Here is a 144,179-nt window from a genome sequence, read left to right as displayed (position 1 = left end):
GAGAGAAGCAGATTTGAGGGTAGGGTAAACATGCAATTTGTGAATCTGTAACTTTGAGACACCTGTTTTTCCTACATTGTTTTATATGGTAGCCTCTGGTACTTAGCAGAGACCAAATTTTACATTTTATTTAATCTACTGAAGTTAAACTTAAATTTAAAGCTGCTACTCAACTCACTGAAAAATTTTCCTTGTATTTGGATCAACTTAGCTTGTGACTCTACTTTCTGAACTGCAAATTTTATAAAATTCAAATACAGATCAAGTAATTGATGAAAATCTAGTATCTGAATTGGGATATCTTTTAAGTGTAAAATACATGCTAGTTTTCAAAGATTTGAGGTGAGTACCCCATTAAATATATTGTCTTCCATTCATTAGAGATATTGAGATTGGAGATATGCATTTTGAAAGCATCAGTATAAACACAGTGTTGAAGCTTTGGAACTTAATCATTTGATTAGAGTGTGGTTAGCAAGGAGTAACATCTTCCTATGGGTTGACAATGTGACCATGGTGAGCACCGGGCTTCTTCAGAGGAGGTCTGGTTTGCTTATTTGTGTTCAGGAGTTGGAGGATGGGTGGGGAAGGAAGGGAGAGGAAGGAGAGCTTTTATCCTCTTTGTTTTCATACAATCTTAGAAAAATAGCTAGATGCTTAGATTTCAGTCCTTTTCACCCACAATTTTCAGTACATCTAGACCAATTTTGGCAAGATAAAACTAACCATCAAATCATGTAGCTAATTTTCAAAAATTTTCCCAGAAAAGTAGTGATTAATTAAGATTAGGATTTAAATACATTTCAATGTATAATTCAGCAATGATTCCATTATCCTCAGGGTGACCAGATGCCCAGGTTTTCACAGCCTGCTTTAGTTAGAAGTTTCTTGTTTGATTTAATTATCAATAGTGCTCTTTTTCACCCTAAACTCTTTCCTGATTCAGATGATAAATTCTATATTCACCCAAATTATTCTACTGTTTTTCTTTAGTCTGATGAATCAAGGGTTTTTTTTTTTTATTAGTTTATTTCATCTGGTTTTCTGTTTTTGCTTTTATTTTGTTTTTTGGTTTTGTGCTTTACTTTGTTTAATTTCATATTTTTATTTTATATTTCCTAATACCTGTCTTATTGTTTTCCATTCATCTCCACCACATTATTTTATATCAGATCAGCATCAATTCTTACTTGGATTATGCAATCAGATTTTTAACTAGTGTTCCTGAATCCTCATCTCATTACTCTAATCCTATCAACACTGCAGGACTGATCTTTCTAAACTACTATAAAGGAAGTAAATGTGAAAGATTCAGAATGGCAGAAAAGGAAGAGATTGATAAAAGAAAGACAGAACTGGAGGTGAGACCAGCCTCACAATGTGCTGACATTTAAATTTGACCTTGATAAAGAGACAGACATTTCCCCATGGGGGTAAAAAATGAAAAGAAAAGGCAGAGACTTTGATAAAGAAGAAAAGAAGGTAAAACCAGGAGAAGGTTGTAGACCTCCCTGACATAGGACTGTTCAGTTTATGCTTTCCTGCTACAAAGCTCTTAAACTTTTTTTATCTCTTCTCAGAAAACATTTTTTGCAGAATAATGTTTATTTTTTACATAAATGCATACTGAATGCACTATAAAATGTGATAACTCAACAATATGATTCCAAACAAAGACACACCCAAAAATGAAAAGAGGTTTCTAGTGACAAATTGTCTAGCTTGTACAATGTCTCATGGGGCATTTTGAGTCACCTGCCATGTTTTGATGGACCCCAAGCAATTTACATTCCCCTAACTATGCCAATCAAGACAAGTAAAAATGTAGAATTTTCTGCAACTCCTCTATCTGTTTTGCACATGCAATATTTCCAAGTATTTTTAAATCCTCTCTAATATAGCCTTTATCTTTTCCTAAGCATGTTTTCTGTGTTGTAACAATATTTAAGGGCTGCTTGTTTGTTTGCCAGAATAACTGGCACACTAAAAGCCTGGAAACATAAACAAAGAATAAAGTAACTTTCTAAGAATGATCCCTTTCCTGTTTTTATCTACCAACCACAAGTCATTTATTCTTTTTTTAGTGAGGCCAGCACACATTCAGTAGAATACATGTTATGGAAATAATTTTCTAAATAATAATTTGGTGTTTTAAATAATTGCATTTAGGACCAGAGATTCTTAGCATGTTAAAATGCTAAATGTAGCCACTTCTTCCAAAAATGCACGCCAGTCTCATGGCATCAGTGAGGTCACTTTCATTAGGGCATGGGTGAAATGAGGTAGGCAGAGTAATTAGGAATTGGGAAATCAGAACAAGACCCTTAATTCTGCTAAGAAAATCCCCAGACTTTCTTTTATTTACTTCGGTGTTCTAGCATCTAGACCAAAGCCTGACTTTCATTAGCACTAAATAAACACTGATGAATGAACTCAAGGATACCAAGCACAGCAGTTCTTCAGTTTTCTCATCTGATGTTAAAGGGTCATATCAAAGAATTCTGATGTTTCTGTTGCATCCTATATTCTATAGTTTAGCTAACAAAACAATGTTAAATGTTATTTTTGTTGCCTATCATTTTCCATATATCATTCTTCCTTCCTTCCTTTCCTTTCCTTTCCTTCCTTTTCTTCTCTTTGCTTATTTCTCTTTTGTCCTCTCCATCTTTGTCTTTTTTCTTTATTTTTCTTTCTTATTAACATCTTAAAGATAGTAGAACTGAATCTTTTCAAGTTTAATTAGCATGAGTTATCTTTGCTTAGAAGCAGATGATAAGTAGTGGTCCAGAAAAAAGGAAACAAGAAGCCCTTCTCTGCCTTTCAGAGAATGCATAGAACATAGGAAACACTTCTTTTCACATAGAAAAGGAAAAGCTGTCAGCCCTGAGACACAGGGAGGTGCTGAGGTACAGGTAGAAATCACTGATTATTAACTCAATTTTTGGCCTATCTCTCCTCCCTGGAGAACAGGGGATGAGGCTGAAAGTTCCAAACTTCTGATAATGGCTTGGTCTGGTGACCAGCTCTGATGCTGAAGCTATCCAAAAGCCCACCAAGAATTTACTCGTTAGAACAAAAGATATTCTCGTCATCCAGGAAGTTACAAGAGATTTAGAAGCTCTGTGTCAGAAATTGGTGGCAGAGACCAAATATATATCCTACGTTTCACATATATTCATATATTCAAGATAAGAAAATATATTTAATAATTAAAATAATATGCCTTCAATGAGCATTTTACTTATATTGTAGTATCAATTGCCATAATCACTCATTTGGAAAGTACTATTTTAATCCTTAGTTTTACAGATAAGGAAAATAAGCATAAAGGCTTTAAGTTACTTGATTATATCTAGAACATGCCTGAGCCAGAATTCCAATCCACACAGTTTACTCTAGAGTTTACTATTTTAAACATTTGTACATTTATGTAGTGATAGCTGCAATTGTTTGGATAAAATAATTTAGAAATATTTTAAATAAGATTCTTTAGATAAGTGGCTGTTCATGGTTCTACTGCACATAATCATATAGTGATGTCTGAGTTTACCATATTGAATGGAAAATGATATTGTTTTTTAAAATCATAAGTAGAAGTTTTGCCAGAAGTGTTAATAATTTCCTGGAAGTGCTATAACACTTGAGTAAAGAAATTGTTTTGATCAATGTTCTATGTTTATTACTTTACAAGAAAGAACAATTCTGAGAATATCAGAGAGTGACAATTTAATTTGGATATACCACAAAACCATAAATGAGTTTGTAGATTGAAACAAATTTATGTCTGGGAGACTCATTAAACTAATTTGTTATCTTTTCCTGTTAATGAATTATATGAATAGCAATAATTACCTATCCTATAGTACTGCCATCAATGACAGTTCATTTTTTTCCATAAAGTAATTTAAGATAAAACAGCTGATCAAAATGTTCATAATGATGCAAAATATTTTTAATATATTAATGTCCATATGCATAAAATAGAAACGCTCACATGGTATCATGTAAAGATTAAAACATATTGAAATCGGATGTGTTTCCCCCCCCCACAAGATTAGTCTCCAACATTTCTAATGAAATCATCAAGACATATAAAATAAGTAAAATTTTCTATCAGCAAAATAGATTAAAATTTACTCACAGATTTGACATTTGAAAAATTACTCCCAGACAAAAACAAGTAAAGCCAGCTTCAAAAATTTGCCAACCAAAAAATCTGTAAAGCAGAATTGAACACATAAGGATCAAAGAATGACCACATTCATGGCCTCCAGTATCACACTAGATGAGAAAGCTTATTATTCTTATTCAGATTTGTTAAGAAAATTCTCAATTCTGTAGGAATCCCTGCTGGGGAAAAAAAAATTCATCCATTCAGGACACAAATCTCATTGAAATTCTTAGTCTAGCCCAGTCTTTCATATGCTTATTTGGCTGTGAAATGCACTATGGGATCACTTTCATGAGTTTTTGATAATGCAGGCCACTGGGCTATTAATCCCAGCTTGTGGACTTTGTTCTAGATAAATTCATTGACTTTGTCTTCAGAAAAAGAAATTCTTACTGCAGGATGAATTTACCCACCTTGGCTACATCAGTATGCAGCAACTTCCTTCCTGTTCATCAGCCATTAGCCTCATTTGAGGGCTGGACAAATCAAACACTCTGAGAATGGCAGAGAAGAAAGATGAGAAGAACTGGGTCTTTGTTGATGTCACTGCATGTCAACAAATACAGTTTCATAATGTCCTGTCTCTAAATGTCTTGTATACAAATAATATACATACAGTTAAGTGCAAGTTGTTTTGGAGTCTTCTGTTATTTGAAATCTAACAATATGTACCAGCCAGTTGTGCTTGATTCTCTAGAAAATTTCCTGATGGACTTTATTGCCTTAAAATGTTGTTTCTGGGATGTAGAAGGTTTGTATCTAACACTTGAATTTTATAAACTATGGCCTAAGGCTTAAAATGTGTACCTTAATATATTCTAACTTTTATTTTCAAACAGCAAAAATTTTCAGTACTGAGAAATGCTCCTCTAATTTTTGTACCTTCTTTATTTATTAAATACTTAGTGAAAGGAGCAAAACAAGCTGAGTTAGTGATTTTCATGCCGCACGTTGCAACATCAAGTAAAATATTCACTTGCAGCTTAGACTAATCATGAAAAAAAATCCAAGTTTCCTTGGATAAAATATAATCCTTGCCATTCAGTGGTCAGAGATAAATTTATTATGGTTATTTATGTTGTTATGTTTTATTTTATCTAAACAATCTTTCAATCCCCCAAATGTGAGGTTTTTTGCTTGTGTTTTTTCTGCAATCTGACACCTATAGGTGAGAGAGAAAAGCCCTACACTCATTTCTTTCTTTATACACATTCTCTGAAAGCATTCTCAAATATATATCATGTCTCTAAAGAAAAGCATAGTACATCCTCTGAAATTTTCCTGGCTCCCTCACTAGGCACATCTCCAGCATCATGTTGATGGGCCTTTTCAGATTGTCAGCATCTGTGATTTTATGCTTGCACTGTAGGGAAAACTGAATATGTAGTTAGATGATGCAACCAACCTATATCCTTTAGCTTGACCATGATAATTTCAGTTAGACTTCATCAAACTATACGCACTTGGTTTTGTTCATCTAAAGCTAAAGAATAAGAAAGAAATACAACATAGAATATCTTTGTAGGACAATTTCTTTTTCAGGAAAATATATGTGCTGTTTCTTCTTTTTTTGCCTTTTACAGCAGAGCATTTAAATACTCCACAAACAATATGAACAAATGAAACCAATGGATTTGTCAATATCTGAAATGTTGTCATAAGGAGAAGCCAAGAACTTAGATATATTGGGAAAGTCTTTAAAAACATGAGGAAAACAGATTAAATGGAGACACACATCTTGAATAATCCTTTATAATAAGAAAAAAAAAAGAAAAAAAAAGACACTAGAGGGAATGCATGGAACTACTGTGTATTCATTTTAAAGGTTCTATTTGTTGGCTATTTACTTAAGATTCACTCCCTAGAATTCTAACTAGAGCACTCAATTTTTCTTTTCTGAAATGGCATTCCGATTCCACTCTCTCCTTGAGTTCGATGGGAATGATTAATCTTAAGCTCCGTGAAGGACTCCTATTCTCCTAGCCACAGAATTCAGTTCTGAGATGACCACAAGACCTAATGCATGTCATGTGACATTGAGAACACTTAGCTAAGGCAGTAAGGAAAGAAGCTTTGTCTAACTCCTTGAGAACAACAGAATATTGGACTGGTTGGAGTAGCATAGGGATTTTAGGAACTCCTATATATATTTTACTCATCAGATGAGCTGTCCTAATGGTGAAAGTGACTCACAGAGGAAAAAAATGCCCAAAACATCACAGAATACACAGAAATAAAGCAAAATTTCTGAGGATGTGTGAATGTGGAAATTAACATTCAAAAGAATCCAGGGCTCTTTTTAAGTTTTCTGCTCTGTGATCTAAACACTTACCTTTTTATTTAAAAGAGTATATATACATTTATTTACAAATATTTCATATATTAAATATATTATGTATATAGTTATATTTAACTATAAAACTCTTAAATTTTTCAAAGACCAAGTTCAAAATTGAGACTACCAATAAGCCTTAGAAGTAAGTGAAACAATGCTGAATTCAGATTTCTAATCACTTAATAATGAAGAAATAACATTGCAATATCATTTATTCTAAAAATTGTACATATTATAGCATACATATATTTTTATTTATTTTAAAATTTTTTTATATATATATAAACAATCAAATATTTCAAGAAGGCAATTTTGCTGAGCATTTAATATGTCTCAAACATTGTTCTAAATATTTTCACATATTAAATCATGTAATCTTTAAAACAACACCATGAATTAGGTTTCTGTATTATCTTGATATTATAGGAAAACACATCCAAGATATTGGGCATCAGCATCCAGGAACTTAACATTTATTTATTATATAAATAATAGGTTGATTGTGAAAAGAGATTGTAGGAGGTAAAGTATAAAACCAGTGTATCACAGGTTAAGATTTAAGTTTCACCCATTAGGTTAGAATAGCTCTATTTTTGTTTTTCCTCTCACTATTGCAGACTTGTAGTACAAGAATTAAGTACATATTTCCCCATTCTACTTTCTACATGCTTTCAATATCCCCAGTTCCCCCAACAGAGATATTCTAATGCTTTGGGCATGAATAATTGAATATATGTGTCTACACACATATGTTGAATATATATGTATCCTTTTAAATATAATGTATTTTTCTTGCATATCTTCATTGTTTACATGCATAAATGTGATTGAGAAATGATAATACAATGACATTTTATTTTTCTTCTTGTTTGTGCTCAACATCATGTTTGAAGATCCATCAAAATGCTCTGAGGGCCTCTAGTTTATACATATTTGTTTTGCTACCTATTATGGCATCATATGTATTACACATATCCTACATTTGCTACCTATTATGGCATCGTATGTATTACACATATCCTACATTTGCTACCTAGTATGGCATCGTATGTATTACACATATCCTACATTTACATTGTTATTTTTAGTAATCAGTAACAAGGATGGTTCCAATTGTTTGCTTCCACATAGAATGCTGTAATAAACATCTTGAAAATATACACTAAAGGACATATCATGTACAGAGACCCCTCTTTCCTTTGCTTATTAGTGAGCTTTGTCCTCTTCGCATTTGGTCCCTACTGTTTTTTATTATGTTGATATAAACTTGTATAGTGTAGATATGAAATATTTTTCAGATACTAATTTTGCAAATACCTTCATATCTCTATTATCTCAGCTTATTTTTTAGTTGTGCCTTTGATTGAACAACAATATTAAATTTGCCAATACTGAACCAGAATTTTTAATTTTTGGCCTTGTATATGTGCTTTCAAATGCTTTATTAAAATCCCTTACTGAACACAATGGTGAATATAGTTTCCTTGGTTTTATTCTATTACCTTTACAATTTTACTATTCCCATATAGTTCTTTGTGTATATTGATATGTAGAGATCCAAAGTTATAATCTTCTCCATGATTCAGTTTTTCCAATACCTTCCTTTAAACAAGCTGCACTTTGTCCAATTTTTGCGATACTTTTACCACAGAATAGATTCATTCATATGTGTTTTATTTCTATTTTAAAAATTTCCAATTTATTCCAAGAAGCTGATTTGTTTACTGTGATGTTTATACTACATTGTTTTGTTTCTTTAAAATAAGACATCTTCTCAGGTAGGAAAAGTCTTCCAGGTTCTTTTTTTTTTTTTTTTGAAATGATTGAACTATTATTAAATAGATGCTCTTGTGTATGTATGTTGGGTATTTACTAAAAATAATTTGTCAGGAATTATAATTTAAACTTCACTGAAGTTATGATGGTTTGGGTAGTGATAGTGGGTGACCTGGTCTTATTGTCAATCTTAAGAAAATATGGAATGAGCAAATGCAAATTACAATATATAAAATAGATGAGCAATAAGGATTTACTGTATAACATGGAGAATTACACCTAATATCTTATAATAACACATACTGGAATAAAATCTGCAAAAATACTGAATCACTATGCTGCATACCTGAAACTAATACCAAAAAAACCCATATAAATTTTTCTAGTACATTTAACTTTTACAGAAAGTTATATATCATTTACAATCTTAAAATAGCTACCCTCTGTTCATTGCATTAATAGGATAATATTCTTTAAGTACTTTTATGTATCTATTTAAATATAAACAAATATAAAGCACTTCCTGAAGTTGGTGTCCCAATAGGGTAGAATAGATTTGGACTACCCCATAGAGCCTTATTCCTGCAGATATCTTTTATTATTATTTGGCATGGCAGCCCCCTGTAAACCCAAATTCAACAGCTGCTTTTTATTTGATACGAGTCAGCATGTAGAGTGGAAATTTTTACCCCAGGACACTTGTTAAAAACCATCAGCCATAATTGTTTAGTACCACAACTGCTTGAGCCAATAACAACACCTGGAGCAAATGGGAAGATGACCAAAAGACTTAAAAGGAAAAATTGGAAAATAGGACATCCATAGGGGTTTTTAAATAGCTCTGATATATTCCTGAGAATGTGGAAGTTCATGTATAGGGCAGTTTTTAAGCCCAGGAGGAACTAAGAAGGTCTTAATATCTCACTTCTGGCTGATATTGAAACTTCAAAGTGAGAGATGAAGCATAGTGTAAACTGAAGGAGCATTAAAGATGTGTCTAACATGCACATAAAACCCCTCAGCAATATCCAGGAGACTTATTGGAACATCGCATTTAAGTAAAATATGTGCACTTATTAGGTGACCGCTAAGCTAATAAAAGAGGTAGTTCTGGTGACAAGTGATATAGAACACAGACTTTACAGGTTTGTTCAGGAAATGTACCAAAAAAAAAAAAAAACAAAGCAGTAAGAACAAAAATCTTATTTCCACAATTGCCACATTATATTACTTTAAATGTTCAGTTTTCAACAACAAAAAAAAACAAACAAATTTATGAGACATGCAAAGAATCACGAAACTATGCTACACAATAGGGAAAAAAGAGTAAAGAAACTGTCCCTGAGAAAACTTAGATGTGGGATACACTTTACAAAGACTTTATATCAACTTCTACAAATATCTCCCAAGAATCAAATTAAATCATGTTTAATGAACTAAAGGAAAATATAAGAGTTATGCCTTGCTAAATATAAAAATGTTTCCATATACTTACAGATGACATGTGAGTGGATACAGAAATTACAAAGTATTTCACACACACTCAAACACAATTACAAGTAACAAATGAGTTTAGCAAGATTGTTGGATATCAAATCTGTATAAAATATTAGTTGTAATTCTATACAATAGCAGTGGACAAATTTCATACATTTATGATCTTGCATATAAAAGAATAAAATGTTTAAAATCTATTTATCAAAAGAACTATAAGACTTGTACACTGAAAACTTTAAAACCTCTTTTAAAGAAATTAAGATAAACTTACATAAGTGGAAAGGAATCTTGTATTCATACATTGGCAAACAATATTTTGGGGGGATCAGTAGTTCCCAGACTGATTTAGATTCAGTGAATTCCCTATTGAAATTCTACCTAACTTTTTCACAGAAATTGATAAGCTGACTGTAAAATTTATATGGAAATTCAAGGGTCCAGGATACCACAAAAATGGAAAAGAAAAACAAAGGTAGAAGACTCACATTTCCCAATTTCAAAACTTTCTATAAGTTACATTATTCAAGATGGTGTGGCACTGTCAGAAGGATAGAGATCAAGTTAACATAACCCACCTCTTGATAAACAATTTTGGAGGGATTACAATTCAAATGATATTAAAAGAAAAACATAGTTACTAACAACTTGTGAGCCATGAAAGTATAGTGCAGAATCAAATATATTGAACAAAATACAAAACACTTAAAGGAGGGTATTAATTCTGAAAATGATCTGTTCCATAATTTGGAAAATGTTTGGGAAATTGTTTTGAATTCTCAGAAGAATGTTATTGATTAAGTGACATGGGGAACAATTTGAAAAGGTTTCCCTGAATTCACAGGACAAGATGAAAATTAACAGAAAAAATATGCAAGTATCTATAGAAGCTGTAAACTGTTGATTCTAAAATGCAGATTACTGGTGATTACTGATAGAACAGAACAAAAAGGGAAGAAGTGGTAGCCAAAATTGTAGTGTGGATATGTTTTCTAGACAAATAAAAATGTTTAAAAATCATTGCATGTGCAATGAAATGCTCCCTATGTTACATGTAATATAATTCTTAAGACACCTACATGTAAACACAGAGGAGAGAGGAAGGAAATTCATCCCATAAAATATATAACAGAAAAGTCAAAGATAAAGGTTAGCTTCATACTAAAAATAGCAAATAAACAAACTCATATTCCTCACATTTTCTTTTGAAACACAAAATGATAGAAGAAAAAATAAACTCACAGCATCATCCATAGTTTAATATTGAAAATAAAAGCTCATGATCAGATATTCCTTTTCAAGATAAAATCCACTTAAATTAAACAGGACTCAAGAATAATTTAAACCTGTTTACTTTGCCTAAAAAAAAATAAATAAATAAAGATCTATTTTAACCAATTGATAGAAAAATGAAAATTAATACTCTTAAATAGAAAGATTGATTAAAATGTCTAACAATGAACAAGACTTAATGATAATTCAGAGATGATATAAATAATTGTTAACTTTATTACAACTGTAACAGCAAATTATAATTAATAAGATAATATCTATAGCATATTGGACCATTAAAACTAAAACTGATTGTGATTATTATATATTTATTTCTTACATGGTTGTAACAAACACATACACCCCCTTTTTTTGGTTATCTATTCTTCTACTTTGTGGAAATTTCTACCAAAATGTGTCATTTACCATTCCCAAAATTAGGCACATTGAGGTTGTTTCAAACATGTTCTCAAATTCTCACAAGATATATGAAACTTTGGAATATGGACTGGTTTATTGACTCATTTCTAATGAATATAATGTGTCAGAAGTTACATTGTATAACTTGTGACTCAAAGAAAAAGGAAACGCAACTTCCTTCCACCTGGATCTCTTGTTCTGGAACTTTTGAGCTGACACATTAAAAGCCTGATTACCCTAAGCTTCATGCTGAGGTCAGGTGATGAGACCACATGGAGTAAGGAAGAGATGCCATAGGATTCCTGTCTATTCTGTCCCTAAGCTGTCCAACTCCCTCTAACTTCAACCTGCAGACATATGAGTGAGAGAGACTTTAGATTACTTCAGACCCCTGACTCTGAGATGCCCTGGCAGATGTCAAGTGAAGCAGACAAGGCTTCCCTTCCATTCCCTTTCTGAAACACTGACCCACAGAACCAAACAGCAAAATGAATTTTCACAACAAAAGTTTTGATAATTTGTCAAGAAGCAGTCACTGCAAAACACAGAGACCAACATTTCAGTTCGAATGTATCTTCCACAGATTGCAATTGGTTTAAGGATGATTATGTGGTTTAAGCTAAGCAAGACAGAATTGGGATTGCTTGCTTGCCTGATTGCTTGATTAATTTGATTTATCTTGATTGATTCTTTTTTCTGGGTGGTAGAAGTAGACATATGTGGAGTTTTCAACGTGGAATTTGGAAAGGAGGATATCTCTGCATGTGAGGTCCTGAAAAATAAGTTCTTTGTTAAACTGGAACTCTGAGCAGCATTCATAATGATGAAGAGAGGGTGTCTCAGAAAGAAGTCAGAAATGAGATGCAGAAAATGATATAGGTTACTAGTTACATATTTGAAGCCTGGAATCCATTCTCATCTGAAATAAGCATTTTTCCCCTCGGTTGGCCTGCTCCCGATTCTCAGGAGTGTACTCTCTTTTAGTACCTTTTTACTTTACTAATAAAAACCTTGCTTATATCACACTTTCTATCTCTCATTAATTTTTTTTCAGTTCACTAAGAACCATGATAATTCTTATTTCCCTTATCACAGTATCTATCCTTCTCAAAGTATGGACAGATAAGTAATTTTTTATGGCTTAAACTAGTTTGAATCAATGTCACTTTTAACCAAACGGTTACTGAATAATGCAATAGTAAAACATGTTTTATTGTCCTCTTACAAATCTGATTCTCACAGATTTCTTCCAAACAGTATTCACTTTCTATCAGTGTTGTTCCTCAGTAATTCTCCAAAGGGGCATAATACCCTCTGAGAGCTGCCCTACATCAAAGAAAATAAAAAAGTCAGTTTATTTGGTTATAATACAAATTTCGGAACACTTTTTTCTAAGGAAGTTGCTTTTTAAAAAATTTGGATCTGTGGCAATTGTGATTTATTACAAGTCAAAAAAACCCCAGACAATGTCAAAACATTGAGCAATTGACAATGGATATTTGAAAATAGATAATTGAAAAGAGATATTTGACAGTATCTCATTTCCATACTCATAAAGGAAGACAAGAAGTGTTGCAGATGATATTTCTCATCTATTGATATTATGCTGTCTATCAGATCCTAATAACATATCTGATGTATATAGTTTCAGATGCATTTAAAGCTATTTTTAGGACATTCAAAAATTAATTGTTGTAAGATTATTAAAGGAATAAACTCAAAATATTTTCTTCTTTAAAATATTAAAATACTGTTTGAGAATTAATACTTTAAGAGACTAGTTATATTCTCCATTTCAAACTTGGGGATTGTAAATAAATAGAAACAAGTATGAAACTCAGTTTTAGAAAAAAATATGGTTAACCATACATTTTGTTCTACTATTTTCTTTTCTTTCTTGTTTTAAACCTGAAGCTGCCAGTCATGTTTTTCCATAGGACATATATTCTTCTGATTTTATTCCTTTCAAAATCTAGTTCTTCCCTTAGGGAAAAATGTTTATATTTTAAAAAGTGATCTGGAATTTCTCAACAGAGTCAAGGAACCATGTTGTATGAGTCAAGGGTACAAATGGTGTCTTTTTCCCTGCACCGCTCCCACCCAATCAATCTGCATGAAACACTGATGCATGGCAAATTCCAGAATAAAAAAATATAGTGTCAAGAGGAATAAAGCATGACAACAAGAGTGATACAAGATTCACTTTTCTGATTGTGTGCACATTCTCCATTTCCCCATTGTATTGTCATTAAGTTCTCACACTATGTAACAGTGCAGAGTGGCCAGAAGTTGGTGAACTATCCTTTCCATCAGAAAGCATACATGCATAAACAAACAAACAAACAAACAAAGTACAATTGTAAAACACAAACCCCAAAAAATAAGGAAAGAGAAGAGGAGTAGAGGGGAGGGGAAGATCATAAGAGAGAATGCTGTCAAAAACCCACTAGCATAAATATTTAACACACAGGAAACAGAAGCAATGTAGCAGGTGTGACCCAGAAAGAGAGCAATTGACTTAAGATACAGGAGAAATTAAGCCTTGGAAGGATAACACAGAAAGAAGATTTTCCTGTCACAGATTTGACAGGATTGTTTAATACATGTTAATTCCTGTTTTATTCTTACAACTGTATCCTACACAGCAAAGAGTGAGAGACCAAGGTAACTCTCCTCCTCAAAGTCAGAGAAGCATTGTGTCCTGGGAATTGTGGCTATTCTGGACTTAAACGGACAATGGTGAGAAACTAATTTGAATATTCAAATTTTAGAATTAGAGTATTCCAAAATGTGTAAACGCAAAAAGAGTATAACTGAAAGGCAGCTGCATGGCCCCAAATGATTATTTTCATAGAGTATTTTCCTAAGCTCTGGCTCTATTACTACATGCTGCATTTGTTGCTGTGCACCATCTCTGGGTCTTGCCCAGAGCCTGCTGAGCTAAAGAGAGATAAGCTGTCAGATGTTGAAGTAGTTGATCAAGACAAAAGACCAGATGAATGTAACAGTCAAGCTTTCTATCACTTGTTGAGATGACACAGTTAGAGGTTAAACAGGAGAAAGTGCCAGCACCTATGGTGGTTCACTTTCCCCCAGGATATTGCCCAAGACAATGGTCAGGTGGATCAATGAAAATATTTGTCTTACTTTCCAGGGAGCCCCCAAACCAAATGCTCCTGTCATGTTGGATCTGAGGTCTGTGGGGAGCCAAAGGGTAAGGGCTAGGATACCACAGAGAAAAATATTTTCAAGGGTCCCTGATAAGGTTATCAGGGCAGAGGTGCCTGAGAGCCTCCTCTGCAGTGAGACACTGATGATGAAGCCTCCAAGAGGAGGGCCTGGGCCAGGAAATGAGGTAAGCATAAAGACATGCATGACTAGGGTCCCTGGGTTCTGAGACTGCAATTCATTGGCTGGGCACTGAGTCTGGGTGGGCTGAGCAGCTTTCCCCTGTGAATTTCTTCAAGTAAATCCTTTGCAATTGCCTATAGTTGGACTTAAATTAGACATAGGCTTTTGTCCTGGAGCCTGACAAACTCAATTCTGTCTATGTGAATGATAGTAGTGATAGGACATTAGCCAACTAGTTTGGATGCTTTCAAAAAGAGCAGAGAACTAAGATTGATGTGCTGAATAGATCATGTCAGGGAGGGAGTCTGTGTGTAGGGGAGAGCATTGTCTAACTTACCAGCCAGTGAATGTCCCCAAGGGTCAAATGTAAAAATGCCAGTGAGGAGGAAACAGCTCCCTATTGAGTAACTTGGCTGAATAGAATAAATATTTCTCACCACATAAGGAAGAGGTGTTAATATGCAAGTGGTTTGATTTAAGGAAATTAAAGCAACATAATATTTCTTAACCTGAAAGATATTCAGCAAAAATATACCCATTATACAACTATAAAAATATACCAGTGAGGATTGTATTCAGCAGAATATTACAACCTCATGTTCACCACAAACACAGGACTTTTTTTTTTTTAAATTATTTGACAACATGCCAAGTGATAGATTTTACAAAGGGGACCTAATTTATGTTATCCCAGAAGAGACTTAATGTCTCAAGGATATGTAGGAGATATTCTGAAAAGTGTATCCCAGGTGACAAATATGTGGACCACAAGATACCAAGGATCCTGGGCTGCTGGAGGGTCTGAATGAGGCCTCCCTGGGCCAAGTCTAATGGCAGGAGATAAAATTGGAGAGGCAATAAGATATTCTTTTCTGATATAAAATTTAAAACTCTCAAAAAAAAAAAAAACCACTCATGACATTTTCTTTTATTGTACCATATGTCTCCCCCCTTATAACTGTTAACCTAAGATATGAAATATTTTTTAGTGATATGTACTAATGATCCTAGAAAGGCATTATAATATATTCAGTCTAGAAACCCATTAGAATTGCTCTTTTAAGATTTATAGTCATGTCTTTTTACTGTATGATTTTTCATGATTTTAGAAATGTGTATAAATTTTCCAAATTGTGAAAATAGCTTGATTTCCAGTTATTCTTTTCCTTCCTATTTTTCTCTGAATGTGAAACTATCATCTGAACAATGAAGCTGTCTGATCCCTCACAGCCAAAATGAAAGAGACCCTTAGAAATGTAGTCCTTCCCTGAGAAAGCAAGAATATGCAGCTTCACTTATAAGGGAACCCAGAACATCTTAAATTTACCAACCTCACAAAAATACAGGGATGTGATATTGGAATGAATGGCTAGAAGTAATTATAAAACTTTCATCCTTACAACCCTAAAAGGTTTACTCCCATTTAGAAATCTCCAGTGCATGAGAAATCAAATATGTCAATTTATGAACTTTTAATTCCTTATCATTAAGAGAATATGCTTCACGTTTCATTGTAATTTACTAAGTTCTTTCTGAAACTGCATTTCATGTTCCCCTTACACCTATCTGTGAGATAAAGTGAGCAAATGTTTTAATTCCAATTTTGTACATATGGAAATCAAAACAGAGATAAAGGAAATAATTTTCTCCAATTTCTTGAAACCAGTCAGTGACCAAATTGGGTTTCAAATCTAAGTCTTCATTTTTCAAACACTTAATGGCCTAAATAAATAATTGGATCTGAAGGGCTGTAAAGTTAACCCAAGCAACAATAGATTTTCTCTAAGAAGCTTAATTTTCATGGGAAAATTATTGCACACATGTGGGTAGATAATATCATCCAATGTAGCTCAAAGAAGCAGAAAGGATAGGTCAAAATAAAAAACATTTAGAGATGATAAATAATCATCATCCAAGAATACTGTAAGTATCTTCTTAGCTATATAAGCAAACATAAAATTGGAGAGTTGAAATTATTTAAGATTAGAAGTAGAATAAGAATCAGATGGCTTTTTTCAGGTCCTCAACATCAATTATATCTTTTCCTTTGTTATTAGTTAAAAGGAAGTTATTTCTTCCCATTCAACTTCTGAAAGGAGAGTTAGGCAGTCTTTGCCTGTGACTCATATTAGCTGGTAAAGATGAGGTGCTCAATAAACATTTCTCAAAAATATAGTCTTACAGAATGTTTTTAGTGCTCTTCATTTTTAAAATTCTTGTTTATTCTTGTCTCCAAAACAGACAGACATTTTAAAAGTAATAAAAAAAAAAAGAGTCTTTTTTTGGAATATGATGTATGTTTTAGCTGTGGTGTGTGCAATTAGCAGAGCAACGCTCCCCATTCTCTCTTGACTCATGAATCACAGCTGAGCCCAACACATGGCATCACCAAGTGACACACATACAAATCTTCATAAAATATAGTAATACATTTCTCACATAAATTATATTTATTGGCTATTCGTCAAGTCACAGGTTCTTTCCCTGAGTTTTCACAATGATTCAGGACTTGGGACAGTTTGGTTTTGGCAGCTGTTCTCATAATTGCCTGATTGTCAGTCATTAAATTTGCCCTGTTTTTTTAATAACCTATGGGTTCACACACACTTGGTGTAACAATGATTAAGCCTACACTTATTCAATTATCACTTTTTTATTGTAAAATATTTCTAAATAATTTTGAAAAGAAATTCACTTAACTCTTGCAACATCTGTTAATGAGGGAATCAGATCACCAGTATTGTCTTTTTGTTTTATTTTTGTTTGCTTGTTTTTGTTTTCACAATGACCATCACCAAGAGGTTGCTGGCTTTATTTTATTTTTTTAAATTAAAGTATAGTTGATTTACAATTTTGTGTTAATTTCAGCTGTACAGCATAGTGATTTAGTATATATATATTATTTTTCAGACTCCTTCCCATTATTGGTTATTACAAGAGATTGAATATAGTTCCCTGTGCTATACCTTGTGCGTCTGTTGATCCCAGACTCCTAATTTATCCCTCTACTGCCTTTTCCCCTTTTGTAACCATAGTTTGTTTTCTATGTCTGTAAGTCTGGTTTAGTTTTGTAAATATGTCCATTTGTATCATTTTTAGATTCGGCACGTAAATAATACGATATTTGATTTTCTCTGACTTCAGATAATATGATAATCTCTAGATCCAAAAATAATTAGTAAAAACCATTCTTAGTTTCTAATCAATTCTCTCATTTGGTGGACTCAACACTTGTAGATTTTAACTTTAAATTTTAACTCTTCCCAAGGAACCCTACAAGTTCATAGTATGTAATATTTTGTATCTTAGTTATAGTGAAATTTAGATTCACAATTTCTCTTGCTGGGATGAAGAAAAATGTTTTTGAACTATAATAAATTCACATGACCATCTCATATAAGAATATCAGTGCTTTTTCTGGTTCTTAATTCCCTGTCAATGCATAAAACTCGAGAGGAGTGCTATGAATAATATTTCCTAAGGAACAAAAAACATTGTTTTTAAATTTTAAAACATTGAGTGAGAGAGAAAACTTCTGCCAGAAGTGAAAAGTTTTGCTATGTAGATATTTTCCCATGACATATCAAAATATAGTGACTTAAAATCACATCTACCTGTTTTTTTTTTTTTTGCAAGGTTTTGACTCAGTTTGGAGGTCTTGCTAATCTGAATTGAGTTGGAATGACATTGCTGAAGGTTCTTTCTCCTGTATAATAAACTTATGAGTCAGTAGTGAACTGACCAGACTTGGCTGGCTTCAGCTGGGGTGACTTAACCCAGCTTGATGGGGTCTCTTAGCTGCCAGGAAGCTAGTCTCAGCTCATTCTCAGGTTGATGGTGAGGATTCAAGAGAGAGTAGGTCATGTCATGAACAGGACAATCAAAAGTGCACTCTTCTATCTTCAATTAATTTTCAGCTTATATCAAAATTGTTAACATTGCTTTGACCAGAGCTTACAATGTAGAAAAGTCCATTGTCAAAGGGAAAAGCAGAAAATTACAAAGTAAATGACAGGATTTAGAAAAGAATTAAAGAGACCATGAATGAAATTAGCCTACCACAAAAGGTGATTCGCTTGTTAATAACACTGTTGAAGACCTGTCTTCTAAGACAGGGACTGATTCTCCAATGAAGGGTGAAGACAGTAGTAATAATAATTAATAATAATAATAATAATATTAATATTAATAATAATAATAATAATTAGAACAGATATAGCAAAGCAGAAACAGACTCACATATACAGAGAATGGACTGCTGGTTGTCAGGAGAGAGGGGTGTGGGGTGGGGCAAAGCTATTATAGAGGATTATGGAATACAAGCTACTATGCATAAAACAAAATACAAAAAGACCTAATGGATAGCACAAGGAAAATAGTCACTATTTTATAATAGCTTTGTATGCAGTATAATCTATAAAAATATAAAATTTCCATGCTGTACACCAGAACTAATATATTGTAAGTCAAAAATACTTCAGTTTAAAATAAAAGAACTTAGTGAATGAAATGAGGGTCATTTGGTTTTTTACTATAAAATAATTACCATACAATAATTACTAGCTTCCTGATGGCATTTATAATGACTATAACTTTCAGTTAGAGGCAAACTAGGAACCTCTAAGAAGTCAAAGAAAACACATATTTTGCATGATTGACATTTCTTTCCTTCCAAAATACACTCATACTTCAATTTAAAAAAAAATCTTTATTGAGAGCCTGGAAATACAGTTATGTTCAATTCAGAGTCCTTGCAGTTGAATTGACAATTGAAATATAAAGAAATCCATGTGTCAATAGAGCTAAATACATGAATTCTATGGAGTGCTACATAATCAAAAACTAAACTTTGCCACATATATGGTTTACTCTAAAAGTCTTTATTGAAATACATAAATGATAAGACAAGTGCATAAAACTTAACTTTAAAGCTTGATGAGATTTCACAAATTGAAAACACTGACATAAGCAGCTCTGGGATGCTTTTGAATGTTTTCTCTGTGTTGTCTCTTTCTTTCCCCTTATTATTGGCAAATACTTAGAATAGCAAGTGCGTGTAGTGAAAAATTTGTGGCTCAAACTAGACCAGATAGCTGACCATGTTTTTTTTTCCAGATGCATTTTTCTTGAGAGACATTAAAATGTAATATACTTGTTATCAGTGCATTGACTCTCTGCTGCAAACCACCCTTAAATGACTGCTCTGAAATAATATATTTGGACCCTGTAGATGTTTCTTCTGTGGCAGATGGCATGCTTTGTTAGTAGAGAGTACCAGAGAGACACTAGAGTAAGAAAGGGGTTTCTCTTCCAAGTCTGCTGTGTTTTCCTAGGCAGGCTCCTGCACCATGTCAACTTCCAAGCTCAGCAGAGGGCATAGCTCCTCCAGTCCCTTGACTCCAGAAGTACCTGACTTATAAGCAGCTCAGGATATTCCTGGGGGGTTGATTTCTCCACCAACTCCACAGTGGCTTCTTAGTGGGGATTTTCCAGCAGGGTACCTCCTATTTAAAATTTCTTCCTGTACTCCCTGGGAGGCTTGTGGCCTCGGTGAACTTCTCCACTCTCTCATGAGCCATAGATATACCCACCCTCTAAAAAGAGGTCTGGATGTTCTCCACACTTCAGGAAATGAGTCTCTCCCTGTGGTTCATGATCTCATCTCTAGGAGATCTGGTTGTTATTTTATCTGTTATTTCTAGATTTTCTATAGGACCCTTTACATTCTAGTAGATGTTTCCCTGTTATAGTTAATACTTTTAATTAAAATGTCCACATTCAAGGTACCACATGGTTCCTGCCTCTGGATTAGTGCTTGACTGATGTGCTTGCTTTCTTCAGGGTCCCAGAGCTCTTCTGATTCAAGACATGATTCACAGTAGTAAAGTTGAGTGCATTTTGCATAGTATTATTTGTCAGTTGAATCTATGAAATTTAAAATATCTGTCAATGAATATTAAGCTCAACTTAGTAGAATATTAAAGTCAACCTGAGATATTGGAAAGGTAATTATTGAAATTACATTGAAAGAAAGAAGCAAATGTTATTGAAAAGCAAATCAAAAGGGAGTGGGAAGGAATAAATTGGGAGTTTGAGATTTGCTGACACTACTGTGTATAAGATAGATAAACAACAAGCTTATACTGTTTAGCACAGGGAACTATGTTCAGTATTTTTCAGTGACCTGTAATAAAGAATATGAAAAGGGATATATGTATGTATATGTCTGATTGAAATATTATGCTGTACACCAGAAATTGATACATTGTAAACTGACTATACTTACATTAAAAAAAAACATCAGAAATGTATATTATTTGAGTACAAATACCGAGACATATTTTGTTTTATCATTTGAATATATAATAGCATCAGAATATAATTTTAAATTGTCTTTATTAGTTATTTATATATGTTCATACAGTTAATTAATTGATTCATTGATTTGTACACTATATATGACAGGATGATCCAACTTCTAGCCAGGAAAAGCATACTTTACACGGGATAACTGACCTTGTTACCTCCCTTCTCTGATTTCTCTTAACCCCTTTGGCGGATCATTCACTCCTCTAAATTTTACATCATTTTTTTAGGCACGTTGATAACTTTATTCTGGTTCCACCTGGTCTCAAACACCTGGGAGACACCCCATTTCCTAAAGATGATCATGTAATTTTCTCTGACAGAGTTTAATGCTTCCCTTCATCTTTGGCCTTTAGCAGTATGAATTTATTTCTAGATAGTTTTTTAATTCATTATTTGTTGAAAATTCTTGACCATTCATTTTGCAATTTTTTTCCCTCATTCTTTTACTTTCTTTTTCCTTCTGGGACTTCAATTAAATATATTTCAGACTGATTGGCTTACATCTCTTGGATACTCTGTTCTTTTAAATTTAAATTATTAAAATTTTCCAAGAATTTCCTCTTTTGTTTTCATTTGAGTAATGTCTGTTGACCTATATTCAAGTCCACCAAGGCTTTCCTTGAATGTGTCAGGCCTACTAATGAGCCTGTAAAAGACATTCTTCATTCCCTTTGCTGGGCATGTGTTTAAATTTATTCCTAGCCTGCTCTTTGACATTTTCTTATTGTTTCCATTTCTCTGCTGAAATGACCCATCTATTCATGAATGTCTTCAAGTCTTTTCACTGGAGCGTGTGATGTATTAATCATAGTGATTTTATATTCCCTGTCTGATTTTCACTTCTATTATTTGTTTTATCTTTCAACAGTGGATTCTTTTTTCTTTCCATTTCATAGGTCTCATAACTTTTAGTTGAAATCTACATATTCCATGTAGGGGGTCAGAAGCCTAAGTAAATAATGTTTAAGGCTGGAAATAGGCACACCTCTTTTCCTGCTAGGCTTTCATTGAGGAACTGAGCTGTGTTTCTGTTTTGCTGGTAGTTTCAATTACCTGCCATGCATGGCCAACCTCAGGTTCCTTCAGTGTCACCTTGTGGTTAGGGCGGGAGCTAGACTGATAAAATATCTGAATTTTATTCTGGAATGTGCTTGGTCCACCTTCAGTTGGAGATGTTCCCTGTGACCCTGCATCTTGGTCCCTGTGTGCTCTTATCCCTCTGCTGGGGGTTGGTCTGCTGTTGCTTGTTTCTTAGTCCTGGTTACTTCAGGTGATGAGGAACAAAGAGGCTTTCCACATTTTCCTCATTTAGCATCAGTCTTAGGTAGCTCACGTGTCTCTGAGTCATTGGAGCCAAGTTTCCTTGGTGATCCTGCCCTGCTTTCCATGGTAAAAAGAAATCTTAAATTTTCTGAAACTAGGAGGATGTCTGCCTGTATCCATTAACCAAACTCTGAGTTTTCAACCCCCTGAAAGTGACAGGATTTACTGCCCTTTATTTTCAGCTTCTTAAGACATTATTCCACTGGGGAAAGCATCCAGGTAAGAATTGTTTTCTCCCTCAGCAGTGCCATCCCAGGGCAACAGGAACACACCAACTGTGGGAGGCTTTCTCCACTCTTTCCTGCCCCCAGGCTTTTTCACAAGCAAACAGTGAGGTCCATGGAGAAGGGGCTGCGACCATCTGTGCTCCCAGGACTCTATACTCTCCCAACTGGGAGTGCTCAGCTTTGAGCAGTTCATTAAGGAGTTAGTTGATACTTTTGTATCTGTTTGCATCCCCACCTTGTCTCCTTCTGTTACCCTAAAAGAGGGAAGGAAAAGTCCCCAGTTCTTGACTTACTCAAAAGATAAGAATTCACATGGGAGATGAAAGCATTGTGCAGTGAAAGATTTTATTAGGAAAGGTGAGGTACCCCTCCAAGAACAGGAGGCAGGCTGATCCAAGTGCACACAGCAATGGTCTTTGCTCCTTCCTCTTGTACCCTCACTTAGAGGTGGTCTTTTGATTGATTGATGGCTCTTGCCCCTGGAGTGCTTAGTCATGTTTGTCCCCCTTTGTGAATGCCCTTATCCATGATGAACACAGAAAAACCCATGGAGGGGCCCGAACCTCAATGCTAATTATATTACAATGAGCACTGTGTCATTTCCGGTTAGGTCCTTGTCACTACCATGAAGTTCCAGCCTTTTAGTTCTAACTGGTTTCTTGCTGGCACTCACTTAGAAGAAGTAAAGCCCCTTTATGCTGGAGGCAGGCATGCCACCATCATCCAGACCATCCTCTCTCTCCTCCACCTGTCTGCCTGGTGCCCCCACTTATCTAACTACCTAACACTTTCAGTGCTCTGGGACAGGTGAGGGATTGCCAGTGTCTTGTCTGTCTGGAGGCTCATGCCAGCGTTCCTCAAATTTTACCCTGATGGTAACCATTCAAAGTCAGCACTCTGATGGGTTCTGCAGCAGTGTGATTTTGCAGATTTCCCAGCTTCTTCTTATGGTTTGATAAGTATGACACTCTTTCCATGTGTCTATCCTTAGATGGAACCAGGTCTCTATAATACATGTGATTAAATCACTAATTATTCATGGTTACCAAGATTCCAGGTATTTTTGGTTATTATGTTATTAATATTTCATGATGAAACCAAAATAAAGATGTGTTCTCCTTTGAAATATGCCAAAATATAGCTTAAAATCTAAATGTTTTATTTTTATTCCATTAAATTAAAAAATACAGTTCCTGTCTATTTAAAGCAATAAGAAAGAGATGTGGGATTTTCTATGTATACTTAGGGGAACCTATGTACTTTGAAATATGTGACAATTTTTATTGAATTTTTTATACGTATTGCACACATGAGGGTATCTATAAGCTACATACGACTTAAAGTAAAATAATACTCTGATAACTGTAGAATTAATAATCATTTAAAAATATACAATGGCAAAGACACTTGAAGCCCTTGGAGGCTCCTCCCCACTAAATTCTCCTTTTTCTCTAGAGGTAACTCCTACCATGAGTCCTATGTTAACCAGTTCTTTGCTAGTCTTTGTATTTTTACTGTAAATGTATGTATCTGTAAAACATGCCATTTATTTTTGCCTGTTTGGAATTTTACATAAATTGAGCCATACCTCATACATGTATGACTGAGTCTGGAGTTCCATCTGTGTTAATATCTATGTCTATAAGTGTGGGCTTTCAGAACAGGGACTCAAGAGCCGGAAGGCCTTGTTTTGAATATTATATCATTAACTTAACAGCCTTCATATAGAAGTTCCTTAATTTTCCTGTCCTGTTTCTTTGTGTGTAAAGCATATTGTCATATTAATTAAACAAATTAATGCAGTCGATTCATATAGCTAACTAATACAGCTCAAGGCTATATGACCCTTTAACTTTTAAAGCCCCTCCATTTTGAAGCGGCTCTATTTAAGAAATAGAAGACAAATTATAAATAACTATCAGTCACAAAATAAAATATTAATTACAATAAGAAAAAATCACAATTATAAATATATTTCTAATTGTAACAAAAATAACTGACTTTATAAACACATTCTAGGACTGTTTTCAGGTCCCTGGAAAGGTTTGTACAAATGAGGTGCTCGGAAACAAATTCCATCAGCTTCATGGCAAGTCTGACTCCGCATATGTAAAACACTGAATAATAATTATGTAAAAGTGACTGATATTTTTATGTATTTTTATTATGCATGTTAATAGAAATTTTTTAACAGTATTGTTTCCTTAAGTGAAATAAAATTAATCTAACTAATTACATGTACCATCAAATAATATTGTCACATAGAATTTTCATACTTTTGGTTTTAGTTTTCTTTTGTTGTTGTTCTCAAAGTTTATTGTTGCAGGGATTAAAAAGAAATTGAAACTAATGCTGTTATTCACTCGTGCAGTTAAATACCTTCAGGCACATATGAGACACGGAGTGAAAATTTGAAGCTTATCTTTCTGCAGTCAGGGGTTGGGGACGAGGGAGGGAAGCACGCTCCAGCTCCGGGGGAGGGGGCTGTTTGCGAGTGTATGCGGTGCGCGGTCCAGATCCGGGGATGCCCGCGGGCAGCGGGGTTCCCGAGGGGCGATCACGTCTCCCAGGTGCCACCCTGGGGCTCTAGATCCCGCACGCTTGGCACGACCAGCAGCGCGCCAGCCCCTCCCGCTCCAATTCGGACTCGCGGGTGGGCGGCAGAGGACGCACATCTGTCCCGCTGGAGACCTTTTCTCTCTCTGACTTGGACACCAAGCTGGGCCCAGTCAGCCCAAAGCCCCAGCTCCGGGAGCCCGGCTTGGACACCGGATACTCGCCAGCCCTGCACTGAGGCCAGCGTGCCAGGACCTGAGCCCCCAACCTGCCTGGAGAGGTTCTACCGGGGCCAGGGCCGGCCACGTGGGCAGTCCCCTCTTCCACACCAGGCCTTGACGCTGGATGTCCCCGCTCCGCGTGTCCCGCCGCCCCTGCCCAGGTACGAATCACGGCTGGGCGACTTTCTGGGCGTCGCAGCCACGTTAGGGACAGGGGTGCGCATCGATGAACGGTGGCGCCCGCGCCGGGCTTACGTTGGATCGGGAGCGGCGGCACAGGCTCGGGCGCAGCCACGCCGCCTGTGCCCGCGGCGCGAGACGCTCCGGTCTCGTCCTGGAGTTACTTTCTCTCTCGGTCCCAACCCTCCCCGCACCCCTCCCGGCCTGGCCCCAGCTTCGCGCGGCCCCTCCCCTCCCCTTACCGCCTCCTCGCCCTGCTCTCCGGCTGCCCTCCCGCCGCTCCCACCCCCTGTCCTCCCTCCCCTCTCTCCAGCGGCCTTCCCCGATGGAAAGAAAACCAGCCCCCACCCCAGCCGGTAGCTGGCGCCCCACGGCAGCCAGCCCAGGCGCAAAGGGCAGCGGTCCCGCTCCCAGTCACCCAGCGTGGCGCTCGCGAGGCGAAGCGCGCCGCCAATCCTGGCTGGGGGCTCAGCTGCGCCGCCTGGTGGTAGCTTTTCTACCTGATAACGCAGTTGCTTCACTTTTTGTTTGCTACCAATTTGAAATAAGAATTTTAATTCCTGTACATTTCGTTTTCTGCTGTGTTTCTTTGAATTGATACATGAAATTTTTTACTTTAGGAAAGAAAGGTGTTAAGAGTAATGTATCTATCAAATTCAATTTATATATTTAATTTATATTTCACTGTGCTATTTATTGATGAAAGATTAAATATCTAAGTAAATAGGCCAGTAAGAAATTGCCATAATTTTTAGAAAATCACATAAATTTTTAGATAATAGTATTTCTGTGACCTTCAATAATTAGAAGCTTGCCTAAATTACTTTTATTGCTATTTTATAAACATATATTGTGTGCACATTAAAAGCTAGGAAAATAGTTTTCACAATATTACAAAGTAAAAAGCATACTGACATAATGAAACTTAGAAAGGAAACGACTTTAATGACACTGTATATGAAAGCAATGCATGTTACATAGAAAACTGCATTTAAAGTGTACTAATATGTGGAGACCATGTAATTTAGAACCGTGAGTACAAACCTAATATGAAATGGGAAAATAAACTTAAATTTACAATTGACCACATTGTAACAGACAGAATTTATCTTTTACATAGTAACAAACGCCTATGGTTAAATACAGGTCTGAAATTCAGCTGCTGGAGTCCGGTGTAATCACACCTGATGTTCACTGCCTTGTACATTCTGACTGAAAAGTGCTCATCACCTACAGGTTGTCAAACCTTGTGATTATAATTCTCACACAATATATTACAGTCAATTAGCACTAGCCATACAATTTTCAAAATTTTAGAAATGTACTACAAATTTTCTTCCCCCCCACCAGTTCCCTTCTGTGCTGTCTTGAAAATAAAATTAGCAATCAACTCAGTATAATACATTATTTTAGGTATTTCCTATTGACTTTCCAGATATTAGCACCCTGAGGCAACTGTTTAATAGTGTTGAGGCCTATAAAGTTTTAATCACTGAGAAAATATTTATGGAGTGTCTATTAGCAGCAAGACTATAGAGACGTAATAAGGGTTCTGAATAAGTCAAGATTTTGTCCCTGAATATAAGAAGTGTCGATTCTAAGGCTGTAGCTCTTCCAGGTGACTAAACATCACAATCACACATTTGACTTCATCTGTTTAAGATTGGGAGAATGCTAAGAAAATCAAAGAGTAAAAGATCAGAAATGCTGAATCAAGATGGATGTAAAGAGTAGAACTGATGTATCTGTGTTAAAGAAAAACTCAACAGATGATTTTGATGTTTCGCTAAAGTAGTGGAGAATTGGGAAAGAGGAAGATGGGTTAGTAATTGTAATATCACAAGACCAGGTCAGTTCTAGAGTCTGACTGGTTGGATGCCAATCTTAGACCATTGCTTTGACGTATGTCTTATTCTGCTGGGCTGCTGTGACAAAATCCTACCACATTAGTGACATAAACAACAAAAATGTCTTTCTCACAGATCTGAGGCTAAGTCCAAGATCAAGGTATGAGCACGTTAATGTCCTGGGTGAGGGCCTCACCTTATGGCTCATAGCCAGTCTTCTCCTGTGTTCTCAAATGATGGAATGGGTGAGAGATCTCTGTGGGGTCTCTTTTCTAAGGGCACTGACCCATTCCTGGGGGCTTCACCCTCACAACCTAATCACCTCCCACAGGCATCAGGATTTCAACGGATGAACTGTGGGGTGGGGCACACATTTAGCCCATAGCGGTCGATGACCCCCAAACTTAATTTAACATCAGTATATTTCAGTTTTCTTGTATATAACATGGGGCTAATAGTAGTGCATTTTAAAAAGATAGTTTAAAGGATGAAGTTTATTTATTTAAATTCTTAATCACAGTGCCTGACATATTTAAGTGATCAATAAATATTTATCGAGTTTTACTTTAAGTGTAGTGAAAAGATCCATGCTTTATTCAAAGTGGGGAGGCAATATTAAAATATGACTTATTCAGAAATGCTGTCTGGAATGGTGATTGTAAAGTTGAGTCTGGAAGATTCTGCTTCCACTTAGAAGAAAGAGGAAAAAACATGGAAAGATATATAAGTTAGAAGTGATCATACAATATTCTGATTGAGACAATATCTAAATTAAAGGGATTTCCTGTTGCAGAATGACACAGATAGCAAATTAAGATACTTTAATAAACATTCTCAAGGTTATATTCTTGGATAATTTTCACTTCACTGGGTGAAGGGATCTTGATTATAGCAGATAGCGAAGGGCTGTGTTTTCTAGATAGCCATATAGGAAAACGGTGGAAAACTTGTTTATTTCAGGTTTTAAGGGTTATTTTTAAAAGATTATTTGAAAATAGACTTTAAAAACATGTATGCAGTTTGAGATAAAAGAATATATAAATGTAATTACAAATATCAGATATACTTTGTGTTTGGATGATCGTTTCCAGTTATTCCCATCCAGCAAAGGGGCTCATCTTTGTTCTGATGTGGTCCCCTGAGCTGTTCTGTTTTTGAAAAAGCTTTCTCATACTTGCATCCCTGTGTGCTTGTCTATCTTACACACACTGGTTATCTTACTGTTACACTTCAGGTCATCGAGAATTCTTTTTGGCTTGTGAGATTTTTCAAAATATTTTTAACTTGAATCATCCTGAGTTGGTATCTGCAGAAGTTTGACCTCTTCCTTATGATACCCAGCCATGTGTGCACTAGCTGCCTTGGTGTTAACTGGAGGGATGGCTCTGGCCTTTCTGTTTGGAATCTCTGTTCTACTGCCTAAGTGCTTGCCCAGGAACCCTGTTTTTCATGATAGCCTACGGTGGTGTTGGGGGTGTTATCACACAGTAGTGTTACACGGCGATGTCTTTGTTAGGGTCTAAGCCCCAGATCTTCTCCCATTGTCCAGGTCATGAGGCTTTTCCTGTAAGTCCACAAAAGCTCCCCCTGGGAGCTGCAGAAACATGATATGCATAATCTTCTATAATATGACATTGAGAAATTTTATTTTGTTTGATATTTATTAAGAATGTATTCTTCTTGAGCTAAATACGGAAGCCAGAACACACAGGATGTTTCCCTTTCTCTTCAGCCCCTCCTCCTCTTCACCCTCTCTTTGACTTTCTTGATGGAGAGAATATTTTGATCATTCGAGACGTAGATTCAACAGCCCCATAATAATTTTTTTCCTTGATTGCCATCAATCTGTGTCTATCAGTTGGAGGGAAGCCATTTTTAACAGAAATGCACATGTTGTGAATACAGGTAAATTCAGAAACACAATAGAGAAGATTTTTGGAGCCATGCTTTGTGGATATTGCTAAGTCCCTGAATACTACAATATTTTAAAGATACAGGGATAAAAAATAACAGATGAGGGAAAGTTTTCTTAAACAAATGATGCAGACACAATTAGTTACAGTTTAGAAAAAGAAGTAAAGATGGATACTTACTTCCTTAAAAAAAATTTGAAAGGAAATGTTAAAGGGTTTGATGGAATTGTTACAACAATAAGGGAATGAGTGAAATGTATTGGGAAATGTATTAAATTAGAATGAAAAAGGGTTTTCTAATCATAAAGTTGACATAAAGAATGAAAAAAATCCCAATCAAAAATGTTCTACACAAAAATTAAAAGATGAGTAATACATTAAAAGTAAAATTGAAGAACAAACATGAAAAATAGTAAACTCAATACTTAAAAACTGGAAAAGATAATAAAGAATTCTTAGAGGGTACATCCTAATCATTAACAAATATATGAACAAAACCCTTTAAATAACACCTATAGTAAGAGATTCTGAAAATGTGCAAATCACAGCTTAAGAAGACAGGTGCATCATCCCCTCCTGGTCATCCTCATTCTCTGCTGCTGAGACAGTGAAGACACCACTTTTGACTCTAGTTTACAGGTTGTTGTTTCCTGACCTCAGGAGATCTGTCAACTTTTCTTCCCTTTACCCATGCATTTCCACTGTATTTCTAGCCTCTCGTCTTCAGCCCTATCAGGATATTTGACCTCCTTTGATTTGGGCATTTTTCTCTCTGCTTGCTTCTTTGTTCTCCTTTCCTGTCTTTATTCCTATTTCAGTTCATGATTGACAAGGTCAGCAGTGTGTGTAGGGGCTTAAAAGCCCGGCCTCTGGAGGAAACTTACTGGTGTCTGAGCCTAGCTCTGCTAACTAGGGGCCAAGTGAAACTAAGATGACTTGACTTCTCAGTATCCCCCGCTCTAAAATGGGAGGATTGTAGTAGTCTCTTGTCATTGGTTTGTTATAAGATCAAATATGTCAATATGTATGGATTACTTAGATTATCTGGCATATAATAGCTGCTATGTAAGTAGGATTCAAATGCACTGATGATCTGTTTTTTCATTTTGCATACATAGTTTGGGTTATTATATTTCAAGCTTACAGTGTTTTGTAATTCAGTGTTTCTTCTTTAGAGAAACATATTGATCATTCTTTCTAGATTTCTAATTTTTTAAAATTCATAAAGATTCCATTAGCCAAAGTGATATATGGCTTTATTTTAATAAACTTAATTTTTCATTTTTATGTACTCCATACATAACTTATTTTTAATAACAACTTTATTGAAATATAATTCTCATATGATAAAATTAACCCCCATAAATGTCCAATTTAGTGATTCCTCGTATATTCCCAACATTATTCAGTCATGAAAGCTATTAAACTTTAGAATAATAGGATTCCATAGCTATTAGTGGTTATTTCTAGCACCCCACCCCCTCAGCTCCTGGTAAGACTAACATATTTTCTGTCTCAATAGATTTGGCCATTCTGGACGTTTTCATATAAACTGACCCCTACAATTGGAGGCTGTTTTCATTATAATGTTTTCAAGATTCATTTATATTGTATTATATATCAGTACTCTATTCCTTTTAATTGGTAAAAAAAAATTCTCTTGTATATATGTATTCAATTTTGCTTTTGCCCATTCATCAACTGATAGCTTTTTGAGTTGTTTTCACTTTTGGTTACTATAAACATTCGTGTATAGTGTGTGTGTAGACATGCTTTTATTCTTTTGGATATATGCCTAGGAATGCAATTGTTACACACAGAATAACACTTTGTTTAAATTTTGAGGAAGTGTCAAACTGTTATTTAGAGTGGGTACACAATTTAATATTCACATTAGCAAAGCTGAAGGTTCCAACTTTTCCACATCCTTCCAAAAGTTGTTATTGTCCTTTTTTTTTCATTTTAGCCATCCTAGCAGGTGTGAAGTTGTATCTTATAGTGATTTTTATTTTCATTTCCCTAATGACTAATGAGGCTGGACATTTTTTACTGTACTTATTTTTTATGTGCTCTCTGTAAACTTTTTTTGAACAATATCTATTAAAATCATCCAAGATGTACTGCAGATAATGGTTATCGTGTCTCTTTTCATGCCAATACTTTTTTTTTTTTTTTTTTGCCTGGCGGCACATGCTAGAACTTGGGAGTAGCAGGCCCTTTTGTATTTCTGACTTAAAAAATAACGATTTTAGTGTTTCACTGGTGATTACTATAGGTTTTTGTAGAAATGCTTTTTCAGGTTAATACAGTGCCTTTGCATTCCTAGTTTACCAAGAGGTTTTTTTAAAAAAAAATTTATTATGAATAGATGTTGACATTTAAGGCTTTTTGTATATCTGCAAAGATGATTATATAGCTTTTATAATTAAGCTCCTAACATGGTGAATTACATTGATAAATTTTCAAATATTGAACAGTCTTTTATTTCATTCTTGAGGTAAACCCTAATTGGTTATGAAATATCAAGTACATGCTAAATTGTATTTGCATATATTTGGCATTTTTGTATCAATATTCAAAAGTGAGATAATTTTCCTTTCTTGTACTAGTTTAATCCAGTTTGTATATCAGAATTTTACTGGCTTTGTAAAATTAATTTTTTAGCTTTCTTTTTCTATTCTTTGAAACTGTTTATATAAGATAGGAATTATTTATTCTGTAAAGGTTTAGTAAAATATATGACATTTTTTGGGAAACATATTGGATATTTTTATTTTAAAAATTACTATTGTCAACTGCTGTAGCAGGTGTTCTTAAGATCCAGAATTTATATCTAAATTTTTAGATGAAATCTTCCTTAGATATATGGTCCCTAATAATCTTCTTTAGATTGCCTTCAGATGACTTTTTAGCACTTGGAGAATAGCATGTCTTTTCTGGTTACACACATTCTATTTTTTTAAAAAAAATCTTCAAAATGTTTACATTGTTCTTTATTGAGTTTAATCTCATTAGTTTTGATTCATCATTACAGCTAACTGAGGTGTTTTAATTTTTAATTTGTTTAAATCATTTAAAACTATTTTTTGTCTTTAAAATATTTTATTTTGAAACAATTTTAGAGCCACAGGGAGTTGTAAAGAGAGTTTAGAAAGTTGTATTTACTCTTCTTTCTGTTTCCTCCAAAGGTTACATCTTACACAACTATAGTACAACATCATAACCAGAGGTTTGACATTGGTACAATGTAAGTGCAGTTCTCCGTTATTTCATCCCGTGTGTGGATTTCTGTAATCACCACTACAGTCAAGATACAGAACTGTCTCATAATCGCAAAGATCTTTCCTACGCTATTTCTTTATAATTACACACTCCCCCTCCCCTCCACCATTCCTGACCTCTGACAACCACTCATCTGTTTCCATCTCTCTAATTTTGTTATTTTGAGGATTCTTGGTATATACTAGATATGAGTCCTTTGTCAGATGTGTGTATTTTCTCCTATCACATAGCTTGCCTTTTCACCTTCTTCCCAGGGTCATTTGCTGAGCAAATGTTTTAACTTTTGATGAATTGTCTTCTTGATTCATTGATTTTTCTCTATTTTTTGTTTTGCATTTCATTAATTTCCTCTTTTTATTTCCTTTCATTTGCTTGCTTTGGGTTTACTTTTATCTTCTTCTAGGTTATTAAGGTGAGAACATAGATTATTGATTTGAGACTTTTTCTCTTTTCTAAAATTTTTCCTTTCGGCACTGCTTTAGTTATGTTCCACGCATTTTAATATTTTGTATTTTCTATTTTCATCCTGTTCATATAGTTTTTAGTTTCCCTGAGCCTTCCTCTTTGATCCATAGATTATTTAGAACCATGTTGTTTAGTTTCCAAGTGTTTGGGGGTATTTTCTCGTTACCCATCTCTTGCTGATTTCTGGGTTAATTCCATTGTAGTCAGAAAGCATTGTCTGTATGGTTTCAGTTCTTTTAAAGTTTTGAGGTTTGTATTATGATCAGTATTAAGTTTACTTTGGTCCCCTGTGCACTTGAAAACAATGTGCGTTCTGCTCCTGCTGGGCGAAGTACTCTCTTCGTGTTGGTTAGACCCTGCATGTTGATAGTATTGCTGAGTCCTGTATCCTTGCTGAGTTCCCCTCTACTTGTGCCATCAGTTGCTGAGAGAAGGGATTGAAGTCTGCAGCTGTAACTGTGCACTCTTCTAGTTCTTCTTTCGGTTTTTGCTTCATGTATCGTGCAGCACTCTTCTTTGGTACATGCACATTTAGAATTGCTATGTCTTCTTGATGGATTGACCTTTGATCATTATTTAGTATCCCTCTCTGTTAGTGGTAATTTTCTTTGCTATAAATTTTACTTTTTCTGATAGCAATGTGTCCACTCATACTTTCTTTGATTAATGTTTATGTGGAATATCTTCTTTCATCTGTCTAGTTTTAACCAACATATAGGCATACCTTGGAGATGTGGTGGTTTTGGTTCCAGACCACAGTAATAAAGCAAATATCACAAGAAAGCCAGTCATATGAAATTTTGGTTTCCCAGTCCATTTAAAAGTTATGTGTATACTGTGCTGTAGTCTGTTAAGTGTGCAATAGCATTATGTCTAAAACAACAATGTATGTACCTTAGTTTAAAAATATTGCTAAAAAATGCTAACCATCACCTGAGCCTTCAGTGAGTCGTGGTTGTTACATCAAAGATCTCTGATCACAGATCTCCATAAACAAATTAATAATAATAAAGCAGTTTGAAGTGGTCTGAGAATTACCAAATGGTGACCCAGAGACACAAAGTGAGCAAATGCTGTTGGAAAAGTGATGCTGATAGACTTGCTTGATTCTGTATTGCCACAAACCTTCAATTTGTAAAACTCAATAAACTGAAGTGTAGTAAAACAAGTATGTTTCTATACTGTTAAATTGAAGTGTTTCTTATAGACAACATAGAGCTCAGTCATTGTTTTTAAATTGACTGTTATTTAACTGGTGTGTTTAGACCACTTAGATTTATTGTGGTTATTGATTGGTCCTTTTTCTGTTTGTTCTGCTTTTCACTTCTCTGTTTTGCTTTACGTGACTTCTTGTGGATTACCTGAAAATGTTTTAGAACTTAATTTTGACTTATCTGTGGTGTTTTTGAGTGCTTCTCTTTGTGTATCATTTTTTTTTTAATTGAAGTTGAGTCAGTTTACAATGTTGTGTCAGTTTCTGGTGAACAGCATAGTAGTTCAGTCATACAGATTTATTCATTTTCATACTCTTTTTCATTATAGGCTACTAGAAGATATTGAATATAGTTCCCTGTGCTACAGCTCTTTGTGTATCTTTTTAAGTGGTTACTGTAACCATTACATCATATACACATAACTTTTCTTAGTCTGCTGGTGTCAACACTTACCAGTTTGTTATGATAGTCTTGTATGTTTCCTCTTCACACACTGAGAAGTGCATCAGCATTATAATTTTTGCTTCAACTACCAAACAAAATTTAGCAAACAGAAAGGAGTAAGAAAGTGTAATTGTCCATATTTTTACTATTTTTATTGTTCTTCCTTCCTTCCTGATGTTCCAGGATTCCTTCTTTTTTCATTTTCTCTTTGTTTTGTTCATTCTTTTAGAGTAGATATGTTGGTTGACAAATTCTGTTAGTTTTGTTCATCTGAGAATGCCTTATTTTGCTATTTAAAAAGTTTTTTTTTTATTGACACAACATTGTAAGCTGACTATACTTCAGTTAAAAATACATACTTAAAGTAAAAACATTTTCTTTTGTTGAAGTACAGTCCATCTACAATGTTGTTACTTTCTGGTGTACCACAGAGTGATTCAACTTTATATATATAGGCCATTATGAGGTACTGAATTCCCATGCTGGACAGGAGGACCTTGTTGTTTATCTATTTTATAGATAATAGTTGATTTGCTCTTCATTTTTGAAGGTTATTTTTGCAGAATACAGAATTCTGAGTGGGCAGTTCTCTCAACACTTGAAAAATATGTAACTTCCTTTTGGGCTCCCTGATTTCTGATGAGAAATTTGCTGGAGGCATTCAGAATTTTTTCTTTGGTCTTTAGTTTTTAGGTGTTTAACTATAATATGTCAGAGTGGATTTCTTTGGGTTAAGATCCTGTTTGGAATTTGTTCAGTCTTAAATATTTAGTTTTGTTTATTTATTTATATTTATTTATTCATTCATTCATTCATTCATTCATTCATGACAAATTTGGCAAAATTTTAGCCATTATTTCTTTGAATACTTTTCCAGCCCTACTGCTTTATCCTCTCTGGGACTCACAATGCATAAATGTCATATTCATTGATATTGCGCCCATCTGTCCCTGAGGCCCTGTTCATTTTTCAGTCTATTTTCTCTTTGTTTTTCAGTTTGGGTAATTTCTATTGTCGTGTCTTCAAGTTCAGTGATTCATCTGTTCTTTTCTGCTGTTGAGTCCATGTATTGAGATTTTTATTTCAGGTATTAGGTTATTTGGTTCTAAATTTCCATGTGGCCTTTTACCTTTGCTGTGATTTTGTGTTTCTTTGCTGACTTTTTTGTTTGTTTGTTTGTCTTTCATTTGTTTCAGGTGTGTTTGTAGTTGCTCACTGAAGCATTCTGTGATGGCTTTTAAAGTCTTGTTTGGTAACTGTTACCTGTGTCATGCCAGTGTTCTTATCTATTGATTATCTTTTCTCCTTTCACTTGAGATGTTCCTGGTTCTTGCTATGTTGAGAGAATTTTTGTTATTCAGTGCTGGACATTTTGGGTATTATATTATGAGGTTCCAGATCTTATTTAAATATTATGTTTTAGTAAGTCATTTCTGTTAATGCTCCAGCAGGGAGAAGGGGATAATGCCAGTTAGGATTTGAAGCTCAGATTTTAATCTTGGCCTTTGCTGACACTCATCTGGGGAGGGGCTCCATGTTACTGCTGATTGTGGACCAGAGTTCGGGCTTCCCCCCAAGGCCTCTGCAGGTACCTTCTTTCTGGGATGGCAAGGGGTGCCCTACTGTCATTGGTGGAATTCCTGATGTTCCACTGGGCCTCCTGTCATAACCCAAACATGGAGGCAGTGAGGGGGATGGAGGTCCTCGTTCCGCATGTGGTGTCTACATTGCAGGTGGGGGCTTGTCTTCCTGTAATATTTGGCTGGAGTCAGGCAGTAACTGTGTAAGTTTTCTGTGTTTCCACTGTCCCTTCATCTCCTTTGGCTGGAGAGAGCAGGTTTTCTGGGGACACTTTTTATTTGCTCCCATTGGCGTTTCTGGGTTGTTGGCTTCCCTGGCACCTAGTGTGGGATGCATGAGACAAAAAGAAAACTCAGGAAGTCACCACTGTGTAGTTCCTCAGGTCCTGATCCCTGGCCAGTCTGCCACATTCTCTTCAACTCTCAGCATGTTTTTGTTTCTTTCAAATATAAAGCCTAGGGAGTCTAGCCATGCTTAGTGGGAAGAGCAGGGAAAAGTATGTTTATCCATCTTTCCAGAAGCAGAAGTCCAAATTTAATTAACTTTGAATGGGTAATACATTCATGTGACATACAAGTTGAGTGATATAAAAAGAAGTTACAGTGAAATTAACTTTCTCCCACCCACTTCCCCTCTTAGATGGCAACAGTGCTTCTGGTTACTGTGTTTCCTTCTGAGGTAACTTTACAGATACCAGCAGACATACACAGATGCGTTGTTACCCAGGTGGTGGCATACTGCATACACTGTATCCTGTTTTTTTTCTCATAACACTGCAATTTAGTGAACCTTCTGGATTCATACAAGAAGAACTTCTTTATCATTTTTCATGGCCTCATGCTGTTCCAGTGCATGGAGATGCCATGTGTATGTAACCACTTGCACTGTTTAGGTGTTGGTCCTGTTACCTGATATATTTATTTTCCCTTCCATCTTAGTGTCTTCTGCACATTTCTTGTGTTTTCTGTGTACACCTGAGTCAGGGTCCTGTGTAAGCTGAAGTGTGTTGGAGACAGGTGCTGGTGACTGAAGTCTTCATTTTATGATAAGTAATATGTATACTCCATAAGTATTTGGAGATACTCATTACAGCTGCTTTCCTAGACTTGGTTCTCCATCATGTTCACAAGGGCTCTTTGGTCCACAGCTTGCTTTTCATAGGTGTCAACAAAAGATTTTGGGTATAAGCTCTATATACCCTTATTCACTTTCATGGGTTTAGGTGCTTCCACATAACAGTTAACAGAATGTATGCACTTTGTTGTTGTTATTTCTAAGGGGCATGAAAACACAGGTCTACTATGATTTGGGGTCAGAGTACTTGTATCTACCTTTTGGGAAAGATGAGATTGATTTTGTTATCATTTAAATTTTTGAGCATGGTAGTTTCATTCTCACTAAATTAGCACTTTTTCTTTAGGGTGGTGATTTTTTTCTTTTGAGTAGAAATATTGCCCTCAAATTCTTGGTGAACTTGAGTAAAGTCATGAATTGAAGAACCTTTTTGCCTTTGTCTCTTGATAGTCTTTCATGTTCTCTTGGCAGTTTAATGCTAAATCCATGCATAATTAAGTTTGATCTTGCACAGAGGATGGAGTCTGGAACTTGCACTGATAGACTGGAACTTGCACTGACAGACTGTGTGAGGATTTTTTTTTAATTTCAATTTTTTAATTTGATATTTCCAAATATATAAAACATCAAGATTCTTACACCAGTTATCTCAAATGAGACCATACAAAGCAATTTTAAAGTGTATACAACAATCATTCCCCCCTTCAGTTTTGCTACTTTATACAACTATGGGATAGACAGAAAATTGAATGGCATGTGCCTAGTTGGAAAATTTCACCCGTTTACAAAAAAAAAAAAAAAGAAATTAAGAAAACTCAAAATCAAACATGTAGGATACTTGCTACTTTGTGTCTGCAAGTCAATTTACAACCTCTTTTTATTTAATTTAGTAGGCACTTGGGACTGAAAATTTTAGCTGTCTAGTTTTATCCAACTACCCAACAGAAAGCAGCACAAATGAAAGTCCCAACACTCTGTAAACTTTGAGGGACTGAGAGAGTAGACACTATTTTTTATCTGTAGTAGATTCAATTGTTGAGCCTGCAAATGTAGGCTTTTTTCTCTTAACAGAAATAAATATCCTCAGGGCCTTTCCTCTAGCTTCAGTGGGCTGAGTTCAAGAATAGTGAAGAACCCCTCATGTGAAATTTAAAGTGTGACAACTCTGAAGTATTCTGATGCATTATACAAAATTTTGCTAGTTGCATAGACCAAAGACAGATGTTTTGCTAAATGGCACTGAAGAAAATCCTGACCCAAGTGGCACTACTTGGTCCAAATGTTACTGACCAAAGAAAATGATACAACAATATTTATAGGCTCACCTTTAAGAAATGGTTGACATTAATACTGTACATATTTTACACATCAAATACATAGTCCAAGAGTTTATAAAAGAAATTCATGCATTATTACCTGTAAGAATATCAATGTACAACATACCCAGGCCCCCCAGGAATTGTGACATTTCAGGTGGACACAGTGTTATGTACAAATACAATCAATTTATCTTCTGTGTTAAGTATATAATTTAAAGAAACTTCAGAGATTACTGAGGAAAAACTTAGTTCACTGAAGATTGATAACAAGTGTCAATCTGTGGGATTTTTAAGTATTTCCTTAAAAAAAAAAAACACCCAGAAAACATAACCTCTGTACAAAGAAAAATATAAAAATTCTGGAAGATCATGTCTGATCACACTACATAATTTAGAATGAAATGTCAGTGGTTTAAAGTTTTTCTGTCTTATTCCTTTGGCAGCCTTATTTTGTGAACTAATACTCGTATTTAGCTCAGCTGCTTTTATGGCACAAGAGCCCAGTTTCAAAATGGTGGCACTGATTTTCCTTATAACAGCACTATTTTCAGCAGCAATTATATTTTTAAAGGTTAACAATTTGTACAACAAATGTCTAACGATGCTTCTTCCTACTTTATACTCAACAGTTATGATCTTTACAAAAAGCTAATATCTACATAGAGAACCACCTTTTACTTGCCCCATCTCATCTCTGACTTGGTTGAGGAAGTACAGGCATTTCAGATTAGGTATTTATGTGTTTTAGATAGGATTCTTGGATTTATGTGAATATAAAAATAAGACAAAATAATTCTTAGGTACATTCCAGTGTCCCAGTAATTAGTTACATGATAAATAGTACCTACCTGCTGACCACCTATAAAAGATGAGACATTCCGAGGCACCCTAAAAACCTAGGTCTGTAACAGGTGAACAAGAAGGCCATTTTACTCAATTCTGATGCAGTCACCACTGACTGCTATTTAAGGTGTTTACTGGTAACCAGCAAGTTTAACTGAAGAGATGTCACTAAATTCAAACTGAAAATATATATTTAAAAGCAGCAATTTACATTGAGGGAAATATGGTTCTTGTGTGTTCTGTGTAAAGAGAGATTATGAATAAAGGGAATTGGCAACTGAGCACCCTAATTCAATTCCATGAATACAGGTTCCATGATAAGATATCTACTACATGCATTTTGCTTACAGTAACTGCCTAAAACTCACCAGCTCTATAGAGTTAAACTCTGTATTAAAGGACTATTGAGTTACAGGGGAATTGGCCATATCAAGTAGCTAGTGACATAGTACCAGTTGTGAAAATTGAGATAAATGAGTTGACAAATGGATTCATTGAATATGTTAATATTGTGAATGAGAAGACAATTCACCAGGATAATATACCCACAAGTATGTTGATCTGACAAAAACCACAGACTGACATCAAATGGATAAAAAAATACTGGGGAAAAAGTGAAAATGCCAACCAAAATAACAAGGTGGGTGGGCTGGGTGGGAGAGCACATTTAAGGCATCTAAAAAAAAAAAAATTCCACATGGCTTTGGCTTATTAAAATATTTTACACTATCTTTTTTCTTTTTAAAGAAGATTTGAAAGCACCTAAAAATCAAGCAGATTGTTAAAAAAAATCCCGCATGGCAAATTCAGTTTGTAAGCGTCATTCAGATATTTGTCAAGGAAAATAAAGAAGCCTCTGCCCATGAGATTTCACATGGTGGAAGAGGTCCTTCCAACCCTGTCTATCTTATGCTGGATGGCAGCCCAGAGGTTCTCTGTGCAGCAGCTACAAACAAGGTGTTACTTTCTGGAAGGGAAGGGACTGTGGAATTTCCACTGGTTGGCGAGCAACCCAGCTTTAATTTTTCCAGATACTCTGCATGTACAGGCTTATGACACTGGAGAAATTGATGGCATCCTTTACTTTTAACCACTCTGTCTTCCTTCCTGTATTAACAGGATCTTCCCAGTCTTCTAATATTTCAGTGACAGTAAGGACATAGACATATGTCCTGTGCTTTCTGTCTTGGTTCTCATATATGCCCAGGAGTCTGCCTGACTTTCCTTTGACTCCAGCCTCTTGGTAAGCCTCCCTCACGGCAGCACTGGCAGGCTCCTCCTGGGGCTCCAGTCCTCCTCCTGGGCCAGTCCACTGGTCAGGGACCGAAGCCTGCCCACCTGCAGCACCTCGTCCTCCTGCTCGCTCCGGAAGGACAGGGACGCCGCCCGCTTCTTGAAGCCCTCGCTGTCCTAGGTCCGCGGCCTAGGGGGGCTTGGACCTCATCGCAGAGGCGGGCTCTCGCTGCCGCGGCCCCTGCGGAGGCCGCCACCCCGCCGGGGCGCGGGGGCGAGGGCGAGTCGTGGCGCAGGGCGGCGCGAACGGTCAGTCCCGGAGCCCGCCGCCCGCTCGCTCCGGTTCCCGCAGCTGCTGCCGCCGCCCAGGGCGGAGCGGGGCGCGAGGTGAGGGGAGACGGCTGCAGGGGCTCCCGCCGGCCCTGCAGCAGCGCCTCGGCTGCGCGAGGCGTTTGGGGTCGGCTGCGGGCCGTCCCGCCAGGGCCCTCTGACGTGCTGCGTATGCACAGGTGGCTGCGCGGTGCCCGTCAGTGCGCCGCCCGTCAGTGCGCCGCCGGTGGCGGGGTCTGTGTTCGGGGACGGGTGTGTTTGTGGCTGCAGTTGCCGCAGTTCGTCCCGGCCCTCCAGACTTCCCCAGCCCCACTCTCGGCCTCGTGGTCCTGGCACGCCCGCTGCTTCTGCCCAGGATGCTTCCTCTGGGCTCAGCCCCCAGCACGTCCACGTCACGCCTGCTGCCTTAGTCCTGCAGAAATCCTGCGCTTTGGATTTGTGCCACCTTCTGTAAGTTGAAAGCTTCTGGACCAAGTGCGGCAGTGAGATGGAGTCAGAAGAGGAGGTGAGCAAAGTGATTTCTGTCCTGTACCTCTTTTTTTTTCCTACCTTTTCAAGCTATTATTTCAAGTTGCCTTTCTGAGGGCAAGGGTTAAAATTCACTCCCTTAGCTTTGCTGTTATTCTTCATTTCTAATAAATTGGGAACTACAAATACTCTACTTTTAAAAATTGTTGTATATGTTTACTCATTTGTTTTGGAATAAATTTGATGAAGATGAGTTTATGGGAAAGCAAAGTGTGACCAGGGGTTAGGAATTTAAGTGGAAAATTGAATTTTCATGAAGCTTTCCACATTTCATTAGATGTTAAATTCTACAGTGAAGTTTCATATGATTATTAACTATAAGAATATTCCTAAATATCGTGGTTAAACTGTTATTAAAATAATATATCATAAAGCCATTAATATTTTTACATAATACAGTTGTTTGATTATTGAATTTTTCTCGTCAGATATTAGTCAGCAACCTCAGTTTTTTCTTTTAGTGATTTTGTAACAAGAATAAAAATATATTTTAAATCTGTGTGACACAGTTTTATTAAAATGACTTGAGAGTGTATGAGCATTTATCAGTTTATTTTCTTCTTTCACATTATATTTTTAATTTTGTGTCCTTCTACATTGTATTCTAAAATTTGGAACCGATTGATATGTGCTTTTCACTTCACTATCATGAGGGATGTTTTTTCAGATGAAACTGAAAAATTTAGTAATTCATCTTTTGTCAGTATTAAAAGCAGACCAGCTAGGCTCCTTTGTGCCACACTAAAAATAATACCAGAACATAAGAAAGGTTTCTGTATTACTTTATGTGCTCTGTGATAGCATCTTTTCTGTGAACACTCTCAACTCCAATGAGACCCTGACATTGAAAATTTACTTGTACATACACAGGGGTTATATTATGCTTCCTTGACCCTTGAAATGAGTATGGATGCTGACAGAAATCTTTGCGTTGTTCTCCCTAAGGTATTGCCATCAGAGAGTCAGCAAAAGTGGTTGACCAAGCCCAAAGTTGGGTGCTGAGGGGAGTTGATGACCTGGACTTTTTCATAAGGGATGAAGCCATAGATAAACCCACGTATGCCACAAAGTTAAACTCCCCAACGGGATTTGCTTCTGTAAGTGTATCATCAAGAACAGAGAGTAGGATGAATCATGCAAAATGGTAGATTTCATAGCAATTGTACTTGTGAGCTGTGTATTTTATTCTTGTGTTGGAAAAGAGGTTTTGTTGTTGTTGGTTTTGAATGGGGTATTTTTCAATATTGAAGTATAGTTGATTTACAGTGTTGTGTTAGTTGAACAAGGTATTTTTCATGTGGGGAATCAAGTGAATTTAAGAAACCCCAGAATGCAGGATTGACTCTGGGAATGCTGGGCTTCATGTGAGAGCAAGATCTGCTTCTGTGGAAAATTGCAGGTTGACTCACTGACCTGTCCGATGTAGAAGAGCTGTAGACTGATTAATTAAAAAGAAGCACTAAAATTGTTTAACTAGGTATTTGTTCTAAAAACCTCCAAACTCCAAATGGAATGGTATGGCGGATTAGCTGTACTTTTGCATCTATTACTTCACTGTTAAGATGATACTTTGTACTTAGAGATGTGAAGTAGAATATAAATGATAATATAACTTAATATTTCTGGTAAAGTGCCTGTTATTTCTTTACATAAATTAACATTCACCCAGTGCAAAGGACCTGTTTTCTCTAATAACTCAGTCTCTTCTGGGCCAGTGTTTTTAAAACTGTTGCTCTTACTGACATGGACTGAAGCTTGACATAGTTTGATTTCTCTTGCTTTAGTGGCCAATAAGACATGGAATAATTGAAGACTGGGATCTAATGGAGAGGTTCATGGAACAAGTTATTTTTAATTTTCCCTGAGCTGAACCTGAGGGCCATCACTTTTTAATGGTGAGTAACTGGGACTGAGAGAAAAGCCCTGTGGATTCTGGGTTGCTTAGATTTTAAACCCAGAATATTCTTCCCTGGGGAGTTTTTAATTCCCACTAAAGCTCTTTGTAAGAGTTGGAGTGCTTTTTGGGCAAATAACAGAAGGCTCAAACAAAATGTCCAAAACCAAAGAGGGCTTATTATCCCACAAAACAGGATGCCAGTGTCAGGCCACTCAGGACTGGTTACTTGAGCAGCTCAGAGATGGAGGTGAGAACCCAGCCTAATTCACCTGTTTGGCCTCTTGTGCTGCTTCCCCTCAGGCCCCAGGGTGGCTGCCCAAGTTCCTGTGCTGACTCTTGGTCTATTTACTTTCAGAGTTTTAGAATTAAGACTCTCTTCCTCAGAAACCTTCCTAGCAGATTTGCCCTGTCTGTCCATGCCCAGTGTGGGCCCTAGAGGGGAACAAAATTACTTTGTTACATTTTGATGAGTCAAGATTCTCTCCTGTTGCTGGTGAGGGGACCACATCTTATCACCTGGCCCCAAGAGGTAAGTACCTAAACCGGCCTCCAGCAGCAAGGAATGAGGAGGGAGGAATGGGTTTTGGTAGGAAACCACCTGTGTAGTTAGGTGTCCTCCTGAAATAACTGGATGGCTCTGACCTTTGCTTCTTACAGCAGAGGGAGCTGAGTCAAGGTGCTGTTTTGCCAAGGTTAAATCTCACTCTAACACTGAGCTGAGTTATGGGCCCTGATATTGTGGATGTAATTGATCATGTTCAGATGAAATAAAACAATACAGAGAAATGAAGAGAAGTGTCTCTTGGTTGTGGAGCCTGTTTTCATTGTTTTATGTTCTTTTTAAGTTAAAATTAATTACATGTATAAAACACTTACTTTAAGGAGAGCAATTGCATGTAACATAAGCTGCACATTAAAACCTACATAATTTAGCTTTGCATTTTTTCCATGCTAGTGCATTGTCAAATGGCCCCTGATCCAATTATATAACTCTTTCTAATGTTAAATATGGAATATTCTTTAGAATTATCTGGCTTAAAATATGTTAAGTACAAGGCTGTTATGGTAGTTAGTGGAATCTATATAATTTGTGTCTATTAAATCAAGTCCTTGAAAGTGCTCTAAGCTTTTTCCTGGCTGTATCTTCACAACTAGGAATTGTCACCTCCAAGTACTGTGTTTTACAGGCCACTGTGTATTTTCTCTCCTGTGTATCTATGATGGTTTATGTAAAATACATGGAGCCAGGAAACTGACAGTATGTCTGAATGGCTTTGTCTTTACAGCCAAAACAAATTACAGACTCCCACCTGCAATGCTTGGCATGTTCCCTTCTCTCGTACGTCACATAACTACCTGTTGATAGGACTCCAGGCATGGGCCTGGGGCCCAGCTTCCTCTCCCTGCCTGCCCCATCCCGCTCTGCTCAGAGGGAGTCTGAGTCTTAGGCCCGTGGAGCAAATGCAATCACCAGGACACAGCCCACAGGAAATTTTTCCTACCAGGAATTTTTCTGCTCTAGCTGGCATATACACCGCAGTACAATAAAAACAATTGCTGGGAACGAACTGGAGGTGTTTGGTATGAATATGGAAAAGCTTAAGTCCTTTGCCAAAAATGAGTATCTGAAGTGAATGTTCAAAAATAATTGTTTATTACATTAAACATAAGAAAATATTGTGTTACATTTATTGTACTTTGAAGTTAGCAGGTGTGTTTGCTGCATGATGTGACAGAGGAAGTTATGAGAAGGGTGGTTTTATCTCAGGCTTATGTCCTTCCTCATCAGTTAATGGGATAATTGAAGGGGAGTGAAGCAGGTACAGGGATTTGTGGCCATGTCCAGAAATTCATTGAAGACATTTACTGAACCACTACATCAGCTAATGGCTTCTTGGTGTAAAAGAGTCTAAAAGTTTTAAATTAAAGTTCCCTCAGTAGCCTATGAAATTGTCCCTTCTGACTGCCATGACAGACATCTGCACATCCATGGTGGGAATGAGCTCAGTAGGGCTCATGTTTTTCAAGGAGTTTCAGAGACTCAACTCATGTTGGTCACGTGGACTAAACAGATAGCAAATGGGAACCACACTCTTTTCTCTAATACTGAATTGCCCAGAGTTCAAGACAGAATCATATATTCTAAAGAACTGCAGTGCTCTTGAAGGGAAATTGAATTGTAACTGTAGAGGAGATTTGCAAACCTTTTTGAATATGAATCAGGGGAGAAAAAGCAAGCAGCAGTGCTGCCCAAGGATGCTGGGAACCAGGAGCTCTGCCATCCACCTGAGAGCAGGAAAGATGTGTGTCCCAGCTCAGGGATGGAGGATCATCCTTCCTTCATCCTTTTGTTCCAATCAAGTCCTCAGTAGCCTGTGTGCTGCCCACCCACATTGGCAAGGGCAGGTCTCCTTACTCAGTCTGCTGCATGCTAAGCTCTTCCAGAGACACCCTCTCAGACACACCCCAGAAAGAATGGTTTACCAGCTCTCGGGGTACCCCTTAGCCCAGTCAAGCTGACACATAATAATCACCATGACATGTGGCTTGTCCTGGCTTACCGCAGTAACTCCCTTCCTGGTTCATGAGGGTGGCTCAGACCTGCTCTGTCCTGTACACTAGCACTGGCCGGTGTGGAGCTGGACATCCTTGGCGCTGCTGAGTCTGTTACTGCTGGCCCGTGTTCTTCCCATTTTCAGTATATTGTCATCTCCACTCCTACTTGCCCTTCCTTGAGGATTTATGTTTTTAAAAATGTTTCTTTACTGCAGTTATGGAGAGGTTTGGGACTGGAGCAATATTAGTTGCATGTGTTCAGCTTGCTTTCTTTATCCAGAAATATGGATTGATTTTTATAGTACTGACTAATTATTCATTTTTGAATTAATACTTGATGATATTTTACCATTATTATGAATAAAATGCTTATGTAACTTGCATTCATGTGAAGTTTTAATCATATACTTCAGTATTTAAAAAATAAGAAAAACTTGATATCTCCAATTTAGATCTCGTTATATATAAATAATGGTTTTGAAAGGTTTTATTTAAATTAGTCCTCTAAAGGAACAATTACTGGTGGTAAACATAGGAGAAAAGGAGGATTGAGGAAAACATAGATTTATGATTATGGTTCTGAGAACCCAGAAGAATGTGTCTTTAATAATGCTGAATTTGATTCAATAGCCAGGAGAACCTAATTTTATTGTAAACATTCTCTTAATGGAAGTGTATAGATTTTAATGTTAGTTCTTCACAGATGGTGAATTGTTTGGCAGCAAGTACTAAAGTGTAAAAATCAGTGATTTAAGCAAGTTAAAGGTTTTATTTTTCTTAAACTCATTTGTAGCAGGGAGGGCAGTGCTGGTATGTCAGGTTTCTGGTGTCATTAGGGATCTGTGTTCTCTAGTATATTTAGCATATGGCTTCCATTCTAAGATTGCCTTAGATCACAAGTTAGCTGCTGCAGCTCCAGTCATCACCTCCATATTCCAGGAAAGAAGGAGTTAAGAGCAGAAGTGGGTCTACTACATGAGTCTACCTTCAACCTTGTAAGGAGCTTTCCCAGAAGACACATCCAACAACTTTTGCTTCTTATTGGCCAGAACTTACTTAGCCATCCCTGTACACCAGGAAGTCTGGGAAATGCTGTTTTCTGGGCCTGTGATTGATCAGTGGTCTGTCATTAAGGCAGAAGGCAGAATAGATACTGGGTAGGGAAATTGCAGTGCCTGCCACAATGATGTGACTACAGGTATGAAGACAGTGGCAGATCAAGAATTCAGCTGTCTTCACAACTGTGGTTGGATATGGAAAGTGTTTTCCACGTTACAGAGCCAACAGGCTAGGGAAAAGCCACACCAGGATGTGCTGTGGCTTCTGCCCTGGGGTGAAGCCTTTCTTCTGTTAGCTTCTCTGCCTGTGGACTAATAAACCAGGAAATTGTATTGGGAGTTTCTGTGGCCTTCGCACACGGGCTGTAACTCAGGGTTTCACAACTCTTGTAATGAATTTTTTTTTTCTTATTATAGAACTATAAGTGCGATTTAGAAAATTTGGAAGATTCTTGTGGGGCTTTTCACACTCCTATCCCATTATCATAAATATTAACATTCAGTATAGCTATACTTAATCTTTTCACTCATGTTTTTATATGATTTTGCATTCAATATTGTGTCCTCCATCCCTCTCCCCCATTTTCTTGCACGGTTTTCATAATCCTCGCTTTAATGGTCATGCAACCATGTATCCAGTGGTTGTTTCCTGTCTGTTTAGCAGCCCCACTATTTTTAGATGTTTACTTTTGTTTCCAGTTTCTTGGTTTTGTAAGACATAACATAAATTAATATTTGCACATTTTTTTCTATATTTAGAGCATTTTTATATTAAGAATATAAAAATTATATATATATATAATTTGGAGGTCCAGATGTGTTAATAATTTTGAATCTCTGGTATACCATTTCACACTGAAATCTTCAATGTACAAGAAGCCACATTATTTGAACTCTTAGGATTGATTAATATCATTTTTGATTATTTGACTTTTTAATTTGCAGTTTGAATACCTTTGATCTTAAACAGTTTTTCATGTACTTATTAGTTGTATTTTCTCCTTTGTGAATTGCCTATTCATGTCCTGGGTTTTGTACATATCAGTGTTTTATTGCTTTTATTGTTGCTATGATTTCTTTGAACTTTATTCTACTTAAATTTTTCTTTTGTGATAAAATGCATATACCATAAAAATTATCATTTTAACCATTTCTGAATGTACAGTTTGGTGAGTTGCGTACATTGACATTGTTGTGCAACCATCACCACCATCCATCTCAGGAACTTCTTCATCTTCCAAACTGAAACTCTGTCCACATTAAAGAATAACTCTCTTTCCCCCTCTCCCAGCCCTAGCCCCCACCATCCCCCCTCTGTCTCTATGACTGTAACTATTCTGGGTCCTCATATAAGTGGAATCATCCAGTATTAGTCCTTTCATGACTGGCTTATTTCACTTGGTATAAGGTCTTCAGGGTTCAGCCACATTGTAGCATGTGTCAGAATTTCCTTCCTTTTTTAGGGCTGAATAATATTCTGTTGTATGTATGGCCACAATCTGTTTATGGTGTGAACTCTTTCATATAACAGATACGAATTTTTTGTCATAAGCAGATACTTTTTCTCACTTGATTTTTTGTAGGTTATGTTTTTGAACATCTATAATTGTAAATTTTTATGTAAGTAAACCTACTTTCCTTTGATGTTTATATATATTTTTCATTCATCTGGGATTTATTTGGAACATCACTTGACACTGAAATTAAACCCAGGAAGAATCCAGAGCCAGGGTTAATCTACTTCTTGTTGGAATGCCTTCTATAGGCTCACATTTTTTTTTTTTAAACCAGGCAGGAAGGAAACATTGCATGACTATGCTCTCACTTTGCATACCTTTCTAGCCTTCCTCTCTTCATCCTATTCCCCCCTCTAATCAGTTTAAATGTTATGTTTATAAAATTAACTTATTAAGGTGCTTGGATTCCTCTTCAAGGTAAGAGAAGACTCTAGGTCTCTGGAGTTAATACATTCAATTTCTTCTGGCCTGAGATATATTCTTGATATTACAGTTGATTGTTGATATATTCAGCACTTGCTAAAGGCCCAGCCCTCTCCCCACCAAGCATTTGCATGAATTAACTCACTTATTTAATCCCACAGACAATTGTGGGGTAGGTAGTTATTAGGCCTGTTTTTCAGGTTGATAGGAGGTGCCATAAGGAGATATATTGTAACCTAAATATTGGAATCCACAGCTATTCTTCGTGTGCTTTAAATGAAAGAAAACTAAAAAAAAAAAAATCTGATATAGTAATCACTAACACAGTGATAAATGTGTACTGGGAACATTAAGGTATTAACTAATTTGATCTCAGCCCCTTGAGGTAGGCACATTAAAATAAGTAATGTGTTGTTGAATAACGTTTAGATCACTTACTTACAATCTGCTTTTGATGACTTTATTATTTCTTGTCTATGTCTTAAGATTGCTTTCTCTCTCCCATTCAGGGAGTGTATTGATTCTAATCAGAGTAATTAAAACTTACTTGGGGCATGATGTTTGAGCTTTGTATCGGACAGGAGTATAAACTAAAGCCCCCAGCTAGTTGATAGCCAGATTTGATTATTTGCTTGAAGAGTTAGCATACACACAGCACAGAATTCAAAAGGTGCAGTAGGATTTCCAGTGCAAGAGTGTCTCCTTCCCACTTCTGTGTTGCCTTCCAGATCCCCTTCCTGGAGGAAACCAACTTTACTGGTGCTTAACCAGCAATAATTATGTGCAGGCACATGGATTATACATAAACTTACTTCATAAAATGGTAACAAAATTGACATACTATGGTACATTTTGATTTTTACTTTAAAAATTTTAGAAATTATAATTTGAAATATATGAAATTTACCCACTAAACACAGTTTTAAATATATCATTTGGTAACGTTACCTACATTGATATTGTGGTGTAACAGAACTCTAGAACTTTTCCATGTTGCAAGATCAAAACTTTGTGCCCATAAACAGCTCCTCATTTCTCTCCCTCATACACCTTGCTTTTTAAAAAAATGTTGTAGATACAGAAGTATATTTAAGAATATGTATGTATGGAGAGGCCTATTTTCATGTAGCAAATTTATAGTAGATATTGTTTCATATCTGCAGACACACTGCCCATCCTTTTTAATTGCTGCAAAGTGTTACATTTTATGGATGTGACCTAATCTGTGTAATCAGTTCCTTGTTATGTGCAGTTATGTTGTTTCTGATCTTGGAAGCTGTGACAACTGTGCACCTCTCTGAGGCACCTTGTTTTAGATGTCCCTTGGCTTGACAATGGAATTTGATTTTGTCTCATAGTCTTTGTTCAGAGACTTTCTCTTCAGTAGGTGAGTTTCTCACTGGTACATGCTGATGATTTTAGTGATAATAATGCACTTTCACTGAGTACGTTCCCCATGCCAGGTGTTGCCATGAGCACTTCGTTTAGACTCCTGTGAAGTCAGTGCTAATTATGCATGGAGAGAGGAAATCACTTTCCAAACTTGGTAAAATCGAAGGTGGGTTGTAGCTGGGCTGATTGGAGTTGGAGCTCTCCCGTTGCCCGTGCTGAAATGGCCTGGGTTGTGTGGCAGGTTTGTGTGGTCACAGCTACTTTTCTGGTGCTGTGCTTTCTGGTTTTAGTGTGTTTTATTTATGTATGGATATTTTAAAACTCAGGCTTGGCTTTCTCTTTGGTTTCTATTGGGTGCATATTCGTTCTGATAATTGGTAAAATATATTTTAACATAACTGTACTTTTGTGTAAGATATTTACCTGTATTTGTTTAGGGATGATTACTTCCTACTGTGCTTAGTGACCACGTTGGTACATGGCCACATTTCTTACCTCCTCCTCCTTTCTTCTATCACCTGCTTTTGATTGTTTATGTTAGTGTACTTACTCTGATATTTATGTTTGTGACTTTATGTTTACTGGTGTCTCTGCTGCTCTACCAAGAAAACAATATCTTTTGATTCCATGACACAAGGGCATCAGTGTCTTTATATTTTCCTCCTTTCCATCTGTGCCTGTCAACTTGATACTACTCCTGTTGTTTTAATTTATAGTATTTACATTCTGTTCTATAGATACACATTCTCCCAGAAAAGAAAAGCATTTATCCCTACATCTTAAATGGACTACTTGCTCACTGTAAGTCTTTGACTGTACTTTATGCATTCTTATTATTTGGCTAAAGCTTATTGTCTGATGGTTAATTCATGAAGGGTTCATAGAAACCAAATTCTCTCAAGTTGTTGTATGTTTAAAGATATTTTGTTTTTGCAACAGACTTGATTGGCAGTGTGGCCAGATATAGAATTCTGGGGTCATATTTTCCTGCCAGAAAAGCCTGTAAATGTGGCCCTGTGTGTCCCAGTGTCCTGCATGCAGCTGTGCCAATGGCCAAGACAGGCTGCCCTTTTCCTGCTTTAAGAGTATGTTGCTATGCTGAATAAACCTAACAAAACACCATAGGCTTAGTGGCTTCAACAACAGACAGTAGTTTTCTCACAGCTCTGGGGGCTTTAGGTCTGAGATCAAGGTGCCATCATGGTTGGTTTATGGTGAGATCTCTCTTCCTTGCTTGTAGATGGCCTCCTTCTCACCAGGTCCTTGTGTGGCTCTTCCTCTGTGTGTGAGTGAGAGAGAGCTCCCTGATCCCTCTGCCTAATCCTGCAGAGATGTTAGTGCTGTCCTGTGACCTCACTGATCCTGGATTACCACTCTAGGGGCTTCATCTCCAAACACAGTCACCTGAGGGTTGCAGCTTCAGCATAAGAGTTTTGGGACACACAGCTCAGTATATAACAAAGGGTAATGTGGATTTTTATTTATTTATTTTTTTGCCAAAAGGCCTAGATTTTTTTTCCTTTCTTTGTTTTTTTTTTTTTCTCCTTTTCTCTCTCTTTTTTTCCCTAGCTTAAATATGTGATGTAAATCCATATTTATTAACATGGAAAAATGTTCAACATATTGCTGAATGACAAAAAGGAGGTTTATTTATTTTTATCTTTATGTAATCCTGTTAATTTCCTCCTATTAGATAATAGTTATTATTTTAAATAGACATTTCAAAAAACTCGGATATCTATGTCATGATTTTCATCTGCTTTTTTTTTATATTTTTCTGGGTACATGCTTTTTATCTGCCATTTGTTTTTTCCTATTTTCTCTCTCCCCTCTCTTTTTCTATGAGTGTTTTTATTTGATGTTTGGCTAGTCTTTTTGTGTTATTTCTTCATCTTTGAGGGGAGATCTTTCTGAACTGGCTGTGTGTCGGGTTTAGGCTGGGTGGTGGGCAGTGTCTGGCTGAAGCAGCTTCTGTCCCAGGCTTGTCTTTCTCACAGCAGATGGTGGAGGTGTAACTTCTCACCTTGCCGCCTGTGCTCTGAGGTGAGCGACCTGGGGAGCGAGGCTCCTGCAGCTGTGCTGCTCAGACTGCTCTGACTCCAAGCAAGGGCTCTCTGCTTTTGCTCTTCTCTGGAGAACTGGATATTGCCTGGTATCTGAAGTCACTGGTGTTCTCTTTCCATGTCCTCACTCATCTGGTCTCAGTGGGGCTGTTATTGCCCTTGGCAGCTCAGTGTACGTCTCTTCAGATTCACGGTGTTTGGGTGTTCTGGTATCCGAGGTGGAGTTTCCTTTTCTGTAGCTTGTTTTTGTTTTGGGGTGGATTAGTAAGAGCAGAAGTGTTTAGAGAGGCTTTGCTCTCTCAAAGATTTTAAACCTCACAGCCAAAATGTGTTTAATCAATCACTCTGGGTGTACTCTGTCTGTCAAATTAAGGAGTTGTACAGCATCTTAATGAACATGCTTTTAGATTAACTTATTGCCATTCTCATGTAATTACATGAAATTTGGGTGAACACTAAATATAGTGGATATTTCCTTACAGACAGAACCTCCTCTGAATACACCAGAAAATAGAGAATATCTTGCAGAAATTATGTTCAAATTATTTAATGTACCAGGACTCTACATTGCAGTTCAGGTAAGGACAAGTGACTTTCATGATTCCCAAGTGACCTTAGTTGTCTAATGTGGAAGAAATGGTGATTCTAGAGGCCTCTGTAAGATTGTGTGGTGTGGTTTCCTTTCCCATGCACTCAAGTGCACATGAACTCATCCCATTCAGGTCCGAGCTCAAACACTGTACAGAGCAATTTCTGTGATTTATGTTTTTACTGCTGGTGTAGAGTTTGTCCAGCTTTTGTCTGTTTACATTCATTAAAATCTAAGGTAACCTCAGGAAGACAAGATCAAGATGTAGGTGTGGTTCTTTGGCTTTTTTTACTTCTGATCATAAAAAAGAAAATATACTATAGAATCTGTTAAAACAAAACAAAATGAAACAAAATAAATGTCTTTCAAGGGTTTCCCTTTGTGGATCTGAGCTCCTGTGGTTCCATGAGTTTGCAGAACTTCCCCTGAAGCTGCTTGTTCTTCGTGGGGTGTTTTGTTGTTTTTAGGTGTAATGTATCTGCCTCTATATAAGGGAATTGACTGAAATTTGGGGGAATAAATGATAAAATTGTTTTCCAAAATGCTTCCTGCATATTCTATTCCCTTGTAGGAAAAAAGAGGAGGAGTTGCATAGATGATTAACTTGGAAGATTCCACATGCTGTGTCCTCTGTGTGGTGATTCTCAGTAGACAGTGATGTCTTAAAGGCTGTGAAAATGCCTACATTAGAAAACTCTGTTTATTCCACCACTTCCAAATTTAACCAGAAATATTCCCCCACCCCTAAGCTGTTTCTGTTCCATGGACTAGGAGACACTTCAGGAAACACTGGCCCAGTGGTTCTCAAAGTGATCTATGCAGCAAGGTCTCCTCAAAAGTGTTTTTTCCAAAATACACATTCTCAGAATTTATATCAGACCACGGGTTTCCAGCCTCAAAATTTTGGATCGGGCAGTCCTCAGGGGAGTGGAGGGTACTGAGCTGTGTGTTGTGGGATGTCTAGCAGCATCTCTGGTCTTGACCCACCAGGGGAAGCACCACCACCAGCCTCCCCTCCCTCAAGTGTGACAGCGAGAAATGGCACCAGATATTGCCAGGTGCTCCTTGCGGGCAAAATTGCACCTGGTTGAGAACCACTATCCTGGTTCTGCCAGATGAGAATTTCTGGGTGCCAGGCCCAGTATTTTTTCTTTCTAAAGTCCCCACAAGTAGTCTTATTGCAATCCATCTCTGGACCCACACTGGGAACCAGTGGATTAGAAATTAAAACCTCCTGATTCCACAATAAAATTCCTTTCTCTCTGGCTTTTCTTTGAAAAGCTTTGATTTATCTTACTGAGAAGTTGACTCCTCCAGATTAAGTGCACAGAATTTACATGTTAGTTGTCCACTTTGGAATTTGGATTTGGGAGGAAGATGGAAGTTAGGGAAGGGAAAGGTCATTCAGACTCAGTAAGAAAGAAAGGGCTTATTGCTCCAACCTAAAGATAGGCTTGTGGAACACTTGAGAAAGTCCCCATGCTGATGGTCTCCGTGGTATTTGTGAAGGCAGTGCTGGCCTTAGCTGTTTACTGGACATCATGACAAGTTGGTGAACACACAATAACAGGAATCATCATTGACAGAAGGGATGGGGTCACTCACGCTATCCCAATGGTCAGCAGGGCAGCGAGTTCTGCTCTGTCTGTGGGCCTAACCTGATTTGAGGTGAAGGAAGCAGTGAAAGAAAAAACACCCTTCTGTTAATTAAAACACCACTTTTGAAGTCATACCTGTACTTAGCAAAGGTAACAAGAGCCTTTAAACACAGTTGTGTGAGAAAGTGGAAGATGCCTAGTGTCTGTGGCACTGGCAGTTGGAAATTTGCAGTAGCAGATTTGTGCAGTCTGGTGTCAGCAGTCGTCTGATGTCCCTGGGCTCTGCTTGGCCCCGGTGTCACTTTGCCAGGAGGGTTTTCCTGGCTTTCATTCTGAACTGTAATCTGGATATCAGTGGGTGCGGCACATGAACATTTGGAGGATGATTTTGTGTTCTGTGACAATCCTCTGGAGAGGATTTGTTTCTTGCTTTTTAAAAATTTTTTAAGAGCCAAGAAGGAGAGATTGTTCACCTTGACTTGCGGGATGCTCTGCAATGTCACTTTTTGGTTTTAATTTTCAAAATATAACAGAAGTGATTTCTAATTCAGGCTTCAAGAGACTGTATATATGTATATATACACACATATATATTTGGTAAAATGGACTAGTTAAATGAATTATTTAAAGTTTTTTTTTTTAATTAATTGAAGCTATCTGGAGGGGGTTACATTGGGAATTCAGACCTGCCTTTCCTCCTCCACGTCCCTTCTTGGAGGCAACCCATGATACTAATGTTTGTTATTTTGTGTATTACAAGTACCTTTTGTGAAAATATAGGTTTGTGTGTGTATGTGCTAAGCTCCTTTTAAAAATGCAATAAATGAATCACTATGCTATACACTGGAAACTAACAGAATTTTGTAAATCAACTAAGACAAATTTAAAAAATGCAAACTAGTTTTTTTTTAAAAAAAAACAATTCATTTATTTCATTTAAAAAATAGTCACTGTTTTATTTCAGGACGTTGCAGAGATGATGTACTAATATGCTGGTGCTTTAATACCTCAAAGTTCAGAAATCACTGCAGGGGGAGGCTGATGTTTCTACAGTCAGGAGGAAAAAGCCAAATCTTTCCCCTCTGTCATTGCACCCTGCCAGTGTCCCCTTTGCCCGGGGGTGAGGAGAGGCAGGAGGCCTGCAGAGCATGCTCTGTGCTCGCAGCCCCTTCATCCAGTCTCGGAACACTGCCCCCTCCTGGGTGTGAGGTGTTTAGGTGCCACTTGCTGTGTGGTCCTGCCTGGCTCCTCTCTGAGGTCACGTCCTCAGAGGTCAGTGCAGGCCAAGGTCAGGGCCTGTGCCTGTGGGTCTGCTTCCTGGCCTCCCCTGTGCATCTGAAACAAGTTTCACACTACGTGCAGGCCCACAGAGAAAGTTGTTGTTCAAATTTTTCTCTGTTTCTTAATGCAGTTTTTTCCCCCTATTTATAAAAATTACATTTACTGTACAAAATTTAGGTAAAATGGAGAAATGTAAAGAAGAAAATAGAATGACCCACAAACCTGCCCAGAGGACTGTGCCACACTTTTTTGGTATAGTCTACTGAGCTCTTTTTCTTAGACACACGATACACATTTTAAGCACAGTTGGGATACCCTCCATCTGATTTTATGTTCTAAATGTACAATGTGCTCCTGAGGTTGTATTTTGCATATTGACTTATCCCTGATGTATCTTTATGGTTAAATACTCTGTGGAAAGATATTTAGTAACTACCTGACAGCCCATCATGTGGGTGTAGCACAACTCACTTACTTGTTTTCCTACCATTGGCTGTGGGTTGTTTTAATATATTTAATCTGTGATGAAGCTGATACTCAACATGGGTTGAATTAATTTTAGAAAATGTTATATGTAATGTATTGAGTATAGAAATTGTGAATAGTTTCTGTTTGCGAGAGCTACTGTTCTTATGATTTTTTTAATTTTAATAATGTGTACATATCTTTTATCTTGATCTTAAATATTTTACAATTGGCTTGGGCTCCTGAGAAAGTCTACACACTCTTTCACTTCTAGAAGTTGGGCACCTCAGAAGACATAAGAGGAATTCAGTCACCTGTTCTTGCAACTTCAGTGGTAACTGTGCTTCTACACATTGGAACTGATCCATCTGTCAGATGGATGAGGATTTGCTCCAGCCTTCTGTCTCCATGAGTGTGTGACAAGCAGCCAGTGCCATCAGGGAGCTCAGAGTGCCTCCTCTACCTGGTGCAGGTGGGGACATTGTCCACTCTGCACAGCTACTCCCACCAGCATGAGCTGGACCTTCCCAGCCTGTGGCCTGCATGTTCAGTGGCACCCCAGGGGGCTGGTGAGGACCTGGGACCACACAGCAGCTCCTGGCCCTCTCCTGCTGGTGATGGCTGACAGCCTGGTCACTGGTCCGGGAGGGCAGCTGGGTGAGCGGATCCAAACTCCCCCCAGCATGGATCTCACATAGCATAGGGTTGAGGGGAACCTGCCAGACTGTTCCTTCCTACCAAGTTCAGCTCTTACTAGAGTGAGCAGATCGGTTATTGAGTCTTTAATGCATGCCTAAACCATGCTGTGTAATTGACCCGCTGCCTGTCACTGGGTCTCTTCTGTGCACCCACTCACCGCATATGATGGGTGAAGGTGCCAAGGCTGAAACATATGTGTTAACAGATGTGGCCATGGTTACTCTGCCCACAGATGTGGAACCAGGATCTGAGTCCTGGTTGTCACACTCTAAGTCCTGCATGCTAACCAGGTGGTTGACTTTTAAATGCAAGCCAATTTGTAGTTGGTTTAAAAATTAATAGTTAAACAGCAAAAAAAAAATGTGACAATGAATATATATATGTTCATGTATAACTGAAAAATTGTGCTCTACACTGGAATTTGACAAAACATTGTAAAATGCCTATAACTCAATAAAAATGTTTATAAAATTAATAGTTAAAACGTTTTCCTTTTTGTTAGAGGAACAATAAAATGACCCATTGTTCGGACAGACAGCAGCATTTTGGAAATTAACTGCTTTCTGTGGTTTTCTCTTCACATTCCTAATGGAAAGGCCACTTTGTTTGCTTACAGAGCATCTCAGGTTCTCCTAATGGAATTGCATGCATGGTCATTTTATTCCCCCTCCCCCAGTCCTGAGCTTTGCACAGAGTGGAGATTCAGTAAATGCTTGCATTGCCAGGGCAGGTGGGGGCAGGAGTCTAACTTACAGTCCAGGGAGGGCGTTCCTCCTGGAGTTACTCACATGGTGTTTTGCCTCTCTGTCTCCCCATGTGGAAGGTTAGGTAATTGGAAGCTGCTTCAAACACATCCCTATTGCAGGTAGAGATATGTATTTCATTCAACAGCTGCCAAGTGAGAGGGAGGTGGGAATCCCTCCTGAGCAACCACTGGAGACCACAAAGGCCATTAAGGTAAAAACAGATGGGAAATGGGCCAGTTTGGTGGTGAGAGAGAAATAGTGTTTTCACACTTCCCCTTGTGGCCACCACCCCTGCTCCCACTGTGCCTTCCCTCCCCTCCCCATGGATGTGGGTCTCCATCTGTTTACCACTTGAATTAAGGGGCTGAAAACTTAGCCTCTTCTCTGAACATGGATGCTTGTGAAGTTCTCCAGCTGTAAATGAGAGCAGCTTGATAACTGGTATTGAGCATCCTGCCTAGTACGATGTCATTTAATTGGAGCCTGATTAGACAGAACCTTCAATTAGCCAATGTGTCTTGCACCTCTCCCTCCAGGCTTCATTTCCCGAGTAAGGAGCAGACAGCAGCAGCAGTGACTGTGAGGAATCCTGTGCAGTCAGCCAGAATTCAAACTCATTTCCAGCTCTTGCTGTGTGTGGTTCTGTAACCTGAGTATTACCATTCAGAGTGATGCTGTTCTAGGGTGAATCATTGAACAGAGTCCACCTGTGTTTTCTAGACTCCGTTACCATGCTGGAGGAGTTACAGGAAGCTCTAAAATTAAATCAGTAAGATTCGGAGGAAAATGGCTCATTGGTCCTTATTTAAAATGCCCACTTGACTGATCCATCGGTTTGGTCTTTGTGTCACTCTGTAGGTAGCAGTTGACAGACCCCTTTCAAAGCAATTTTCTCTTCAGGTTGCAAAATCAGGACAAATTACTGTTTTGTTTTTGTTTTGTTTTAGTCAAAATGAAGAGATTCTTAGTAATACAAGGATAATTATTATATAAAGAGCAAAGATTTTGTTTTTGGAGAAAAATTTAAGCATGGAAGTGACATGTGACCTTGAACACACAGTTTCTGAGCTGCAGGGGAGTTTAAGGGAGGTTAGCCTCCCCCCTTCCCTCCCACTTTTGCACCCAGTAACAAGCTGGTTGAAGGAAAACTAGTGCCTGGGGGTAGTCCCACATTTTGCACGACACTCTTGGTGGACGGAGAGGTATTTTTAGGACAGGGTGCACAGGTGCGAGTCAGGGCCCATGTGAGTAGGGTGGCTGGGTGCCCGGGTGTGCCCAGGACTAGAGTTTCCAGGGATGGGTCAATTCACAGCTTGGGTGTGTGGTCCTGGGCAGCCCATGGGAGTCAATCTTTTCCCTCTGGGGGAAGGTTTACAGAAGTAGCATAAGACTTTCTTTTTATGTTAAAATATTTCCTAGAACTTTCCCTAGTCCTTACCTTGTGTTTCTTCAAGGAAATAAATTTGGATAGTTGACCCAAGTTCCCTCACCTCCCCATTCCTGTTACCAATATGTCTCACAGCCTCTGGCTCCTGACTGTCGGGGTGGCCATGCAGGTGAGAAGGGCCCTGAGTATGCTGACTGTGACAGAGGCTGCTCTCCTAGTCCTCGTGGTGGGCTTTACCTTCTTCACTGGCTCTCTGGGGTCCATCTCTGACCCTGAACCAGGTTTGGCCCATTTGGGCAGTGACAAGGTATCACTCAGCCATGAAGGTAGGCAGTGGAAGAGCTCCTTGTGTTCCCTGCAGGTCAGCCACCCCATCCCTGCTGTCAGTTAGTTCTTGCCCCACTTCCCTCTGTGGGAGTGTGTCAGAGTTACCCTGTGTCTTGTTGCCCCTGTGGGCAGGAGTGGGCCTGTGGATGCGTGGATTCTGTTGGTGGGGACAGTGGTGGTCCAGGACTTGGGGCTGACACACTGCACACCATCAACACTGTGGAGGCACTTCCTGCCTTCAGTTAAGCCTCTGAGTTGCTGCGAGACATTGACCTGGTGTCTTAGGACAACTTACTGTTTCTGCCCTCAGCCTGGTAGATTTGAAGTTGTATGGGGTGACCCACTCACTCAGTTATCAGTGAGCACAGGGGTGTGTAGCAAGTCTGGCCCATCAGTCTTACAGTTGTGCAGAGTATACCAAGGATGGTATTAGGTTTCATTTCAGGGATTCTAAGAAATTTTGAACTTAGTATCATGAAAATGCCTTCAGAGGTCCTCCTGAGCACCAGCTTTGGGCCTGACAAAGTGCAGGCATTGAACAAAGCCCACCTGGCCCACAGGAAGCTGACTTTCAGAATCCGGTACCCAGGGGCCAACTGCTGTTCTTGTGAGGTTAGCTCTAAGGACAGATGATCAACCCAGAGGCCCCCAGTCAGGCATCACCAGCTGAGGAAACACTTTGCACAGCACAGGCTGGGGCTGGCACTGAGCGGGTTCTCATGCCCCAATGTGTGGCAGCTCCATCCTGTCAAAGTCGGGCTTTCCTTTGGTTCATGGTCCCAGCACCTTATAAAGTGCTCTGCAATTTACTTATTTATCACTGTCACTTGTTACTCTGACTCTCAGCCAGTGTATGGGCCAGTGGGCAGGGGTCTGTGTGTGTTTTATTCACTTGTGCATCCCACGTGCCTATGCACTCACTAACTCTCTGTCATGGAGCCACTGAGTGTGCTGTGTCAGACCGCAGAGCAGGTTAACCACCTGCCAATCGGATGTGGTGACCACAGGGCCAGATCTGCTGCCTTCAGATCTGGGTTCGGCTGCGAGGCGGGTCTGCTTGTCCCAGTGGGTGGCAGCAAGTGCCTGGGCAGGTGCCAAGTGGGGGCATACAAGGAGTAAGAAGAGAGGAGATGGAGTCTAGGGACTTGATAGGAACCGTCAGACATCATCTCAGATAGTAGGCAGCAACATGTGACACAGTGAGGCTGGGACTAATAGCAGAGCTGGAAAGAAAGCAGAGTACTTGGCCAGAGCATAGCTGTTAGACATCACTGAGCCCAGTAAGTGTCCCTTGGAGCTGTGGCATTGGGCAGGACTGATGTCGGGGGTTTGTGGTGCTGGAGTTACTGGGTGTTTGCCGGAGGGCAGACTGGGTGGCCGCTAATGCCTGGTGACATCTGTGTGTGTGTGTCTGCAGGAGAAGTACTGTCACATTTGCCCCAATATAGTCAAGAAGTTTGCCAAGTATGACGTGGATCAGCGGAAGTGGATCAAACAGCAAACAGGGAACAATGCCATAAGCCAGAAGAAATTCATTATCGATGTTGGCTAGGAAAGTTTCCCAGGCCCTGAAATTTTCTTTCACCCAGAGGTAAGACATTTGCTTTCTGAGTGTGCAGAGAATGACGTGTGTGGAGCAATGCTGTAACCTCGTGTGTGCAAGAGTGGCTCCCCGTTGGGCTCCCAAGCGAGGTGGCCACCTTTCAGGGAGGACCTTGTGAGTGTAGGCTGCAGCTTCAGTGGCTGCTCTGGCTCCTGCATGGCCCACGCACTTGACTGGGTGTTTCATCATGCTCCACTTTGGGTCTGGCTATCTGTTAAACAGTTAATGGTTGGTTAAACCAAGAGTGGTTAGGAAGAAGCTTTAAGAGCAATAGAAGAGAATGGATTTGAAATTCATCTCCTACTGATATGAAAACTAGTTAATCTCGAGGATTGATTGGAATTTGCCTCTGTATAAGAGTACGATAGCGTACATATAACCTTCCCATCACACATGACGATCCATCCCCAGTCCAACATTTAACCCAGTACAGCTGGTCCTGCTGTGTTCCCTGCTGCAAGTTAGATAAAGCTTCTGTCTGAGGACACCCTTGGAAAGAAGAATTAAAGATATCATCAGTTTAGCAAGTAGTCACAAAGAATTATTACTGCGTTTGTAAAAGCAGTAACTAAGAGGCAATATTTTAAGGTTTAAGTAAAATGGACTTTATTTGTATTTTGGTATATTTTTCTGCCTCATTCAGTTTACATTTAATAGGTAAATACAAACCACTGCCTGTTCTTCGATGTGTATGACTGTTCAGGGAAATGGCACACAATGTATGTCTGACAGTACCTGATATCACGGCACTCATTCGCTCGTGAGAGTCTTCAGTTAAAATAGACATAAACCAGCAAAGTCCAGTGTACAGCTGCATGGCACCTTCTTCTTCCCTCGAGCACATTGACACTTTTCATGATTTTTAAAGCATTTTTAAGAATTTTGTAATTGAATTACTTATACTTTAGCTTATTTCACTTATGGAATTGAATGTAAGATTTTTTAGTTAATAACATGGTTATTACCATATTGATTGTTTCACCTAGAAGCCACCTCCATTCCCCATTCCCAGTCTTCTAGCTCAGATTTACAGTGTGAGTCACTGACTAGGTTTTTTCTTATATCCTGGCTAACTTTTTCATGACATTAGTGTCTATACATCACATGCTCATTATCTACAATATTTTTCATTACATGCCACATACACTGAGCACTTGCATTTTACAATCTCATATAAAGTTTGAGTCACTGTGTATTCTAACGCAGGGCTGGTCTGTCTTTGTTACTGTTTGATTTCTTTTCCCTCTCTAAACCCACACATTTCATCTCTTGAAGGGACATGTCACCATCACTCCATGCACAGAGTCACTTGGATTAATTTGACACATTCATTCCAATGTGATGGTTTAAAAGGCATAGTGAATTCTGTATTTGTTAAAGTTACATTTTAAAAAAGTTGTTGAGAGAAATGTGTATTGTTTCTTTTATATCTGTACAAAATTCTGTTCACCAACCTGGATTTTATGCAATCCATCTCAGATGTTGTTGACAAAGTAACACAGAACTGTCCCATTGATGTCCACCATCTGCTATATAAGGTATAAGCTGCTTGGGTAACATGCTTGGATTTCATTCTGAAATTAAAGGCCCAGCATTCTGAGAATAATACACCCTTACCATCAGTCTGCAGATAGCCCTATTTGACTTCTGTTTTATAGGATTTGTTAAGGGCCTGATTCCTGGTAAAATATTTTTCTTGGAGTGAGGGTGACTTAAATGCTTGGCAATATAACTCAGTTAGCCAGAAGTATTTGATTTAAATATTCTAGTATCTCTTATTCTTATCTGCCCAGCTGTATTTTTAAATTGGACAATTTTAACCTTCCATGTTGACTGAAAGATCAAGGGGGTCCTTCCCCTCTTGCTTTCTGTGAGTTTGCTGGTCTTGCTTCATGAGTATTTAGATTAGTGCCAGATGTGTTGTTGTCAGAGAGAAGGAGGAATCTGAAATGAACAATCAGAAAATGCTCATGTAATGTTTCTCCAAAATTCTTTGAGTGCAGGGAATTTTGAAACTTGAAAGGAGAAAAAGGCAGTTCATGTAACTGTAGGATGAAAGAAATGTTGCTGAAAGCCAGAGGGGAGGGGCAGAAAGTGGCAGTCAGCTGGCCCTGCTTCCCTGCCTGCTCACCTCTGTCTGCACATCCTGCTCTTCCCCCAAGACAACGTCTCCCCTTCACAGATGCAGGGGCCTGCACCTTAGGGGGGAGAGGACCAGGCTCAGTAGGGAGGGCTTAATACAGTTTATTTCATCTGGACAGTAGAATACTATTCAGCCTTTAAAAAGAATGAGGTAAAGCAATGTAAATTCAAATGAAAAGATGTCTACAGTATATATTGTCAAATGAAAAAGCAAGTTGTAAAATTTACACATAGTATTATTTCATTTTATTTAAAATATACTTTATGTATGTATATATATATATAAGAAAAGGTATTGAATGATATGTGTTAAACTCCTTAAAGGAAATAAAATATATCTGGGCAAGAGATGGATAACTCTTACTTTCTACTCTTTGTGCTTTAAAATTATTTGAAATTTTATGGTTAATAAATGTTATTTTTATTATTGGAAAACATTTTCTATATAGACAAATTTGATGGGTAAAAGCAAATAATAATTTGGTTTTTATTGGTATATAACCTTAATTAAACACATCTCACCTCCAGTAAATGTGCAAGGAAGGGAAAGCAAAGGCAGATGAGAGTATTAAGTTTAGTGCAGTATGTGGCTTGTTCTCCCTACTTCTTAAATTTCACATAACATCAGCTGTGTCTTCCTGTCCATGAAAGCAAGGAACAAGTGTGCACTATCTAGTCCTCATTTCAACATGGTGGAGATGGAACTTCTGCCAGCAGTAAGGATTGCTCATGCTGGGGTTGAGTTTTCTCATTTGATCATTTAGTTTGCTTTCAATAGATTTACAGGATTCTTGACGTAGAGCTGGCCTTCTAGCCTGAGTACCTTATTTAACAGATGATGACACTGAGCCCTACAGATAGGAAAAGGAGGCAAAACTGGAGGGACCTGGGTCACATGGGGCAAACTGGTCTTTGACGTTTTTCTAATTGAGGTAGGGTTGATGTACAATATTATATAAGTTCCAGGTTGCAGTTTTTAAAGGTTATACTCCATTTATAGTTATTATAAGATATCAGCTATATTCCCTGTGCTGTATAACATATCCTTGTAGCTTATTTATTGTATAAGTAGTAGTTTGTACCTCTTAATTCCCTATCCCACTCTTGCCCTCCCCTCTTCCCTGTCTCCATGGATACCCATTAGTTTGCTCTCCATACCTGTGAGTCTGTTTTTTCTTGTTGTTGTTGTTGTTGTTATGTTCACTAGTTTTCTTTTTCAGAGTTCATATATAAGTGATATTCTACAGTATTTGTTTTTTCTGTCTGACTTATTTCACTCAGCATAATACTCCCCAAGTCCATCTATATTGTTGCAGATGGCAACATTTCGTTCTTTTTTATGGCTCAGTAATATTCCATTTTATATATACCACAACTTCTTTATCCAGTCATCTGTTGATGGACACTTAGTTTGCTTCCATATCTTGGCAATTGTAAATAAGGTTTCCATGAACATTGGGGTTCATATATATTTTTAGGTTAATGTTTTCATTTTCTTTGGATGAATACCCAGAAGTGGAGTTGCTAGATCATATATTAGTTCTATTTTTAGTTTTTTGAGAAGCCACCGTCCTGTTTTCCATTGTGGTTGTAATAGTTTGCATTTCTATTGTTCCTTCTTTTCCTAGTTTGGGTGTATAAATTATACTGACTAAACCCAGAGTGAACTAGTTGCTCACAGTGTCTCTCAATGTGACTACACATTGAATCAAGTGGGAAGCTTTTCAAATCAGGATGCCTGGGCCAATTATATCAGAATCTCTGGGTGGGGGTTTGTGATTTTGGGGGACTCAGCTCCTGAGGAGACTGATGCTCATGGACAGCCAGGGCTGAAAACTGGCTTCAAGCAGCACATGCTGCCTGCAGTGACTTGACCTCCTGGATAAATCACAGGCCTCCAGGACTCAGCTCTCACACACTAGTCTCTGTATAAACTATACACCAACAGTGTATATGGGTTCAATTTTCTCCACATTGTTGCTGAATGTTTGTGGTTTTGTGGTCTTTTTGATGATAGCCATCCTGGTAGACACGAGGTAATATCTCACTGTGGTTTTAATTTGCATTTCTCTGATGATTAACAACACTGAATGTGTTTTCACTGACTGTTTTCTTGGCTCAGTGGCAGGAACTATAGGTCGATTTTCTTTTGATGAAGCAAGTAGGAGGAGGCTTGCTTTAGGTCCTGCTGACAACACCTGAGATCTTCTTGGTCACTGAGTGAACACCTTACTCAGGCTCATTGACAAGAAAAAGGTGGTGGAGAATATAAAATGTGGCTTTGAAAATTCAGACATTTTAGAAAACTAAAACTTTTTTTTAAGAAGTAGTCATAATCTAATTTTTATTTCAGTCTGTTCTGTAGATAAGGGTGTTCACATGCTGCCTTTTTTTTAATTTATTTTTTGTTCAGTTTCCAAGTGTGTTGGAGGTTGGGTCTGGGAATGGTTCTTCTTTTTCATTTTATTATAGCTCTCTATCTTTATGGGTTAAAGATTGTCAGTTATCTGTTGTAGACTTGAAGGGCTTTTTTTAAGTGGAAGATTTCCTATGTTGGCTGCGCACATTTCCATGATATTGCTGTGAGATCTGTTTTTGGTATGGTGTGGTGCCATGTCATTCTTGTGAGTGCATTGCCTGTTATTTCTATGATTGTCAATGTGGTTTTTGTTGTGGTGAACACAATCTACTTTTGTTGTTTAACAGAGCCTCATTTTGATTAGGTGTTTATCACAGATTGGAGAGTGGCTAGGGCTTCTCCTTTTATTGGAATTGAGACTTCCAAACCATTTCTGGGGTGCAGGCTGTGGTATGTGGTGTTGGAATGTTTCCAATACACACTCATAACAGTTCCTTTGCCCTTTCTATTGCCATGGGAATGTCCAAATTCTACACAGAAACACCAGTGGAAACAAATCTAAAGATGTCATGCACTAGGGCCTCCTGTAATGATCCTTCAGTCCCCCAGCTGGGTCCTCAGTGCAGTATCAGGTCAGTGACATCCCTATTGTCACATTTTCATGTAGTAGACAAGGCTGATGGAAAGGCTTCAACTTCCCCTTCTGTGCACCCAGATCTCTGCTCTTGGCTCTCTCTTCCTTGTGGCATGGGACCACCAAGACAACCACAGAGCATATCCACACCCTCTGCCTTGGACCCAATAAAAATCACAGTTGTGCCTATGAAATATGCAGGTTCTTTGGCCATGGATTCTGATTTCAACCCGAACTTCCCCTGGGTCTCTCAGACCAAAATTATGATGATTCTGATAGAACCGTGCTTCTCTTCTATTGCAAAAATGCCAAATTGGGCCCTGGACCTGCAGAGATAGTGAATATGTCCATGAGATACCTAGATAATCCACACCATGTGCATCAGCAATGTTGCTATTTGAATTCAGGTCCCAGGCAGTTCTGTTCCATAGACACTACCAATCAAAGAAAACAACACACTCCAACCCCATGAGACTCAGTCTGTGCCATCAGCCTCAGCCCTCTCCCTCAGCTTCAGCAGACATTCCTAGCTCAGCATCAACAGCTCAACTCAAGGTCTGGGGATTGATTACAGGGATATTTTGTGCTGGTTTCTTTCAGTTCTGTCAGCCAGGCATCTGCTGTGCACTCCTCTCACCCTCATTGGATCTCCTTCAATCCCAACTGATCTCTCTGTGTGTGTCCCAGTAAAAGAGTGTTTTCCCCTTTTTGGCTCCCTCACCAAAAGTCAGGTCCTGCACTGATTTCCTTTTCTACTTTTCTTTTTCCTCCTTCCCAATTTTGTGAGGACCTTTTCTGTCTCTTGAAGTAAGAGAGAGAAAAGGTGAAATTGATGTTCAACCAATGTCCAGCATGTGTCCTGAGCCAAGGGGTGAGTGTACATGGATGAGAGTGAGCTAAGAATACACTTGTAATCAAGAAAATATATCAAACACAAGAATGTTATATGGGGATTAAGTTTTATAGGAGAAGAGGAATGAAATGAGTTCTGCAAGGGAAACAATTATGTAAAATTCCTGGCTTTTCTAGAACAGTTTGTTTATAATGTGTGGTTTTTTTTTTTATATGGATGACATGGTAGATACAAAATCACTTTGGTATTTAATTTAGCTTCCGTTGTGTACATTAAAGAGAGTGGTTTTTGTAAATCAATATTTATAATGTAAGAAGCACCATCTTTTATAATGATATAAAGTCAAGATAAAATTTTTACATATTATCTTTTTAAATGGATGAGGAAAGGACACAGTGTTTCAAAATCCTTTAAGAGGGTAGTGGATGAAAAAACATTCAGGCACTATGTTCTAAACTGCCTGGAAACTGAGAACCTGTGCTGACCACTTAACATTTTGACCCAGTGAAATGATAAAGCCAGAGTCATTTCAGAAATGTCCAAAAGCTATTTCAAGCATCCCCTGCAATTGGCCACATCCAGAACTCTGAACACAGTAAATGTTCATTTAACACTAGCTCATTGACAAAATATTTTGGCCATTCAACTGATATCTATTAACAGCATAAATACAATATCCCTTCTTCCTAACTCTAACCTTCAAGGAGATCTTTCAATTTTTCAAATATCAGTCAAAAGTATGTTATTGAATGAAGCCCTCTACTAGATAATGAGTACACTGAATTTGGTTGTTTTGTTCTTTTCCAGATACTGATTAACATGCCAAGTATAATGCCTGGCCCAGGAAGCTCAGGAGATGAATCAAATAACTTGACCATGAAGGAGCACTGAGGAGGCAGAGATGATCTCTGGCATGGGTATTATAATAGGCATACTACAAGGCTCAGAGGCAGTGCAGAGGAAGAAATGAGGAGCTCTTGGAAGTGGTGGGCAGAGGGCAAGTGTTTAGAATGTTCTTTAAGAATAGGTACACTTGAACTGACTCTTAAAAGATGGGCAGGTGTTTGACAAGGCAATGTGAACACCACAGATAGAGGGGAGTGAAGCCACCTGGAATCCTTCCTCTCTGCACTGCAAACAGTTTGGGATGGTTGGTGCATATGGCACATGACTGTGCACATTCTGTCCATGTTGTGTGCACTGATGATTTAGAAATGACAGAAGGGCAAGTGGTGAAGCTGGAGAGTTGCAGAAGCACACAGAGGAAGACTGCCTTACATGGTTCTTCAAGGTATTTGGACATGATCCTGTGGCAAAGCAAGTCATTACATGATTATTAAACTAAGCAGTATTGGTGTGGAATTTGCCTTCCACAACAATTATTTTCCTGCAGTGTGGATGACAAATTTGGGAGGTGGAAGAGGGGAAAGAATACAAACTGAACTGCTGGTTGGAAGACAATTATCAGTGGTCCTGGAAAGACTCAAGGCAATCAAGTAGCTGTGAAGGAAGGGTGCTGAAGGGAGGGACCTTAAGGATATGGCCTCTGGACAAACTGATTACTATTGTTTAAGGAGTAGTTTAGTGGGGAGCAAAGCAAAGACAAGCACAAAATGTGTTCTAAGACTTTTGGGGTTATGTAATTGGGTAAATGGTATTGATATTTGCAATATATATATATATATATATATATATATATATATATATATATATATATATATATATGGAATCAAAAAATTAGTCACAAGTTTCTGGGAGAGAAAGTATCTTCGGCACCCTAACTCCAGGTCCTCAGTTTTTCTATGAGGCAGGAAGCACAGGTGATGTTATCCCTATTTTATGTCCAAAGGGGTAAACTTTTTGCCTACTATCACATGCAGCAGTTTGGGAAGTTTACTCTCTACCAGGCTTAAGAACAGGTAAACAAGGGAGACAAGAACCATGCTTTCACAGAACTTATATTCTTGTGTTTGTGTTGGGGGGAACAGAATATGAACAAGTCAGCAAGCAATGAACCCAGGTCTGAAGGACTATGATGGTAGCAGGCAGTGGTACTTTATCTAGATATTAGGGAAAGTATCCCTGAGGTCACTCTGGATCTGACCTTCCATTGAGAAGGAAGCAGTCATTCAGATTCTTAGGGGAAGAATTTTCTAGGCAGAGAACAGCAATTGAGAAGTCCCTGAGGTCGAAACAAGTTTGCTGCACCCTGAGGGAGGAATTCCAATTACAGAGCAATTGAAGAGCTGGGGAAATTCCTAGTTCCAATGGCATTCCTGGGAAGGTGAAAGTGAAAGGCTTGTGACGCCTTAGTACAAATACTCTTGGGGAGGGCTGGGAACCTGCCCACCGTGCACAACACTATGCCTCTAGAAACTGCATCATGACTCATAAATGCTTTTGGAAGACAAGCCCTTGCTCAGTTGCCTATTTTGGTACCTCATTTAACTAAAACTCATTTAGGTTTGCCTACAGAGATGAACTTAAAAATCTTTAGATGAATGGAATTCATCTTAAATTTATCAGCTCAGAACAAGAAACCACCTACAGTCTGATGGCAGGCAGCTCTTCCCCCGAGGATCAGTTATGCCCTAACATGTTACATGGGAACAGAGCCTCCCAGCCAACTTCCAAACCCCTAAAAGAGACCAGAGAGGCAACATTTTCCCCAAAGGATGCCCCGTTAGCTCAGCTGGACAGGACAAGGAGAAATGGTACCCCACTGCCAAGGTGCCAAGCTGGGTTCTTGTCTATGTGAACCTGGAATGCCTTGGAGAGATGGGACATTGGGGCTGCCTGCTGGCTCTGAGATGGGCCATCCCAAGCACAGTCCTGCCTGCTCTCTGGAACACACTGCTCACACCTCTCATCCTGTGGTCATCCTCCACTGCTACTTTGTGGGCTACCTATTCTTCTGCCAACAGTGTTTCTTATGCCACCCCATTCAGCCAAATGGCTTCAAATTCAAATTCTCACTACAGGAAATGCAGATCAACACTCTGACCCTCTCTGAAAAGATCCTACTTTACAGCCAATTTTCTCAGATATCTCTGCTTGGTGTATCAAAAAAAAAAAGTATGTGAATTTAATATTTATCAATATAGCATGAATACATTATGAAATAATTAGATTATTCCTAAGTTATGTAGCCCCTTTCAGAGTATCACATTGAGAAGTTATATATCACGGGCACTTATTTTAAATACAGCCACAAACCATGAAATGCATTCTTTGGAGTGGTGCTGGAGACTGTGGCATGTTTTGATCCATGCCAAGGGCAGGCTCACCTTGTGTCTGAGCTCATTTCAAACCATATGCTCATAACATCTCTTTACTTCAACTGACTGGTCAATTTTTTGTTCCTAAAATCACCATTCAACCTTGGATCATAAGATGTTCACACATACTTTCACAGCACCGGTATGTCTCCTTCCTAACAACTTTAATAATGGCAATTTTTCATTTATTTTCAGTGATTGATTCACCTGTCTCCCTCAGTAACTGCGACTTCCACAGCAGCAGGGACCATGTGCATTTCTGCTTACCAATATGTCTCCAGAAACTAGCACAGCTTCTGGGACACAGTAGGGGCTTAACAACTAGCCACTGGGGGAAAGATGCTATGAAATATACTCATTGGTGGAAGTGTTTCTGCTTCTAAGTGTGGATCTGCCAAAAATCATTCAAATCAAGGCTAAATAAGGTTAAGGCTCAGCTATGCTGTTTTTTTCTTTAAAAAAAAACACAAGAAAGACTTTGCTGCTATTTGGGTTTAAACTGATTTTGGAGACAATTATCAAAAGGTTTGACTAACAATTTAACAACACTCATTTTTATATGTATGGAGATGACCAATTTTAAAACTTTTTTTTTTTAATGGAATAAGAGTTCATTTTCAAAAAGGTTCACCCAGATTAGGCCAAATTTAAAAAGATAAGAAAAACTACCACTTACTTTGTCAGGTGCTCTCTCTCTATTATTTTCATTTAATCCTCATATCTGAATCTTACCCCAGGTCACAGATGAGGAAATGGAGGGAGCAAGAGGCTGGGGTTAGACACTGACTAAGTGGCAGAACCAGGATTCACATCTAGGTCTATTTGATTCCAAGAGCTATGTCTTAAATCTAAGCCAAACTTTAAGCTAAAAAATTAATGCTGACATTGAATAATAATGTATTTGTTGCTCCATCTTATGAAAAGGTACAAGACTACAGCTTAGTACCATCAACTGGGGCAAGTATTTAAAATAGAATTTGGATGCCAATGATGGGTTATCAGGGAAATGAGAAAATTCACAAAAAAGGAATAAGGAGGGATATTAACTAACATTAACCAAAAGCTTGTTTTATGCTAGATACTGTATTAGATGCTTTCATAGTAACATTTATTTTAATCCTAAGACTCCTGTGAGATGGGTAATAACAGTCAAGAAAAAAGTGGTATAGAGTAACTGGTATTTGGCTACTCCGATGCTCCTTTCCCCCTTTCTTTCTAAGGATGTGAACCGCCCACATTTCAGCTGAGTATTGTCTGGAATAAGGACAACATTCCCCAGTCTCTATTCCAGCTTAGTGAGGTCACAATACTAAATTCTGGTCAATGAAATGTAACAGGAAGTGTATGACAGCCTCTGGGAAATTTCCTTAAGAGATCATAGATGCTTGCCTTCCTCAGTCTCCTTCCCTTCCTTCCTTCCTCCTTTCTACATTGCATGTGATGGATAAAGCTCCATCTAGGGCTATGAGATTGAGGACCTCATCTGATGTTTAGCAAACCTAAAAAGTGGAACCAGCCTAAGCCTCAGGAGATTTGTGAAATCATAATACCAGTTCTGGATTGTCTCTCTAGAAATTTTTTTAATGTGAAAAAGAAACAAACATCACTTTGTTTATGCCACTGTTCTTTGCAGTCTCTGTAACTGGCAGCTAATTTTAACTAATCCAGAAACTTATCCAAAGTGATCATGTAAGGTTCAAACCCAGGCCCACCAGTCTGCAAAGTCCACCCTCTTAGGCAGAAGCCTGAAGAACTCCTGATTATAATCTGCAAAAGATTGGTGGTGGGGGAAGAGTGTGTGTGTTTGTGTAAAACTGCTGACAAGAATTTGACAGAAGGAAAGAAGGAAAGTTCGAATATGCTCGCAATTCTGCATACCTAAGAGACAATCAAAGGGAATATGCTACTGGACAGTAAAGAATATAGTCTCCATCAGAGGTGGACAGAGAAAGATCTGTCACCTGCATGGATCTGGAAAGAGAAAGGAAAGAGAAGCTGTGTCTCTGAAAGATGCTGCTGTATTTTATTTCCCATCTATATTTTATAAATTTCCTATATACATTTATTATTCTGTTCATAGACAATTCTAAAAGACTCAGTTACTATTTCCACAGCCAAATTTGTCAAAGTGTAAAATTGTGTTTAGAAGTCTCATCATAATTATTAAGCACTCATTCTGTGCCCATCAGTATGCTAGATATCAAGAACAATATCAAAAATCATCAATATTGGTTTCTGACCTCAAACAGCTCAGAACTTAGGTGAACACATAGAAAACAACCAAGTACTACTTACATGAATAGATGGATCAGTGCAGGTGATAATAATCAGAAAGAGACTCATGAAAGAGAAGTAAAATTTAGAAAGACCTAAATTCTATATGTTTGCCTTATCTGCCCCAAATATTGTCTTAAAATGACCAATCCACCCTCAGGGCTCAGTCAATCTCTTTCTGGTAACCTGAGAAAATCCAGAAGAAAAAGACATAGAAATACTCTGTTTTCTACAGCATCCCATTGGTTTGGGGACATATCTAGTGGTAGGCTCCTCACATTCATATGATAAAGGAGATGACTGTGAGCAGCAATGTGGCCGGTTCCTCTGCCCAATGGCACAAGCAGAGTCACAAATAACAGAAATGAAAGGATCACTACAAATTGTGTTATTGAACTGCATGACCTACATGGAGCAATCAACTCACTCCTAGGTTTGGCAGGGCCTTTCTGAGTTGATTCCCTGAAAAACAAAACAAAACAATAAAACCCAAACCAAACCAAAAAATAAAAAAAAAAAATTTAAAAAAGAGAGACTCTGAGTGTCATCATCTCTGCTCCATGTGGCTGCCTTGATAAGAGTTCAGATTTCTCTGTGTCATGAGAAAATTTTTATGATTAATGGAAGACAGAATATTATCCAGTATTAACAGTTATTTTCCAATTCTGTATTATAAAATTATTTCTGATAATGGAAAATTCTCTATTTCTTTCAATTTATTAAAACATTGAAATTCTACAGTGTATAAAAGAAAGCACTGGAGTTCTGGAGAGGTGAGGCAGAATACGAAGGTAAACAGGAATCATTATTCCTTTTCTCAGAGGTATGTAATCTACAGGGGAAGCATGCAGCACCTGAAAGGGGAGGAGAGGTTGGTGGGCCACGCAGGGTTGAAGGAGGAGCATAGGAACATGGGTCTGGGAAAGTTTGGCTAGCTTTACAGTGCTCAATTGAAATACTACTTTGCAATATTTTCTCAACACCAGGGTTCAAGTTTGTTAGTCCTACTGAGACATCAGGTCAGAAGAAAAGAACAAAAGTGAGAAGGCATTCATGGCTTTGCATTCTCAGAAAGTCATCCTGCTGGTTCAACTGTGTATGATTGAGCATATTGTCATTGATGAAGAATTTTTATTTATTTTTGATCAAAGACTTCACCATGTTTTCCTGACCTTTTCAATCTCCTGGTTGCAGAGTTTTAACGTGAGCTCTCCTCGGGCCTGGGAGAAATTCTGAGAATGACCCCTGAGAATGAGCTCAGTGGTGAGAAGTCCAAGGACAGGATGAGGTCGACATTGCAAGTGTTTTTGGAATAAGGTCGGTTGACTAGAAACTGTAATTGTGCAAGGCCAGCTGTGCACTTCTGTGTGAGCTGATCCCTTATCATGGTCCCAGTCTTAAATATTCACTACCAATTACTCTGTGTTCTCACCCCACTATGCTGATTGACCCTCTGCCTTAACTATATGACATCCCTTCCTTTTATGACAAGTGTTAGGAAGGTGATCTTCCAGGCTCTCCTTCAAGGGGAAAACACGATTCCCTGCAGCAGGATGCCCGCCATCTCCAGCTAATCTGTCTTCTTGGAAGATGTCCAAATATTTCTTTGAAAGTTTCCCATGCATCCCATTTAAAGAATATGTACTGTCATCTGGGTCCCATATTGGAATCTGCCACACAGGAGCCAGCCAGTTATTGACTATTGTCTCTTTCCCATCCATAAAATGAAGACTTCTAAGAAAATATTTGCAAGTGAAGCCAGGCTGAAAGCTTAGAATTAAAGCAGAGTTAGTGCTCCTTAGCTCCTGTGAAGTGATATAAAAAAAGCCCTGATGGGTTCTGCTAGTGACTGAGACAGTGCTTGCTGGGATCCCTGTAAGAATTCAATCTGTGTTCCCTGGACCATGTTGAAATCTGGGCAAAAGTTTTCCTGATACTGTGAAAACAGCTGGTTTCTGAGGTTCCTCATAGTCAACTTTTTCATTTCTTTCATTTGAAGTAACCCAGGTCTAATACCAGCTAGGCCTTGATTCCATGCCCCTCCCATCTTTTTTTCCTCAATGACTTTGTGTGTATGTATTTGTGCATATGTGTTTCTTGGCTTAATATTAGGCTATCTGTTAATTGTAATACACATTTAATACTGAACTTCAATTCTAACCTTAACTGATTCTCTAAGACTAGGACATAATATGTATGCATATGTATGTGTGTGTGTGTGTGTATGTATGTATATATACACACATAAATATAGTTTGTTAAGAATTTTTAAGAATCAATATAAATTGTAAAAGAACAAGATTCAGAACACTTTAGAAATAGAGGAAAAGAGATATGAGTCAGAAAGTGTATGAGAATTGGTATCTTGGCTTCTGCTGGTGGCTCTTCTGGCAGTGAGATCTGGGGCAAGCCACTAACAGTCTAGGCAGGAGTTTCTGTTTTCTATGTGTTTAATGTAACTATCCTGGACTATATCAGAAAAGAAGATAGGAATATTTCATGTTCCAGATATCTCAGACTTCGTTTCATCTTACCACTCATTTATCATCCAACAAATGTTTTTTTCTATGCCTACTGTGGGCAAAACACTGGACTGGTTTCTGAGGATACATTGGTCCATTTGATGGATGTGGCCTTTGCCCTCCTGGGGTCCACAAGTCTCCAAGCATTCCTCCAGGGACCGTTAGGCTGGACATGATAAATCAGTGGGGACTAACTAACCAAACCCCAGTGTGTCCCCACACCACAGTTCTCTTTGTCTTTGTCTCCTGAATCCTATGTATCCAAATGCAGGCACACCTTCCAATTATCCACTTATTCTACTAATTTATCTCTGCTAACTTCTTTATCTCCAATTCAGTCTCTCCACCAAATTGTTTTTGGAGGATTTAAAAACAAATAAACATGTGCCCTCAAGAAACTTATAGTTTAAAAAAAAAAATAGAGGCAAATATGTAGCTGGATATATGAGCAAATTCAGGGCTGATTAAAATCTCCTAGTACAGGATATTGACATGGTTCAGAGCCTATGACTCAAATATGCTTTATAATAGCTGAATGTAACCAGGTCACCTTATGAAAAAGAGCAGTATGATAATAAATCAGGCGTCCTTTATCTCATTACAAAATTGAAGGGCAAAAGTAGTTGGGTCTTATATTGGTAGATGAAAGAGTGGGCTAAAATGGAGAGGACTTCCCAGATTTCTCAGAGAAATTGAGACCTAAAGGGCAAATTAAAAAAAAAAAAAAAAAACTTAAGGCTTAAGGAAGCCTGTTGTTTTTGTGAGCAGAATAGCTTTTTGTGTCTGGTAAAGGCCTCTGTGTAACTGGGGGAGTTACAGACAGATTGATTACAAGTAAAAATGAGGGGGGAAGCATACTAAAGGATGAAAAAATATGTAAGTGGGTGTAAATTTTATAATTTTACCTTCATCTTTGAGTGAACTTGATTATCAAATAAAATGCCTGGATTTGCTAAATTTACTTAACCAATTCAATAATCAGATACAAAATTTTGTTCTTCAGGGTCCTCAAGGACACAAACACACAAAAAATTGATGTGTGCATTCTGACAAAACATAATCATAATGCAAATAATTTCTATTTATAAACTATTTTATAGTTCATGCATATCACTCAAACAGTGTATTACTGTCATTTCAAAATAACATGCTCACTCCTCTGTAGTCTGCACACCTGAGAGTGACAGCATCTCTTAGCAGTCCCCAGTCTTGCTGAGTCATTCTGTTCATCCTCCTGTAGCTCAGGCATCATTCAGAGGCCCAAAAGGTTGAGAATTGACAAGTGCTTAACTATGGATCCCTAACTTACTCTGGAGGAATGCTGTAAGACTGTAGACCTCAGGAGGGTAAAGGTCACATCCATCACATAGACTAGCACATCCCCAGAACCCAGTGCATTGTTGTGCATATGGCAGGCAGCCAATAAATATTTGTTAGATAATAAATGAATGGGTGAAGTGAAGTCTGAGGCTTCTGAAATGCACATTTTCTCTATCTTGTATACTGCAGGGTCCTCTCAAGATTTAATCCCTAGCTCTGTCTACATTAACATGTTCTTATTTGATTGAAGAATCAACACACTTAAAGACTGGGATTTGGAAGTGAGAAGGAGTACATGGAAGTGATTCAGGAAAACAAGGAAATGAGACACAAGTGGCAACATTTGTCAAAGTAAGATAAAAGAATACTTATAAGATTACTTACTATATTTCTCATGTCTGTGCATGTCTTCATCTTCACCTTCTGGTAACATATAAATCCACGTTGAATTGAGCCATTTTCCCCAAATCGAGGATCTTGTGACTTTGAAGTACCATAATATCTTGAGATTTCTTTGATAATTTTTGACCAATGGGTTCTAGAGATGCTGGAATCCCTGACAGTATAAAATAACAAGACAGTGTAAAAACATGAGTCAGAAAATCATGACTGTCTTTAGACATAGCTACTTAAATATAGCATGGTGACTAAAAGTATGGATTCTGGAGCAAGACTACTTAGATTCAAATCCTGACTTTGCCTTTGTGAGCTGTTTGATTTTTGTTGTTAATTAATTTCTCTGTGCCTTAGTTTTATATTTCAAAAATGATTTGTGGTGAGGATTAAATAAACAATACTGTTAGAGCAGTTCTATGCGTATAGGAAGTGCCATATTAATCTTAGTTCTTATCGTGATCGTGGGTAAGTCATTTATCCACTCTGGGTTTAAAGTTTCCAGGTATAAAATGAGAGATTTTGACTAGATTTTCTCTAAGGCCCTCCTGAACCTACTGTTTGCAAATGCTTACAGTCCATGTGCTTTTCTACATATATGTATGTAGTTTGTGATAGGAAAGTGCATGATTAGTAAATGCTTTCCTTGATTGATGCAAGGAGATGTTATTAGGGGATTGAGACAGTCTTCTTCACTAGGCCAAATTCCTTGAGGTTAATAGTGTATCTTTTCCTCCTCAGGATCCCAAGGCCTAATGTGGTGCCTGGGGACAGTGGGTGCTCTGTAAACTGTTAATAGATATGGAATAAATGCCTATGTCTTGTGTACCCAGATATATGGGAATGGGAAATGGTTGTAACTCCTTCCTAGGCCTTATCTCAATTAAAGCTACTTACACCGAATATTCAAAAAACATTAGTGCTCTCTACTGGAGACATTCCTAGTACAGGAATTCAAGTTTGAGTTTTTGATGGGAAATTCTGATTTGAGTTCATAAGTCCTGGATTTGAGAAGTAGGGTATAGCAGATACACATAGTTTACTGTGTTGCAAGCACAGATTTGGTGTTATGGCACTGAGGATGGCATGATCAGCATTAAAATGCCAAGTCTCATTTCTTTGCCATGTATTTATGCATTTTTTCCAGAGCAGCTTTATCTATAGATTTGTACACATGTTGTGTTTGCTCTGATTCATTTTAAGTAAAAAAAAAAAAAAAAGAGAGAGAGAGACATAGCATTAATTGAAAAAGTAATGTTAAGAAAATGAAAAGACAACCCACAAAATGGTAGAAAATATTCACAAATAATATATCTGATAAGGGACTTGTATCCAGAGTTCATAAAAACAAAACTAAGCAAAACAATAGGATTTACATTTCTCATTTAAGTTATTATTTTCTCTACACCACAAGTCTTTTTTTGGCATTACTGTTTTCTTTTTCATTAATTGAATATTTTCTAATATTACTTTTTAACTTCTTTAATGATTTTCTTGCTATATATTTTTAGTTATTTACTTAGTGATTGCTTTAGTCCTTACCATATATGTCTTATCAAAAACAGTTTCACAATTACACCAGCAATTTCAGAGAATGTAGAAACAGCATTCCCATATAGCTCTACTCTCTTTTCTTTCTTACTGTGGTATTCTTGTCATAGGTATTATCTCTATGCATGTTATAAGCCCGACAGTACATCATTATAATTATTATTCCTTTATGTAATTTTATGTCTTTTAAAGAAGCTGAGAGGAGAAAAGAGAGCAAGTTTATACGTATAATTTTTCTTTTTTTTTAATTGAGTTATAGTCAGTTTCCAGTGTTGTGTCAGTTTCCAGTGTAGAACACAATTTTTATGTTATATGTATAATTTTTCTCATATTAGCCTTCTTTCCATTTCAGGTTCTATGCATTTGTTCCTTTGGATTCAAGTGAAACATCTGGAGTCAATTCTTAACCCAATGTTGGTTTGTTCTCACCAACCTCTTTGCCCTGCTATTGGAAAATATATTACATTTCTGTATGTTATATGCCCACAAATACAATTAAATGTATACTGCTTTATGATTTTTAAACAAGATAAGAAAGGATAAGAAATAGGCAATTATACTCCTTTATAATTGCATAATTACCTTTATCAGTGTTCTTTGTTTTTTTTGTGTGTGTATTCAAATTACTGTCTTGGGTCACTTGCTTTCAGCCTGAAGGACTAACTTTAGTATGTCTTGTAAGGTAGGTCTACTGGCAGCAGATTTTTTCAGATTTTGTTTTCCAAATGTCTTTTTATTTCATCTTCACTTTAAATGATAATTTTGCTGGATATATGATTCTTGATTAAGAGCTTTTAAAATTTGAGGGCTGAGAATAGGTTATCCTATTGCCTTCAGCCCTCTATTGTTTCTGATGATAAGTCAACTGTTAATCTTATACGAGTTTTCTTAAGCAAGATGTCATTTTCCTCTTGCTGCCTTCAAGATTTTCTTTGGCATTTTTACTATGTGTCTATTCATGGGTCTTTTTGAGTTTATCCTACTTGCAGTTTGTTGAACCTCCTGGATATGTAGATTTAAATTTTTTAGGAAATGGGAAGTTTTTAGCCACTAATTTTTCAAATATTTTTCTGCTCCTTCCCTTCTCTGTTCTTCTGGTGCTGCCTTTACATGTCTGTTGGTATACATTAGTGTCCCACATTTCTCTGAGGCCTTGCTCATTTTTTCTTCATTCTTTTTTCACTCTGTTCTTGGATTGCATAATTTCTATTGATCTATTCTTAAGTACTTTTACTTTCTGCCCATTTAAGTGTATTATTGATTCCATCTAGTGAATTTTTAAATTTCAGTTATTGCTCCTTTCAGTTCCAAAATTTCTATTTGGTTATTTTTAATAATTTCTGTCTCTTTATTAATGTTCTCTATGTGATGTGACACTGTCATCATGCTTTACTTCTAAAATCATGGTTTTCTTTGTTTCTTTGTACATATTTATAATGGCTTCTTTTCTCACATCTGGTTTCTCCTGCAGGTGGCTTTATTGCCTGCTATTCTTCTGGTATCTAGGCCATAATTTCCTGCTTATTTTGCATGTCTCATATTTTTTGGAAAATGAACATTTTAGATATTGCAGCAACTTTGGGGACTGGCTTCATCTCTCCCCTCTTTCAGTGCTTGTCATTGTTGTTAGCTTGTTTACTTGTTTAAAGACTAACTGGATTATTTTAGTGTTGTCCATTCCCTTCTCTTCCTCCTCTATCCCCTAAACAGACACAGGGTAAAGCCTCTGATGTTTTTCCTCAGGGATTCATCCTTGGACATGCCCAGCCACTTTGGGATAACAAGGTTTTAGCAGGGCTTAGGCAGTGTTTGTCTAGTTACCTGACCACACTAACCTATGAAACTCCACTAACTGCTGGTTAAAAGCTCTATTGTTCATAACAATGCCCTGGAGAATAAATTATTTACACCCTAATCCAGTCAAATACAGGCTGCTATGAAGGGACAGTTCCTGATGGTCAAAGTTTGAAATTTATTCAGACTCTAGTTCTTGCAGCTGGTTTCTTATTTTTCTCCAGCAACTAGTTGGCTTATCATTTAGCCTGTATCTTCAATGAATTTATCAGTCTCCTCCCCATTGCCTCTCACCAACACTTCTACTGTTTTTGAAAGCAAACTTAGATTTGAACTTCATATGCTGTTGCAAATAAAGTTGGCTCCTTTGGGGAGATAATTTGAGCTCTCTGTTCTATGGTCTGCCTTTCCTTCCAGGGAAAATCTCTGAGCCACAACTCTGGTGCTGGAGTAAGGAACAATAGGTCAATTCTAAGTGATAGCCCAGTTTGAAGAAGTAAGTGCTCAGTGGATACATGGCAAGAGCCCCAGGTGTCCTTGGCTTGTTTCCCTTGGCACAAGCCCCTGTCATATGAGCTGAGTCAATAGCAATTGGGACTTCAATGTCCTACCATGCCCAAGGTAGAACCTATGTCTCATGAGAGGAAACGTGGTGGAAGAATGGGGCCCCCACCTGTTGGCTGCAGTAGTACAGAACTTTGCCTCAGCAACAAGTATCTAGGGGCAGTATGAGAAATGCTAATGTCATGTCCTTCCCAGGAAGACAACCCTCCAACCAGGACCTGGGGGGAGTCAAAAACTTGTGTTCTTGGTTGTACAAGTCTGGGTGGAGTTCCCAGCTCAATGATTGGAGAGGGGAAAAGTGCGGATCTTCAAATACTAAAGACTCATCATTTTATGGAGCTTCAGTAAATATTCTTGAGTAAATGTGTCCTCATTTGCTGTATATCTGTAGTGGCATTTCCATTTGTGTATGCTCATAAGGCCAACTATTTTTAAATGTGTTTTAAAAATAGTTTTCATCAGTTTTTTGAGGAGTGATTCTGAGTTGCACACCATCATGCCAGAAGCGGAGCCAGGAAGGGGAAACTGATACAGTATAGATTAGCATTCTCTTCAACTGAGGGCTTGCTGTATCTTTGGTTGCTAGTGGAAGGCCTAAGATATATTTGTAGTATTAAAAATAAAAATTAAAAAATAATTTTCTAATGTTAGTATGTTAGAAGCAAAGCATAAGATGGCAATTCCTGTAGATGATTTGTTGCTTGAATCCTCTGAGAAGAAATCTTGAGAGAAGTGGAGACATAGGAGGATGCAAGTTCCCAGGCATTTCTAAAGGGAGATCATGTGAGCCTTTCTAGCAGCCAGCACTCAAAGCATCTTGGGATGGATACTCTGCTGTAAAGAGACTAAGAGAGTTCAATATTTGCTATCAAAATCAACCTCATAAAAATAATCATAATAAAGAGTATGTAGAGTAAAGAAATTCAGTGTAGAGTTTACTAACAGCTGCTCCAAGAACCCAAATCAACCACAAAAACAAAATTGTAGCAACAGTAATAAAAACAATATAACAGCCACTCTTATTGGAAACTTTCTACCTTTAAGGAAGTACACTTATATCTCTAATCCTCATGATCACACAGTAAATTAGATATTATTCCTACATTTATGCAAGTGAAGAGATTAGACTTAACATCTTCTAGGTCACTTAGCTTGGTTCTAGAGCTTAGTCTCAGATGCAAGCTCTCTGATTCCAAGGCCTGTCCTCTGTCCATTACTTACACAAAACTGTCCAAAAAGAGGTGAAGAAATGAGAAAAGAAAGAAAAACAAAGGGTAAAAACAGATAAGAGAATAAAATGGTAAGGAAAAATGTATAAAAGTATAGTCATGCATGGGAGTGCCAGGGCAGGATCAACAGGTTCCCCTGTAGCTCTTCATTAGCACAAATACCCTCCAATTTGTTCTAAGCCTTCTGAGGTGAGCTTCATCAAGGCTCAACAATGCTGAACCCACAAATCCTTTCAATGTAGCCCTATCTCTACCTTGGGTTTTTGCTGAGAAGGGTGAGGAAAAACTCCCTTAAACTTTCCAGAAGCCCAATTGTTTGAAAGCATCTATGATACATACTATATCTCCTCAGAGAGTCTTTTCCTTATTATGTCATACTCCAAGGATGCAACCATAATGATTCTGAGGTTTAAGCAAAAGACTCTTCAGTCACGTCCTTCGTTTCATATTTGACCCCTCCATCTTTTTTCTTTTGTTTTCTGGCAACACCCTGGATTTGTTCTTTGCTTGGAAACCATTTATGAATTTAATTTTAGGATCACTTCCCTTCCTGGGAACTGCAGCTTTGTGTCTTCCTATTCCCCTTCCCAAAATTGAGTTTATGGTCTCCATAAGATTATATATCATGACAAAAGTATCTTATAAGTCTCCTTCAACTTTCACTGCATTTTGCAAATTTTGATGAGTTGTATTTTTATTTTTATTTCATTGAATACATTTTAAAATCCCTCTTGAGACTTATTTGACCTATGTATAATGTAGAATGTGTTGTTTACTATCCAGGTATTTTAGGACTTTCCAGCTATCTTTCCATTGTTGATTTCTAGTTTAATTTCACTCTAGTCTGAGACATACATTATAAAATTTCTGTTCCTTTCAATTTTTAAGGTGTGTTTAATGATACATAATGAGGTCTATCTTGGTGAATGTTTCATGTTAGCTTGAGGAAAATATGTATTCTTATGTTTTTGGTATTCTATAAATGTTGATTACATCCTGTAGATTCCAAATGGAAAAATCAATCAATATAATATACCACATTAAGAGAGCAAAAAAAAAAATGGTCATCCAATTGATTCACAAAAATCCTTTGATCAAATTTAATAATTTTTCTGTTAAAAAAATACTCAAAAAGTAGGAATAGAAGAAAACTTCCTCAACATGATAAAAACCATGCATGAAAAATCCACAGCTACATCCTACTCAATGATGAAAGACTGATATCTCCTCCCCTAAGATAACAAAAAAGACAGTAATGCCCACTTTTCCCTCCTCTATTTAACATAGAATTAGAGGTACTAGCCAGTGTAATAAAACAAGGGAAAGAAATAAAGAGATTTAAAATTGGAAATGAAGAAATAAATTCTCTCTTAACACACGACATGATATTAAATATAGAAATATCAAAGATTTCACCAAAAAAAAATAGAAAAAATAAACGAATTCAGCAAATTTGGAGGATACAAAATCAACAATTAAAAATCAGTTGCATTTCTATACACTAACATGGCAATTCAAAAAATTAAGAAAGCAATCCCATTTAAAATAGGATCAAAGTGATTAATTAAAAATAAATTTAGCCTAGAAGAAGAAAGATTTGCATACTGAAAACATTGCCAAAAGACATTAAATAAGACATAAAGAAATAGACATCCATGTTCATAGGTGGCAAGTTTTAATATTGTTAAGCTGTCAGTACTACTCAACAGATTCTACAGATCTCATGCAATTCTTATCAACATTCCAATATTTTTCCAGAAAATAAAAAGTTCTAAAATTCATAGGGAATTTCAAGAGATCCCAAATAAACAAATAAAAAATCTTGAAACAGAAGAACAAAGCGGGAGATATCATACTTCCTGATTTCAAAACTTAGTACAAACTATTGTAATCCAAATAGACATATAGACGAATACAGTAAATAAATCTTCTCATATGTGGTCAAATGATTTGGTAAAGGTGTCAAGACCATTCAGTGGGAAAAGCACAATATTTTCAACAAGTGATACTGAAGAAATTCGATATTCACATGCAAAAGAATGAAGTTATACCCTTACCTTCCTCCATATTCAAAAATTTACTCAAAATAGAACAAAGATCTAAATGTAAAAGCTAAACAAAATCTCTTAGAAGAAAACGTAGGGGAAACTATTCATTCTATTGGGTTTGGCAATGATTTCTTGGATATACACCAAAGGTATGTGTAGACAACAAATTAAAAAATAGATAAATTGGTTTTTACAAAAATTTAAATTTTTGTGCATATCAAAGGACAATATCAAAAGAATAAAGGGTAACTCACAGGATGGGAAAAAATGTTTACAAATCATACATTTGATAAGAAATTAATATTCAGAATATATAAAGAACCCTTTAACTCAGCAACAACAAAAACAAAAACAAAGAGCTCATTTCAAAAATAGTCAAGGACTTGAAGACACCTTCCCCAAATAACAGAGATAAATGGCCAATAAGTACCTGAAAAGGTGCTCATCATCATTATTCATTAAGGAAATGAGATATATTTCACACACATTAATATGGTTGCCATTTCTTTATAAACAGAAAACAAATTTTGGTGAGGATGTAGAGAAATTGAGAATCCTGTACATCATTGGTAGGAACAAATTGAACAGCTAATGTAGAAAACAGTATAACTATTCCTCAGAAAATTAAACATAAAATTACCATTTGATTCAACAGTTCAACTTCTAGTTATATATCTCAAAAGTACTGAAAGTAAGAACTCAAATATATAGTTGTACACCAATGTTTTAATTGCATTATTCAAAACAATACAAAAAAAATGGAAACAATCTAGTTATCCACTAACATATGAATGGGTAAATAAATTGTAGTGTATTTGCTGGTCAGAATGGCTGTCATCAAAAGAACACAAGCAACAAATATTGGCAATGATGTGGATAAAAGAAACCCTTGGTGGGCTCTTGGTAGGAAAGTAAATTCATGCAGCCACTGTGGAAAATAGTATGGAGATTTCTCCAAAAATCTCAAAATATAATTACTATATGACCCAGAAATTCCACCCCTGGGTATAAAAGCCAAAACCAAAACCAAAACCAAAAACACTAATTTGAAAAGATACATGCATGTCAATGTTCATAGCATCATTATCTACAATTGCCAAGGTATGGAAGCAACCTAAGTGTCCATGAACAGATGAATGGATAAAGAAGATATGATACACACACACACAGAGATAGATATAGATAGATTTAGTATGTATAGATATTTATTGTATACTACACACACACACACACAGACACACACACAATGGAATACTACTCAGCCATAAAAATGAAATTTTGCCATTAACAGCAACATGGATGGACTTGGATGGCATTGTGCTAAGTGAAATAAGTCAGACAGAGAAAGACAAATACTATATGATATCACTTATATGTAGAATGTTTAAAATACAACAAACTATTGAATATAACAAAAACAACAATAAAAAAAGAAGCAGGCTCACAGATATAGAGAACAAACCAGTGGTTACCAGTGGGAAGTGGGGTGGGCAATAAAGGTGTGGAGGAGTGGGAGGAGTGGGAGTAACACACTATTGAGTATAAGACAGGCTACAAAGATGTACTGCACAACACAGGGAACATAGCCAGTATTTTGTAATAACTGCAAATTAAGTGGAAATGTGAAAGTTCTATAATAATTAAAAATTAAAAAAATAAAATAGAGTGTAGTACATTCTTACCATGGAATGTTATTCAGCCTTAAAAAGAAGGATATTCTAACACATGTTACAGTCTAAATAAACCTGAGGACATTATGCTAACTGAAATAAGACAGTCACAAAAAGAAAAATACTATATGATGTCATTTTTATGAGGTATCCAGGGTAGTTAAATTCATAGAAACAGAAAGTTTACTCACACTTACCAGGATCTTGGGGAGAGGGAAATGGAGACTTGTTTATTGGATACAGAGTTTCAGCTGAGCATGATGCAAAGGGTTGGAGGTAGATAGTGATGATGATTGTAACATCTATGTGAATATACTTAATTCCACTATATTGTACACTTTAAATAGTTAAAATAGTAAATACTTGGGCATATTTCATCAAAATAAAATAATTAGGTACTTTAAGTGGGAGGGAAATAGAACTTGATTGTCGGCATTTTCTATATTAATGGACAGTCAGCAGGGGCAGAGAGAGATTGGGGCCTTAGACTAAATATATCAGGGGAGGAATTAATTACTCATGTTTTATCAGGGACCGTTTCCTGGTCTAAGAGTGGGCACCATATTCAATGCAGCCTGGGACCACTGTCCACAAAACAGTGGTCAGGGAATAAGATCACATTATCTGAAGTAAAAGGAATTCCATCCAAATAACACTGTTGAGTGGCACAACCACACTTCCATGGAAAAAGAGACACAAGGAAGAATATTCCAGAGTTGTCATATCAGTCCTATTACAGTCATAGAAACAGAATCCACTTTAGTTTGTTTAAACATAATACATTTGTACAGGTGATAAAGGAATAGAGATCAAAAAACACAAAATTCTTCACCAAAGCGTTTACTTTTTTGCCTATAGGTAATGAGAGGGATATTTATTACCCTTCGAAATAATAAACAAATGTCACACTTATTCATACATCCAACCATTAATCTATTTATTCATTGTTTCAATCACCATGCACTCTAGGTTTTACCTTACTTTAAAGTTACCATATTTGGTCCTTAGGGCTCTATAATACCCAATTATATCTCCAGGCAAGATGCACTAGGTTGAAACCAATCTTAAAAAATGACTATTTGGTTGCTACTTAGATTGTTGATCACTACACATAAAATAATTATATATATACACACACATACACATACATACACATATCTATATACACACACACACATCTATACACACACACACACACACACACATATATATATACATGTATATAATTACAATATTTATTTCTGCCTAAATAACATTATGTAAGGCCCATACACAGTGTAAGCTGCATGAGGACAAGATCTTTACATTTCTCTCTTTACATAATCCAGAACAACGGCAGGGAGGACATAAGAATTTAACAATGTAAATAATTAGAAACAAGCATTCCTTAATGACGATAAGAATAGATGTGTGAATAAATTGTTATCTACTTTTTAAAGCCTTTTTATTTTTCTAAGTGACCATAGTCAGTTTTATTATTTTTTATTGAAAGAAAATAGAAACAGTATTTCAAAGAGATATCTGCACTCATGTTTATTGCAGCATTAACCACAATAGCCAAGCAATGAAAGCAACCTAAATGCCCAACACATGAGTGAATACAAAAGATGTGGCACATATATATATACACAAGGGAATATTATTCAGTCACAAGGAAGGAGGATATCCTGCCATTTGCAGCATCAATGGACCTTGAGCACATTATACTTAGTGAGATAGGTCAGAGAAAGACAAGTACAGTGTGATATCACTTACATGTCGAATCTAAAAAAGGCAAGGCTTCTCTTTGCTCTTCAATGCAGGGTGTGTCTAGTCCAAGGGATTAGAACATCTGCTTAAGTCAAGCTCTCAGTGGGAACAGATATACAGATATTTCTGTAGAATCGTTTACTTTTGCATTAAACCCCATGATACATTGTTCACATATTCATTACTATAAGGTTTCTTCTTTAAAAGGCAAAGCCATTCATTCTTCCTTCTGAACACTTGAAGCCACAGCTAGATGGAGTCATTTAAAGTCTCCAGTGGAGATAAGTTAACATCTTTGCAGAGATACAGAGACTGTGGTGCATAAGGTCACGGGGGGGGGGCTGTAACAAAAGTGTTTCTTCTGCTCCTCTGGCCCTTAAGTCAACTTAGAGACATTAATCTAATATCTAAAATCCAAACAATCTATTATCTCAGAGGTTTGGAGTGATCATGGAATTCTGGCAATTGAAAACAATCACATATGTGTCAGCTTTTTGTTTTTACAGAAGTTTCTTACTAAGTACTCTCTGTGCCTAAACATACACTATGAAGATGTACAGAAAAATATATATATAATGGTGTCTCTCTTCCAATGAACTTTACTTTTATTTGAAAACAAATACTAGACCAAGTTAGTTGCACTTGGGCCAAGAGTGTGTTTATACCATGTACCTCTAACAGGGAGACTGTGATGTCTTTTCAGGATATGAGCATCACTTCTAGCTTGGATCCTGATTCTGAGAGTCCTTGAAGTGTTTGGGCATTCTCATTTCCCAGCATATGGATCCAAGTACATTTCCAGAGGTCCCCTACGAGAGGCACTGTGAAAATCATTATCATTTATCCTCATCCCAGAGTTGCAAGGTCCTCTCTCTTGGGATCCTGCCCTCCCCTCCAGGTGATACTTCCATCATCTGAAATTGGTTTAGACGAAGGCTAGGGATTATAACCTTTTATCAATGTTACCTCTCAGCTTCCTATAAATATCCTTGATTCTAATTGTTTCCTCCCCATTCTTTTTTTCTCTACAGACACCTTGTTTTATTTGCCATCTTCAGAATTTTCTCTGGTCAGGTCTGCTAGCTGCCACTCCAACCAAATTATAGACTGAATGTTTGAATGTGTTCTCCAAAATCCATTTGAGTAAACTCCAACTACCAATGTACCAATGTGCTTGGAAGTGGGGTTTGGGAGGGATTAGATAATGAGTGTGGGGCCTTCATGAATCTAATTAGTGCCTGTATAACAAAAAATCATGAGATTCTCTCCCTCTCTCTCTCTCTCTCTCCCTCTCTCTCTGTCTCTCTCTCTTCAACATGCTAGGACACAGAAAGAACCTTGTCATCTGTAAAGCTGTAAGAGGACCCTTACCAAGAAAATAACAATGCTGGCACAGTTCTTTTGGACTTTCAGCCTCCAGAACTGGGAGAAATAAATGTTTGTTTTGTAAGCCACACAGTCTATGGTAATTTGTTATAGCAGCCTGAGCTAAGACAAACCACGATGCTCATTACTCTCATTGTATGTACTTGAATTCTGATGTTTAAATGCCAACACCTGGCCTCTGTGTGTCTGGGTTTTTCATTCCCCATTACTATCAAGGCATCCATTTCTGCAGTGGTAGATCACAACTTCTGTACTTGACTACAGCAGAGATTCCACCACTGAACTTAAGGATGATGGGAATTCCTCTCACCAGTGAATATTCTTAATGTTTAATAATTTGTTTCTAAACACTGTAAAAGTGTAATGGAAACCTATGAAGAAAAGGTTACTCTTGCTGAGATTTCAAGGGGTAACAGGAAATTTCATACCTTATTTTTGAAGCAAATATAAGGGATTAAAAACCAAGGCCAAAGCAAAAACAAGATTAGGATGCAAACGTTATTTTCTAGTATTCTGATCTTAGTCTTAGACCCCTTATTGAGCAGGCTAATGTCATTTCTAGAAGCAATGAGCAATTCCATTTATTCACATTCCATTTACTATTTTAATTATTAGTATTATACTTTGTTTTCTTTGTTATTTGAGAAATGATAACACAAGTTATCTTTGCAAATTTGAAAAGATAGAGTATATAATGAAAAGCATGTGTCCTTTTCATCCCTGATGCCAAGCTGTCCTCTTCAGGAAGAACCAATGATACCAATTTCTAATGAATCTTCCGGAAATGTGCTATATATACATGTGTATGAGTGCCCATAATAATTGCATTTTTTTTTAAGGTGAACACATTATACAAACTGTTTTGTGCCTCATTTTTTCACTCTACAATCTATCTTCCAGATTGTTCTATATTTATACAAATAGAGCTCCACTATCTATTTACTAGCAATCTAGTATTCTAGTATGTGTGCATGCAAAATATATATTACCAAATTACATAAATGAGCATTAAGTGGTTTCCAATCTTTTGCCATTAGAAGTGAAGCCTCAGTGAAACTCTTGTATGTATGTACATACACATATATATGATTTTGCACACATATATATTTCCTAAAAGTGAACACACTAAATCAAAGTGTCCATGCACTTATTCTATCTAATGTGGGCCAGGCATCTGTATTCTCTAGAAATCACTTTTTATACTTAAAGCATTGCTGAATGAAAGTGAAAAGCATGCACATCAGAAATAGGCCAGAGAATATACATGTATAATATATTATATATCTAATTTCTTTACAAGGAAAGCTACATCTTTTTAAATAGTGAGCCCAATACTTTCATAACATTACCAAGAATGTTAGCTGGGGCAGGCAATAATGAAGTGATTATTTTGCCAAGTTGACCAAGGCTTGTGCAAGCAAGGAACGATCATCATTTTTAGTGTCAACAATTCTCTTTCTCAAATGATTTATCTCTGTTTTCATCTTCTCACATTTCTTTCTAAATCCTTAAGTACACAGATCTTCTTGGACCTAAAAAAAAAAGTGAGGAAGGAAGTAAAATTTTTAAATCCCCCATTTTTTTCAAGGATTACATTTTGTCAAACTTTAAAACTTTGTCAGACTATCTTTGTTTTATTCCTAAAATTGTTCTCTCTTAATCATGAAAGGAGACTCTTGTAACAAGGAATATTTCCTGGTTTGGACCTAAATATTAAGAGAAAGTGTAGTTTACAGCCTTAATAATATTCATATACCTTAGGGTTTTGCCAGGAGGCTAAGCCTGGCATGAGGACAAATGTAATATTTTCCAGTCAAAAAATGCAAATGAGAGGTAGCCTTGGTCTGACAGCACTAATTCTCAGTTCCACTCAGGATGGTACTGTCACCCATATTATAGAAATCTGTTATAAACACATGGTCCACAAATTATAGAAATCTCTTATAAATCATGTTCAGATGAACAATGAGAGAAATCCCTCCAAGCCACATGATAGCTTGGGGATCTATACAAACCTGGAGGCAATGCAGCAAGAGTAAAAGCTGCCACTTCCCTGTATTTTTAATTCTGGACATTTCTGGTAGTTTTATGTCAGCAGAGACCTACCTCAGGGCCTTGGGCTGAGCAGGGCTCCTGGTAATATGTAGTGAACTTGGTAAACCATACTATTTGTTGTTCATATTAAACACACATATTTGGAATATCTGTTCAATCAAGCCCTGTGAGATCATTTTAAATTTCTCTAAGTGGCTATTCAACCTTATTTATATTCTCTGAGGGCTTGGAGTAGGGGGGGCATTCTCATCCTGAACACTCCAAAGTCTACTTACAGAGACAAATTTAAAGGTTTTGGAAGGATTCAAAGGCTTCAGGGTTTTAATAAATCACAAGCAGTAGATGCACTTCTGATCTCTGCATGATCTTGCTGTAACCTTCACCCATCCCTTCCTGAGGTACCAGGGCAAAGCTATGAAGCTCTACTACTGCTACAGCCTGATTCACCTTCAGCTGATGCTCCAATATCTTGTTTGGCTCTCTCAGCAGGTTTTCTCTTTCCCTCACCAGCTTCTCCATCATCTGGACTATGTGTTTCTGAAGACTTCTCTTCTGAGCCTCCACCTGCTGCTGCTGCTCCTGCAGTTTCTGTTTCAGCAGCTCTTGTTCCTTATCAGCTCTCTCATTCCTGGTCCACTCCTCTGCCCAAGGGAGGCATTAGAGAGGTAAAAAATAGGCAACGATTGACCTCCACCCTCTTGAGCTCAGAGGCCAAACCAAATTGAAGAGAGGGGTAGGAAATCTCCCCAAGTCTTCCCCCCCACCCCGTGTCCATACCATCAAGACCACACTTCAGAATGTGAGAGAAAAGGCTCTGTCTGTCTGGCATCCAATCACAGTTCCCTTTGCTGTTTCCAGACACAGCAGGTTTGTTCCACAGAAAGGAAGGAAGCTCCTGTATTGGGAAGGTTTTGCTCTCACACCTGTCAGAGGGCACTGCAAGAACCTACCCATCCCACTGTGAGACCAGCCCTACCCTCTACCTGCTATGGGCTTCTCCCCATCAGTGAGGGCTTTATCTGCCTGCAGGATTTCTCTATTGCCACCTGGGACTGCAGAAATCTCTGGAGGAACTCATTTCCCTGAGGAACCAAGGAGGAGCACAGAAATTAGATTTCGAATAAGTAAATTAGTGCTGCAAAGACAACTAATTCCATGTAACTTTTGCTTCATGTTTAAAGTTCCATAGTGGTTCCTTACAATGAGTCCAAGCTCCTTAGACTGACCTGTCTCCCTCCAGTCACTTGCCCAGTGCTACTTCCTTCTCCCCACTCTAGATTCCAGCCAGTCAGAACCATGTTCAGTTCTACAAATCCAAATCTCTGGTGCTTGTACATATCTATTTTCCCAGTGTGAAATAGTGCCTCTAAATTGTGCTGCTGTTCTCCTCTGCCACTAGCTGGTTATAACTTTAGACAACATATTTTAACCTGCCTATGCTTCTCAGTTCAGATCTTTAAAATGTTGATAATGTAGATACTTCTTAATGTTATTTGAAAGATTAAACTAAAGAGTCTAGGGAACGAGTTTAACATTTTGGCTATAGGAAACAACTGTTCAATATATATTAGTTGCATTAGTATTGTTGATTTTTAATTATGATGATGATGATGATGATGATGATGATGATGATGATGATGATGTTTGTTTCTAACACCTAAGTAGCTCTTTCCTGAGTGTTATAACTTGTCTATGTAGTTGACTTCCTGTCTCAATTGTGATCATCCTTGTGTACAAAGACTGACTTGTAAATTGTCAGTGGTCAACACGTCAAATATGTTGTTGAGTAAAAAAAAAAATGAATAATTTATGTTCTGTCTCTGGATTTAAGAAATCTGTACTCACGGTTGGGAGTTGACATTTGTATTCTCTTCAGGAATAAATAGCATGCAGTGAACCTTAAGAGCCAAAGCTGTTTGAATGGCCCCATACTCTCTCTTTATGCATGCATGGAGCTGTTCTCTCAGATTTTCAGTATAGTTCTTTGACTATTCTGTAGGTTCCCCATGTTTCCCTTATTCCTCACCTTCACTCCTTTCATGGGCACTTGGTGATATTCCTTTTCAATAATTTCCTTTGCTTTCCTGTAGAGTTCATGACCTCCAGGAACAGAGAAAGTTCCTGCTGGGATACTTTTTATTAGTGTCTTCGAAAGCTGATCAAGTTTAGTCTGGCAATATTTGATTGATGTCTCTTCATTCTGCATCAAGAAATCATCTTTCTTATTCTTTATGATTTCCTAGAGGGAAGAAAGATAGAGGGCTGTCACCAGAAGTAAGGAACAGAGGAAGTAAATTTCCAAAGGATCTAGTAGAAGAATTGGTCTAACTGTGTTCCTCATGAGAAAAGTATTCTGTTGGAGGACATGTAATAAAACAGCAGTCACAAGATTTGATTTATTCACAGCTCTGAAAACTCTGGAAGACCATGGGGAAGTTCCCTAACCTCCTTTGGGTATTTCATCTGAGCTGTTGGAGTTGCATTACCTAATCTCTCTGGTTCCTTGAAGCTGCCACATTCAGTGATTCTGTCTTCAATGATAGATACAACAAGGAGCAACCTAAGCTGAAAGTGGCCTGAGATGTGGATCTGAAAAGAGGAATTTTGGTTCCCAGCCATAGGAGTGTGTTCACAGAAAAAGAAGCCAGCTAAAGAATGTCTTGGGTGTTCTGGACAGGCTTGGAATCCACAGAAGTATTTATTTCAAGAGGATATCTATACTGATTTTTCATTGAAGGTCAAAGGGAGTTCCAGATAAACTGCCTGAGTTCTGGCAGTCAAAAAAGAAGGAAATGTAGTCCTTTGAAACTCTGTCCCTCATGAGAACATGGACTACTTTATCCTTGAGTGAGAGATGAGCCATGGGACCGGTAACAACACTTCTAGGCTTCATTCTTCAAGGGGAGGCGACATAAAGTAAATACTAAGACAGATTACCACAAGGTTCCTCTGGAAGTCCTGCTTGTCTTCCTTGAAGGAGTGCTCCATGAAGACTGCAGGGGCTTCCCTCTCACAGGCAGCATGCACCTCCCGCAGCTCCTGCAGCATGTCTGTGGGGAAGCTCACTCGCTGGGCTATCTGCTCGCTGTAGTGGTTGTCTGCCTTCTGAATGGCAGCTGAGTTCTCCAGCTGGGCCAGAGTTGTCACTGCATTCTCCAAGTGAGGTACTGCTCCGCTATTGCTAGTATCCAGGTAGGTCACAACCAGAGTCCTCAGCCCTGAAGAAGCCAGGAAATTTAGGGTCTAAATATCAAGTTATCAGTCAATGGCTCCAGGATTCTGAGACTATGCTTCTAGGGTCATATACACATGCACACACACAAACACACACTCACCCCTACCTCCTTCTACTATTATCACCTTCATTTTCTACTGACTGTTCATTTTTATGGTTTTCCAGGCCACAGGACTAAAAAAGTTAATATCTACTTCTATCTAACATACTAGGGGCTACCTGGAAAATACAGTTTCTCAATTTAAAAATTGAAAGCAATATAGATTACATAGATAGACAGATGAGGCAAAGTGTACCATGTTTAATTTATTCCTAATTCTGAGGCTTTGAATGGATTTTCAGTGATTTATGAGCTAATATTTATTTTTGGACCACTCTAAATTCTCAAAATATCTTCTGAATTCTCCTTGTGAAGAACACTTATTGTATAGGACTTCCTTTGAAAACATGCAGTATTCTGTTTTTACACCAAGAGAGTGATTATATTCTAAGTGGAAGATGTTTTCAGATAAGTGGGAGTCACCGATATCATTGACAAAATTGCAATTTGGGGAAGGAATTTGTAAATCCCCCAAAGTGAGATAATTATAAAGTATACAGATTTCTTCATGGAGTATAAATGTCTGTAAAATCAGAATCCTTTATAGAATCAAACAAAAATACTAGAAAGCACATTATATAAAATATTCAACACATAGCAGTCCCCATGGAAATGGGAAAAAGAGATTCACCTTTCCCAGTGACCATGATTCCTTCTGTGAGGGTCTTGGTCCTTGCATCAATGAAGATGTAAGAACAGAAATTTTTTGTTTGCTCCTGGAATTTAGGATCCAGTTGGTCTTCAGATACCATCCCAATATTGGCTAGAATTTTTTTTTCTCTATGTTGGCCAGTCAAAGACAAAACACTTCCATCTTGGAAATAAATGCCTGATGCAGTCTCTGGGTAGATTGGATGTTTGGGCTTTGGGATTCTTCCCTGAGGGACAGAAAAACAGGGATTAGGGTGTGTAGAGTCTTGAGATGAGGGGGTTTCAGGTGTTCATGGCAGGAATTTGTGTGTCTTTGCCATTTCTACACATAGAACTCTTTTAACATAGACATTCAATACTTCTTTGCACATCAGACTTATACGAATGATATAACTGCAGAGAAATTTAGGGAGACATCTGATCCAGTAAAGGAAACCTATGGCTGGTCTCTCCAGACATGCACATAGTAGAGTGGTTGTCTAAGATGTGTTTGCTTAACTAGCAGCTAAAAGGATGAAAGGTCACATGAAACTTTCTGCTCAACTCAACCTCATGTAGGAATTGAGCTGCGGAACCAAAAAGGAGAGCTACAAACAAGGGATCATGGACAGTAATTGGAATATTAGGAATGACATCCTCATTATTTAAGAAAAACTGTTTTGATGCTAAAAATAATTGATGCAGTGTTATGTATTTATTAGTAAAAACCTCTGAAGTATAAATGTACCTGAAATATAATTTTAAGGTATCACCACTAATCTATAATCTCTTTGAGGTAAATGTTTATATCTGGTCCTCTCCTGCCAGCCAATTTCTTAATAGCTGTTTTGAGAAATCATAAATAGAAACGTGAAAGGAAGAATGACTAAATTGGGATTGATATTTCTCTCAAGGTTTCAATAGACACACATCCTTGGAAATGTAACCCATGAAAATAATTTTTTACCTTGTAATTAATTCATGGGTAAACATGTGGGAATTAGGAGAAAGCTATGATGTGGAAGGTAAAATGAATATTCTAATAATTGTCAGTATTATTGAAAAGGCATAGATTGTAAAGACAGTCAATTCTTCAGGTTTATTTAAAACATACAGTCATTTTGTAGATGATATAATTATACAGGATTAGAAAGTTTTCTAGCCCTCTTTGAAAAGAATAATATGTGAAATCTATATTTTGTTCATTAGATAAGCTTTTCACTGCAGTTTCATGTCTAACAATTAGCTGATTAGTTGTTTTCTTCAACAGAGAAAAATTGAAGGAACAGGAAACACAGTGTCCAGTCTTTAGAATGTTTCATCACCCATGTAAATCTGGATGGTAAATTTAAAGCTGTATAAAAAACAAATTGGTTTTGAGTAATTTCACTTTACACTTTACTTTTCTTGAGTAAACTTCAACTGTAGCCCCTAGATCTTTGCAACCCACTTTCCAGCCACCATTTCCGCAGACTTTGATTTAGTCTCAAATACAAATGCAATCACAAAGATGAGGGATATTGTTTACTAGATCCCACACTCTATTGGACCGTACACTGCCCAGGCCATACTCTGATACCTGGAATCAGCTTCAGGGCATTCTCCAAGTACTCATCTTCTGTGATAGGCTGACCACATAACTGCAGCTCCAGGGTGAAATCTCATACAGTCCAGATAAATTCTGGAAAGAAATTCACAAATTCTGTGGAATCTTCTACTCTATCAGGTGTTTGAGAGGACTTTGTTCTGATGTTTTGCAAGCTCTGTTGCATAACTAACATTTGGTTAGGGAAAAGAAACTCACTACCAACAATTCCCACATTTCTCTAGTATAAAAATATTATAATCACACTCTTTTGCCATGGGTCCCCTCTGCTCCACCCAAGAAACTAAATGACAGGAAGGGAGAGACTGACTCTCTCCTCATCCCCATGAATTCAGTGAAACATGGTGGTTCAGGACCTGGAAGGATACTGCAGATGCTCCAGGGCCTGGTGGTTGATGGTGCTCATGCTGTTCTAGACAAAGCTACTGCACAGAACCACGGTCAGGGCAAAGATCCATGAATCCTTCTTAGACTCATCCTAGAAAGCACATTAGAACAAGAGAGTTAGAAGTTTACCCCTACATTAGAAATTCATCTGTACACTTCTTCAATCATGGTTTCATTTATTATTTCAGCTAACATACTCACCATGCAAAGAAATTGAAGACAGATGTAAATGCAGATATCAACTTTGACAATTACAGAGACATTTCTTGTGTTTGCAAATTTTTCATATATAAAAGGATTCTAGTGTTCACAGTGCTTTCTTTTTCCTCAATTGGATAAAGTAAAATAACATATACAGAAAAACTAATACAGTACCTGTTGTGTAATTAGGAATTCAGTGATGAGTGTGGGCACTTATTCATTCTGCATATATTTATTAATCAGAGTCCATATAAAATATACCATAGTTGGCATAACTGGGTATTTAAATTATATGCAATCAATAAATACTTGCAGGAAGCTACTAAATATACCCCACTGTTCTTAGATTTTAAAAAAGCAATGCTAAAAATGAAAATTTTCTTTCAACATGATTATTTCAAAGCAGTGGACAAACATCCATAACAGTAAGTGCAACAATGATAGAAGTATCTGTAAAAGGCTTACTCTCAGTAATGTATATAAGCAGTGAAACCTATAGCTATAACACTAAACTAAAATTTAGAAGTCTATCAAGGAAGAACAGAGCTATGAAATTTGGAGAAAGAATATGTGATCTGAAAGCTTCCTCAATGTCTTGAGCTGAATATTAAAGAACTGGTAAATGTGGAACTGAAGAAATGAAGGTGATCCAATAGACAGGAAAACCCAGAGAAGCAAAATTAGAGATGGGAGAAGACAGGGGTCTTGTAGTTAGAACAGAGTCATTTGAGGGCAGAGGGCAAGTGGAGAAGTTAAGGTGAGTTTCATGCAGCCTAATCAAGGGCCCTAAAGCCCAGGCTAAGTTGTATAAATCATAGCATTGTCTAAATGATGGCATAAACTGGAAATAGTTTTTTTTTTATTATAAATGGCATGTAAAGTTGCTCCCAGTGTAAATGCAAAAACTGTGGTTTATGTTGAGAAGATTCTAAATGGGAGTTTGGGGGGATAAGAGTCTATTCATTACTTTCTTTCCCCAAAACCCAGTTTTTAAAAATAATCAATTAGGATAAGAAGAAGTAGCAGTTATGACAAACAATTATTTCAACACCAAGATTATATCATTGTTTGATATATGGCTTTAAAAATAAGCAGACTTTCTAACTCCTGTTGAGAAAAAAGACAGAGCTATAAAAATGTAGGTACTATTTCCAAATAAATCTCAAAACGGGGAAAGGAGGGATAGTTCATTTCACCCATTAGCAGAAAGCTAAAACACCAAAAATCCATTTTAAAATGTTTCTTGTAGGACAAAAACTTACTTTTATAGAACTTGCACATTCAGAGGTGTCTCACAAATTTCCAGAACACTCTGTGAGTAGTTGATGAACTTCATCATAGAAAATGTAAACCCGTCTCTTAAATCCAACCCTCAAATACACTCTTCACCTTGAAGCTAAGAAGGTGAATCAGAAATTTTTCCTCACTCACAGATTGATACTTCTCCTCTTTCTTAGTTATGCTTAACTGTAAGTTCTCAAAACCAGTAGGTGCTGCCTGGATTGCCTTTCAAAACTGAAGCACTTATTCCCCCAGCTGTTGGGAGTGCTGGTGGAAGACAGTCTTCAGGTGTCAGCCCTCTTAATTAGAAAGGCTTCTGGAGCAGCTCTTCAAAAATGTATCAGCACCCCTGTCCCAAAATCAGGATAACTCAAAAAAGCCATTCCAGCCATGGAGCTCCCATGAAATTCCCAGAAATTGGGGATTGCAATGCAATGTAATTTCTTCTCTCCAGCCTTCTTCTTTCCCAATTACATGGTATTAAATCTGACTGCAGATAATATGGTCTTATCAATTGAAATAAAGACTCTTTTAGGGCAGGACATTTACTTTAGTCACTGATATCTACAATGCTAAGTCCAAAGGCCTGGAACTCAGCCGTTCAATAATGACTTGCTAAATGTAATCAAGTCATCCACACAGTGCCAAGAAATAAAAGAATTTATCTAAGACACTATGATAACTTACCTAGAAGTGAGATTCAAACAAAACATAGTTTGCCTTATTTACTAAAATTGATTTCTAGATTTTACAGATTAAACAGTAAAATTTCTAGGACCATGGAGAGATAAGGGGAAAATCCAGAATAAAAAGGATTTAATTGTGAATTTCTGCTTTACCATTCACACATCCCCCAGGCTCTAATTGTGCAGAAGGACCACCAGAGTACGATTGGGCTTGTGTGGGTGAGGCACACACCACATCCAGATGCCCTTGGTTTCAGACTGCACTGTAGAGCCTAGAGGAAAGCCTGTGAGGAGAGGGGAGAAAGCAGCATTCAGTTAGAGCAGATAATCTAAACAACCAAGGGGCTACAGAGTCAGATCTATTGGAATGTCAGTATCCCAGCATACGAGTTGGTGCTTTCTCCATTTCCTCAAGAATGTCCTACTTTGTGTGTCATCTGTTTCAAGGAGGAAGGAACATTAATTGTGATAAAGATACCAAGCAAGGGCTCAACATAGAGGCAAAGGGGAATCCATGAATCAGACAAAATGGAAGTCACTGATAACCATAACAAGAGTATCTTGAAAGAACGGTGAGGTTCAAAGCCAGAGAGAAATGGACTGAAGACAGACATGGGAAGAGAAAACGGTGGGAAAAAATCAAGATTATATTTTTTGACAGACACATTTTTCAAAAGAGGGGAGAGGTGTTAACCACAGTAGTATATGACATACAGGAAATATTTTTAAGATTATAGACATTTGAACACATTTATATGTTGATGAGTATAGTCCATAAAAAAGCAAAATGTGTTTCAAGAGCGAGTAGACACAATTGCAAGAGTCCAGTGCTTAAGCATGTAAAATAAGGTAGGATTGTGAGAATAGGTAGGAGAAATTTTGCTTTACAGGAATAAAACATACAATATGATAATGAATTACAGTAAGACAGTGGTTTAGCAGTGAGAAATAGGAGTGGAAAGTTGATTTGTTAAGAGAAGTTTGGTTCTCCCTACACAAGATCAGGACAAAAATTAAGAAGCTGAGGTATTAGCTAGAATGAAGCAATTAGTCCTTGACCCAGTACAACACTCACCATGATTCTGACCTGCAAGATGGCTCATCAAGTAGGATTTGCCTGTATGATTGGTCCTACGATGGCCACCACCAGCACTGGCAAAGAAATCTCACCAAGAATCTGCAGAGATTTTTGGTTCACTGACATCACCTTGACACTTTCCAGCAGACAAATGGGGTCCATCATTTTGGGTCTGGATGCCATGGCAACCTGCCAACCTAGAAGATCTTCTTAGTGGAAATCAGATTATAAAGTCATTCTCTAACTCAGACTTATACAAAACATCTATCAACATAGGATAAGGTAAGTAAGAGTTCTGTGCTTTCCATTAGACAAAATGTAATCTAGAATTAGCATACTGCAGAGGTTTTCCCCCATCATTCCCTCAAGTCTCTCATGATATTGGTAGTGAAATAATATAATATCACTCTCCAAACTGTTATTTCAAAATAATAATATAATTAAAGTTATTTTTATGATGCACTGAAGGCCTACAATATACCAAGCCCTTTGATAATAACTTACATATCCAGCTAAACTGATATTCACAAGAGACTGAAAGTTAGAAATTAACATAACTACTTTGGAAATGAGGTAAATGGTTCTCATAAAGGCTGAGTGAATGTCATTGAGAAAGGATTGAAAATCTACATACTTGAGCAAAATGACAGACTAGCAAACTCTAAGCTCTTGTTTCCCCAAGGAGATATAAACAACAACCAAAATACTAGCTATAATAACCTTACAGTAGTTCCATAAAACAGTCAAAGTTCCAAAGCAACCAACCAAATACCAAATCAAGAAACAGCCTCATTCAAAATGATAGGAAATTCTGTGGTTTTTCTGTTGCCCTCGGTCCCCATTGTGGTAAAGTCTTTAAGGAAGTGGCAAATCATTTCCCAATTCCCTCCCCTGATTCAGAGAGAGGGAATATTATAATGTTCTAACCTGTCAGGGCTGCCTCTTCAGGTCTCTGTTTCACCTCACATGAAACTCAGGGAAGGGTGGCAGAGGGGTAGGTGGTGGTAAAACTTGGATATCAGGTGGAAAGAAGCAGCAGGTATTTCTCAAGGAAAAATGTGGAGAGACAGCTCCACAGATGCCTAGAGCAAGAGGTTACCAGTGAATATATAAAATAGACTATCTAAGGCATCAATTGAGTTTCCAATTCCCTTTTTCAAAATAAACAGAGCAGAGCAGACTGCATTTAGAATGTTCTGACATCTCATGGGCTGCCTGAAGGACTGTTATCTTTTCCCTTATTTGGATCTCAGGCAGGGAGAAGCAGTGGGCATTGCTTGGGAAAGCTGCAGGGAGAATGACCTGCAGACACCTATGACAAGATATTATGGGTGTGTGATATTGATATGTATAATAAGAAACACAAATTTGATCAATGTCCTTATTCCTGGTATATAGCTCTTAAAACCCTATGTGATGAGAGAGATGAAATTATTTCTCTTGTAACTTTTGGTCTTTTGTCCTCAATTCCTAAAATAGCTCCAGATTGATAAAGATGAAAGGAGAGTCTTTTGTTATTTATAACAAGCACCTTTCAACAACAACTGAGTTTATGTTAATGAGGTGATTTTGTAAAGCCCCTAGATCACTACAATGGAGTTGTTTGCTAGAGGAATCAATGTTATTAGAAAGTTTCAACATTTAGCCTGATGCTCCAACCACTGGGGAGCAGAGAAGTGATGAAAGTTGAGTTAATCACCAATGACCAATAGTTTACTCAACCATATCTATCTAAGAATTCCTCCATTAAAAAATAAATAAAACCTAACTGAAAAGGTTCAGAGAGTTTCTGGCTTGATGAATATGTGGATGTTGTTAGAAGGTGGCCCATCCAAAGGGGTCATGGAAGCTCCACATGCTTTTCTTGATATCTTTCCCTTTGCATCTCCTATTTTGCTGTATATAGGCTGTATCCTTTTTAAAAATAAACCAGTAATCTAGTAAGCAAACTATCCTTCCTGAGTTCTTAAGCCATCCTAGCAAATCATTGAACCTGGGGAAGAGATGGGTAACTCCAATGTACAGCCAGTTAGTCAGAAGCACAGGTGACAACCTGGATTTGTAATTGCATCTGAACTGAGGAGAAGTCTTGTGGGACTGAGCCCTTAATCTGTAGGGTATAAACTAACTCTTGGAAGTTAGGGTCAGAATTGCTTATTGTGAAAAAATGCTCACGTATGTGGTGACCAGAAATAAGTATAGAGAATAGAAAGTTGAGAAGAGAAACTGAATTTTTCTTTTTCTTTTCAGGGTGGAGACACACAATATACAATCAAAAGTTCAAAGGAGGCATCATTTGGGAAATTAATATACTTAAAAGGAGCACATATATGGGAAAACTGAAAAAGCAAAACACAGGCCCAGGGAAGATGCATGCTCAAAAAAGCCTAAAAAGACTTTAGAACTTGTCTTAAGTTTAATCCCAAGTTTCAAAATCAAGAGCCAGCTTAGGAAAAGACTTCCTTGTCAAAAGGCCAGTATGCAAAGAATGGGAAAGGTGACTGCTTTCATAAATGCTCAATTTTCAGGGGGTGGGAGGGTAATAACTCAGTAGTAAAGCATGTACTTAACATGTCCAAAATCCTGGGTTAAGTACTGAGTACCTTCATTTAAAATAAATAAATAGATAAATAAACATCCAATTTTTCAACAACAACAACAAAAATCACAAGGCATACAAAATAAATGAAAATATGGCCCTTCCAAAGGAAGAATATAAAGTGGTAAAAAAAAAAAAAAAAAAAACCCTGAGGAAACATGTGCATTAGATGTTTTAGGCAAAGACTTTAAAATAACTTTTTAAAAATATGCTTAAAAAGCTAAAGGAAAACTCAGAAAAATAACTAAAGAAAATCAGAAAAACAATATATGAACAAAATTAGAAAATGAACAAGGAAATAAAAATAATTAAAAAATGAACCAAACTGAAATTCTGAGGCTGGAAAATACAATGAATGAATTTACACACTTTCTACAGGGAATTAGCCTTGGGGGTAAAGCTCAGGGGAAGAGCATTTGAATACATATAAAGGGGATTAGACTTGCACAGGCAAAAAGACTCAGCAAACTTGAAGACAGGACATTTGAAATTATCAATTCTCAGGAGCAGAAGGAAGAAATAACTTTTTTAAAGTGAATACAGCCTAACAAACTTATGGAATACTGTCATATAGACAGGTATATACATTATGAAAGTCCCTAAAGCAGAAGGGAGAGGCAGGGCAGAGAGATTATTTGAGGAAATAATGGCTAAAAATTCCCAATGCAATGAAATATATAAATCTACAAATGCAAGATATTCAACAAACTCCAGTAGGATAAATAATCAGAGACCAATGCTGAGGCATATTATAATCAAACTGTCAAAAAAAAAAGAGAGAATCTTGAAAGCGACAAAAAGCAGTAACTCATCACATCCAATAAGATTGTCAGTCAATTTATCAACAAAATATTTGGAGGCCAGAAGGCAGTGGAATGATATGTTTAAATTGCTAAAAACTGAGTGATGGGGTAGGGGGGAACCTACCAATCAAGAATACTGTTTCCAGAGGAGGGGGGTCAAGATGAGGGATAATAACTTCTCACAGAAATGTGACTGAAAACTGGCAGAACTCCTATACAAACAAGATTTCAAGAGATATTTCCACATAATTAGGGAGGAGTAAAAACTTCAGGTTGGGACCTGTGCACCTAGGGAAGGACTAAGAGGAAAAGGAAGACTGTGCAAATAGACCCTAACCCTGAGGAGTGAGTAGGTCAATCCACAGACTTGTCATCCCAGTCCTGGGGTCCTGCACAGAGGGGACAAATCCCCTTGGCTACTTGGAGAAAGACTGAAACAGATAGAAAGGCTGGAAAAGCCTAGACTAGAAGGAGTGAATGGGTGCTGGTTTGCCACCAGACAGGTTGGAGACAGGTCATCCTGAGCAACTACCACCTTACTGTACACCCCAGGAAGATTTTCTATTCAAATAACAACAAAAAGAGTACTGTTGTCGTTATATCTATATGAGATAAAAAAGTTATTTCAAGCAATATTAAAAGAGACAAAGAAGGATATTATGTTAAAAGAGTCAAGTTTATCTAGAAGATAAACAATTCTAAATATGTATACCTGAACCTCAGAGTTCCAAAATATGTGAAATAAACATTGACAATATTGAGCAACAGATCACTTAACAGTAATACAATAGTTTAATACCTTACTTGCAATAATAGGTAGAAAAAACAGAGTACTTGAATAACACTATAAATTAATTGAACCTAACAGACATATACAGAACACTCTCATCCAAAAAGAGAAAACACGTTTTCCCAGATGGGCATGGAATATTTCCAAGGATAGACCCTATTTTAGACCACAAAACAAGTCAACAAATTTTAAAAGGTTAAACTCATACAAAGTATCTTTTCTGAACCCAATGAAATGAAACTGGAAATTAATAGATGGAATAAAACTGCAAAGTCTACAAATATGTGAAAACGAAACAAAATACAATTAAGAATAAAAATAAACTACCTGAAAATAATGAAGTCTATGTATGGAAAAACGCACAGGTAACATCATCCTCATAGGTAAACTACTGAAGACGTTTCCCACCCTCCTGCCTCCCCTTTTTGAGAAGGAGACTGCACACTTTAGGTCAATGTTCCCACACACTTGCTCCTTCTCCCACTTGCCACTCTTCTTCTGTTTCAGGAGGATGTCTTGAATCTTGAGAGTTTTAGGCCAAGGTACTTAGCTGAGAGGGGTCAGGATTTTTGCAACTTAATCCCATAAATGAAAATAAGAATGAAAATGCAAATATTGTTTTATATTATATTGAGAGACATATACATATATTTAGAGAGAGGAAGCAAATCTAGGAAAATGCCACCAGTGGGTAAATCTAGGTGAAAAGGATATGAGATTCCCTTGTAATTGTTTTCCAAGGCAAATTTGATTTTAAAAATTAAGTACTAAAAACACAATTATACCATGGTTCTTCTGGCATATTTCTGATTGGCATTATAATAAAAGTTCCCTATAATATCTATGCATATTTCATAATCAGACTATATAAACATGATATTATATTCAAGTGTCTCAACTATTCAGTTCCATATTTATTGGTCAAGTATTCAAGATGCCTCAAATACTATCAAAAATATTTTTAAAAAATACCAGCTTTATCAGTTACTACTTGTGTGGCCTTAAACAAGAAGCCTCCCCTAGCTAAACCTAAGTTTTTAAGAATAATTATAGGGGTATTATAAAAAAATGGTAAGTCCAGTCTGGAGGATGTTTTGATAATAAAATCAGATAAGTCAAAGCTTATATATGAGCATAGAATGCAGCACAAAATGGGATTTCAGTGCATGCTTACTGAATTAGATGGAGATTTATCCACAATAATTGCACTAAACAAATTGGGTTACATATTTGAACACAATCTGCAAACTTCAGGTTACTAAGAAACAAGGTCTATAATTTTTTTTTTCAGAGCAAAGCAGCAAGAAAATTCAAACACTGCTCCTGTACCATCTCCTTTTTTCTGATTCTTCATTGTGGGAGAAAAGAATACAAAGGTAAAACAGGATCCTCTAACAGCTACATTATAATGACCAGAGTTGTCCAGTCCCCCTCTTTAAATGGAAAACTTAAAGGAAGCTGCAGGAAAATGTGAGAGGAACAACTTTATAAAAACCAGGTCTGCGGAATAGAATAGAAAGCCCAGAAATGAACTCACAAGCTTTTGGTCAACTAAACTTCGACAAAGGAGGCAAGAATATACAATGGAATAAAGATAGTCTATTCAGCAAATGATTTTGGGAAAACTGGAGAGCAGCATGTAAATCAATGAAGCTAGAACATTCCCTTACACCATACACAAATATAAACTCAAAATGGATCAAATGTTTAAACATAACACAAGATACAATAAACCTCCTAGAAGAAAACATGGGTAAAACATTATCTGACATACAGCTCAAAAATGTTCTCCTAGGGCAGTCTACACAAGCAGTATAAATAAAAGCAAGAATAAACAAATAGGACCTAACTAAGCTTACAAGCTTCTGCACAGCAAAGGAAACCATAAGTAAAACAAAACAAAAATATAAGGAATGGGAAAAAATTTTTGCAAATGATGAAACCATCAAAGGCTTGATCTCAAGAATATATAAGTAGCTCATACGACATAATAAGAAAAAACCAACAGCTCAATTCAAAAATGGGCAGAAGATCTAAACAAGCAATTCTCCAAGGAAGACATACAAATGATCATTAGGAACAAGAAAAAATGCTCAAGATCACTAATTATCAGAGAAATGCAAATCAAAACTACAGTGAGGTATCACCTCACAACAGCCAGAATGGCCATCATTCAAATGTCCACAAATGACAAATGATGGAGAGGCTATGGAGAAAAGGGAACCCTATTACACTGCTGGTGGGAATGCAGTTAGGTGCAGCCACAGTGGAAAACAGTATGGAGATTCCTCAAAAGACTAGGAATAGACATAACATATGACCCAGTGATCCCACTCCTGGGCATATATCAAGAAGGAACTCTACTTCAAAAAGACACCTGCACCCCAATGTTCATAGCAGCACTATTTACAATAGCCAAGAGATGTCAACAGCCTAAATGTCCATCAACAGATGACTTGATGAAGAAGAAGTGGTATATTTGTACAATGGAATACTATTCAGCCGTAAAAACTGACAACATAACGCTATTTGCAGCAAAATGGATGCTCCTGGAGAATGTCATTCTAAGTGAAGTAAGCCAGAAAGAGAAAGAAAAATACCATATGAGATCTCTCATATGTGGAATCTCAAAAATTTTTAAAATGAATATAAATACAAAACAGAAACTGACTCATAGACATAGAATACAAACTTGTGGTTGCCAAGGGGGCAGGGCGGGGGGAGGGACAGACTGGGAGTTCAAAACTTGTAGATACTGACTGGCATATGCAGAATAGATAAACAAGATTATACTGTATAGCACAGGGAAATATATACAAGATCTTGTGTTACCTCACAGTGAAATGTGTGACAATGAATGTATGTATGTTCATATATAATTGAAAAATTGTGCTTTACAGTGGAATTTGACACAACATTGTAAAATGACTATAACTCAATAAAAAATGTTTTAAAGAAACAGACCTGTGATTTCTTAGCTGTGAATAAGTCACATAATTTTTAACATCAAATTAACAAACTGCAGCTATTCAATCCTGTTCCAGGTTGGTTTTCAAAATGTGATCTACAGAAAAAAAATCACCCAGAGGGATTGTTAAACCTAGGTTGTGTATGTACAAAACATGCTACAAATGATTCCAATGTTCTTATGAAAAACAAACCCACAAATGCGGGGGCGGGGGTTGGGGGACAGGGGAAGAGAGAGAATAAGAGGGAGGAAGAGGGAGCCAGAGAGACAGAAAGAGAAAGATAGTTTTGATGTGATCGTAATGTTTAAGTAATAAAGATCAGGGGTGAGGGGACTAAATTTATCTCTACATAGAGATTTACAGAGCTCTCAATGTGAGCTTTCTTAAATTGACTAATAGAAACATTAAAAAGAAACAATCTCTATAGATGACAGTTCCCTATAACCTCCTTGGCAGGGACTGTCTTATTCTCTGAATTCTAACGCCAGCCCATAGAGCTTGACAGAGCAAGAGAGGCAGGCCCCCAGGAGGACTCTCTCAAGGAGAAGAACATCGAGGGGGACACAGTGTGTCTGGCTGTCACTTTGCAGCTGCTACTGGTCCATAAAGAGAAGCTGAGCTTCCTTTGAACTAAAGCCAGCCACAGACCCCTGCATGCCAGACAGCAGGCCACTTGCCCTTCCTCAGGTGTCACTTTGAATCTGAAATCAATCTTGCTAACTACTACATACAGAATAGATAAGCAACAAAGTCCTATTGAACTATATTCAGCATCTTGTAATAACCTATAATGAGAAAGAATATATATATATATCAATCACTGTGTTGTACACAAGAAACTAACACAGCATTGTAAGTCGACTCTATTTCAATAAAAACAGAAAAGACATCAATTTTGCACTGCATGTAAAAGACAAGGACATACCTGCTCCACACACTGGGGATAAAAGAACGGTTCTCAGTTCCTCTCACACCTTGCTCACTAGCTCCTCCTACCAGTCTGACTCTCCTTCATGAAAGCTAAAAAAGAGCGAGGAGGTTCATCTTTTCTTGGTCCATCTAGTATGATGGTAATAAAACTGAAGCTGAAAGCAAAAGTAATTCATGCTGTTTTTCAGTTAGCAGAGTCATGCTAGATCCACTGATTACATTTCGAATATGGGTGTGTAGTTCATGGTGAGAGGAGATTAGAAAAAGCTATTTAATAGTCACATCTTAACACATGCCACCGCTTTCTGTGGGCTGCCCTGCACTGGAAGGCCTTCATAGCCCCCCTTCTTGATACATCTCTCCCCCCGTGTAAAGTTGCCAAAGGCGGCTTAAGTTTCCTTAGCAAACAAGAAAAATAGAAAATCCATGGCACAAATGTAAGCAAGGCTGTATAGAACAAGTATATTTCAAGCATTTTCCTCTTGGCGGGGATTCCTGGGTATTTTTGTTAGTAAAGGGCTTTTAACATTTTACATCTGTTCCTTAATATATATGTTTAGTTAAATGAAAATCTTTTATCATAATTAGAAAATAAAGATTAAAGATGGAAATGAACAACCCTTCATTGTATTATCTGGAGATGCTCACTATTGGCATTTTGCTCAGCATGCCTGTACTTCCCTAACATATGGACCCTCTCCTAACATAGATACACTCTTTCCACAGGAATTTAGCCAATTGGACCAGTTCCAAAGGGATGTATTTGGTCAGATAAGAAAGTGACTGGGGGCACACATTTGTGAGAAAGAAAATGGAGCAGCGTATAAGGGAAAGGTGAGAAGTGCAGCAGGGAGATGTCCAAGGAAGCCAGACTGTGAGGGTATAGGGAGTACTTCTCCTTCCTCCTCTTCTCCACCTTCCTCAGCATTCTCCGTGTCTATGGTTACTTCTTCATAAAAGGCCAGATAGTAAATATTTTAGGCTTTTTGGATATAGGGTCTCTGTCACAACTATTCAGTGAAAGCATCCATGCAATAGGTAAACATATGGGCATAACTATGTTCCAGTAAGACATTGTTTACAAAGGTGGACAATGGGAAGTCATCCTGGTTTAAGTAAATGTGGTGCTACGATATACCAGGGGTTGTCATCAGCTCATATATGTATCATTGTCTTACAAGCCAAGTAAAATGGTCCAAGTCCAGAATCTCAGGCTGAGTGTCTGCTTCTAGTGCCATTTGGGTTAAACAGTGTCTAACTATCCTCATTGTCTTGGAGCAGAGATGCAGAAAAGGAATCTGTGTACTGTCCATGTGTCTATGAATCATCCACATGGGTTCCTGCCTGGTCCCCAAGCCATGCATCCACACATCTATGCCAGTAACTGTCTCACTCCCAACAACATAGCACTGCCAGTAACTCCTAGATCAGCCAAAGAGAAACAAAACGTGATGGAATACACTCAGTGGTAGTGAGGAAGAGGCTGGTTTGGTGTGTGACATCTGCCCAGGTCTGCAGGCCTCTGTGAGTGTGGGAGGGAGCCTGACATCTGGATAAGTGTCAAGGTGACTGTAAACTCAATTTTGGAATGGGGACTAGGAAGACACCAAGCAGCTATCTGGGTATTTTTCAAATTCATTTGAGTTGGTAAAATATCCACTCTTGTTTTCAATTAGTTTTTTCCACATGTGGTAGTTGCTTTTAGGGTCCCTACATTTCCAAAAATCCACAGAAGGGAAAAAGAAGCCTAAAGCTGAGTGATTATAGAGAGTTTAAGGCTAGAGTGGGAAGGGGAAATTCTGATAAGGGTGGATTGAGGGTTGAAGTATATAGTTATGGGAACATTTAAATAGACCTCAGGATAGAGTTCTATTAGATTTGAAGGGGAACATGTTAGCATCTCCAGTCTTGGAATAGCCAGTATCCTTTCCATTTGGCTTTTAAACAGCCAGAATGAAAGTGTTGCATGGGATACAAGTAGGAACCAGGAGTACCTTATCTAATAATTCTTGAACTATTAGCACCCATCAAGTTTCTCTTGTGTTATATTATATTGGGGGATCTTGGGGGGGTGGGCATGGACAGAACTAATTCTACTTACCATAGCATTCTATTATGGGGTTCTCCACCTCATACATGCCCAATTTCAGTTAAATTCCTTGTCTAGAAAGAAGAGAACTCCTGTCCACTAATTGACTTAAGTCCACAGTAAGATTGGTACTAGGTTGAAGAGGACAGAGAAGCTTAAGGAAGTCAGGTAAAGCCATTAGAGGTAACAAAAGTGAAAGAAATGAATAGGAGACCTGTGAAAGGAGTCCTGCAGTATCACAATGAAGTATAATATCCCAATCCATGAAGTTATTGGAGTAGTTGGTCTAAGAGGAAAATTGGGTTGACACAGAAGGGATCTTATAGATATACTAAAGGACTGGGAGGCAAACTATGAGGGAAATTATCAAAACCCACCACTGGCAGTTTGGTGACTTTGAAGAAGGTGCCAGAAAAGGAAGCAGTGTTAAAAGTGAAATATGTCACTCCAAAATTAAAGAGAAATGTGTTAGGGTGCCCTTCAACTCATAAAGGTAACCTCACCCTGTGAATTTAGTGGGAACTGTGGTCAAAGAATGCTTGCTTCCTCAGAGCTAATTTAGTATTCCTCCTGTGAGTTTTGGGGGCTTTTCTTTCTATTTGGAGTCTAGACAGTCCAAAATCCAGTGAAATTTTCTTTGTAATGCCAGCAAGTATTCTGTTCAATGGAAGCCCTTATTTTGGGGTCCTGTCTTTGTTCAGATTTTTGTAATTGTTTTAATTGTAAAGCCATGTGATTTGATAGTGAATTTTCTATTTTTTAGAAATGTACCCTCACAATGCTGAGCTGATATCTGAAATTCAGGCATCTCAGCATTTTAACAGTAGACTTTTTTCTGTCATAAAGCTCAAGTCTTATATCATTCAGAAAGCTGTAGCTAGAGCAAAGGCTACTTTTGTAATTCAGTTCAAGCCTTGACTGATCTTTCCAAATAGTTTCTAATTGCTGGTGTTAATTTGCCATATTTCATCCTTCAGTTGTTTACAATTTTGAACACAGGACCAAACGATTTTAACAAGATAAAACTTGGAATGGCTTCTAACCCTTTTTCTCTAACTCTTACTTTCTGACTGAACTCAGCAGTAATTTGAGACCCCTCCAGGTCTTCCAAGATAGTGGTCCATTTAGCTTTCTGAAACCAAAGAAAAGTATCATCACAAAAAAGTTTATAAGTTGATATAAGTTTGGGGAATCTCAGAGAGTAAGCAGCCAAGGCTTCTTGATTTTTTGCATAGTTTCCCTCTTTCCTTTTGGGACTTGGGGAAATCACTCGCCATGCAATTTAATTGAAGACAAAGGTTTAAATGCTACTTTCTCAGTTTGTTTATGGTTGGGAGTAGGTGGCATGAGTGGTTTGAGCATTGTCTCCAGAAGTTGGAGATCCAAAAGATTTATTCTCCACAGTAAGCTGAAAAGCAGGAGATCATTTTGAGGGGGGAACTAAAAGAGAGGGTGAAGAGGGAAGAATGGAGGCCCTGGAGGATAGGGCATATGGGATTGTGTTTGAGCAAGCAAACTCCTCTGCTGCCCTCTTGTGGATATCTGTGGCTGAGCAGCCAATCATCAGGCTCCCACTAACGAGAAACTGGTAGGTTGCTTTCCTCCTTGGCAGTAACCAGGATGCTGAATCAGTCATAGCCACACTTTAAAAAGATTAACCAGGGAGGCCGAGGGTGGGAAGGGATAGACTGGGATTTCAAAATTGTACAATAGATAAGCAAGATTATACTGTATAGCACAGGGTAATATACACAAAGTGTTATGGTAGCTCACAGAGAAAAATATGTGACAATGAGTGTGTGTATGTCCATGTATGACTGAAAAATTGTGCTGAACACTGGAATTTGACACAACATTGTAAAATGATTATAAATCAATAAAAAATGTTAAAAAATTAATTAATTGCTTTGTTTGTTTGTTTGTTTGTTTAGGCTCAGCTAGTCTTCTGTTTTTGGTAGCTTATGAGAAGTTTCCCCTATTTTCTGTCCTAGTCCCAAGGTTTAGAGTCAAGGAAGAAAGCAAAGCATTTCACAAATGTATGAAGCTGTTCCCTGCAAAGAGCTCCTGGATTGTGACTAGGTGGGATCAGAATGGTCCTTCTCAAGTGTCCAGATTGAACTTCATTCAGGGTGCCAGGGAGTTACTGAGCTATTTCTGCTGTTTTTTTTTCCCTCCAGGAGGGTGCTAAGCATTTAAATATCTATATCTATATCTATATCTATATCTATATCTATATCTATATCTATATCTATATAAAAGTCACATGTTCATTTGTACTTTGGGAAAAACAGTGAGAGAAAGAGAAAGGTCACCTGTGATGTCAACACAGTGACAAGCTGTTGGTGGTTTGCATTGTATCATCCTGTGTGTACATGTATCTTTGAAGAGTTGTATCCTATTAGAGAAGATGTTCTAGACCCCTCTTCTCACACAGCACCATAATTGCAAACATTTTCCTCAGCCATGCTCATCTTTTTCACCTGTGTAGCCGTCCTCATGCTCACATCAGTGTCATTACACTCTGCTATCACTTGTGAGGATGGGAAGATTTAAGAGGTGTCCCCCGTGGCAGCTCCTTGTTGTCACTCAAGCCTCAGCTCCAATACTGCCACCCCAATGTAACCTTCCCTCTCCCTCAATCTAGGGAAACTCCTCTGTCATTTATTATTTCCTTCATGCCATGCACCAGTCCTATCGGTAATGAATTTGTTCATTTATTTGTTGGCTTGTTTTTGGCTCTCCCCTGAGAGCAGAAGCCTTCTCTATTTTCTTTATCACTCTGTCCTCAGGGCTCAGGGTAATATTGATGCCAAGAACTTGCCTGGGTTGTAACTGTTCACTGATTGGCTGAATTCATTCTGTGGCTGGACCATCTGTACTAAATGTGTTTATGTGATTTATTTTTGCAGTGCATTTAGATTGTACCCTGAGTTATAATATTTTTAACAGCATTGCAAGAATGCCTTTCTACACTTGGACAGTTCTTTTCTCTCTCCAAACATTAAATTGATACATTTTAAACATACAGAAAAGTGGAAAGATAGTGCAATGAACACCCATATACCTTCCATTAAGATTTAAAATTTGTTAATATTTTGTCACATTTACTTTCTCTCTCTACATACTTTATTCGATGAACCATTTAAAACTTGTTTCATGACAATTCACAATACCCCTAAGTATTTCAGCATGCATCTCCCAAGAATAAGTATCTTTTCCTAAATAAACATTTGTTATTAGTGTAACTGGGAAAGAATGGTAATTTATAATTCTCTAATATAACCTGATAGCCAATATTTGAATTTCCCCAATTGCGTCTAACATACCTTTTTAGCTGTATCATTTATTTATATCTTTGAATCAGGGTCAAACCAAGTATCATGTCCTATATTTATTTGTTATATCTGTTTATATAAACCTAGAAGTATCATTTTGTGTTTTTAATGTGTTATTCATTTTAAAAACAGCATTGAATTTTAAAAGAAACTAGTTTTCATATAGAATATCCCACCTGTTTATTTTCTCATGGTGTCTTTTATATTGTTTTTCTTTCCCTATGTTTCCTATTACTGAAGTTATATCTGGATACCGGCTTAGGTTATGTGAATATAATCACTTATAGTCATGAGTCTTTTTGATATTAAAATTATCCCAAACTTGCCCATGATATGTCCATTTGGCATATTTGATATGACCTATTTGATATGACCTCATTAATCTTTGAGTGTACTTTTGTTTTCTTGCACCAAGCTATATCATAGCCACATGTTGTGTTTTTCCCCTACACCTGCAATCAATCTGTGATTTCTCTAAGGAACATTGTTTGCTACATTTTTTTAAGTGAACAAAAATTTGAAAACAAAAATCTGGGTGTTGCATTTATTCATTATTTCTGCAGTACTGTTGCTTCAAAAACATTTTAGTGGGCCAAACTGCTATATATATATATAATATATATTTATATATATATATAATATGTATACACATACACACACACTTTTTAATTTAATTTTTATTAAAGTTTAGTCAGTTTACAATGTTGCATCCATTTCTGATACACAGAATAATGTTTCAGTCATAAACACATACATATATTCATTTTCATCTTTTTCTTTATATGTTACTACAAGATACTGAATATAGTTTCCTGTGTTATACAGTATAAACTTGTTTACCTATTTTATATATCTTAACAAGTTTTTAAGTGTGTAGTGCAGTATTGTTAACTGTAGGCATAGTACCATACTGCAGCTCTCTGGAACATACACATCTTGTGCAACTGGACAACCTAATGAGCAACCAATCTCCCTTTCATCCTCTTCATAGCTCCTGGCAACCAGCATTTTATTCACTACATCTATGACTTTGACAATATTTAGGCACCTCATGTAAGTAGAATCATGCAGTATTTGTCCTCTGTGACCAACTTAATTCGCTTATATAACGTCTTCCGGTTTCATTCATGTTGTGTTAAATGGTGGGAATTCCTTACCTTTTTAAAGCCGAGTAATATTCCATTGTATGATTAGACCACATTTTCTTAATCTACTCATTTGTTGCTGGACATTAACTGTTTATAGCTTTGTCTATCTTATAGTTCTTTGTTCCTCTTTTCCTTTCTTGTTGTCTTCCTTTGTGTTTTGTTGATTTTTGTTACTTTTTGATTGTTTTCTCTTTTTCTTCTGTCTTCTCTGTTGGTATTTTCATGTCATGTGGTTACCATGAGGCTTGCATAAAATATCTTAGAGTTATGTCTCTTTTTAAACTGACAATAACTTGACTTCAATCACATACAAATACTCTACTCTTTTACTTCTCCAACTTTATATTTGTTGTCACATTTTACATATTTTTATATTGTGCATCCATTCATAACTTTTTATACTTATGTTTATTTTTAACACTTTTGTGTTTTAACTCTTATACCAAAATAAGCTATGATTTACACACTACTATCACAGTGTACAATATTCCATATTTGTTTATATATTTATATTTATCAGTGAGTTTTATACTTTGGTAAACTTTCCTGTTGCTATTTAGTGTCTTTTCTTTTCAACTTGAATAACTCCCTTTAATATTTCTTGGTGATGAACTCCTTCAGCTTTTGTTTGTCTGAGAATGTCTTTATCTCTCCTTCACTTTTGAATACCAATTTTGTGGGATATAGTAGTCTTATTTTACAGTTTTTCTTCTATCAGCATTTTGAGTATATCATTTTACTCCTTTCTAGCCTATAAGATTTATGCTGAGAAATTCTCTCATTTCTGGGCTCACTATCCTGTTCCATTGGTCCATATGTCTGTTTTTGTACCAATACAATGCTGTCTTGATGACTGTAGCTCTGTAGTATTGTCTGAAGTCTGGGAGAGTTATTTCTCCAGCCTCTTTCTTTCTCTTCAGTAATGCTTTGGTAATTCTAGGTCTTTGATGGTTCCATATAATTTTATAATGATTTGTTCTAGTTCTCTGAAATTTGTCCTGGGTAATTTGATAGGGATTGCATGAAATCTGTACACTGCCTTGGGTAGTGTGAGCATTTTAACAATATTGATTCTTCCAATCCAAGAACATGGGATATCTTTCCATTTTTTAAAGTCTTCTTTAATTTCCTTCAGCAGTGTTTTATAGTTTTCTGTATAATTTTTTCACCTCCTTGGTTAGATTTATTCCTAGGTATTTTATTATTTTGGGTGCTATTTTAAAGGGGATTGTTTCTTTACTTTCTTTTTCTGTTGATTCATCATTAGTGTAAAGGAATGCAACTGATTTTTGAACATTAACCTTGTGACCTGCTACCTTGCTGAATTCTTTAAACAGATCTAGTAGTTTTTGTGTGGACCTTTTAGGGTCTTCTATATATAGTAACATGTCATTGGCATATAGTGACACTTTTACCTCTTCTCTTCCAATTTGGATCCCTTTTCTCTCTCTTGCTTGATTGCTGTGTCTAGGACTTCCAAGATGATGTTGAATATGAGTGGTGATATTGGGCATCCTTGTCTTCTCCCAGATTTTAGTGGGAAGCTGCTGAGTTTTTCACCATTGAGTAATATGCTGGCTGTAGGTTTGTCATATATAGCTTTTATTATGTTGAGATATGTTCCATCTATATCCACTTTGGTAAGAATTTTTATCACAAATGGGTGTTGAATTTTATCAAATGCTTTTTCCACATCTATTGAGATGAGCATGTGGTTTTTGTCCTTTCTCTTGTTGATGTGATGTATTACATTGATTGATTTGCATATGTTGAACCATCCTTGTGTCCCTGGGATGAACGCCACTTGGTCATGATGTATAATCTTTTTTATGTGTTGTTGGATTCTATTTGCTAATATTTTGGTGAGGACTTTGGCATGTATGTTCATCAGTGATACTGGCATATAATTTTCTTTTTTGGTAGTGTCTTTGCCTGGTTTTGGTATCAGGATGATGATGGCTTCATAGAATGAGTTTGGGAGTATTCCCTCCTGTTCAGTCTTCTGGAAGAGTTTGAGAATGACTGGTATGAGTGAACCCACAAACTTTTGGTCAACTCATCTTCAACAAAGGAGGCAAGAGTATACAATGGAATAAAGACAGTCTCTTCAGCAAATGGTATGGAGGAAACTGGACAGAACATGTAAAGCAATCAAGCTAGAACACTCCCTTACACCATACACAAAAATAAACTCAAAATGGATCAAAGACTTAAACATAAGACAAGATACAATAAACTTCCTGGAAGAAAATATAGGCAAAATATTATCTGACATACATCTCAAGAATGTTCTCCTAGAATAGTCTACTCAAGCAATAGAAGTAAAAGCAAGAATAAATAAATGGGACCTAATGAAACTTACATGCTTCTGCACAGCAGAGGAAACCATAAGTAAAACAAAAAGACAACCTATGGAATGGGAGAAAATTTCTGCAAATGAAACTGACAAAGGTTTGATCTCCAGAATATATAAGCAGCTCATATGACTTAATAAAAGAAAAAACCCAATCCAAAAATGGGCAGAAGAGCTAAACAACAATTCTCCAAGGAAGACATACAAATGCAGATGAAAAAGTGCTCAATATCACTAATTATCAGAGAAATGCAAATCAAAACTACAATGAGGTATCACCTCACACCAGTCAGAATGGCCGTAATTTAAAAAACCACAAATGACAAGTGCTGGAGAGGCTGTCGAGAAAAGGGAACCCTCCTTCACTGCTGGTGGGAATGCAGTTTGGTGCAGCCACTGTGGAAAACAGTATGGAGATTCCTCAAAAGACTAGGAACAGACTTAATATATGACCCAGGAATCCCACTCCTGGGCATATATAGAGAAGGAACCCTAATTCAGGATGACACCTTCACCCCAATGTTCATAGCAGCACTATTTACAATAGCCAAGACATGGAAACAGCCTAAATGTCCATCAACAGATGACTGGATAAAGAAGAAGTGGTATAGTTATACAATGGAATACTATTCAGCCATAAAACCCAACAACATAACGCCATTTGCAGCAACATGGATGTTCCTGGAGAATGTCATGGTAAGTGAAGTAAGCTAGAAAGAGAAAGAAAAATACCATATGAGTTCACTCATATGTGGAATCTAAAAATAAAAACAAACAAACAAAAAAAACAAAGCATAAATACAAAACAGAAATAGACTTATAGACATAGAATACAAGCTTGTGGTTGCCAAGGGGGTGGAGGGTGGGAAGGGATAGACTGGGATTTCAAAATTGTAGAACTGATAAACAAGATTATACTGTATAGCACAGAGAAATATATACAAGATCTTATGGTAGCTCCCAGAAAAAAAATATGTGACAATGAATATATATATGTTCATGTATAACTGAAAAATTATGCTCTACACTAGAATTTGACACAACATTTTAAAGTGATTTTAAATTAATAAAAACATTAAAAAAAAGGAAATTCTCTCATAGTTATGGGTTCCCTTGTATGTGACAAGTTATTTTTTTTAATGACACTTTGTAAAGTCTGTCTTCATCTTTTATTTGACAATTGCTTATAATGTGTCTCAGTGTCAACTTTGAATCCATTCCCTTTGGCTTCTTTATGCTGTATGAATATGGATATTTATTTCCATCCATAAATTTGGGAAATTTTCAACCATTATTTCTTTCTAATAAACTTTCTGTCCCTTCTCTCTCTCTCCTCCTCCCCTCATACTGTTCTAGTATTTCCTTCCTTCTACTCACTTTGGGCTTTCTTTGTTTATTTGTTTGTTTGCTTTAGTTTCTTTTGGTGTAAGGTTAGATTGTTTATTTGCTTTCTTGTTTCCCAAGATAGGCCTTTATTACTATACATTTTTGTCTTAGAATGATTTTTGCTGTGTCCTATAGATTTTGGAATGCTGTATTTCTATTTTAATTTGTTTCAAGGTATTTTTTAATTTCCTCTTTGATTTCTTTGTTGACCCATTTACTTTTTTAGAACCTTAATCTTTAGCCTCCATGTGTTTGTTCCTTTTTTTTTTTTCCAGTTTTCTTATTATAATTGATTTCTAATTTTATAACGTTTTGGTCAGAAAAGATGCTTAATATAATTTCACTCTTCTTAAATTTATTGAGTTTTGTTTTGTGGCCTCACATGTGATCTATCTTGTATAAGACTTTATGTGCATTTGAAAGGAATATGTATCTGCTGCTTCTGGGTGGAATGTTCTGTGTTTATCTATTATGTTCATCTGGTCTGAATTATTGTTTAAGGTCATTGTTTCCTTTCTGCTTTTCTGTGATCTAGCCATTGATGTAAGTGAGGTGTTAAAGTCCTCAAATATTATTGTATTATTGTCATTACTATTATTATCTTACTGTCTCCCTTTGTGTCTGTTAATATTTGCTTTGTGTATTTAGGTAATCCTATGATGGATGCATAGATATTTACAAGTCTTGTGTACTCTTTTAAAAAATTATTTTATTTATTATTGTATGATTTAATTATTTAATTTTGGGGGCAGGGTAATTAGGTTTGTCTATTTTTAGAGGAGCTACTGGGGATTGAACCCAGGACCTCATGCATGCTAAGCAAGAACTCTACCACTTGAACTATACCTTCCCCCCATAAAATTGTTATATCCTCTTGTTAAATTGATCCCTTTATCATTATGTAATGCTCTTATTTGTCTCTTTTTACAGTCTTTGTTTTAAATCTATTTTGTCTGATGTAAGTATTTCTACCCCACCTTTCTTTTTGTCTCCCTTTGCATAGGATATATTTTGCCAATCCTTCACTTTCAGTTAGTGTGTATCTTGATCCAAAGTGAGGCTTTTGTAGGCAACATATACATCGATCTTGTTTTTCATATGTTCAGTCACTCTATGTCTTCTGTTTGGAGACTTTAGTCCATCTACATTTAGAGTAATTATTGATAGGTATGCAATTATTGCCATTTTGTTAATTTCTTTCTGGTTGTTGATAGTTCTTTAAAACTGATTCTGCATTAATCTCAATTTTGTTCTGGAACACCCATTTCATATAGTTTAGATTTTCTTGCCTTATCCTCTAAGATGCCTCAGTTCTCTTCCATATCTTCTTCTCCTTCTCCTCCTACTTCCTCTTCTGTTCTGCACTCAGGATATTGTATTCTGATTTGTCTCCCAGAACAGCAGTTCTCTTGTCAGATGTCTCTAATCTGCTTTTAATAATATATTTTGGGTTTTTAATTTCAGCTATTCCATTTTTCATTTAAAGACTTTTCCATTCCTTTTGAAATTTGCTGTCACTATATAATTTTCTATTACTTGCAAATATTTTAAAGTTTGTCTTTTATTTGTTTAAACAGAGAAAGCTTATGAGTTTGTAATCTGTATTCAATAATTTTCAACATTTAAATTTTGTTAGTCACTTTATTCTTTTTTTTTTTTGGAAGGGTGTTTGCTCATTGTTTCCTTTTGAGCTTGGCAATTTTTAAATTGTTATTGCTATTTAATTTCTTTTAAAATTTCTTGTTGGAATTGTAAGATGAATAGGGTAAAATTATCTTCCATTCTGAAGGATTCATATTTAATTCTTTAAGGTGCCTGTGGATATTACCAGTCCAGAGTCATCCTAAACCAAAATTTTGGCTTGAGTTCCTGGACCATCCAAGAGATGCAACCCTGTAGTAACTATATTTACTAGCTTCTGTATTTAATGGTTTGGCATCTTGGGACTTTGCAGTCCCTGAAGAGACTGATCAAACTGGGGTTAGCCTATTCTTAGAAATAGTAAAGGACTCCCTTGCAAGTGTGCCTTTTGTAAAAAACCAACCAATCAATAGGCTATATTCCAGCCACCTCCTCTATCAGCCTTCACACTCTGGGCCACTATCCAACTGCTCTAATCACCTGAGGATCAGATATCAGTCAACTATGGACACCCCCATACCATACAGCCTGCTGAAATTATTCAAACTAACCAATCTTAACCTGACTACTTTGCTTCACCCCTTCCCTTTCCCCTTCCAGCAGCAGCCACAATAAAGCTCTTGCCCAGGTTTCACCTTGCTCACTCTGCTCCTTACTGACCCTGGTACTTTCTTGTGTTGCCCCACATTGTCATGGCATGCCCTCTCCACTTGGGAGCTGTGAATAACAAACCATCTTTTCCATGACAATCATCTCCTTATCTGTTGGCCTCACCATATTTGAATAATAACAAAACATACACTTTAAAACAAACCGCTGGCTGCAAATAAATATGATAGCCATGAATCTTTTTTTTTTTTTTTTGCTTCTCTTCTCTCTCCTTCCCATACTGTATCAAATCAACATTGAATATAATGCATTGGGAGTGAGGGAAGGCAGATTCCCTTCAAGTTCAAACTTTCTTTGTAGGTGTACTCCAGTTGTTTTCATCCTTGGCTTGCAATTAAAATCACTTGGGAAGGAGGCCTTAAAAAAACACTCATGCTTAGCTCCAAGTCCAGCTCTGTTAAATCAGACACTCTGGTGATGGTCCAAAGGTCAAGTGTGAGAATTTTTAAGAGCATCCCTGTTGATGTTTATGTACAGAAAATGTTAAGAATAACTAGTTTATTCTTTCAATATTTAAAGGAGGTCTCCCATTAGACCGTGTCTGTCCTCCTAACACCTTCTACTGACAAAGCTGAACTTTGCCATTTTGCCAAGGAAAAATACTTGAGGAGTTAAGCTCTATTTTTTCAGAGTAGAGAATAAAGAGTAGACTTGGAGTTGGGAAGTCAATGAATTGACAAATAGCACAATCACATTGAGAATCACACAAGGTGTATAGTGATCACATTTAATATATTAACATTGAGTAAGTTTAGCACAGTTCCAGGAATACAATAAGTGATTAATATATATTATACTGTTATTATATTTTCTAATATAACATATAGTTTTATTTATAATAAAACCCATTCTAGTTTTATTATCAAATAATGCTGGAATTCTAATTAACGACTCTATGATGTGTGAAATAGTGGATAATTTTCAGGAGAGATGAGATAGCATCTATTCCCTTTAAGCTGAAAAAAACAAACAATGCACAGTTATTCATTTGCCTCATATAGTTTAGGGAGTATTCTGATCTGAAGTTATTTTTTGAAGTGAAAGTTTAAGCCCTTCAAAATGCAGCAAGAATTCATTACTAGGGCTCTACTATGGGAATTTCAAGCTTGGAATTTTTAATGTTCAAGCAAAACATATTTCTTCATTAATAAAGACACTTTGCCATTGAAGCTTCATCACCTTTTGTGTTGAATGGAACTGTTGTCATTGCATTAATGTTCAGTGTTCTTGAGAGGCAAGAATATAGAATTATACATCCCATTTTATATTGCTTTTATTTCTCATAATTGGTTAATATCATGTTATTAAAACCTAAGTCCTTTACCTTTATTTTTCTTCTTTTCTCCTTTGATATTTTAGTACATGCATTTTTACATTATTTTTAAATTGAGATATAACTGGCATATATTACTTTCAGGTACACAAAATCATGGATTTGAAATAGATATATTATATATATATATCATATTTATGTATTTGATACAAATGATCACAATAAGTCTAGTTAACATCCATTGCCACAAATAGCTATATATATTTTTTCCTATGATGAGAACGTTTAATATCTACTCTCTTAGCAACTTTCAAATATATAATACAGTATTATTCACTATGGTCATTAAGTACATTGCATCCCCATTGACTCTTTGGGTGAGCTCTGGATTTTGAACTCTGGCTGCTTATCTCACACCTTCAAAATTGATGGCACGTTCCTTTGTTTGACAACAGCTTCCATGCTCCACTTACCTCACTGAGTTCCCACTTTCCCTTGAAATTTGGCCTAATGATGTCATTCAGTACTAGTTTAATATTTTTATTGTTTTTGAAAAGATACATTTCCTTAATTCCAGAAGTTTAAATTATTTTCAGTACAAGGCTTTGTCTGAAATTATTATTCAGATTTGGTCACTCTATTTCCCAATTCTTAGGCTTCAGTTATTTCCAATTCTCATTGATCATCCTCTTGCCTCTGTTCTCAAACGTACTGTAGCAGAGCATTCCTGGTACCAGTAAGCTTACGTCTATGTCCTGCCTCGAGTGCCTTTCATCTATTCTGTCTCAGGATTTTCTTTAAACTGAAAGGCAGCTCATTTTGCACAAGCACAGCCTGAAAGTTTAGGGGTGTTAAAGACATCTACAAAAACTCTCAATCAATGGGAAATGTGAGTTGTTGGATAAATCTCCACATTGCCCTTCAAAGGGATACTTCTGAAGTGCATTCTATGTAGTTCTTCAGAATATCCATTTTGGGATTGACCTCATTTCCCAGAAGGGGAACCAGTCCCATAACTCGCCTTTCTTGACTTTTCCATTTTCCCTGTCTTACTGTCCCTTTTTGCTCTCTATACTTCTCTGGATTCCTGTCATCACTTCCCAAATAAGCCACATACATCCAAATATCTGTTGCTGTGAAATTGTCTCTCTATAGGAGCTTAAGATCTTACTACTTCTCTCTTCATTTCAATTAACCTTTAAAGAAACTACATTATAGCTGTTTATGTTAGGAAACATATGATGGCAAAATTATTATTGCATGCATGGGATATATTTGTATATGTGGATTTCTACTTCACTATAATTGAATTTCTATAAAATCTACATTGAATTTATATTGAATTCTGTAAAGCAATTTTCTCAGGAAAATTCACACATTACTGGATGGATGATGGTTTTGTGTTACCACACGATGGCAGAGTCAGTAAGCCATTACACCTTAGGTTTGGCCTTGTGCAGCACCCGTGGGAACTGTGTTGTTCTCTAATCTGTGCTGGGGATGAACAGACCATGTTGCACAAGTGTAGGCAGAAGTACCCCTGAAAAGTCTGTTATAACCTTCACCAATGCCCCACACTTTCAGCCCAGCTGAGGTCACCTTGATATGTACCCAGATATCAGGATTCCTCGCTCACTCACAGAGGCCTGCAAATCTAGGAAGATGCCACACAGCCAAACCAGCCTCTTCCAAACCACTACCACTGACTATATCCCATAGAGTTCTTTTTCTCTTTGTCTGGTCTAGGAGCTACTGGCAGTGCTATGTTGTTGGGAGTGAGACAGTTACTTGCATAGTCATGTGGATGCATGGCTTGGGGACCCAGGCAGGAACTCACATGGATGATGCTTAGACAGAATGGCAGTACATCTGCACCTCTGATGCAAGACAATAAGGATGTTTAGATACTGTTTAACCTTGATGGCTACTTGTATACTCCTCCCACAGTACCTCTTAATAGCAAGTGGATTTCTACAAGGGCAATTATCATCACAACTTTAGATGACCTTGGTCTGGATAAGTATTGGCCTCTATATCAACGTTTGATATCTGTCTTATCCACTTTTCTGCCATGGTATTGATATGGTTGCTTTGAAAGTATTGGACTTTCCAATAATTTTTGTAATGATAAAAAGTCCTCATAGTTGGCACTTTGCACCAAATACTGTAGTCTGCTTTCCCCAAAACAGGGACACTCACCTGAAGAACCACCATATAATGTACAAATGAGGAAGTGATATGCTTTCCACATTATTATTTAATCTGTAGGCTCACTTCAACTTTCACCAGTAGGTCTAACTGCTTGTTTTCTTTTTTTTTCTTTTTCTAGAATTGTTACTGAGATTCTCTCCTTTTTACAACCTTGATGGGTTTAAAACATACATGATAATCACTTAATCTGGGAGAACTTTTCTTTATGGCTTTTTTCACTAGGGGTCTTTTTAGTGTGTATTACTATCATGCATTGTATCAGTACTACATTCCTGATTATTTTGATTGTGATTAAAAGTACATAATATGACACTTAAATCATTTTAAATCATAATATTTAAATCATTTTAAGTACACACTTTTGTGGTATTAACTGTCTATAGATAATTGTATAAACAAACTTAGTAACATGCGTACCTCCTTTAAGCATGGGAGATACCAAGAAAATTGAGTAATTCCCTGAAATGGCCCAAGACATCACTTGAAATACCATCTTCATCTAAAACCAAAAGAAAGGAAGGGTATGTTCATTGTACAGATTTAAATCTTAGCCTTCTCCATAAATAACAGTGTTGTTGTTGTTGTTGTTGTTGTTGTTGTTGTTGTTGTTGTTGTTGTTGTTGTTTGAGATTTAGTCATTTTTCTATTCCTGGCACAGAGGGGGACACAACCTTTCAAATGGAGATTTCCATTATAAATATAAAATTGCCTCAAAAAGGCAAAATTGACTTGGGTTTCAGAGAATCTCATGGTTCTTTTTTAAGAAATCTGTCCATTGTAATCTTCAAGCTAAAGGGATCTATGTTAGAGTGTAATTTGCCATCCTTCACATGGGTATACCCTAATTATCTTATGTATTCATGCATGGAAGGATATCCTCATATTTTAAAGATTTTAGGCATTATGAGTAGTGTTGTTGTGCAAAATTGCAGGCTAGGTTTTGTTTGGACACTTTCAAAGCAGTTGTCTAAATACTAGAGACACACTGTTGGGTCCTCAGGTGAACTTTGACTAGCTTTGGAAAAAACTGCTAAACTGTCTTTCAAAGTAGCCACACATGGATTCCTCCAGCAGTGAGGGAGAGTTCCTGTTTTTCTTCATTCTCTATAAATCACAGGTAATATCATTTCTTTGGAGTTTAGTGGTTCTAATAAATGTGCATTTCTATATCATCATTTTAGTTTGTAATTCCTTAATGGTATATGATTTTCTTTGGAAAGGTGTTTGTTAAGATCTTTGCCAGTTTTTATTTGGGTTGTTTGTTATAAAATTTTTGATGTAATTGTGTCCAAATCCTTAATCAGTTTTGTGTTGTGTAGATTTATTTTTCTCAGTGTGTGGTTTGTGTTTAGGTTTTCTGAATAAGATCATAAACAATGTTTAAATTTTTATTTTTTTTAAATTCCATGATACAAATTTTACTTTTGTGGATAGATTTGGGTTTTTTTTTTTTTAAAGTTCATCACTTAGACAAGGTTATGTAGATTTTCTTACATTTTCCTTTAGAATATTTATAGATGTGCATTTTTATAATTGTATGGACAATTTAGAGTACACTTGGTAAACACTGAGTGGTTGCACCTGCAGTTCCCAGCTGGTCAGAATGTGGCTCCATGCACACTCTCTGACCCTTGAGGTGCACGTTTCTCACTTAGGGGCTTGGCTCCTTGTGGAGCTAGTGGAGGCTGGGCCTCTTCAGGACCCGTTGTGGTTTCAACTTCAGGACAATGCTCAGGTAAGTACACACAGGCAGGAACCAGACTTCTTCAGGAACCAACAGGAGGCAACATCATGAGAGTAAAAGATGTGGAAAAAGTGGGCAGAAGCTTTCTCTAAGTGGTTACAGCCAAGGGTTTCCATTTTCAGAGGATCCAGTAGAGAAGGGGCTTTATATGGAAACTTGTGGAGTTTACTCTTAATTTTGTGTGTGATGTTGACAGTGTCTCGTGTCATTTTGGGGGGATATGGTTTTCAGTGTTCTTGGCACCATTTATTGAGGATAATATCTTTCCCCATTATGTGTCCTTAGCTCTTTTGTTGTGAATTAACTGACAACATAAACTGGGTTTATTCCTGTGCTCTCTATTCTATCACTCTGGTTCATGTGCCTGTTTTTGTGCCAGTACCACACTGCTTAGGTGACTGTAGCTTCATCATGTACTGTGAAGTCAGTGAGAAAGATGCCTCTAGCTGTTTTCTTCTTTCTTAGGATCATTTAGGTTATTCCGGGTTCTTTGTTCTACACAAAGGCTAGGATTTCTTGGTTTTTGTGTCCATGAAAAAAAAGCTATTTGAATTTGATAGAGTTTGCAATTAATGTGTACCCTGCTTTGGCTTGATGAATGTTATACCAATGTTCTTCTAATGTATGAGCACAAATTTTGTGGATGTGTGTCCTGTATCAATTTTTTATCACTGTTTTATAAGTTTCCATGTGCAGGCCTTTCACATCCTTTATAATTTATTTCTAGACATTTTGGTTATTTTTTGGTACAATTGTGAAATAAGTTTGTTTTAGTAATTTATCTTTCTGGAACTTATTAGCATATAGAAAGTCAACTCATTTTTCTTTTTTTTAACATTTTTTATTGCTTTATAATCATTTTACAATGTGTCAAATTCCAGTGAAGAGCACAATTTTTCAGTTACACATGTACATATATATATATATACTCATTGTCAAATTTTTCTATCTGTGAGCTACCATAAGATCTTGTATTTATTTCCCTGTGCTATACTGTATAATCTTGTTTATCTATTCTACAATTTTGAAATCCCAGTCTATCCCTTCCCACCGTCTGCCCCCTTGGCAACCACAAGATTGTATTCTATGTCTATGTGTCTATTTCTGATTTGTATTTATGCTGTTTGTTTGTTTGTTTGTTTGTTTTAGGTTCCACATATAAGTGATCTCATATGGTATTTTTCTTTCTCCTTCTGGCTTACTCCACTTAGAATGACATTCTCCAGGAGCATCCATGTTGCGCAAATGACGTTATGTTGTCGATTTATATGGCTGAATATTATTCAATTGTATAATTATACCACTTCTTATTTATCCAGTCATCTGTTGATGGACATTTAGGCTGTTTCCATGTCTTGGCTACTGTAAATATTGCTGCTATAAACATTGGGACACAAGTGTCTTTTTGAAGTAGGGTTCCATCTGGACAGATGCCCAGGTGTGGGATTCCTGGGTCATATGATAAGTCTATTCCTAGTCTTTTGAGGAATCTCCATACAGTTTTCCACAGTGGCTGCACCAAACTGCATTCCCACCAACAGTGTAGGAGAGTTCCATTTCTCCACAGCCTCTCCAGCAGTTGTCATTTGTGGATTTTTGGATGATGGCCTTTCTGACTGGTGTGAGGTGATACTTCATTGTAGTTTTGGTTTGCATTTCTCTGATAATTAGTGATATTGTGTATATTTTAACAATTGATTTTTCTGTATTGATATTTTATCATACAACTTTTCTAAACTCATTTATTTTATCAGTTTTTTTTTTTGGTGGTTTGTCTCTGTAACAGCATCTTCAGTATACCCGCAAAAGGAGTAGTTATAATCATAATGATCAGATATAAAAATGTCAGGTTTAAGTGTAAACTATTGGATGGCAAGTCAAGGGCCAACTTGAGTACAAATAATATATACAAAATTGTTAAGAAATACCAAAGGAGAACATAGTTGTAAATTAAGAAGTGTGACAAATACAATCAGGACACGAAGCAGGCACACTCATTCCATCACCCTACTCAAATAGTGATAACTTTTTATAGCCCATTAGCAAGTACAAGTCATTAATGAAGAGGTGATTCATGACAAGGTGAGCACACCATAGAGTGTGCTTTGATGCATTAAAGTGTAATTGAAAGAAAAGCACCTGGTTTACACCCAGTAGATTCCTTACTTCATGAAAAATTTGAACTAAAGCCAGCCCAAGCTTCCTACCATATTCAACTATCATAAGTAAATTAGAGATTTGTTTAACACTTAATATATTGAAGATAGAAAATTAAATCTAGTAGTATAAAGTACCATTACGGAAAGATGAAATAAGTTAAATACCTTGAAAACAGATGATGTATTTATGAACAGTTTACTGGAACAAATTCATCTATATGGTATAATAGAAGATTTATGAGTAGAGTTAATAAGCCCAACAAGTCTGATGATAGCAGGTTGTTCATAAAAGAATTTTAGTTCAATTTTAATTATTAATTAAAAAAAACTGTTAATATAATTTAATGTAATTTTAAAAGGTACAGGTTTGTAGATTCAGGATATAAGCTTCTCTAGAGAATAAGCATAAACAATGCTGTAGTTTGCTTAAAAGCAGCCACCAATTAAGAAAGTATTCAAGGTTAAGAACACATTCATCTCAATATCAATAGCAAAATAATAAACCTCATAATTTAATACTGGACTAATCTATTAGTAAAAGCAATACTATTCATATTGGTAGCAAGAAATATTTATCCTTGCATAAGCTTATATCAGGATGAATCACTTACTGATGGTTAACAGTAAAATAAACCCTAACCAATACTTAATTATAAAAACTGTTAGTCCAACACAGGTTTGCATTTAAGGAATGACTTTCTAAAAGGAAAAGGAACTTTGTAATCACATGTCCTGCATGTTTACCAGGAAGGTTACCTCTAGCACTTCTAATCTTAGAGGCACTGCCTAACAAAGGACATATTTAATGGCCATGGTTTCCTGACACTGAAAATGTAGCATAATCACTTGTTTTCTAAATAAGCAGCTAGGAGAATGGCACAAGGTTTTTACTATCTCTTTTCATCAGTGAAATTGACCTTCCCAATAATAGGTGGGAGCCATATAAAATGAGAAGTTCCTTTGATGCTTTATGTGTTTAATCTATAAAATAAATAACTGAATCTTAACGGATAGCATAGCTTTTAATGGGTTAATAATTATGGTTGTGGTGGCCCCAATGAATATAACCAGCTTCAAGTGATTAAAATTTAGACCAGCTTTTCAAAATGCTGTAGCATGTATTGATCCAATACATTGATTAACATAATAAAGTACTCTAAGAATAATAGCTCAATTCAAAAGTAGAATTCATTTCAGCAATAGGTTTTATACCCTCAGAATTGGATCAGAAGATCCCAGTGTTTTAACTGCTGAAAATGTTTCATTTAATGATTAAAGTTCTTTGAGATATGAGTTCAGACTGGAATGATCCCAGTAAGTTTGTATCTATTATACACTTGTCCCAGTATGAGAGGACAAAAGAATTAAGGGTCACTTTATAAAAGCACCATCAAATTAATTGGTGATACAGTAAAATTTTAATAATTTATATATACCCTAGTGTAGAACATGGTTTGCTACAGTAGCAGAACACAATTGCTTCAAACATAAATCTTTATTTCCTTAAGGTTAAGTCCTCTTCCTAAGAACAGATTTACAATCTACATTCTTTTACTAAGTATTACAGGTTTGCTCACTGTGTCACTTTTCACATTAATTAAAGGGAATTCCTAGGTTCTGGAAATTTAGAGAGGCTCAAATATCATCAATTTATGTATATTATTGCACCAATGCTGGCCTTAACCATGGCTTTCACATTAGCAGTTCCTCTTAACATAACTTATCCACTATCCACTGATGTAAACTTAGGCACACTTCTTATACTGGCTGTATGAAGCCTAGCTTCTTATTCCATGCTCTGATCTGGATGAGTATAATATTAAAAATACACACTAATCAGAGCTTTATGGGCAATAGCACAATCTCAAATAATGTAAACTAGCAATTATTGGTTTATTATCCCCACTGATAAATGGGTCATTTATACTCTCATTTATTAAACAAGAATACATATGATTAATTTTCCCCTCCCAACCCCTAGCCATATTTTTTTATATTTACCTCTACTGTAGCAGAAATCAACAGAACCCCATTTTGATTTAACAGGAGAATCAAAACTTGTATATACCTTCCATGTAGAATATGTAGCAATTCTACTTTCTCTGATCTTTATAGCTGAATATGTCAGTATCACTATAATAAATGGTTTCAAAATTATTCTATTTTTAAGGGCATTTCAAAATCCCTGGATAACAGAATTATATACAGCCAAATTACATACAGCCAATGTTATTATTCAAACATGCATCCTAACAATATCCTTTCTATGAATTTGAATATCCTACACACAATTTTTAGATGATCATCTTATACATCTCTTACTTTTTAACATTTTTATTGAGTTATAGTCATTTTCCAATGTTGTGTCTAATTCCAGTGTAGAGCATAATTTTTCAGTTATACATGAACATATATATATATATATATATATATATACATTGTTACATTATTTTCCCTGTGAGCTATCACAAGATCTTGTATATTTTTCCCTGTGCTATACAGTACAATCTTGTTTATATATTCTGCATATGCTTGTCAGTATCTACAAATTTTGAACTCCCAGTTTATCCCTTCCCACCCCTCTCCCCCTTGGCAACCACAAGTTTGTATTCTATGTCTATGAATCTATTTCTGTTTTGGATTTATGTTCTCTTTTTAGATTTCTTTTTTATACATCTCTTATTTATGAAAAAAATTAACACAAAGACTAGCTCTATGTATATGTTTCAGTACCTGTCAGTGCATCAGGCATCCCACTACAAACATAAGAATTATGTCTGACCAAAGAGTTTTGTTTGTTTGTTTTGCTTTGCTTTTAGGGGGGAAGTAAGTAGGTTTATTTATGCATGTTTAAATTTATTATTATTATTATTATTATTTAAAATATTTAATATGTTATTATTATTATTATTATTATTATCATCATCATCATCATCATCTAAACATACAATCTACCACTGAGCTATATCCTCCCCCAAAAGAGCTCTTTTAAAATAGTAAATAAAAGAGGTTTAATCAGTTCCTAGAATCATAGGAATTGATCCTACCCCTAAGAATTTTAAAATGTTCATGCTACCACATTATGCCACATTCTATGGTGAATATAGTCTGTTAAATAAACTATCAGGTACATACCCTAAGAGTATTGTTTTATATCTTTAGTATACTTGTAAACCCTATTTTTACTGTCACTCTGCTGACCATTATCTCAGGAATCATTATTTTAATAAAAAGCTCACATGGTACTAGTATTTCCATTCTAAAAGAAAATTAAATGCACAAGTTATAGAAGCATCCAACAAGTCTTTTCTAACAATAAACACCACATCAATACTATTTATATTGGATATTATTATTAATCTAGTATACTCCAGTCAATGAACAAGTACAAAATTCTTTAATCTAAGAGCATCCACCATTTTAACAATAGCCCTATACATAAAATTGAACTTCGCCCATTTCTTTTCTGAGTGATTGAATTTATACAGGGCATACATCATACAATAGAGCCAATCTTATTAATGTGACAGATGTACACCCCTATGTGTTACACCAAATCTCACTGCCCACTAAACATACTATTCTTCAAAGCTGTATTATGAAGTATCATCAGAAGCTGAGACAGACTAACAAAACCCACTACAAAATTTATAGCCTGCTCATCAACTGTCCATATAAGATGAATAAAAGCTATTACAATGTGTAATCCAATCATGACAACCCTAAATGCACTCATTTGTATCAAAAACACTGTCAACTTACTATTTATGCCCTGTGCATGGACTGCAACAGTATCATTATCACACACATAAAATAAAACTCTTCTGATCATAATTTTTATCCCCATCATCATATTGTCTAAGGTGGTCTGCCACCAGCATAAGGGTTTTTCCTCAAATGAGTAATAACTCAAGATATAACAAAATTCATTAGTATCAATCTACAAACATTAATATTTCTTGCAGCATTTTTCAACATATATTTGTACTTCTGGCTAAAATCTTCCATAGCACTACCTATATTTTTAACAATAAATTATGAAAAAAATGAGATTTTAAACATAGAAAACAACACTCTGATTATTACTAATCCTAACAGTCACAGGATTACTGCCCTTAATATCAACTGTATCAGTGCTTAAGTATGGATTCAGGTTATACACACCAACAGTTTTCAAATGTTTAAGGAAGTACAATTTCCTTTCTGAAAATATGGATTACAAGAGTTTGTACTACATCAATTGAAGCCAATCAAACACTTTAATTAAGGAAAATACTTAGTAGATTGGTGGGCTTCCACTACAGGAAGTTTCAGTCAGCAGATAAATCTTCTAGTAAACTGGCTTCAGTCTATTTCTCTCTAGATCGCTTTGGGCACTCCTTCCATGTTTAGTTTTGTTATCAACATGGGATGTCTTCTTTTTATAAGGTTTTATTTTATTTCTTTTGGTAATGTCTTTTCCATTTCAATTTACTAGTCTTACACCTTGATAAAGTTGATTCTTAAGTATTCTAGTAATATTGATATTATGTAAAATAAAATTCTGTTAAATTATTCTTGATATTATTCATTGTTAGTGTGTACAAGAAAGAAATTCTGATAAATTGACAATTTGTATTGTCTACTTGCTGAAGTATTTGAGTCGCTTACAGCTTAAAAGTTAAGCTACTCAGTGAATTGTTCATGATTTCAAGACTTATATATATATATATGATGTCATCTGATTGGTGAATAGATTTGTTTTTAGTGTAACAATTTTATTTGTTGATAATTTTACTGTCTTTCACCCTGGCTTTTTGTGGAAGTTCCAGGAAAATAGTGAATAAAAGTGTTGAAAGGAAACCTCTGGGCTTTATTCCAGATTTTTATTTACTGTTTCTTATAATGCTGTGTATCATACTAAGATAATTTGTTTCTACCCCTATTTTCAAGAGTGTTTATTCCATGAAGTAAGAGTGGAGTTTCTTAACGTTTCTTGTGATCAATTGAATCAGATTATGTGATTTCTCCTGCTGTAATATTGTTGTTTATTATACCATTTAGTTTTATGTTAAAATTTAAGACATTGTTTGGTTTAAAATGTTAAAAAATTATAAAATCTTCTGTGGAGACATTTGCTTAAGGTGCATAATCTTTTTATTGTGTGGTTAAATTAAGGTAAGTAGTACTTTAGGTAAGTGGAGGAATCGAATTTAATAGGCAAGTTGATTGTTTTTCTGATGTTTCTGTGGGATTTTATTCCATCAAGATAGTCTTAGGTTATTCCAAGAAAATAGGATTAAGGGATGAGGGGTAGAGAGAGGGTGAAATTAAAATAGTCAGTGGTAACGGTTAGATGAAGTGTGTTAGGGGTCAGTGCTAGGGAACAGGGGCCTGGGGAAGTATTGGATGTTTATGTCATGTTTATGGGCTGTGGTTGGGTCTATGGGTAAGAGCTGGGTTAGGCATTATGGCCTAGTGTCAGGGCAAAGGTCAAGTTCTGGGTCATGGTCTAGGTCAGGGTCTAGGGTTTAGGGTCTAGTGTCTAGGGTCAGAGTCAGGGTTTTAGTGTTCGGGTTTGGGTTCAAGCTTGGGTTGGGGTTCAATTCGGGGTTGGGGCTGGGGTTGGAATCAGGTTAGGGTTAAGGTTAGGGTCAGGGTTCAGGCTTATGTTCAGCATTCAGGCTTAGGGTCAGGGTTCAGGTTCAGGGTCAGTGTTTTGGTTCAGGGTCAGGGTTAGGGCTAGGGCTCTGTCTATGGCTAGGGTTAGGGTAAAGGCTTGGTTTCAGGTTAGGGTTTAGGGTTAGGGTTAGGGTAGGGTTAAGGTAAGGTTAGGGTTAGTGTTAACGGTAGGGTTAAGGTAAGGTCCTGTTCAGCATCTGGGTCTGGGTCAGAGTCTGGGTCAGGGTCAATTTCAGGGGTCAGCATTAGGGTCTGGATAGGAGTCAGTGGTCAGTGTTAAGGTCAGTGTTTTTGGTGTGGGGACAAGTTTCAGGTAGAGGTTCAGGTTCAATATCTGTCAGGGTCATGTTCAGGTACAGGGTTTATGGTCAGGGTCAGAAGATGGGGTCAGGGCTTCTGGGTCATGGCTATGGATTGGGCTAGTGTTAGGACTAGGGTTAGGACTAGAGCCAGGGCCAGGGTTTGGGCTTGGGCAGAGTCAGGGCTAGGGTCAGTGTCAGGGTCAATTTCATGGGTAGTGCTGGGTATAGGGCTAGGGGTCAGGGTACAAGTTTATGGCACGGGTAAGTAGGATGCGGGCTCAGGTGTTAGTTAGGGTACATGTTCGTGTTTAGTATGAGGGAGAGGGTGAGGTTGAGGGAGAGGATGTGGGTGCGGATCAGGATGAGAATGAGGCTCGTGTTCAGGTTAGGGGTCAGGGACAAGTTTCTGGTTGGGGTTGGGTCAAGGTTAGGGTTAGAGCTGGGGCTGGGGCAGGTTCAGTGCCAGGGTTTAGTGATAGGAGAAGTGTTCATGGTGAGGGTCAGAGTTCAAGGTTAGGGCCTGGATCCCAGAATGGAACATGTGGAGAAGCATACATTCAGCTAGCGTAATGGGCAAGGGTAAATATAGAATCACTTACCCTGAGTTCTCACCACGTTTCTTAGAGCCGGTTTCAAGGTAAAGGCCGTTTATGATGGAAAATCGATTTGGAGAGAGTGCCTCCCCATATATATACATAGGTATGACTGTGTCCAAATCAATGAAACTCAGTGTTCGCAAAAAGGTAGGTGATGGATGGCTTCCACACACATTCAGTTCCGAGATTTATTTTTTAAAATTTTTATTGATTTATAGTCATTTTACAATGTTGTGTCAATTTCCTATTTAGAGCACAATTTTTCAGTTATACATGAATATATATTTCACATTTTTCTCTCTGTGAGCTACCATAAGATCTTGTATATATTTCCCTGTGCTATACAGTATAATCTTGTTTAACTATTCTACAATTTTGAAATCCCGATCTATCTCTTCCCACCCCCCGTCCCCTTGGCAGCCACAAGTTTGTATTCTATGTCTATGAGTCAGTTTCTGTTTTGTATTTATGCTTTTTTTTTTTTTTTGATTCCACATATGAGTGATATCTTATGGCAATTTTTTTCTCTTTCTGGCTTACTTCACTTAGAATGACATTCTCCAGGAACATCCATGTTGCTGCAAATGGCATTATATTGTCGGGTTTTATGGCTGAATATTATTCCATTGTATAAATATACCACTTCTTCTTTATCCAGTCATCTGTTGGACATTTAGGCTGTTACCATGTCTTGGCTATTGTAAAGCTGCTATGAACATTGGGGTGCATGTATCATCCTGAAGTAGGGGTCCTTCTGGATATATGCCCAGGAGTGGGATTCCTGGATCATATGGTAACTCTATTCCTAGTCTTTTGAGGAATCTCCATACTGTTTTCCACAGTGGCTGCACCAAACTGCATTCCCACTAGCAGTGTAAGAGAGTTCCCTTTTCTCCACAGCCACTCCAGCATTTGTCATTTGTGGACTATTGAACGATGGCCATTCTGACTGGTGTGAGGTGATACCTCATTGTAGTTTTGATTTGCATTTTTCTGATAATTAGTGATATTGAACATTTTTTCATGTGTCTATTGATCATTTATATGTCTTCCTTGGAGAATTGCTTGTTTAGATCTTCTGCCCATTTTTGGATTGTGTCGTTTATTTTTTTCTTTTTGAGTCATATGAGCTGCTTATATATTCTGGAGATCAAGCCTTTATCGATTTCATTTGCAAATTTTTTTCTCCCATTCCGTAGGTTGTCTTTTTATTTTACTTATGGTTTCTTTTGCTGTGCAGAAGCTTGTAAGTTTCATTAGGTCCCATTTATTTATTCTTGCTTTTATTTCTACTAGGAGAAAAGTTTTGATATGTATGTCAGATAATGTTTTGCCTATGTTTCCCTCTTATTGTATCTTGTCTTATATTTAAGTCTTTGATACATTTTGAGTTTATTTTTGTGTATGTTGTAAGGGAGTGTTCTAGCTTCAATGGGGAATTGTACAAAGCATGCAAAGAAGAACCGATACCAGTCCTTCTCAAACTCTTCCAGAAGATTGAAAAGTAAGGAATGCTCCCAAACTCATTCTATAAAGCCACCATCATCCTGATACCACAACCAGGCTAAGACACTACCAAAAAAGAAATTTATAGGCCAATATCACTGATGAACATAGATGCCAAAATCCTCATCAAAATATTAGCAAATAGAATCTAACAACACATAAAAAAGATTATACTTCATGACCAAGTGGCGTTCATCCCAGGGACACAAGGGTGGTTCAACATATGCAAATCAATCAATGTAATACATCACATCAACAAGAGAAAAGACAAAAACCACATGATCATCTCAATAGATGCAGAAAAAGTATTTGATTTTTATTTATAGTCCTGGATTTTTATTTATAGGGAGGTTTCTTATTGCAAATTTGGTTTCATTACTAGTGATTGGTTTGTTCAAGTGGTCAGTTTTTATTGATTCAGTCTTGGTGGACAGCATGTTTCCAGAAACTTGTCCATCTCCTCAAGGTTATCCAGTTTGGTTACATATAGTTTTTCATAATATTCTCAAATGATATTCTGTATTTCTATTTTATTTGTTGCAATTTCTCCATTTCTTTTCTTTTTTTGCTAATTTGTGCTCTCTCTTTTTTCTTCTTTGTGAGTATGGCCAGAGGTTTGTCGATTTTATTTACTTTTTCAAAAAACCAGATTTTGGTTTGGTTGATTTTACCTATGGTCTTGTTAATCTCTATTTTCTTTATTTCCTCCCTAATCTGTATAATTTCCTTCCTTCTGCTGCCTTTTGGGGTTTTTTGGTCTTCTTTTTCTAGTTCATTCAGCTGGTGGGTTAAATTGTTTATTTGAGGTTTTTCTTCTTTTTAGAGGAAGGGCTGTATCACTATAAACTTCCCTCTTAGCACTGCCTTTGCTGTGTCCCATAAATTTTGTGTGGTTATGCTTTCATTGTCATTTGTCTCAAGGTATTTTTTAATTTCAGCTTTCACTTCCTCATTGACCCATTGTTTTTTTTAATAACATTTTTTTTAATCTCCAAGCTTTCCTTTTCTTCTTCTTTGTTTCTCTGTTGTTGATTTCTAGTTTCATGGCATTGTTGTCAGTAAAGATGCTTGAGATAATTACTATCTTCTTAAAATTGTTGAGGTTTCTTTTGTCCCAAATACATGATCAATCCTGGAAAATGTTCCATGTGCACTTGAAAAGAATGTATATCCTATTTTTGGGGAGTGTAATTCTCTGAAAATATCCACCAAATGTAATTTTTCTATTGTATTATTTAATTTCTCTGTTGCATTATTTAATTTCCCTCTGGGAGATCTGTCTAGTGATGTTAATGTGGTGTTAAAATCTCCAACTATGATTGTATTCATATCAATATCCCCCTTTATCTCTGTTAGTAATGGTCTTATGTACTTAGGTGCTCCTATATTGGGTGAATATATATTAATGTGTGTAATATCCTCATCTTGTATCACTCCTTTAATCATTATAAAACGTCCTTCTTTATGGCCTTTGTTTTAATGTCTATTTTGTCTGATATCAGTACTGCAACACCTGCTTTTTGGCTTTTCCATTTGCAGTTATTATCCTTTTCCATCCTTTCACTCTCAATCTATATGTGTCCTTCTCCCTGAAGTGGGTCTCTTGTATGCAGCATATTGAATGTTCTTGCTTTATTATCCAGTCTGCCACTCAGTGTCTTTAGACTGGAGCATTAGTCCATTAACATTTACAGTAATTAATGACAGATGAGTGTTTATTGCCATTTTGAACTTATCTTTGCAGTTGATTTGGTATTTCTTCTTTGTTCCTTTCTTCTTCCTTTTGTGGTTTGGTAATTTTCCTTTGTATTATCATGAATTTTATTTAGTTTTAGTGACTCCCTTGTAAGTTTTTGGCTCGTGGTTACCCTTTTTTTTAAGTCTATTTACCCATTACTATAACTGTTTTTATTAAACTGATAGTAACATGATCTCAAAATCATTCTACTGAGAACAAGAAATTAAAAAAAAAAATTCTGTATTTTCCTGCCTCCCTCTCCCACTCTCAATTATTATATGCCTTCTTTTATAATTTTGTGTTTATTTTATTTGTAATTCATGAGTTATCACCTTTCCAGTTGTGAGTTTCTCATTTATGTAGAATCCTGCTGCTTTTCTATTTAGAGTAGAACTTTCAATATTTCTTTTAGCATGGGCTTAGTGTTGCTAATCTCTGTAGTTTTTTCTTGTCTGTGAAATTCTTTGTCTCTCCTTCTATCCTAAAGGATAGCCTTGCTGGATAAAGTATACTAGTCTGCATCTTTTTTTCATTCAGGGCTTTGAATATATTTTGCCACTCCCTTCTGGCCTGTAGTGTTTGTGTAGAGAAATCAGCTGAAAGTCTTATGGCGGTTCCCTTGTAACTTACTCTTTGCTTTTCTCTTGCTGACTTTAGGATCATTTCTTTATCCTTGACTCTGGACATCATGATTATGATATGTGTTGGTGTGGGTCTTTTTGGGTTCTTCCTGTTTGGGACCCTCTGAGCTTCCTATACTTGGATATCTGATTCCTTCTTTATGTTTGGGAAGTTTTCAGTCATGATTTCTTCAAAAACCTTTTCAATCCCCTTTGATCTTTCTCCCCCTTCTGGGACCCCTATTATGGGAAGATTGGGATGCTTTATATTATCCCATATGTCATTTTCATTTATTTTAATTTGTTTATCTTGTAGCTCTTCTCATTGGGTGCTTTCTATTGTCCTGTCTTCTAGGTCACTAAATTGTTCCTCTGCATTTTCTAGTCTGGTTTGCTCAGCCATTAGATCACTCCTCATCTAAGTCAATGAGTTTATCAATTCTACTTGGCTCTTCTTTATAGCTTCAATTTCATTTTTGGCATATTTTATTTCTCTAAACACTATCTCTTTTAGTTCCCTCAATATTTTGATCACTCCTTTTTTGAAATGATCTATTAGTCTATCAATGTCTATTTCATTGATTTTCTTTCAGGGTATTTCTCTTGGTCTTTTAATTGGGGATGCTTTCTCTGCTTCTTCATCATGCTCATGCCTTTCTGGCACTGTGTTTTATGGAGTATCAGTTATCTATTGTGGTCCTTAAGTAGTTTATCTATCTAATGCCTATGTAGGAATGAGACTTAGAAAAAAAAGAGAGAAAGAATTTTAAAAGAATAAAAAAAAGGTTTGAAAAGAGTGTATAATGAATGATAGAACAGGAAGTTGAAGCAGAATAGCAATCGGGTTGAGATGTCATTTAAAAACCTTTAAAAAAGGAGAAAAGTGGAAAAGATGTATCTGGAACCTGTGTGTAATCAATAACAGGACACCAAAGCCAAGAGAAATAAAAATGAATTAAGAAGTAAAAATTAAAAGAGTGATAGAAAATAGAACAGGTAAAAACAGATTTAAAAAAACAAAAAAGGAGGGGCTCAGTGTTCTCCTGTAGACTGTGTGCTTTTGATGTGAGATCTTTCTGTCTTTATCCTGTTTTGGAAGCTCAGCTTGCTGTTTCCAGAGGCCCTCCATTGGCACCCTTGTCTGTGCTGCTCCCAGTGCCTGTCAGCAAGCAGATTGTGCCTCCTCCCAACACTGAGTCAGGTGCAGCTCTCCTTTGCTATGGGTGGGCATGTCACTGCCCCTCCCAATGCCACAGTCAGATTTTGCAGACTGGCCAGGTAGAAGGGTGGGTCACTGCCCCTCCCAGCACTGTGGTCAGGGGCTGCGTTCCTGCCCAAAAGTCAGGGGCCACCCTCCTTCTCCTGGTGCCAGTCGCTTTGCTACTTTCTGCTGCTGTGCTCTCCGCCTGGGTCGGTGCTCCACAGGTGGGCTCAGGGAAGACTGAGGAACATCCCTGTCCCTGCATTGGTATATCTAGAAACAATTATTCTGATTTCTCAGCATGTTTCCTAGAGCTGGTTTCAAGGGCAAGGAGCTTTGCCCTGTAAAAATTGTGTTAGAGCGAGTGTCTCCCCTTAGATATGTAGGTAGCATAGTTCCCTTAACACAGAAATCCAGTGTTCCCATCAAGCTCGGTAAAGGATGGCTTTCACACACATTCACATCCCAGAATGGAGTATGTGGAAAGGCATTCTTTCATTTACCAGAAATGGAAATTTTACATCTAGAAACACTTACTCAGATTTCTAAGCATGTTGCCTAGAGCCGGTTTAAAGGGAAAGTCTGTTTGCACTGGAAAACCGAGTTGGAACCTGTGACTACCAATAGATATGTAAGTAGTGTTGTTCCCCTAACACAGTAACAATGTGTTACCAACAAGCTAGTTGAAGGACGGCTTCACACACATTCGGATCCCAGAATGGAGCATTTGGAGATGCATTCTTTCTTCTAGCAGAATCGGCATTGGTACATCTAAAAAACACTTACTCTGATTTCTCAGAATGTTTTCTAGATCTGATATCAAAGGAAAGGAGTTTTTGCTGGAAAACAGAGTTGGAGCGATTGCCTCCTCATAGATATGTAAGTAGTGTAGTTCTCCTAACACAGAAACACTGTGATTCATTAAAGCTAGGTGAAGGACACCATCCACACATTCACATCCCAGAATGGAGCATGTGGAGAGGAGTTCTTTCATTTAGCGTAAAAGGTAAGGTTACATCAACAAAAACTTACTCTCTTTTCTTAACATGTTTCCTAGAGCCGGTTTCAAGGTAAAGGCAGTTTGAACTGTTAAACAGACTTGGAGCCGCAGCCACCCCATAGATACGTATGTAGATTACTTTGGCTAACCCAGAAACCATCTTCTCCCAACAAATTATTTGAAGGACGGCTTCCACACACATTCGGATCCCTATATGGAGCATGTGGAGAGGCACTCTTTCATCTAGCATAAAGGGCATAGGTACATCTAGAAACACTTACCTGATAACTCAGCATGTTTCCTAGAGCCAATTTTAAGAGAAAGGCAGTTCGCACTGAAAAACAGATTTGGAGCGAGTGCCTCCAGATAGGTCAGTTGCATAGTTCCTCTAACACAGAACACCTGTTTTCCCAACAAGCTATTTGAAGGAAGACTTCCAGACACATTCGGATCCCAGAGTGGAGCATGTAGGGAGGAGTTCTTTCACCTAACATAAAGGGCATGGGTACATCTAGAAACACTTACTCTGTTTTCTCAGCATGTTTCCTAGAGGCGGTTTCAAGGGACCAGCAGTTTGTGCTGGAAAACCGAGCTGGAGACAGTGCTTCCCCAAATATATATAAGTAGCATTGTTCTGCTAACCTCAAAACCCTGTGTTACCCACTAGCTAGGGGAAGGATGTCTTATATGAACACTTACTCTGCTTTCTCAGCATGTTTCCTAGAGTTGGTTTCAAGGGAAAGTCACTTTGCACTGGAAATCCAATTTGGAGCGATTGCCTCCTGAAAGATAGGTAAGTTGCATAGTTCCCCTAACACAGAATTCCTGTGTTCCAATCAAGCTAGTTTAAGGCCGACTTCCACACACATTCGGATCCCACTATGAAGCATGTGGAGAGGAGTTCTTTCATTTAGCATAAAGAGTATGGGTACATCTAGCAATAAATTTTCTGATTTCTCAGCATGTTTCCTACAGCCGGTTTCAAAGGAAAGGCAGTTTGCTCCAGAAAACTGATTAGAAGCAAGTGCCTCCCCATGGATATGTAAGTAGTGTAGTTCTCATGCCACAGAAACCCTGTGTTCAAAGCAAGCTAGATGAAGGATGGCTTTCACACACATTAGGATCCCAGAATGGAGCATGTGGAGATTCGTTCTTTCTTCTAGCATAAAGGGCATAGGTATCTAAAGATACAGTTAGTCTTAATTCTCCACATATTTCCTAGAAGCAGTTTCAAGGGAAAGAAGATAGCACTGGAAAACCGAGTTGGACTGAGTGCCTCCATATGGATTTGTAAATAGAGTATTCCCCTAACACAGAAACTCTTTGTTCCCAACAAACTAGTTGAAGAATAGCTTACATACACATTTGGATCTCAGAATGAAACATGTAGAGAGGCATTAAGTTCATCTAGCATTTAGAGGATTGGTACATTTAGAAACAATGACTCTGAATTCTTAGCATGTTTCATAGGGCCTGTTTCAAGACAAAGGTAGTTTGTGAAGGAAAACAGTTTTGGAGCGAGTGCCTCCCATCAATCTGTAGGTAGCGAGTTCCTCCAACACAGAAACAATGTATTCCCATCAAACTTGGTTAAAGATATCTTCCACACATATTCAGATAACAGAATGGAACGTGTGGAGAAGAGTTCTTTCGTCTAGCTCAAAGGGCATGGGTACGTCTAGAAACAATTACCCTGATTTCTCAGCATGTTTCCCAGAGCCAGGTTAAAAGGAAAGGCAGTTTACTCTGGAAAAGCAAGTTGGAATGTGTGATTCCCCATATGCTTGTAAGTTGTAAAGCTCCACTAACACAGAAAATATGTGTTCCCAACAAGCTAAGTGAAGGACAGCTTCCACACACACTCGGATCCCAGATAGGAACATGTGGAGAGGCGTTCATTCATGTAGCATAAAGGGCATGATTAGATTTAAAAACCATTAATCTGATTTCCCAGCAAGTTTCCTTGAGCTGGTTTCAAGGGAAAGGAACTTTGATCCGGAAAACTGTGTAGGAGTGATTGCCTCCCAATTGGTCTCTAAGTAACATTGTTCCCTTAATACAGTAACTATGGTTTTCCACCAAGCTAGATTAAGGAAGTCTTCCCAACATTCGGTTCCCAGAATGGAACATGTGGAGAAGCATTCATTCATCTAGCTGAAAGGCATGTGTACATTTAGAAACACTCTGAATTCTCAGCATGTTTTCTGGAGCCGGTTTCAAGGAAAAGGCTGTTTTCCCTGGAAAACCGAGTTGGAGCTATTGCCTCCCCATACGTATGTAACTTGTGTAGTACCCCTAACTCAGAATCTCTGTGTTCCCAGCCAGATAGTTGATGGACGGCTTCCACAGACATTCATATTCCAGAATGGAACATGTGGTGAGGTGTTAATTCATCTAGCAGAAAGGGAATGTAAACATCTAGATACACTTTGATTTCTCAGCATGTTTCCTAGAACAGGTTTCGAGGGAAAGGCAATTTGCCAGGATAACAGAGTTGGAGCAAGTGCCTCTATATAGGTTTGTAAGTAGAGTAGTTCCCACAACGCAGGAACTCTGTCTTCATAACAAGCTAGGTGAAGGAGGCCTTACACCCACATTTGGATCCCAGAATAGAACTTGTGGAGAAGTGTTCATTCATCTTGCACAAAGGGCTTGGGTACATCTAACACAAATACTCAGATTTCTCAGCATGTTTCCTAGAGCCAGGTTCAATGGAACAGCAGTTTGTGCTGGAAAACATAGTTGGAGCTCCTGCACCCCCATATGTATTAATGTAATGTAGTTAATTTAACACAGAAGCTATGTGTTAAGAAAAGCTATGTGAAGGATGGCTTGCACACATATTCTGAACCAAATATGGAACTCGTGGACTGGCATTCTTTCATCTAGCACAAAGGGCATCTGTACAGCTATAAACACTCTGAAATCTCAGCCAGTTTCCTAGAACCAGTTTTAAAGGAAAGGCAGTTTGCACTTCAAAACTGAGTTGGAGTGATTGCCACGACATACATATGTAAGTAGCGTAGTTCGGCAAACTTCAAAAGACTGTGTTCCCAACAAAA

At 37.1% G+C, this 144,179-nt stretch overlaps 1 protein-coding gene, 2 long non-coding RNA genes and 1 pseudogene across 3 annotated transcripts; 3 read left to right on the top strand and 1 right to left on the bottom strand.

The window, feature by feature from the left end:
* Positions 1-25,236: 25,236 nt before the first annotated feature.
* On the top strand, positions 25,237-51,727 carry LOC141575004 (uncharacterized). The gene is made up of 4 exons (XM_074352928.1): positions 25,237-25,854; positions 40,914-41,745; positions 42,714-42,865; positions 43,553-51,727. Exons 1-2 carry the CDS (start codon positions 25,237-25,239, stop codon positions 41,697-41,699), a joined length of 1,404 nt encoding a protein of 467 aa, XP_074209029.1. The 3' UTR covers positions 41,700-41,745; positions 42,714-42,865; positions 43,553-51,727.
* A 6,327-nt stretch (positions 51,728-58,054) lies between these two features.
* Positions 58,055-68,985, top strand: LOC141575058 (uncharacterized). Its single transcript, XR_012502337.1, has 3 exons — positions 58,055-58,263; positions 61,184-61,357; positions 68,165-68,985. It is a non-coding gene; the product is annotated as an uncharacterized LOC141575058 (long non-coding RNA).
* Positions 68,986-72,523: 3,538 nt separating this feature from the next.
* Positions 72,524-79,243, top strand: LOC141575011 (uncharacterized). Its single transcript, XR_012502216.1, has 4 exons — positions 72,524-74,005; positions 74,104-74,226; positions 77,002-77,102; positions 79,048-79,243. It is a non-coding gene; the product is annotated as an uncharacterized LOC141575011 (long non-coding RNA).
* A 12,919-nt stretch (positions 79,244-92,162) lies between these two features.
* LOC141575003 (guanylate-binding protein 6-like) lies at positions 92,163-108,629 on the bottom strand (annotated as a pseudogene).
* Between the last annotated feature and the right edge of the window lie 35,550 nt (positions 108,630-144,179).

This window comes from Camelus bactrianus, chromosome 25 (genome assembly GCF_048773025.1).
Source record: "Camelus bactrianus isolate YW-2024 breed Bactrian camel chromosome 25, ASM4877302v1, whole genome shotgun sequence".
Lineage (NCBI taxonomy): Eukaryota > Metazoa > Chordata > Mammalia > Artiodactyla > Camelidae > Camelus > Camelus bactrianus.
This window is presented reverse-complemented; position numbering and strand designations above follow the sequence as displayed.

Bases quoted from the DNA above. Each gene is read 5' to 3' on its own strand.
- LOC141575004 (XM_074352928.1), top strand. From the start codon at position 25,237: ATGCGGTGCGCGGTCCAGATCCGGGGATGCCCGCGGGCAGCGGGGTTC. The intron at 25,855-40,913 runs GTTACTTTCTCT...CTTTGACTCCAG, and splicing joins CGCTCCGGTCTCGTCCTGGA to CCTCTTGGTAAGCCTCCCTC.